The sequence below is a fragment of the Sciurus vulgaris genome (genome assembly GCF_902686455.1).
Source record: "Sciurus vulgaris genome assembly, chromosome: 17".
Lineage (NCBI taxonomy): Eukaryota > Metazoa > Chordata > Mammalia > Rodentia > Sciuridae > Sciurus > Sciurus vulgaris.
Genome location: NC_136478.1, coordinates 63,184,483 through 63,315,526, shown reverse-complemented (window position 1 = coordinate 63,315,526; position 131,044 = coordinate 63,184,483). Strand labels below are relative to the sequence as shown.

The 131,044-nt window shown below is 40.0% G+C and overlaps 2 protein-coding genes and 1 pseudogene across 3 annotated transcripts; 2 read left to right on the top strand and 1 right to left on the bottom strand.

The window, feature by feature from the left end:
• Nucleotides 1-21,878: 21,878 nt before the first annotated feature.
• LOC306648537 (vomeronasal type-1 receptor 4-like) lies at nucleotides 21,879-111,126 on the top strand (the record flags this gene model as incomplete). Its single annotated transcript, XM_079118722.1, has 2 exons — nucleotides 21,879-22,142; nucleotides 110,632-111,126. 2 exons carry the CDS (start codon nucleotides 21,879-21,881, stop codon nucleotides 111,124-111,126), a joined length of 759 nt encoding a protein of 252 aa, XP_078974848.1.
• LOC306648785 (DNA topoisomerase 1-like) lies at nucleotides 34,849-38,400 on the top strand. Its single transcript, XM_079119112.1, has one exon. It carries the CDS (start codon nucleotides 35,095-35,097, stop codon nucleotides 37,396-37,398), a length of 2,304 nt encoding a protein of 767 aa, XP_078975238.1. The 5' UTR covers nucleotides 34,849-35,094; the 3' UTR covers nucleotides 37,399-38,400.
• On the bottom strand, nucleotides 62,996-64,857 carry LOC306647712 (vomeronasal type-1 receptor 4-like; annotated as a pseudogene). The gene is made up of 2 exons: nucleotides 64,133-64,857; nucleotides 62,996-63,085 (listed from the first exon to the last, which is right to left on the bottom strand). The product of its transcript is annotated as a vomeronasal type-1 receptor 4-like (transcript).
• Nucleotides 111,127-131,044: the final 19,918 nt, after the last annotated feature.

Here is a 131,044-nt window from a genome sequence, read left to right as displayed (position 1 = left end):
CTATTGAAATTTGGAAAAAATTATTAAAATGTTTTTAACCATGTTCACTAAAACTTCCATTAAAATGTAAACTACTGCCAACACAAACTCATAACAATTAGAGTTGGTCCACCAAAATGCCAGGCTAAAGTTTTGATGGCTGCTATCCAAGAGACTAGAAAAAATGATTTAGAATAAGACCCCAATCTGAGATAGTTCTCCCAAGGAGACCATTGAAGCAGGCTCCCTTGGTCTCTCTTAGGGACTCTCTTCAAAGGTCTCCCTAGGTCTCTCTTCAAAGAGGGACAGGGCAAAAACTTAGTCTATATTTTCTTAACTCTTTTCATCTCTGATGAGTGGGAATACATCAGGATATAGGCCAGAAGGGCTTTGAAAATTCTAATTTTTTGAGTTCATAATTTTGATCTGGTGGACCTAAATTAATTTTTGATAACAACTGTTTTAATGCTCTCTTTCATTCAGAGGCCAATTTACAAGGGTTAGCTCTCAGTCTAATGGGATTTTATAAATAAGCTACAAGGCATTTTTCTGTCTGTTTTGGGTATGTACACTGGTGTATTGTCATGTATACTATGTTTGGTACCAAAATTGACATATGAGCTCATAAATTAAAATTAAAAAATGGATCCAAATGCCTTTGACTCACATGATTTAAAATGTTTTAAAATTGGGTAAACAAAAGTATGGCTTTTAAGTTATTAACACACTTTTGCTTCTAGGTGGTCAAAAAATGTTAAAAAGTTAATAACTATTAAATGTCTATTATCTAGATTTTTTCTTCAACAGGGAAGAAATGGCTGATGCAGTCCAATACATTTCTCTGATATCTTGTTTTTCTAAAAAAATAACTAAATTAGATTTGACATACATGGGATTGATTATGGATGCATTTTTTAGAGACATCTGATTGATTTAAAGAGTTAAAATGCTGTTAAATATAACATCAAGTACTCTTAAATCCTCAAATTCCATAAGGAAACATACTTCAAACATTAATGTTTTTTATAAATTAATAAATTTTAAAAGTTTACAATTACTTTGTGTCATCACTATAAACAAGGTTACTAAAAGTCTCAATAGGAATAATTCTATATAAAAGGTCCAAAAGTTTCAACTTCATTTTAATTTAAATTCTGTAAACAACAAAGAATTTCATCTTATTAAAGTGGAGTAATTTATCTAAATTCAGGAATTTAGAAGGATTTTTTCAGAATATAAACTTTAAAAAAAGGGAATCAACAGATTAAACAATTTAAAGGTTCTAGATATAAAAATATAATTAGTAAACAAGGTTTCTAGATAAAAAGTATGTGATAAAGTAAAATTGTAATACATCTAAATATATGACAAAAGGGTCCAATTAAGTGATTAAAATGTGTAAATTAAAGGTAAAGTTTAAATGATTCATGTTTATATATATGAGTATGCTCAAATATCAAATATTAATATACTGATATAAACCAAAGTTGTCTATATGCTAAAATGATTAATAATTTTTAAAACATTAATGTACTCTTAACATTATGTCTGTTAAGTTTTATTCTCTAGAACATCTATTCTTAAATTGGAGTTTGTACAAGTCTGCTTAAACAGCAACTATTAGTTTATAGTATTGTACTATGTTACAAAGTCTAAGTTTTCTTTAAAAGGTAAACTTGGGTAATATAAAAACATCAATGTAATTATTATTCTACTACTCTTCTTTATATATTAAATGTGTTCATATATTTTAGGTATACAGGTCTTTAAATTAAATGGTTTATAGAAAATTTTATCAAACTAGTGCTCTCCAACCTAAAGTTGTAATGGTAATTTTAAATTTAATTGCAAATTCTATTGGGAATTTGTCATTTAATATTCTGTAACTGGACCTGAACCTTATTTACCTTCTGCACTGGGATAAAAATGTAAACATATTTCTACAAGTTAATGAGAGACTGATTTGTTTTGAAACATAGAAATATTTTGCCACTTTAATGCACAAAAGGAAAGTTAAAAGCTCTCTCAGCTTTCTTTGATTCATGTTTTAGATGTAATATCATATTATGGTTACTAACATTCATATAGACTTAGAAAACAATATAAGTAAAGTTTGTAAAATGATATTTAAAAAGAAAACAAAGATTAATTTCTAAACTAGACCACTTTACCCAATATTTGTGAAGATCCCCACCTTACCTCAAATAAGGCTTTGCCTCCAACCTTACACCATGTTAGAGTGACTCCAATAAAGGCTGACATCAGCTAATTTAAAGTTATATTCAAAAGATTGTTTTTTTGTTGTAAAATTATTGTGATCTCAAGCAGGGATATAATGAATAGCTCAGCCAAAATTTAAGATAGCTATCACACTATATTTTATTTATACTGTTGCTAATTTTAGTTTTTATTATCCTTGTAAACTCTGTAACTGCTGCCTGATTAATGTTTTGCAGAGGTACTGCTTCAAATAATCTGAATTAATTTGAGATAATAAGCCATCACGTACAGGACAGATAATATAGATCCCAATTAAATACAAATGGGCAAATGACTGTAAAGTTATAGACACTAAAGTTAAAGTCAAGTACTCTTACTGTATGACTGGTGAGACTGGCTTGCTGGATGTTTAAGATCAATACTTAAAGATTGAGATTAAAATACAGGGGCCAAGGAAACCAGTTTTTGACTCTTGCCCTCAGAGTCAGACTAAACCCAGGGAACAAGAGAACTTCTCTAGGGAGTGTTACAACTCTGGGCAACATGACCTTCTGATCAGGGTTATTGATGATACCCTGAGGATGAGAAGTCAATCAGTGCACCTGCTGCAGAGGAGGGTCTTTGGAAAAGGGAAACATCCCTAATGCTTCCAAAGGAAGCCACCTTGTCAAGGATACCCTACCTAGTGAGTGGCACAAAAGGAGCTAAGTAGCTGCTCTCAAGTTCCCATAAATGACTCCTATGGGAACTCAACTGATGCTTAACAGCAGATAGGAACAAGGTCAATTTGACAAGCTTGGTCGTAAACACCTAGCAAAAACACTTAAAACCAAAACACAGTTCCTGAACATTTAAAAAAACAAAACAATAATTATTATAATGTAACTTGAGATGTCCACTTGTGTTAGCCCCCCAAAATAAGTAAAACTGGAGGTAACAAAAATGATTCTTAGAAAAATACCTGATAACTGTCAAGAGAAACTGCCACAGTTATAATATTTTAGTTGGTTTAAGTCCTACAGATCTTCCTAACCTCCTATACAGGTAGACTTAATCAATGCTTGATTAAGTATGATTGATTATTATGATTGATTCTCTAGTCCATACTAATCTCTTGATTAGTATGATTGATTCTCTAGTCCTAAACAACAAAAATAAAGGGACCTCTACTAAGCAAAGAAGTCATGCCAATAAAAAGATAGTTTACAAAATTAGATGACATTAGGTAACTTAACTAAATGTTGTGTTTACATTCCTGATAACTCTGACAATGTTAAAGATTTACAAATAAAGGTTCTATTCTCTCCAACCTTGTTAGACTTTAAGCCTTGTTAGGGGGAAAATTTCTCATCTCTTCTACCTCCTGGTAAGAAATTATTGATTTATATCATCTTCATGGTATTCATTGACATTTTCCAGATGCTATTTATTTTGTACTCATGTTTTTTTGTTTCTTTCATAAAACCAGTCTTTCACCCCTAGATTGGCCCAATTACTAAAAAGGGACTTCAAACTTCTTGGTCCATCTGACATTGCCCCCTCTCAGTTGAAACAGCAAGAGTGATTGTCACCCTTTTTTCTTACAGTAGTCAGAAGGCCCTAAAATTAGAGGAGTAAAAAAAAAATAAAAAAGACAGTCAATATAGATAGATCATTGGGTTAAATCACAAAAATAAAGGCCAGTTTGGATCCAAAAAGTTGAAGGCAAATGAGATTAAAATGTTATTGCTTCCAGAACCCTTCCTCCATCCTTACCATGATAACCTGCTCCTGTTGCAGCCTGTTTTTAAGTCTCTCTAACATGTTCAAATTATGAGAGAAGTACCCCCAAGAGACTACTGATTTCCAACACCCATTCCAATCAGACTACACCTACACAAAATGGGTCCAGTAAAAGGGAATAGCATCTACCTGAAATGGAGGGGAACTTACTCTCAGCATGGATTCATCTAATCTGAATCAAGACAACAGAAAAATGGACAGCCTTCAGAGACACTAACCACCCTCTAAAGGTAAGATTGAGAAATGTTATTCATGCTTTTTCTCTTCCTTGCTCTTACACCACTGTTGTAGCACTTAGAACTTCTTCAGGCTCATATGACAACCACCTTATGGCCCCTAAGGGAACATGGTTTACTTGTACATCAGGAGTAACTCCATGGATGCCCTTTCACTTTTTGAGATTACCAAATGGAATGAATTCTGTTACTGTACACATCAATCCACAAGGGTACTATTATAATGGGAAGGGAAGAAAGGAATATACGGGGTTAATATTTAAATGAGTGACCCTGTCTTAGTTCCCCTCCTAGTAGGAATAGTTTTAGCTGGCTCCACAGCTGTAGGGATTACTGCACTCATTACAGAAAACTAAAATTTTAAAACCTTAAGTTGACAAATAAATCTAAACTGTGTAAGTCACTTAAAAATTCCTTTGATTCACTTGCTGAGGCAATTTTACAAAACAAAAAGGGTTAAATTTGCTGTTTTTAAAATAAGAAGGGTTATGTATGGCCTTAGGGGTGACCTGGTAATTTTATACTAACCAGTTGGGTGTCATTCATGATAGTTTTTCTTTGATTAGAAAAATGGCTCAAAGAGAGGGAGGAAAGCTGAAAACCCGAGGGAAATTGGTATCAAAATCTGTTCTCTATGTCCCCCTGGTTAACTACTTTAATAACTGTGATGGTGGGACCTCTCATCCTAATTATGTTGGGGCTTTTAATTGGCCCATGGCATGATAAACTGTTTAACTAAATACATTACAGATAAAATCCAATCTGTCAAACTAATGGTGTTACACACCCACTACAATCACCTCTACACTAATAATGAATCAATGATTTAATTATGTGCATGAAACCAGTGGGGAATAGGATGGGTTGACAGATTTGGCTCCATGGAAATGTTATAGGCCAGGCAACATGGGCATGACTAAACAGAGTCCATGTTATGTAGAAAATACTTCTCCCACAGGAACACTCTGCCTCTCTAAAAATCAATAATCGATTAGCATCTCCTGTGGGAATACCCACCTCTGTATCCATCATCAGTTGCTTAGCATGACATGTTTGGCAATCCAAAATGCAATTCTTGCATAATCAAAAATTGTTCTCTTTTTGATTCCTATTTTTCCTAAACAATGTACCATGTTAACCATGATGTCAAAAGTGATTGTTTACATGTTAGTAACCATTCTTTAGTTCATACCTATGAAAGGTCATTTGAAACAATTCCCCCTGTGCTAATGATTTCAGATATCATGATGTTAATTTGTAATTTTAAATCGCAGCCACAGATACTTATGATTGATGAACTGACTTATCGTATAAAAATGGTTGCAACCCTATGATAGGGGCTATTCACCCAATAGTCATTCTTAGGAGCATTGTGTGAGACAGACAGAAGACCAGCTTAATAAGGACTCTCAAATTTGAACTTATCAGTGGTGATTAGTTTGTTCTTAAGTTGAGTCCTATAACAGGGAGGAGAGGGAGGCACAAGTGACAGTGTTTTCAGGAGTCACTGAAGGTGAGGAGGCTCAGAGGGTGGTACATGGAAATGGAGAAAAATTTTTTTTCGTTCTGTTCTCTGTTTTTGTTTTTTTATAAAGGTTACAGAATGTGGACCCAGGGACTATGTAATAGAAATGTTGGGTGGAATTAAAGAACAATGGAGGATTATGGATTTCTAAATGTCACAAGGATTGAGAAATGGAGGACGTAACCAAGTGTGCAAAGAAATTAACCTCAAGAGTCTCCTGCTCCAATATACTTCCAGAGACTGACTGTACTACACATGGTGTGCAATTCCATTTAGCTCAGCACTTGTTGCTCACATTGCACCCAACATATGCCCAGGGCAGAGGAGGAGGAGCTTCCAATAGTTCAGGCATTTGGACAGATACCAGAAGATGCTTTGGACTTTCAGGACACAAGAGTCATGAGTTCTGGCTGGAAATGACTATTTTAAATATGGTGCACTACATGGGTCTTAACATCCCTCCTGGACTCACTGTAGGACTGTCTGGATGACTCATGTAACCTATTCATTGTGGACCATTTACATTGGGATCACAAGACCTTGGAGCAAGTGGATATATCAAGACAGGCTGCACCAGCACTCAAAGAATTCCTGAAGTTCAGACTCCCCCAAAGGATTCTGGAACAAGGACCCCATACCCCAATCACTCTTCCTCCTATCTGTGAATAAGATCCCCTGGATTCCATAGAAAACAGCATTCCAGGGTGCTGGAGGACTTTGGAAAAACAAGATGCCACCACTTCTGGATCTGAATATTTCATTCTGAGGACACAACTTGCAGCAGGTCAAATACATCCAATGAATGCCATTTTCTCTGCTCACATTTTTGGTGATTTTACTTTTTTACTCAAAGAATCATGTAGGAGTAATAAGTGCATAACTCAGTGAAATTTCACAAATGAAACACACTTATCTGTGCAACACACAGGTCAAGAAAAACAACAATATTGTCAGTATCTCATAAGATCCTGTCTGTCTCTCCTAAGTCAATAGGCCTGAAGCAGACTTCTCCTCAGGTTTTGTATGAGTGGAATTTTTGGAACTTAGCTTTTGATATGTTCTAACATTTATGGAGTGAAGTGACTTTTACCTGTATAGTACATTGAACAAATGAATTCATACACCTGAAGTATTTTATGTATTTCTTTCCTTGCAGTCCACGTGATTTTTTTTGAATGTGGTGTTGGAATTCAGTGGCATTGCTTTATGAGATACTGTTATGTAAATATCAGTCAATCTCTTGAGTCATTCTGCTAATAATTGATACATCTGAGTGACCTTCAAGCTGAAGCTATTATGATGGTTCCAGGGAAATAAATTCTGGAATTCGTTTTATATGATATAAATAGAAATGGGACTTGGGGTACATTTATTCAAGTGAAATGGTTGTCATATAGGTTATATCAGTCTTCCTTGGAAAGCAGAAAACACATTTCCAAAATATCTGTACCAATTTCAGCATGTATTGTCATTTTATGAGATTCATAGTTTCCTGCCATAAGTCAAAACTTGATATGTCTTGACATTTTTATTTCAGTTTCTTTTGCTGTAGATGATACAAGGGGGTGGTCTTAACAGGGGCACCAAACATATTCCCCATGTGTTTATTCATTGAATAATGTCTTTTCTCTTGTAGGTGTTACTGGAATATGTTGCACACTATAATTTAAGTTGCATTCTGTAACATCACTCCCACACGAAACTTCTACAGTGTTTGTAGTATGGTAGGGAGGAGAATGAGCTTGTAATTAATGTGGTCTAATTTTTCATGTGAAACAAATATGCTTTAAGTGCTTATGCCATTCAATAAACATCTGTATACCCAAGACTATAAAAATATTTCATCATACAAGATCAATTTTTTTAAACTTTGGATCAGAAATACATTGAGAACTTATTCATCATATGATGTGGGTGGTGACTGAATTTGCCTGTTTTTCAATGTGGCTAGCAAACTTCAGTATGTTCTGGAGATTTTCACTCATTCTTTATGTCCACTTCTCTTCCTTTTCATTGCTTTTCCAGGTTATCACCACCTGATTCCTCATGCTGGGTTCTCTATGATAAATCTGGAAAATTCTGCCATCCATATGTGCAACTTGATATCTTTGCAATCCCATAGGTGCACACAAGGAAAGTTACTCCTGGTATAAAATATATATCATATTCTCTGATGGATGTCACTATATGCTCCAGGCTGGTCTCACACTCAATCGGAAGGAATTTTCTTACCTTAGTCATCTGAACAGCAGAGGCTGGAGGTGCACACCACTGTGTCTGGCTACAAAAAGATTTAATGAGTGATTTTGCTCACAAGAATGACTATGGCCATAATGGAAAGGACAATGTGCTAAATGACAGAATGGCCTCCAGGAATGTGGTAACAGGACTGATGTTCTTACTACAGACTGCTGTTGGAATTCTGGGAAATCCCTCTCAGCTTTATTACTATCTAGTCTTTTCCAGGAATGAGTGCTCATTAAGGACCACTGATCTGGTTCTCAAGCACCTATGTGCTAATGGTGTTCCCAGGACAATGACATACTTTGATTTGAAATATTTCTTCAGTGTTTTTATGCAAACTTATTTTGTACATTTGTAGAGTGTGCAGGGGTGTTTCCATTGGCATCACCTGCCTCTTGAGCATCATCCAGAACATCATGGTCAGCTCCATCAACTCCTGTTGGAAGAATATAAAAAGAAAAGTCCCAGAGCAGAGTCTCTTCTCCATTTCCCTCTGCTGGATCCTGTACATGGTGGTGCATTCCATTTCTCCTGTCTATGTGGTTGGAAAATGGAATAGTGAAAACCTAGCAAGGAAAAGATTTTTGGGATACTGCTCTTCTGCAAGTTGTGACAAAATCACAGAATCATTATATTCAGCATTTGTTGAGTTTCCTGAAGTTATACTTTCCATGTTCACAATCTGGTCCAGTGGCTCCAAGATTCTTCTCTACAGAGGGACACAAGCAGAGGGTTCAGCATATTCCCAGCATCTAACATCATATTCTCCATCACGTCCATGGGCTTCCATGGACGTGATGGAGGGAATGAAGCTGTTTGTCTTCATCTCATACAGATCATCCTCCATGTTGCTGCAGGAAAACTGAGCAGATTAGTTTTAATTCCTTCAATGTCATTAATTATGATCACTCCTGAAAATGCTTTCTAGAACCAAATACAGTGGAGGAATTAGTGGTAGGCATTGTAGGAAAACAATCCACATGTTTATCTCATAGGTTTATAGCCTAATAAGAGATTTTGTTTAGAGGTGAAGCTAGGCCGAAGAACTATCAGTAATACAGGTGGAATTTATACATATTTTTCAAAAGCACACTGTTAGTGTTTTTAGGGAATTGTGGTAATTAAAAGGGAGGCATGGAGCAGAGTGGGTAGGTAGATCTGGCCCTTTGGGTTGGGATCAGCTGCACTGGGCAGTGGAGACCATCTTGCACTAGTTCTTCCTTATGCAGGGATGCAGTACACAATCCCTGAAGAATTTCTGAATCCAAGCATGCTACGGAACCCTATTCACTGAAATCCTATACATATACACATGTGGATGATAAATTTCAGGGTATAAAATATGGCCAGGAACTTAAAATAAAGTAAAACAATTATAATGACAGGTACTAATGAAAGTAAGGTGTAAGTGCTCTGCTCTCTGAGATTCTCCATTTCATTTGAGGTTGATCACAGATACCTGAACTTGGAATGGGACACCACAAAATATTTTGTGCTTCCCTGACCTATTTTGGAGGCCCCAGATAAACACAGTATTGTTGCTTATCTAGAGCAACCCAGTTGATCCACCCCAGCAGGCATAAGAGAGACTTCTGTCATTTAAACTTATCTTGATCCATTCCCTTCTCTTCAGCTCCAAGGCTGCCTTAAAGGCAACCACTCTGCAGCTGCAGCACAGTGAAATTCACCACCATAGCAGAGGCTGGAGGGATCAAAATGAGCCTTGATAGGCCCTAAAATTATTTCATGGAGAATCTCAATTCTCTTACTGGTCTGGTGCCTCACTGATAAACTCATGTCTCATAATTTCCCTCTATTTGACTTGACACAAAACTTGATCACTGTGTGAACACTTCAACTAGAGCACTTGTTAACAACCACCAGCAGCAATAGTTTAACTGTGCTTCATGTAGAGAGTGGCTGTGTATGACTGCATGACACAGGACACAAGAGGACACCAGGAAAGAGGGACCAGTGGAACAAGCTGGTGGTGCAGAGCCTGAAGTAGGGGACATGAAGAGAGAGAAGCATGCAGAGGAGTCAAAGATAAACAAGAGAACACATGGTTCAGGGAATAAAGTCAATGCCAGGCTTAAGGTTGCAAAGAGAGATTGTGTGCAAGGAAGTTAAGAGTATCAACATACTGTTTTCAAGGAGGAAAAAGATTTCAGCATGTCACAGGAAACAAGGGGAATTTAGCAATGCAGAATCAAAGGGGAAATGTGGATAAAGTTTCTGTGAAAAATGTGATAAAATTATGCTCTGGGGAAAGAGGATACAGAGGGAGGAGGCAGACCTTGGATGACCATGGATCATGGCAGATACTCAGTATAAGAAATGGAGGTGAAGCATGGGGAAGAGATAGACATAGACAGGGAGGAAGGTATGCAGGAAGGTGAAGGAAGCAGAAAGGTGAAGGAAGCAGGAAGTTGTTGTGGGGTAAAGTGGTTATATATGAGCTAAAGCACCCAGGAGCCAAGGGCAGGGACTAGAGGGTGGTGGATAGTGTTTAGGGCAAGCTGAAGTTCATAGATTAGCTGAGGATGACTGAAAGTTGAACACTGTGTGGCTGAGGATGTTAGACAGAGAACACAGAAAATGGACTAAAATGTGGGGTCTGAAAGAAGATAAAGAGTGAGGGGAAGGAAGACACAGGTGATAGTATGTAGGAGCAGATTAAGGTGGGGAGGGTAAGACTTGGGTCCTTGGAAAAAAAGGGAAAACAAGGGGTGGGGTAAAAAGGACAAAGGAAAGTGGTGGGTTAGAGAAAGTTTATATTTCCAGTTGCTCCACAGTTCAAGACCAAAGCAGCAGGTGTCCTTCTTCTCAGTGAGGAGGGTGACTAAGGGAATTTACTGACATTCACCAGGGCCTAGTTAGATAATTATAGAAACACAGAAATTCAGTGACATTGAACAGTGAACAAGAAATGCTACCTTAGATGACTAGCCATGAGCCCATGGCAATGTTAGTGCCCCAGTTCACCACAGAGCAAGGGGCAGGAAGCAGAAAAGCAGTGTGGATAAATGTGGCACAGAAGAACCTGTGATCAGGGAGGCTGACTGACCTGGCCAAGACAGGTTACATCAGGCTGAGGATGGGATAGAGCTCCAGGTGTCTGCTGTTGAGCCACTCTGAGATGAGAGTCATTGGAAGTGCCTGCATGGCAGCTCTCTGTAACAGAAACCTGGGAATTCATAAAAGGCATTCCCAGGTAGTGCCCACCACTGGGTCCAGAGTGTGCCTGGCAGATCCCAAGTGAAAGTGGCACTGAGGAATGTGCCCAGTATGATGTGGGCTGGGAAAAGCAAAGAGGGAGCCTATTTCTTTCCTTTACTTCTGGCAGCTCAGACAACCAGCCAGAGAGATGCCAGAAACTGGTTCAGAAACACATTTGCACTTGGAACCTGATCCTGGGAAGTCCACATTCATAGCTGAGGATTATGAGACCTGTAAGGGATGAGTTGCTCCATCCTGTTTGAGGCATTTGGGGAACCGGTGCCCAGAGATGTGCATCTGCCATTAACAGGATTCATGCACCTAACCCCTCTGGAGTAAATACCACCCAACAAAGCCACAGAGGGTGGTCATGACTAAATCCCAGCTGCTTGAACTTCCCATTTCAAGCTCTGCTTCAGCTCTGCTCTGAGAGTTCAGTGACCTAGTCCATCAAGTGAAAACTCTAACTGGGGTACTCACCAGCTGTCTCTACCCTCTACTGGGACAAGGACATTGATTGCTTCTGTGGTGAGGTCCAGGTTTCAACCTCAACAGCCAGCTCCTCAGTGAGGCCCAAAGAAGTCACATTTAGTGACCTTCCATTCTAGGTCTCAGGGAGGCAAAGCCCAGTGAAAAATGGAAAGGACACAACAGCATAATCAGGGAACTTGAATTTTAAGAACCACTTTGACCAGCTGAGTGAAGCAAATCTCTCCAATCTTCATTGATTTTCCATTCTTTTCTCTTTCTCCCCCCATACTTTGTGTATTCTTGTTGCAATGTTGTACTGAGGATACACATTATATATGTAATTATGTAATATGAACATAATGTATTTTTATAAATTACATGAATTCATGTGAACATGTATTCATATAAATTTCATTCAATGTTATTTTTTGTTTGCTCATTTGTTAGCCTTGTTTTGACTTTGGAGGGGTGGGGTTTTCCATGCATTAGTTTTTGGTTTCCTTTTTGCTGTCATTGCAGTTATTAGTACCATAGATGTTGTAGTTGGTACTGCAGATTAGCACTAGTTTTACCCCCTAGATGTGCTGGGTTTACTGTTTCCATTCAGCAAAGAAGTAAAGAATTGAACACAGAGATAGCAAGTAAGAAGCAGATTTGTTGCCAAAGCAATAGAGACAGTTTGAAGAGAAGGGTCCCCTGAGCTAGAAGTCCAGTGGGGGAGTTTTGGACTGTGCTTTTTATGGTCTCTGAAATTTCCTCCTTTTCGTACCTCCTCTCCACCCTTAGTCCTCTCACTACTATAGATTAGTGTCCCTGGGTCCACATGCATGTTCTAGATTTTCTACTGGATATCCCAATTAGGAGCACAAATATGTAGTTGTTGGACTCACTGGTGTCATCACTTATATCTGAATACTTTTGTCAACTAGGAAGTTGACCTTATGAGAATTCCCTCTCCAAGCTTCTTTCTTCTGGCCCTGCCCCCAACTTCCTTACATCCCATCTTGTCCAGGGTGACCTTCTCTGTTTCCATATCTACATCTGGTCCATGACTAATTATTGTTGCTGCTAGTGTTAGGCATGGACCCCAACATTTCTCTTTATGTGGTGATTAGCATAGACACCAGAATTTTATTTTAAGGTTGTATACTGGTTGCTATTATTTTTGCTACTGCTTGTTTCTTGTTTTCTAAAATGAGCTGTGAGGTGATCAGGACACTACAAGTTTACAGGATAGGGACTCTTCTGCTAAGCTGCATGCACAACACAGCCAAGTAACAGTAAATTCTTCTTCACACACAAAGTAGCTTCCCTCAAGCTCCAAAAATAGGTTAACACCGTAGAATATGGGAGAAAACCCAAGTGAATGACCAGGTTCCAAATAGAAACAGATGGATGGGACTTCCTTTCTGACTCCTGTATATTTCCTCATACACCAAATGCATAAAGAGGTTTCAAGATAAGTCAGAGAACCCATAAAATTGCAAGCTCTGCAAGAGGAATTATGCCATGTGTTCTACAGCAGCAAACTAAGCAGAAATGGAAACTGAAGTTCACACTTGATTGCAATAAAGCTAGGTGTTGAATCTAAAAGATACAAACAACAGAACTACCACAAAAACATGACATGAAGGAGAATGGTTCATCTCAAAAGATGTGCAGCCAAACCTCTGAAAACACAAGGAAACAAGCAAACAAGACATGCTCCCAAATTTACAATCCAACAACAAATGAAGTGGAGGAATTCCAGAGAAAGACTATTAAAAGATGATTATTTAAATGTGCAGTGTTCTAAAGAAAATTCTGGGGAATATATCAATACAGCAAATACAATAGGTGAAAATCAATTTTGATAAAAAAAACTAGGCATCACAATAACTGATCTCAAATTATATTACAGAGCTGTATTGTCAAAAGAGCATGACATTGGTTTTAATAGACATGGAGACGAAGAGAACAGAAAAACAAAGAAAAATACACAGAGAAACAATCATCTGATGGTTAAAAGAGATAATAAAGACTTATGTTGGAGAACAGTAGTATTTTTTTAACAACTGGTGATGGGAAAATTGGGTAGCCATATGTAGAAGAATAAAACTAGCTGTTTCCCTCTCACCCTGCACAAAAGTCAGCACAAACTTCACTAAAGACTTAGGAATTAGTATGAAACTTTGTGACTGCTATAGAAAATATATAGAATCAAGACTTCAACATGGTGACACAGCACTGACTGGGGGGACTCCTGAAAACTGACTGAATGTACTTTGTTTTTAAGATGGTCATGAGCTATTGGGGGCCAGTGGTGGAATGGTAGGAATACTGTCATTTAGTTATGAGGTAGCCTTCAAAAGCTCATGTGTGAGACAATACCAGAAGTTTAGGAATGAAATGATTTGGTTATGAGAGCCTCAAACCAGTCCGTGAATCAATCCCCTGATAGGGATTAACTGAGTTGTAACTGAAAGCTGGTAGGGTGTAGTGGACGTGATGGGTCCATGGGAACATAGTTTTGGGGTTTATATATTCCCCTAGTGAGGAGGGCTCCCTTTGCTTTGTAATTGCCATATTACAAAGTTTGCCATATTCCTGAGTTTCCTCCACCTCACACTTCTGCCATGGTGTTCTGCCTCACCTCCTAGTCTGAGGAATGGAGTAGGCCATCTATTGGCAAAGACTTTGAATCCCTGAGCCCCCAAATAAACTTCTCCTCCTTTAAATGTTTTTGTTAGATTGTTTTGCTCACAACAGTGAAAAAGATGACAAATAAATGACCAAAAGAGTAGAGGAAGGGGATGTGGGGAGGGAAGGTGGAGAAAAGTGATGGTACTGGGATTTAAAAAGGAGAAAAGTATGTTCTATGCCTCTATGAAGATGTCACAATGAGTCTCACTGTTACTTCTAACTGCAATGCATTCATTTCTCACAGTATAAAGGCCAGGATATTGTATGGGAGGAAATACATACTTGAAAGTTTGGATGAAAGTGAGGCAAGATGGAGGCTTAGAGAATTTGTAAGCATCACAAGGGTGAATTGGAGGATGGAGCAGGATGTATGAAGAGATGCCTCTCAAGTTACCTCTGAAACTTTTTTGACCCCAGAGCATGACTCTACTTCACACACTGCTCACTATGTCTATAACCTCTGCTTTACTGCAAGAAGAGAGGGTCAAACTGCACCCTACAGATGCCCTGATGCAGAGGAGGAGGAGCTACCAGTAATGGGGTCATCTCTGCAGTATCCACATGCTTTGAGTCATTGGGACACTTGTTGCTGTGTTCCTGCGGAAAATAGTCATTTTAAAAAATGGGACACTGCATAGGTTTACTTCCCTTCTGCTGCTTGCTGTAGGACCGTCTGAATGAGGTGACACAATCTGCATGAAAAGTTTCCTGTCATCTAAGGCTGCACCACCACATTCATAGAAGAATGTGCTGGGGCAATAGGGGGATCACATGTCCTTGCAGCAAGTGGATACACCAAGCCACTCTACACCATCACTATAGGAAGCCCCACGGTCTGGGCTCCCCCAAAGTTTTGCCAAGCAATGACCTAAGGCCCCTGACCAGGCACATTTCCTGTCCTATGAAAAACTGACCTGATGTCTACAGATCATGGAATTGGACAAAGGTGTGCAGGTGAACAGTGAAGTGTGGGGTTAATTATTATAGTGAGGGAAGGGGCACAAATTGGGGCTGACCCTTCTTGGCAAGGATAAGGGAGGCAAGATAGGAATGGAGATTGGAATAGGGAGGTGGAGCCCAGGAATGTGGTAAGGCAAGAAGGAGGTCAAAGGCACACAGGACCACCAGAGAGCCAAGGAGGACAGTGGCTGAGTGAGACAAGGGTCCATGAGGAAGTATCATGACTGCTGCACCCTGAAAACCCTGCACAAGTCAGGTCTTATTCCCTCTGCAGCATTGCACACTTTGCCCATCATGGCCTCAAGCTGCCCAGTGTAGTCTAGAAACACCAGACCCTTTAGCCCTCATATATTTGCCTGCTGTCATTTCTCCCCTTCTGCATTGTTCCACCCACTATGTCCCAGGCCCTGTGCATCTCCTTAACCCTGTGACCTATGTACTCCACACCCACCCACACTTACCCTGTCACACTCAGTCACACCACACACTCTCCAACATTCTCATGACACAAAATAACAATGATCAGAAGATTGCTTAAATGCTGTGGAGCCAAGATATAGTCCTGGTGTCATGTGATGATGGTGGGGACAGTATAAAGGGCAGTCATGATAACCCATATTCTGGAATTCCACCTTGGAGAAATGAATGACTTTATAGATGGCAAAAAATACTGTGAACAACAATAAAAAATGTGACTGTGTGATCAAATGAGAGAAAGTGACTGGAGCTATGAGAATTGTGTTGGTTTCTGTATTTGAAGTGTAAATGAAGGTAGGAGGTAACTATGAGATCCTGGGAACTATGTCAGCATTTGACAGGGAGCTTGTGATTGTGCACATATATGAGGGTGTAAATGTATTTGTCTCTGTGTGTGTGTGTGTTTGTGTGAGAGAGAGTGTGTATGTGTGTATATGTGTGTGTTTGCATATGTGCTTAGGAAGAGTACAATAGTCATATGTCTCTATACCTTGACTAGTAAATAGAGTATGTACTGAAGACATGAAACTCAAAGTATTGTTGTAGGTTGAGGGTGAAATGAGTAATGAACTTAATACCAGGATATCATAATGCTTGTAATAAATACATAGAATGTTGTCTCTGTTTCTTTAAACCTCTCTCTGTCTCTCACTGGCTCTTACAATTGATGGACACACTCCCATGGTCCCACTCCTGCCTGAGTCACATCCATGCTCTACAAAATACAGATTTCCATGCAAACTTGCTCACTCTACTAAAAGAGACTTCAAAAGAGACCAGGAGAAGAATGAATGTTGAAAATTAGTCTTGGCAAACTGAGACCAGGCCTCTGCCTTAAGCTACTGGGCAGTGGCCTCCAGGTGCTTGAAATGTGATGCCTGAAGGGAGTGGTTGTGCTTGCCTGGTTCTTGGTCAACTGACACTCTATTGATGTGATCTGTGCTGGTTTGGATACTTCTGGTAAATGGCCAACCTCAGAACAACCTAAGGTGGAACTCAGACACATGGACAGTATGTGAAAGGCTCCAGAAGAAGCTCTGGGCATTAAGGTTTAGGTGAGTTGCCCTGACAGGATCCAGGAGTGTTGTCTCATATGGTGGGGAAGCAGTGCATCTGTGACCCCACAGGAAGGATGAGAGGAAGCTCAACATTGGGAGCCTCTCCTGGACTTGGCCAATCAGCTCCTTCCCTGGGCTGACTGTAACTTTATCCCTTTCCTGTAGTGAACCATAACCAGGAGTCTGAGATTTCTGTGAGTTTCATGAGCTCCTCTAAGTGGTTACTAAACTTAAGGGTGATTTTTTAATCTCCATACTTGCAAATGGGTCAGCAGTGATGGTGAACCTGTGTGGCCTGTGTCCCTCAAACCCTTCAGGTGGGAATGGATACAGAATGGAGGAAACCTGCAAGGGCAATGGACTGAAATTTGACCATTATTATTTTATTTTTTCAGTAATTGCATGGCCAAGGACTGCTCTATATTTCTCCATGGACACAAGTGTAATATTTAGATAAATATCTAGTGTTCTTGGGTTGAGAAGGCAGCATTTGCTCATGAGGTCAGGGGGCAAAAGGCAGTCAGTGTAGGTACTGAATGATCTGGTTGGATCAGGAATTTGGGGGCACATTCAAAATGAAAGAAAATAAAATGTAAAGCTTCAGGACACTTATTCCCTTCTCCAACTTCTTTCCAAGGATACCTGCCTCCAGGAAATTATTCATACCAACAAAGAGTTCTTAATGAATGCCCCCTGCACTGCTTCTTTCTGTCTGTACCCCAAGGTGGCTTCCTTCTAGGCCTTGGATTATTCCACTTCTTGGTCATTCCACTTTTTCATCAAGTAGGCAAGGGGGGAATAAAAGCAATGGAAATCTGAAATGTGCAAAGAGAGAGGTCACCCCCTACTTCCTTGGGCATCAATCTTCAACTTGGACCCATTAATCTGCCTCTGTAGAGGAGTCTCTGTCTCTGTCTTTGTCTCTAGCTCTCTCTCTCTTCTATACTTTAAATAAAACTTTTCCTCTTACTTCAGTGTGTCTTGAGTTTTCAGTCTTAAACACCAGGGAAATGAACCTGGATTCTTCTTGATTCTCAACACCTGTATCACTAATGTGATGTTTCATAAAAATGATAGAGTTCACTAGGTGATATATCTAGTATTGCTTCTATTTATTTTATCTAAATGCTCCCTGGATGGGATTTTTCCCATGTCCCTATGTTCCTGGTAGCTGCTCTCCTGTATCTCCTCTACAACTTGCAAAATATCATGACGGGCCCTGATTCCTGCACAACAGAGTCACACACAGGTTAGTTCTCACCGGCCCTCAGGACAGCAGCCTGCTTGCCATGAAGACACCTGACCATGTGGTTCTCCTAGTAGGGCCTGTTCATCTGTCTTGTCTGTAGTGTGGTCAGAACCTGGGTCCAGTATGTTCTGGGAAATGTTTGATCAACTCATTTTCAATATGGCAGGACAGACACTCTCCACCAGTGGTTGCTTGATACAAGCCTGGAGCACAGCCCAGGGGTCCAGATCATCACCACAGCAGGTCACTGTGGTTGGCTGCAGGAAGTCCACACACTAGAGGATCTCCTTATATTCTTTTATCTCCCACAGGTTTGAAGTTTGGAGTTGACCCTATGAATTGCATGCATGTATGGTGAATGTCACACTTTTGCTCCACCAGTGGCTGTTGATGCTTCATTGATATCTTCTCCAGCTGGATCATACATGTCCACTGCTGCAGTACCACAAAGTTACAGGTGTTACCTAGAGTCTGCTTTGGAATCTCATCTTTGGGCACCTCCAGGGTGTGCTGACTCCCACAAGACTCCATGCAAAATGGTGACTAACATCTTTTAGAACATGTCTGTTAAAAGGATTACATCATACTCCAGGTCTCATCACTGAAACCCAGGTCCTTCCAAGTGCTGAGGACAGGTCCCCTGTTCACAAGGCTGCACTCCCTGATTCCCCCACTGAGTGGCCCTCACCTAATATGTCATATAACTCATCCTGTTGGCTGATCTTTGACTGAGTCTTACTTTCTAGTGACAATCTCCTTTGTCAAGATAAGAATAAGTTGACACCATCAGATACCACTGTCAGGAGTGCTTGATCTGGGTGTGGTCTGCACTCTCCATAGCCAGGCCTGCCTGGAGATGATGCCACAGGGCTACAGGATAGGCCTGCTTCCTGGTCACAGTCTCTCCATAGAGGGGAAGTGATGGGGAAGGAGTAGAAGACAGACAGAATCAGGAAGAATTGGGTTCAATATCTCAGGGAAGCCTGGAGTCCAGTGAGACCCACAAACTTTCAGTAAGTCCCTCACAGGTAACATCCCAATATTCCCTGTACCTTCCCTATGAGATCAGGTCAGCCCAAAGGGATCATGCAGAAGCAACAGCCTCTCCAAAACTCAACACTTATTCTGAAGTTACTAACAAGGATCTCTTAATTGCCTTGGTATTTAGCAAGTGTGGAGAAAGTTTTTCAGCAATGTCCTGAGCTCCCCAGGCCTGCCCTGTCATTGTCAAGATAGGTGAAATGATAATTGAGTCCTGAGGGGAAGTGAGGTCACAGGAGCACAATCCTTTATCTCAGGGTACAGCTGACCCCTCCCTCCATGAGGGCTGTCAAGACCTCACACTGAGCCCAGCACCTTGCACACAAGAAGCACAGTGAGACTCTTCAATTTCTGTCATAGAGACAGACTGTGTAAGGAGGGAAGTTTGAGGAAGTTCTCACTTCTGGAAAAGGATTTGGGGTAGAGAAAGATTCAGTACCACTGTAGACAAGGGAGAGGAACAATTCTTTTGTTGTGATGCGAGATAGTGAAGGAGTCATGTCTCTGACCTGATGCAGGTCCTCCTGGCTCTCAGTGGTATTTAATAAAATAATTGTTGAGTATATTTATAGGTGAATTATACCATTTATAGTGCATTCTCATTTGGAGGGGTTTAAGAACTTAATTTAGCAACTATTCTGTTCTTCACATTACTTTAGACAGATCTCTGAAATAATTTTTGAGCTACCTCAATGACTGTGTGTGGGTAATTCTTCCATGCCTATAGGAAAAATGAGGATGGAACTGTGAGGATCACCTCATCCTGTGAGGAAACCAAGACCTGGGACTATTTACTGGTATAAATGATGTTCTTTTCCAACTCCACATTACAATCCACCTACTGCAAACAGGAATCACGCCTCCTCTGAGTCTTTGTGCTGTAGTGACTGTGGCAAGATTTCTTTCCCTGCTGGACCCACAAGAGAAGGTAGGATTATAATGAAGAGAACTGCACAGTGGTTGTAGGGACCAAATGAATCTGTGGTATTTCCTCTGGTTTAATAATATTCCAAAATTAATATGAAATTCATGGCATGTTCCTATTTATTTCATTCCATTCAGCATGGAATTCACATGCTCCAGCTTCTACTGACACATCCCTGGTATTGAATTGTCCTCCACAAATCCTGCTTCATGAAAGACAGTTTCACTCACGTAGCTGTCAGTGTAGAGAAGCTTTTAGCCTGAAATCACTCAGGACTTCACTTCTAAACTATCTTATCAGATATTGGTAATTAATATTTCATAATTTAGGAACAAAGTAATGCTTTTCAATGATTTTTATAGACCTCTGAATATTTTTATTTCCGTAATGATAACCAATGGATATTTCTGCTGTGGAACTGTGTTTAAAGGGTTTTTCTTTCATTCATTTGTTTTGAAATAAAAAAAAATCACAGCATTTTGTAACATCTAACATCTATTTTGCTTCCTTATGAAGAGGGTTTCCTCCTCATTTTTATTTAAATTTTTATTACTGCATTATAGTTACACATAATTCTGGGGCTCATTTTGACATGATAATGAAAGCATGGCATACAATTCACGGCACTTCAGTCCCTACTACTTTTTTTCCTTACCTCCTACCTGCCTCTCTGCCATTGTAGAACTAAACCTCAGGACCATCTTCCATTCATTAATCCAATGTAGAGACAGGGCAATTTCTGGAGGACTACAATATCATTCATCAGGTGGCAATTGCTGGTATAGAGGATTATATCTGATTCAATAAGTGGATGCAACCAGTGTAGCCACAAGTTTGCACCAATTTGAACACTGATTGCCAATTCACAAGACTCCTGGTCTAGAGTCATCATTGTCAAGCATGATATTAACTACTATTTTATTTGAGTTTCTCGTTGGTGTGTTCTTATACTGGGGCATGGTTTAAATAAAAACATTGAACTATTCCCCTATGTTAATTATTCTTTGAATGATACCTCTTTTATTCAGTCCCCATTAGAATGGTTTCCCTACTTTAATTCTATTGTGCATTTTAAAAATTATTAGCACTGGATACATCAAACTCATACTGCCTATGGCATTGAAAGAAAGTAAATTTGTAATTTAATGTACTTTATCATACCATATCAGCAATGCCTGATGTCTTTGTGCAGTTCAATACATATTTTCTTAAGTGTGAACACAGAAATATTCTTTGTTATTATAAAAATCCATTGCTTACATTGAAGTTTAGGTCAGAAATTCCCTGAGATCTCATGTGTTGTATGGTGTGAATGGCAAATGAAGTTCTTTACCCAATGCGACTAAAAATTATCAGTTCACTCTGAATCATTTAATACTAAATTCTTTCTATGTAATTACTCTCACATTTCATTGACCCTCCCAGGTAATCACCACCTGATCAAGACTCATTTTTGTATAAGACAAACTGTTGATTTTCCCGAGCAACATGTGCATCTTGAGGTGTTTGTAATCCCAGAGTTGCATGCAATATAATTAGACTTGTTGTCAATATATTATTTTAAGATGGGGATCCCTCTAAGTTCCTTAGGCTGACTTCAAACTTCTATACTCGAGATATTCTTCTGCCTCAGCTCCACAGGTTGCAAATGCATACAGGTGATAACCTCTGTGTTTAGGCACAGCTATTGATAATATTTCATTTTCTCTGAAGAATTACTGTTACCATAATGTAAAGGAGTATGTGCTGAATGACAGAATGGTCTGCAAGAATAAGACAACAGGATTGACCTAATTTGCTTAATGACAGAATGGCCTCCAGGAATATGGGAATAGGACTGATCTTCTTATCACAGGTTGCTGTTGGAGTTCTGGGAAATTTCTCTCAGCTTTATTATTATTTGGTCCTTTCATGCAATGAATGTACATTAACATCCAAAGATAAGATTCTCTGGCACCTGATCATAGCCAACTCCTTGGTCATCCTCTCTAAAGGTATTCCCCAGACAATAACAGCTTTTGGGTTGAAGCATTTCTTCAATGACCTTGGATGCAAACTTATTTTATACATTCAGCGAGTGGGCAGGAGTGTGTATATTGGCATCACCTGCCTCTTGTGCATCTTCTGGAATGTCAAAATCAGCCCCATGGACTCTTGTTGGAAGCATCTACAAGGAAAATTTCCAAAGCATATTGGCTTATTCATTTCCATCTGCTGGATGCTGTACATTGTAGTGAATTCCATTTTTCCTGTCTATATGCTTAACAAATGGAGTAGTAAAAACCTGACAGAGAAAAGAGATTTTGGGTACTGTACTTCTGCAGGGCGTGACAAATTAACAATCTTATTATATGCAACTTTGTTTATATTTCCTGAAGTTGTGTTTTCTGTGCTCATAATCTGGTCCAATGGCTCAATGATTCTATTTCTGCACAGACACAGGCAGCAGGTTCAGCACATTCACAGCATCAAAGATTCCCCCAGATCCTGCCCTGAGTCCCGAGCCACCCAGAGAATCCTTGTCCTGGTGTGCACCTTTGTGACTTTCCACACACTCTCTGCTGTATTAAATGTTTATGTTTATTTCTTTTCCATCCACACAGGGTGGTTGGTAAACACCGATGACATAATTTCAGTATGTTTTCCCACCATCAGCCCCTTTATTTTCATGAAGCATGATCCCACTGTAATACAAAGTTCTGCTGTGTGCTGTGGGAGATTCATAAAATCCCAGAACTCAGGAAGCTAAACAGGAGCACCGCAAGTTCAAGGCCAGGTGTAAAATGTCAGCAGGACCCTGTCTCCAAAGTGAGAAAAATAAAGGGTGGTGTTTAAACTCAGTGGTGATCAGTGCTAAAGCATCCATGGGTTCAGTCCTCAGTAACAAAATACTAGCCAAAAGTTGCCTAATTATGCCACAAGTACAAAATTGCATGTCTTTAAACAATATTCAAGGGTTTCTGTGTTCTTCATACTGAAAACAGCAATAGAGAAATGAATGAAATTGTCACTTGACATTCTAAACTTAAAGATGATGTGAGCCCTCAGCTGAATGACTGTGGGACCACATGGGCATGGTGCAGGTGAAGAGAGCTGGTGATCCTGACCCTGAGCAGAGACTTCCATAGCTAGATGTCCTAGTTCCTGATGGTGGAGGCAAATGAATGTAGAAATTCCCACTCCTTCAAAGTCAATTGAATCACAATGGTTGACCAAGGGTCACACGCTTGGAAAGTTTTCATGTTACAAATGGAGTGAAGAAATGAGTAATGTACACTGGTGTAGGATAATTTTCCTTAGCACACTTGGATCATTTATATATGCATGAAAAGTTTTGTTTCACATTTTCTTTGTTGGATACATGTTGAAACAGAGTTTGAGAAGACAGATTTATCATCAATTCCTGGAATAAAGGAGAGATTTACTTACTGTGCTGTGAAATAAAAATAATGTCTCTCTCAGGTGCAAGGAACAAGGAACTCAGGTGCAGTTCTCCTTAAAGTGCTTGTTTCCTGTGTACAGGGATCCTCTGGTGTGATGCCAACTCCTTCCCCTGGAGCAATCACCAGGTCCAATTTTTACACCCAACTTCAGTTGGTGGGATAATGGGAAGCTGGTGTGAGTAAAGTGCTCCTGCTGCCTGCTTCGCCACTAGGAGGGAAGTGCCTAGTGTGTGATATAGTAAATACTTCTCATCTCTGAGCTCTACACAGGAGTCTTAGCATAATCAAACACCTTCACATTTTGTGAAAATACCCACAGCTCTCTTCCAAACAGGTGGAGAGAAGGGCAGGTACTTACCTACACTCTTAAAAAGTAGTACTTCCTTCTCTCTAAATCAGTCCTTCCTTCCTCCATTCTTGCCCCCCAGCAACCCCCAATATGTGTCTTCATCCACTTATCAGTGAGATCATTCGTCCTTTGGTTTTTTGAGATTGGCTTATCTCACTTAGCATGATATTCTCCAATTTCATCCATATGCCTTCAAATGCCATAATTTTATCATTCTTTATGGCTAAGTAATATTCCATTGTTTATATATACACCACAGTTTCTTTATTGATTCATGAATTGAAGGCCATCTAGGTTGGATACAAAATCTGGCAATTGTGAATTGAGCAGCTATGAACATTGATGTGCCTGTATCTCAGTAGTATGCTGATATTAAATCCTTTGGGTATAGGCTGAGGAGTGGGATAGGTTGGTCAAATTGTGGTTCCATTCCAAACGTTGTGAGGAATCTCCACACTGCTTTCCAGAGTGGCTGCACTAATTTGCATCCATACCACCAATTTATGGGTGTACCTTTTTACAAACATCCTCGCCAACACCCATTGTTGTTTGTTCTTGATAATCACCATTCTAATCGGGGTGAGATGGAATCATAGGGCAGTTTTGATTTGCATTTCTCTTACTATTAGAGATGTTGAACATTTTTTCATGTATCCGTTGATTGCTTATAGATGTTCTTATGTGAAGTGTCTGTTCATTTCCTTAGCCCATTTGTTGATTGGATTATTTGTTTTGTTGGTGTAATATTTCTTGAGTTCTTTATATATTCTGGAAATTAGTGCTCTACCTGAAGTAAGAGTGGCAAAGATATTCTCCCACTCTGTAGGCTCTCTCTTCACATTACTGATAGTTTCCTTTGCTGAGAGAAAGCTATTTAGTTTGAATCTATCTCCGTTGTTGATTCTTGCTTTTATTTCTTGTGCTATGGGAGTCCTGTTAAGAAAGTCTGATCCTAGGGTGAAATGTTGAAGATTTGGACCTACTTTTTCATCTAAAAGATTCAGGGACTCTGGTCTGATTCTGAGGTCCTGGATCCATCTTGAGTTGAGTTTTGTGCAGGGTGAGAGATAGGGGTTTCATTTCATTCTGTTGCATAGTGTTTTCCAGTTTTCCCAGCACCATTTGTTGAAGAGGCTATCATTTCTCCACTGCGTATTTTTGGTCCCTTACTCTAGTATGAAAAAATTGTATTTATTTGGGTTCATGTTCATGTACTCTATTCTGTACCATTGATCTACCTGTCTATTTTGGTGCCAATACCATGCTGTTTTTGTTACTATTGCTTTGTAGTAGAGTTGAAGATCTGGTATTGCAATATCCCCTGCTTCACTCTTCCTGCTAAGGATTGCTTTAGCTATTCTGGGTTTTTGTTCTTCCCGATAATTTTCATAATTGCTTGGTCTATTTCTGTAAGGTACATCATTGGGATTTTAATTGGAATTGCATTGAATCTGTATAGCACATTAGGTAGTTGGCCATTTTGACAATACTAATTCTGCCTATCCAAGAACATGGGAGATCTTTCCATCTTCTAATGTTTTCTTTAATTTCTTTCTTTAGTGTTCTTTAGTTCTCATTGTAGAGGTCTTTCACCTCTTTTGTGATATTGATTCCCAAGTATTTTATTTTTTTCGATGCTATTGTGTATGGGGTAGATTTCCTAACTTCTCTTTCTGAAGATTCATCACTTATGTATAAAAATGCATTGGAATTATAAGCATTGATCTTGTAACCTGCTGCTTTACTGAATTCACTTATGAGTTCTAAATGTTTTCTGGTGAAATTTCCTGGTTCCTCTAAATATATGATTATGTCATCAGTGAACAGGGATAGTTTGAGTTCTTCTTTTCCTATTTGTATCCCTTTAATTTGTTTGGTTTGTCTAATTGTGCTGGTTAGAGTTTCAAGGACGATGTTGAATGAAAGTGCTGAAAGAGGGCATCCATGCCTTGTTCCAGTTTTTAGGGGGAATGCTTTCAGTTTTTCACCATTTAGAATGATATTGGTCATGGGCTTAGCATAGGTGGCCTTTACAATGTTAAGGAATGTTGCCACTATCCCTATTTTTTCTACTTTTTGAGCATGAAGGGATGCTGTATTTTATCGAATGCTTTTTCTGCATCTATTGAAATAATCATGTGATTCTTAACTTTAAGTGTGTTGATATGGTGAATGACATTTATTGATTTCTGAAAGTAGGATCAACCTTGCATCCCTGGGATAAGACCCACTTGATCGTGGTGCACTATCATTTTAATATATTTTTGTATGGGATTTGCTAAAATTTTGTTGAGAATTTTTGCGTTGATGTTCATTAAGGATATTGGTCTGAAATTTTCTTTTCGTGATGTGTCTCTGTCTGGTTTAGGCATCAGGGTGATATTGGCTTCATAGAATGAGTTTGGGAGGGTTCCCTTCTCTTCTATTTCATGGAATACTTTGAGAAGTATTGGAATGAGCTCTTCTTTAAAGGTTTTGTAGAACTCGGCTGAGAACCCATCCGGTCCCGGACTTTTCTTTGTTGGTAGGCTTTTGATGACCTCTTCTATTTCATTGCTTGAAATTGATTTATTGAAATTGTGTATGTCCTCCTCGTTCAGTTTAGGTAATTCATATGTCTCTAGAAACTTGTTGATGTCTTCGAGGTTTTCTGTTTTGTTGGAGTATAGATTTTCAAAATAGCTTCTAATTATGTTTTGTATTTCACTAGTGTCTGTTGTGATATTTCCTTGTTCTTTCCAAATTTTCGTAACTTGAGTTTTCTCCCTCTTTCTCTTTGTTAGTTTGGCTAAGGGTTTATCAATTTTCTTTATTGTTTCAAGGAACCAACTCTTTATTTTGTAAATTTTTCTGATTGTTTCTTTTATTTCAGTTTCGTTGATTTCAGCTCTGATTTTAACTGTTTCCTGTCTTCTGCTGTTTTTGGTGTTGGTCTGCTCTTCTTTTACTAGGGCCTTGAGCTGTAGTGTTAGGTCATTTATTTGTTGACTTTTTTCTTCTTTTATTGAATGTGCTCCATGAATTAAATCTTCCTCTATGTATTGCTTTCATAGTGTCCCAGCAAGTATGATATGATGTGTATTTGTTCTCATTTAGTTCTAAGAAATTTTAATTCCCTCCTGATGTCTTCTGTTATCCATTCATCATATAATAGTGTATTATGTAATCTCCAGGTTTTGGAGAAGTTTGTTTTTTATTCTGTCATTTATTTTTAATTTATTCCATTATTATCTGATAGAATACAAGGTAGTATCTCTATCTTCTTGTATTTACTAACAGTAGCTTTGTGGCACAAAATATGGTCTATTTTAGAAAAGGATTCATGTGCTGATGGGAATAAAGTGTATTTGCTCTTTATGAGATGGTATATTCTATGTATGTCTGTGAAGTCTAAATTATTGATTGTGTTATTGAGATCTATGGTTTCTTTATTCAATTTTTGTTTGGAAGATCTATCCAGTGGTGACAGAGGTGTGTTAAAATTGCCTATTATTACTGTGTTGTGGTCTATTTGATTTCTGGAATTGAGAAAGATTTGTTTGATGTACATGATTAAGCTAATGTTTGAGGCATAGATATTCATGATTGTTATGTCTTGCTGAATTATGCTTTGTGTAAGCAGTATGTAATGTTCTTCTTTATCCCTTCTGACTAGTTTTGGCTTGAAGTCCACATTATCTGAAATGAGGATGGATACTCCAGCTTTGTTGCTGTGTCTGTGTGCATACTATATTTTTTCCCATCCTTTTACCTTTTATCTGTGGGTATCTCTTTCTATGAGATGAGTCTCTTGCAGGAAGCATGTTGTTGGCTTTTTCTTTTTATTCCACTCTGCCAGTCTATGTCTTTTTTGATGAGTTCAGACCATTAACATTCAGGGTTATTTTTGTGATAACTGGGATTTGTATTCCCATTCATTTGACTCATTTTTGTTTTTTCACATGATTTGGTTCTCCTTTATTTGACTATTCCTTTAGGCTAGTTCCTCTCGTTGCTGATTTGTATCACTGTTTTTCATCTCTTCCTCATGGAATATTTTGCTGAGAATGTTCTGTAATGCCGTCTTTCTTTTTGTAAATTCTTTCAGCTTTTGTTTATCATGGGAGCATTTTATTTCATCCTCAAACTGAAAGTAAGTTTTGCTGAGTATAAGATTAAGATTCTTGGTTGGCATCCATTTTCTTTCAGGGCTTGGCAAACGTTGTTCCAGGCCCTTCTAGCTTTTAGGGTCTGGATTGAAAAATCTGCTGATATTCTTATTGGTTCCCCCTGAATGTAATTTCATTCTTTTCTCTCACAACCTTTAAAATTCTGTCTTTATTTTGTATGTTAGGTATTTTCATAATAATGTGTCTCAGTGTGGGTTTGTTGTAATTTTGTATATTTGGAGTTCTATAAGCCTCTTGTACCTGGTTTTCCATTTCATTCTTCAGATTTGGGAAATTTTCTGATATTATTTCATTGAATAAATTGTTCGTTCCTTTGGTTTTTTTCTCTAATCCTTCCTCAATCCCAATAGTTCTTAAAATTGGCCTTTTCATGATATCCCATAATTCTTGTAGATTCTGTTCATGATTTCTTACCGTCTTCTCTGTTTTTTCAATATTTTTTTCCAGATTAAATATTTTGTCTTCAATGTCTGAGGTTCCATCTTCCAGGTGTTCTATCCTATTGGTTATGCTTTCTATGGAGTTTTTAGCTTGGTTTATTGTTTCCTTCATTTCAAGGATTTCTGGTTTTTTTTTTTTTTTTTAGTATCTCTAACTCTTTATTGAAATGATATTTTGCTTCCCATTTTTGCTCTTTTAATTGTTGATTGCTGTGATCATTTAATGCCTGCATTTGCTCTTTCACCTTATCCTTCAATGCCTGCAGTTGCTCTTTCATCTCCTCGTTTGCTTCCCTGAATTTTGTAATTATGTACATTCTGAACTCCCTTTCTGACATTTCTTCAGCTGTGCTGTCACTGAGTTTTATTGATATAGTATCTAGGTTTGTTTGGGACATTTTCTTCCCTTGTTTTCTCATATTGGTCAGAACAGTGGGACTCTGACATATTGCAGATTTCTTCTATTGGCTTATAGTGTCCCTATAGATTTCCAGTATATCCCCTCCCAGCCTTCAGTAGCCTGAAATCTTGGAGGAACTTGTTAATGCAATGCTTCCAAAGAAAGCTGCCCTTAGCCCGCTACTGTTCCAGGGCTCGGGGCTGGTTCTGTGTGAAAATCCTCTCATTGGGTGGGCCTGCAAGGAGATGCTTGCTGTAGACAGGGCCTACTGCTGCTGGAGGGAGTTGTGCTGCTTGGGGAAAGCCTCTCATTGTCCTGCCTTGGTCCCAGAAGCTGTCTGCAGGCCGGGGCCTGCTGCTGGGTTCACGGTTTGGGGTTGGCTCTGTGTAGAAAAGCTCTCTCTGGGTGGGCTTGCTCCAAGAAGCTGGCTGTGGACCCTGCTTTCTGTTGGAGGGAGCGGGGATTCTTGGGGAAGTCTCTCGCTGCCCTCCCCTGCTCTGAGAACCTGTCCACTCTCCGGTCCTGCCGCCCAGGCCAAGCTTCACCCAGTGGGAGAGACTCACCCCTCCACTCTATGTTAGTCTGAGTCTCTCAACACCTCCCCTTCTTGAAAGATGAGTTCTGGAAAGACAGGAGAAGCAGTCACACTCTAGTCCACCATCGTGGATCCCTGCCAAGGCTTTGCTATTAAAGTCTATGTCTTATTTTATGGAAAAGTCTGAGTTGAGTATGAAGGATATTCTAATAGGGTAAACCCCTCAGGTATTATTGATTTCCAGGGAAACATCAACATTAAGTGACTGTGGAAGTGATGTGGTAAATGCTGGATTTTCAAGGTGTGAAACTAGATCAAGCTAGTAGATGGGTTATGTGTGGAATGAAAAGACTTCACAACAAATAATTTTTATGTGGTAAATGCTGATGAAATAAACATATTCACAGGGACAAGTAGAGAGGTGGGACCTGCCCAGTGCTTCCTGGGAAAATCCTCACTGTGGAACCTGCCTGGTGTCGTCCTGAGAGGCTCAGGACTCAGCTTCCTCCTGTGGATTGCCTCAGAACTGTACTATGTGAACAGTGGCACTCAAGAGGCATTTACTAACAAGAGACAGGGCAAATGTTTTCCAGTGGAGTGTTGAGGGGAAGTACAGTGCATGACATAGGCAGCAATAGGGAACTTAGATATCCCCACACAAGGGGAGATTCACTGGAGATGAGCAGGTCCCAGTGATTCACAACATAGGGTGGTGGAAATTCAGACACAGGGAGGCCAACTGACTCTGTAAACCAGTAACAGGGACAGTATCCTGGCAATCTACATTTGTCAGGGGTCCACTTCTGCACCACAGACTGCCTACAGAAAGCCTGTGATCTCAGGTCTCATGCTTGTACCCAGACACCAGGCTCTGTGCCACTTCAAAAACATCTCTGGTGAGAGTAAGGGCACAGCATCCCACTGTGTCAGATAAGCATCCCTGAGACTTGCACCCTGTCCTGTGCACCCAGAAAAGACCCTCAGCAGACACAGCACAGCTTCCTGCCAGCATGCAGCCTCAGGCCCCTGGGCTAATCAACAAGAACTGACAGGTAAGGAATCCACAGCAACCAGGAAGTAGCTCCTCTGCCCAGCAGCTCTAGGAGGCTCCACGGTGACAGGCATCTTCTAAAGACCCCCAACCCTGGTGAAATCCAATCCTGGAAGACTCAATAAGTGTTTTCACCACCTTGGCTTGGACCACTGTGAATAGGCCTAATGTCAAGTTCATCATTCAAATGTCACTCTTCATTTTTATTTGGTCATTGTTGCCTCAGAATTTGGCATTGTGCTATTGATACATTGATTATATTTTTTCCAATGTCTTAAAGCATTACTTGGAATTATTCTGTTTTCTGTGATCAGGTTTACACTTTCTCCTCTTAGACCCTCTTTTCCTCATATATTACCTAATCCTGCCTCAGATCCACACCAGTCATCTTTCTCTTCCTTTAACCTTTGTTTGTGTTATTCTTTTCTAGGTTCACTGTTCTTTACCCTTCTTTCTTTGGTTATATTTCCACTCCCCAATTTTCTCTCTCCATTTTTCTGTTCCTATAAAATATACTAGCAATTTTTCTATCTTTAATATCTAATTTCTCATCCTGTTCCTGAACAATTTCATACCTGGATTAGAGGAACAGTGGAAAACAGTATCATCACCTTTTGTATTTCTAAGGTTTATTAGTACCTGGTTTGCTTTTACAAGACTGTAGAAAATAAGAATTAAAGTTATTTTCTCAAAGTGATGCTGACAGAGAGAGAAGCAGAGGAGATATTAACACAGACACTTCAGAAACCCAAAGGATCACTAGAAGCAATGTTGAAAACTTACATTCCAATAATCCATGAAATCTTGAAGATGTTGACAGATTGCTAGACATGTGTGACCTACATAAATTGAACCATGAGGATATAGAAAACTTAGACCAATGCAATGAGATTGAAGCACAAATTGAAAGCTTTTCAAGAAACAGGAGCCCAGGGCCAGATTGATTCTCAGTTGAGTTATACCAGACCTTTAATGATGTAAGCCCATTTTCCTCAAATTATTCCTTGAAATAGAAAGAGAGGGAGCACTGCCAAACTCATCATATGAACCCAGTATCACTCTGATACTAAAATCAGAAAAAGATACATCAAAGAAAGAAAAACTCAGAAAAATATCCCTGATTCATATATATGTAAAAATGCTGAGTTATATGTCACCAAACCACTTGAAACATACATTAGGAATGTACGCCATGACCAAGCTGGTTTCCTCCCACAGATGGAGGATTGCTTCAACATGTGCAAATCAATAAAAGTGATCCTCAACATAAGTACAGTTAAGGATAAGAATCACATGATTATCCCAATAGATGCTGATGGCATGATCCTATGTTCAAAAGATGCAAAAAGCTGTTATCAAAAGACTTCTAGAGTTGATAAGTATACTTAAAAAGTAGCATTATATAAGTTTAATATTAATAATTGGGTTACTTTGCTACAACACCAACAGTGAATCTGCTGAGAAAAAAATCAGGAAAAACATCTAACTCACAGTGACCTGAAAAAAAAAAAAAAGAAATAAAGAACAAAAACTTGATTATAAATCTAAGCATGGAGGTGAAAGATCTCCATAATAAAAACTATAGAATACTGAAGAAAGTAATTAAAGAAGAACTTAGTTGATGGAAAATGCTCCCAGGTTCTTAAATAGATGAAGTTATTATTGACCAAATGAACATATGACTCAAGTGTTATACACATATGCTGCAATCCACATGAAAATACCAATGACAATTTTCATAGAACTGGAAAAATGTCCTATAATTAATTAAGAAGAATAAGAGACAAAAATAGAGCCATCTTAAGCAAGAACAGTGATGCAGGAGGAACACAAATTATCTTTTAAACTGATGGTATTTTAAGGTTCATTGTAACATGCTTACATTTACTGGGAAATAATTTTTCTATAAGCTAATATCAATTATTAAAATGGTTAGGGAACTATAATCCAGCAGGTACCTATTCTGTTATAAGTTATGAGCAGAGAAAATCTACTGGCTTCATGGCAGGACAGTTCCCAAAAGCCCCACTTGCTTGTGTGTTAGGAACACAAGTGAATCAGCATATTTCACTGAAACAGTTTTCCATGCCATCTCCTAAGCTTCATGACATAAAGCATCAACACTATAGGGTAGTAGTGGCATAATTGCTTAAATGTGATAAACAATACCTGAGTTCAATAAAACTCTTAACAAGGTGTCAAGGTTTTCAACTGATATTACAGTAGGTGTCACATTTGCTTATGTACAGCATGAAGTCTTGTGTTCAGATATTGAGATAGCAAATGTTTGGCTGTTGTTCTTATGTATACATTCAACAGACTTTATTATTTAAAGCAGTTTTAGGCTGATAGAAAAATTGAGTAGAAGGTGAAGTCTTTTACCATATATCCCTACACCCTCAATCCCTACTCCATAATTAAATTCCTAAAACAGGTGGTGTATTAGACACAACAAAGAGGATAATTTTTAATGGGTAAACACCACACACACACACACACACAAACAATAAGTGGTGTTGGAAATCCACAATTGTTATGTTCAACTTTCCTTATAAATTTCTTGTCACTTTGCCTCAAAAAAGCATACACATCTGATGGTCCCAGTACTGATACAATGATTGACCCCATGATCTGCACCATGCCCAGAGTTATAGGAAAGATTCTACTTAAGAATCACCATTCAGATTAGTTTCTACACAGAACTAAAGTATTCCTATAAGGTCTTCCTATTCTGTACAACAAGTTGCAGATTTTGTAGTTCTGGTTCTAAATACCCAGAGAATGTAGCATATAAGTCCTATAAGGAAGAATAAGTAGCTCATTGATTTTAAGTCCATATCCCCCTGTACCTTGAAAAGTGGTGTAGTCTCATTCAGCAGCCATGTTCTGAGAGGATCACTTTACATTCAACTAGAAGCCATCAGGGATGGCTGCAGGATCTGAAATCCCATTGCTCTTCACTGCATGAGTCCACTCCTCAGGTACATTTCTGCTTCCTGTGTGGCTCTGGCATTCAACCACCTTCAACAGACAATCCTGTTTCTGGTGTGATAACTTACCCAGATTTTTGAAATGTGTCTTCCTTCACAGATGCTGCTCTCAGACTCACACTGCATTACTCACAAAACTCTTACCCTTTGCCAGGATGGTGATCTCAGTGCAAGGCCTCTGTGACAAGGACTTGTGTTGAAGGGAGATGGCCAGCTCCTCAGATATGGGTCTGTGACTCTGTGACCTCACCTCCTGATGGACCTGCAACTATCAATCTGCCTGTATCAGCCATGGGTGTGCAGACTTGCAAAGTTGAGAACACTTCTGAAAACTTGTTCCAAGGATGATAATTATAACTTTCTTGTTGGCATCTCTTAACTGGATCCTGGAGTGTTGGGAGAGCCTGCTCCTTATCCTTGATCCCTGCAGGCACAGTCACATGCAGGGGAAGAGTAAATACTGTGGTCTGATATGTAAGTTACAGGGTTTACAAGGAAAATACAAAATGGAATCAACAATAGTAAAAACATACTTAGTTGTGTAATAGCTATCTTAAATTTTGGCTGAGCTATATATTATAACCCCTGTTTGAGATCACAGTAATTTTATAGCAAAAATCAATCTTTTGAATATAACTGTAAATGAGCTGAAGTCTGACTTATTTTGGAGTCATTGTAACATGTAGGAAGGTAGGAAGCAGAGCCTTATCTCAGGTAAGGAAGGGCTCTTCATAAATCTTACACAAAGCAGTCTAGTTCTGAGGCTGATCTTTACCTTTTTTAAATATTATTTTATAAAGTTTACATTTATTGTTTCCTGTCTATATAAATGTTAATTAACACGGTATAATATTATACCTAAAACATGAATCAAAGAAAGCTGAGAGAGCTTTTAAATTTCCTTTTGTGTAGTAAAGTGGAAAAATGTTTTCCTGTTTCATGATATAAAGCATTAAACAGATCAGACTCTCATTATCTTTTAGAAATATATTTACATTTTTATCCCAGTGCAGAAGGCAACATAAGGTTCAGGTCAGTTACAGAACACTAAATGATATAAAGAAATCCCCAATAAAATTTTTTATTCTGATAAGTTTAAAATTACCAATACAAATTTAGGTTGGAGAACACCAGCTTGATAAAATGTTCTTTTAAACCTTTGAAAGACATGTATACCTGGAAGGTAAGAACACGTTTAATATATAAAAAAGAGTAATAGAAAAAATTAATGTTTTAAGAATCATTGGTCATTTTAGCATATAGAATGAAATTTGGTTTATATCAGTACATTAATATTTGACCTTAGGAAAACACCTTGAATAGTTTTAACTGTTTTGTTACTTATATATAAACCTTTTAAAATTTATCCTTAATTTACACTTTTTAAAAATTTTTAGGAAATGCGAACTTAGGCTGTTACACAACTGCTGGGGTCTGTTCTCGTCGCCCACCCGGCAGTCTGTCAGCGTCGCCTCCGCTGTCGCCACCTCAGCGGTTCCGGGAATCTCAGGCCCGCCGCCGCCGCCACTGCTTACCCGCGCCTCCGCGAGCCTCCCGGGGTCCCGTCCGCCCGCCCGCACAGGCCGGCCCGACCGTCCACGTCTCCCCGCGCCGCCCCGCCGCCCGCCGCGCTCGCCGCTCTGGCGGACATGAGTGGGGACCACCTCCACAACGATTCCCAGATCGAAGCGGATTTCCGATTGAATGATTCTCATAAACACAAAGATAAACACAAAGATCGAGAACACCGACATAAAGAGCACAAGAAGGACAAGGAGAAGGACCGGGAAAAATCCAAGCATAGCAACAGTGAACATAAAGATTCTGAAAAGAAACACAAAGAGAAGGAGAAAACCAAACACAAAGATGGAAGCTCAGAAAAGCATAAGGATAAACACAAAGACAGAGACAAGGAAAAACGAAAGGAGGAAAAGATTAGAGCCTCTGGAGATGCAAAAATAAAGAAAGAGAAGGAAAATGGCTTCTCTAGCCCACCACGAATTAAAGACGAACCTGAGGATGATGGCTATTTTGCTTCTCCTAAAGAGGACATAAAGCCATTAAAGAGACCTCGAGATGAGGATGACGCTGATTATAAACCTAAGAAAATCAAAACAGAAGATATCAAGAAGGAGAAGAAAGGAAAACTAGAGGAAGAAGAGGATGGTAAATTGAAAAAACCTAAGAATAAAGATAAAGATAAAAAAGTTCCTGAGCCAGATAACAAGAAAAAGAAGCCAAAGAAAGAAGAGGAGCAGAAGTGGAAATGGTGGGAAGAAGAACGCTATCCTGAAGGCATCAAGTGGAAATTCTTAGAACATAAAGGCCCTGTGTTTGCTCCACCATATGAGCCTCTTCCAGAAAGTGTCAAGTTTTACTATGATGGTAAAGTCATGAAGCTGAGCCCCAAAGCAGAAGAAGTAGCTACATTCTTTGCAAAAATGCTCGACCATGAATATACTACTAAGGAAATATTTAGAAAAAATTTCTTTAAAGACTGGAGAAAGGAAATGACTAATGAAGAGAAGAATACAATCACCAATCTAAGCAAATGTGATTTTACCCATATGAGCCAGTATTTCAAAGCTCAGTCGGAAGCTCGGAAACAGATGAGCAAGGAAGAGAAATTGAAAATCAAAGAGGAAAATGAAAAATTACTGAAAGAATATGGCTTCTGTATTATGGACAACCATAGAGAGAGGATTGCCAACTTCAAGATAGAGCCTCCTGGGCTTTTCCCGGGCCGTGGCAACCACCCCAAGACAGGCATGCTGAAAAGAAGGATCATGCCTGAGGACATAATCATCAACTGTAGCAAAGATGACAAGGTTCCTTCTCCTCCTCCAGGACATAAGTGGAAAGAGGTCCGGCATGATAACAAAGTTACTTGGCTGGTCTCTTGGACAGAGAATATCCAAGATTCCATTAAATACATCATGCTAAATCCCAGTTCACGAATCAAGGGTGAGAAAGACTGGCAGAAATACGAGACTGCTCGGCGGCTGAAGAAATGTGTGGATAAGATCCGAAACCAGTATCGGGAAGACTGGAAGTCCAAAGAGATGAAAGTCCGGCAGAGAGCTGTAGCACTATACTTTATTGACAAGCTTGCTCTAAGAGCAGGCAATGAGAAGGAGGAAGGAGAAACGGCAGACACTGTGGGTTGCTGTTCACTTCGTGTGGAGCACATCAATCTGCACCCAGAATTGGATGGTCAAGAATATGTGGTAGAGTTTGACTTCCTTGGGAAGGACTCAATCAGATATTATAACAAGGTCCCAGTTGAGAAACGAGTTTTTAAGAACTTACAACTATTTATGGAGAACAAGCAGCCTGAGGATGATCTTTTCGATAGACTAAATACTGGTATTCTAAACAAACACCTTCAGGATCTCATGGAGGGCTTGACAGCCAAGGTGTTCCGTACTTACAATGCCTCCATCACACTACAGCAACAGCTCAAAGAACTCACAGCCCCGGATGAAAATATTCCAGCAAAGATTCTTTCCTATAACCGTGCCAATCGAGCTGTTGCGATTCTTTGTAACCATCAGAGGGCACCACCAAAAACATTTGAGATGTCTATGATGAACTTGCAGTCTAAGATTGATGCCAAGAAGGATCAGCTAGCAGATGCCCGGAGACACCTGAAAAGCGCTAAGGCTGATGCCAAAGTTATGAAGGATGCAAAGACCAAGAAGGTAGTAGAGTCAAAGAAGAAGGCTGTGCAGAGACTGGAGGAACAGTTGATGAAGTTGGAAGTTCAGGCCACAGACCGAGAAGAGAATAAACATATTGCATTGGGAACCTCTAAACTCAATTATCTGGACCCTAGGATCACAGTGGCTTGGTGCAAGAAGTGGGGTGTCCCAATTGAGAAAATTTACCACAAAACCCAGCGGGAGAAGTTTGCCTGGGCCATTGATATGGCCAATGAGGACTACGAGTTTTAGCTGGTCTCAAAGGGCAGGGTTCTGTGAAAAGGAACAGTATGGTTTGAGGAAGATGGATAAACTGTGAGCCTCGCTTGTCCTCGCACCTGAGGGAGAAAGGCAGCAAGTCTTAACAAACCAACATCTTTGCGAAAAGATAAACCTGGAGATATTATAAGGGAGAGCTGAGCCAGTTGTCCTATGGACAACTTATTTAAAAATATTTCAGATATCAAAATTCTAGCTGTATGATTTGTTTTGAATTTTGTTTTTATTTTCAAGAGGGAAAGTGCATGGGAATTTGTTGGAATTATGCCAAGCAAATTCACCATTTCACTGAGGCGTTTGGATTCTCTTAGCTACTGTATGCGAAGTCCGATTATATTGGTGCGTTTTTACAGTTAGGGTTTTGCAATAACTTCTATATTATAATAGAAACAAATTCCTAAACTCCCTCCCTTTTCCCCCATTTCAGGAATTTAAAATTAAGTAGAACAAAAACCCAGCGCATCTGTTAGAGTCTTCACTCTATTGTCATGGGAATCAGTCTTCATTAAACTTGAAGCAGTCCTGACATTGGCAGTGTTTTGGTTCAGACACCTGTTCACAGAAAAGCATGATGGGAAAATATTTCCTGACTTGAGTGTTCCTTTTTAAATGTGAATTTTTATTTCTTTTTAATTATTTTAAAATATTTAAACCTTTTTCTTGATCTTAAAGATTGTGTAGATTGGGGTTGGGGAGGGATGAAGTGTGAGTGAGTCTAAGGATAATGAAATAATCAGTGACTGAAACCATTTTCCCATCATCCTTTGTTCTGAGCATTCTCTGTACCCTTTAAGATATCCATCTTTCTTTTTAAACCCAGGTCTTTCACTTGAAAGATTTTATTGTATAAAATGTTCCACAGGTCAGTAAATTTAGAGGAAAATGAGTATTTGGTCCAAAAAGGAAAAATAATCAAGATTTTAGGGCTTTTATTTTTTCTTTTGTAATTGTGTAAAAAATGGAGAAAAAAACATAAAAAGCCCAATTTTAATGTGAAGACATTTTTTGCTATAATCATTAGTTTTAGAGGCATTGTTAGTTTAGTGTGTGTGCAGAGTCCATTTCCCACATCTTTCCTCAAGTATGTTCTATTTTTATCATGAATTCCCTTTTAATCAACTGTAGGTTATTTAAAATAAATTCCTACAACTTAACGGAAAAAAAAATTTTTTTAATTAGACCCTCTTGTTTACTTAGCTGTATTACAGCTTTATTTTATCACATAAAGAAATTTTTATTTAGAAACATTTTTACTAAATATATTTTTATATCTAAAGCCTTGTAATGTTTTAGTTTTTTAATCAGTTGATTCCCTTTTTCAAAATTTACATTCTGAAACAACCCTTATAAATTTCTGAATTTAGATAAATTACTCCATTTTAATCAGATGAAATACTTTGTTATTTATAGAATTATATTTAAGTATAGTTGAAACTTTTGGACCCTTTATATAGAATAATACCTGTTAAGACTTTTAGTAACCATGTTTTCAGTGATAATATAAAGTAAATTTAAAATCCTTTTTCTATTTAACAATTTATAAAAACATCAAAAATGTTTTAAGTATGTTACCCTGTGAAATTTATGGAGTTAAGAGTACTTGATGTTATATTTAACAGTTAGCATTTTAACTCTCTAAACAAATCAGATGTTTCTAACAAATCAATAATCAATCCCATATATGTTAAATCCAATTTAGTTATTTTTTTAAAAGACTAGTATATCAGAGAATTGTATTGAGCTTCATCAGTCATTCCTTTCCTGTTGAAGAAAAATTTAGAACCAATTGATATTAGACATTTTATAAAATTAACATTTTATTTATTTTTTGACCATCTGGAAACAAAACCGTGTTAGTAACTTGAAAGCCATATTTCTGTTTATCCAATTTAAAAACCTTTTAAATCATGTAAATCAAAAGCATTTGGATCCATTTTTTAAAATTTTAATTTATGTGCTCATATGTCAATTTTGGTATCAAATGTATGTAGGCATCACAATACACTGGTGTACGTATACATAAAATAAATAGATGAACAAAGGCCTTATAGTTCATTTCTTAAAACTCATTAGACTGAGAGCTAACCCCTGTAAATTGGTGTCTGAATGAAACAGAGCATTAAGAAAACCTCATAGTTGGATAAACTAGGTCTGATCAAAAATTAACCTAGTCATGCCAGATTGAAATTATGAACTCAAAAAAATAGAATTTTAAAAGTCTTTTTGGCCTCCATCCTGATGTGGTCCCTCTCATCACAGATGAAAAAGAATTAAGAGAATATAGACAAAGGTTATGCCCTATCCCTCCCTGAAAGAGTTTCCTGAAGAGACAGCAAGGGAGCTGTTTCCGTTGGTCTCCTTGGGAGAGCCACCTCAGTTTGGAGTCTTGTTCTAAATCAGTTTTCCTGGTCTCTTGGATATTAGCCTGGCATTTTGGTGGACCAAGTCCAATAGTTGGAAGCTCCTATTGGCAGCTGTTTATATTTTAATGTAAGCTTTAGTGAACATGGTTAAAAACATTTTTAATCATTTTTTCCAAATTTGACTATAAAACTTTTGATCAAGATGTTCAGGCTGCCCAACGACAATTTGGTGGTGCCCTGAGGGGGCCATCTGACCTCAAAATTTGGTCATTCTTTCTCACGGAATTTACAGAAAGAAAAGACATTGCAGCCAGTTCTGTAGTCACTGGCTCTCTTGTGGAATTCCTGGAAATTAGATACCATGCAATGGAGGGGAGTACATGACTGCCGTGAGGGAGACAGACCCATGATTACACTTAAGAGCAACAAAAAACAGAAAAGGACAAACACAGAACAGATAAAACACCAAAGACACGGACAAGTGGCCACTCAAGATTCTGGACCAGAGAAACTGAGCAACATCTTGCCAGTCCCAGACTTGGGAAGTAATGCTGACTCCAGCCTTCCTCAGAGTCCCCAGAGGCAGACCTGCCAGAAACAGACTTACTGGTCCCCCAGGGCTACAGAAACAGGTGACTCTCGAAGAATTTAGTTCAGTCCTGTGGTGGGGTTCCACAGGCCGTGCAGCCTAGGGCTGAAGAAAATATCTCAGAGGCCTTCCCCTAGGAGAAAGGTTGTGACCTCTCTTCTCTGCAGGAGTTTCCAGGTCAGTGGTGAATGGTGGTTACCCACCAGACAGTGAGAATCTTGCTGGGGCCTCCAAATGTTATGGGGCACAATTTAAGAACAGACCAATCACCATTGAGAAGTCCAAATTTGAGAGTCTTTATTAAGCCGGCTGGCTGACTGTCTCACACAATGCCCCAAAAAATAGCTATTGGGAGAACAGCCCTGACCACAGTATTGTAGGTGTTCTTATACCAATATATCACATTAATCATAAGTGTCTCTTGCTATGATTCAAAATTACACATTAACATCATGAGATCATTGACAGAGGGGGTAGTGGGTCAAAAGGAACCTTACGTAGGTACAAACTAAAGAATGGTTACTAACATTCACACAATCACTGTTCACATGGTACATAGTTTAGGAGCATTAGGGATCAAAAGAGCAATGTTTCCTTACATAGGAATTATCATTTTGTATTGTTAAACATGTCACACTAAGTAATTGATGATGGGCACAGAGATGGGATGTTCCCATGGGAGAAGCTTATTTCCTACATAACATGAAGTCCCAGAGTAAAATGGAGTCCATTTAGTCATTTCCCTTAGAGTCTGGCCTATAACATTCTCATGGAGCCAGATCTGTCAGCCCATCACAGTAGGAGTCAGGGTGAAGGGGAACTATAAAGAATGCATCTTTGAGATCCAGGACTGTGAAGTGTTTGGTAGAAGGCGGAATGTGGGAAAGAAGGGTGTAAGGGTTAGGAACCACTGGGTGGATGGAATAACTGCCTCGTTAATTAAGCAGAGATCCTAGACTAAGCAATAGGCTCCTGAGGGTTTACATACTGGCAACATGGGGGTGTTACAGGGGGAGTCAGTAGGGATAAGGAGTCCATGAGTAAGCAACAGATATGTGATGGGTTTAAGTCCTTCCCTGTGGGTATGGAAATAGGAAACTGGGAATGTGAAGGAAACTTGATTTGAGGTTCCAGATGAATAAGGACTGGCTTGTGCTGAGAGACTATGACTGGCTTGGAGCTATCCCAGACTTGGGAGTTGACCAGGTCTGGGACAATGGTAGGGTAGGTGGTGTTGAGGCCCTAGAGAATGTAAGAAACAGAGGTAGAAAAAGGTGAGCACTAGCAGTGTACCTGGGAGGAAGTTGTAGGGTGGCTCCTAGGAGTGGCAGAACATCTCTGCTGAGGAGGGGGACCGGACAGGAGGGAATAACCAGGAAAGAATGTGTAAAAGAATGTCCCTCCAGGGCACAGGTTAACCTAGCTGTTCTGCTTGGGAAGCAGGGTTTCCCATCAATTACCATAACTGAAACCTGGGAAAGAAATAAAGGCCCAGAGTGGGCAGGCAAGACAGAATAGGTAGCCCCCATGTCCACAAGGAAAGTTCTAGACTTACTTGCTACCTGGAGCATTACCCTGGGCTCGGAGTCAAACACATGCGACTGAACCAAGCTTCATTGGATTTGGCTCTCAGGCAATATTACCAGCTCTCTGAGGTAAAGGTCAGGGTGGAGAGACAGAGAAAATCACACCTGGCCCCGGCTGCCCAGGGTCTTTACAGGCAGGAATAGACTAAGGGTCCTGCTGAGTGATAGGTGGAGGTAAGGGTCAGTGGGGTTTATCTGTCTTTGGGCACTCTGGCATGCTGCCCACTGCCTTGCTTTCCACACTTGCGGTTGTAGGACCCCCAAAAAGGAAGACCCTTACTCGAGTCTCAGGATGGCGCGCTCCAGGAAACACGAGAGACCGGCTTGATGCAAAAGCATGAGGCACTTTAATAACGGAGCTCTGGGCCAACACGTATCTCACGCAGGAGATAGAGGAGTTGACCCCAAGGCTCAGAAATCAGGGGTTTATATAGGAAAAGTTAGGAAGTTTGGCGCGGGTACACATAATTGGCTGATTCAAACATAAGCGGGCACATGACTACATTGATTACATCAGCAAGTAGTACGTGCAAATTGACATTCCAGCAATATGGTAGGGCAGTTTATTTTGGTTAGCAGGCAGTCAAGTTAACCTTAAAGAAGAGGGAAGAAGGGGGAAAGTGGGTGACACCAGATGGTCCATGGCCTTGTGGAGATTGTTTATCCTCCATGGCCAGTTAGGTTTTGGTGATCTGGCAGTCTTATTTTATTTTAGGCTTGTTTAGGTATGTCCAGGCCTCAGGCCTGTCCCTCTTTGTTTCTTTTTCTAAGTTCATTTGCTAGACTACAGATTCTGTGCTTTAATTATGGACACTTAAATTTTAACTCCTACATTCCCCTCTTCTTCTTTTAACTAATTCTAATCTTAGAATTTTATAAATCAGTATCTTACGGAACTTCTGTTTCTATATACTTTTCTCCCAAGTTATTTTCTTGGCGGAGGGACTGATATTGTTGCCTGAGCATTAATACCTGTACAGCATTTACTCTTTCCCTGATGAAGGTAACTAGGCGATTTCATGGCCTTCATTTCCTCGATTTGACCGGATCCCCTATTTCTACACTAACTACCTGTTCTTAATTCTGGCTTCATTCCCCCTCTAATCTTTGGAACTCCATGCTGCTGGGGAAGGTCGATGACCACTCTGGCTTCTTCGAGCTGGAAGTGGGTGGCATGGGGCAAGCAGCTCGGAGTTCCTTTTTTTAAAAATCGGGTCAATCGAGGGGTCCAAGGTAGAAGTCTGGTTGTGGAAGAGCAGGTTGTGAAATCATCTGGGGGTGGGTGCTTCTATGAGAGAAGAACAAAAAGACATGAGTACTGAAAGGAGATTAGTACAAAGTAAATGTTGCAGCATCTGAAACGTGCCACTGAGTATCATGAAAATGACAGAAGTCAATCTTTCACCAGGAGGTGGAAGAACTGAGAAATTGTTCCCATAACTAGGCCTAGCAAAGGCTGGAGAGGACAAGGCCTTTATTTGGGGACTTTAACATTGTCCAGGTTACTTAAGGCTAGGTAATCATACTAGCAAACATAGATTAAGACTAACTGTGTAGCTTAAGAAGGTCTTAAACTGACTAAGAACTTCTGACTCTGGCAGTTTCTCTTAATAGTTATCAGGCACATTTGCTGAAGAATCTTTTTTTTTTTTTTTTTTTTTTTTTTTTTTGTAGCTTCCAGTCTTCATTCTAGTGGGCTAATACAAGTGTACATCTTAAGTTACATTTAACTATTATTTCTTTTAAATGCCCAAGAATGGCTATAATGGCTATATTTTGGGTTTTAACTGTTTTGCTGGGTGTTCAAGATGAAGCTGGTCAAATTGACCTGGTTCCTGTCTTGTTAAAGAGTCAGCTGAGTTCCCACAGGGGTCACTCGTACAGAACTTAAGAGTGGCTTCCTAGTTCCACCAGTGACTTTGATTAGGCAGGGTCTCCTGATGAGGTGGCTTCCTTTGGAAGCATCAAAGGATGTCCCCCTTTTTCCATGACACTCCTTTGCAGCAGATGCACTGGGTGATTTTTCATCCTCTAGTCTCAACAATCTCCTTGATCAGGAGGTTGTGTGACCCAGAGTTGCAACGCTCCTTAGAGAAGTTCTCTTATTCCCTGGGTTCAGGCTGACGTTGAGGGCAAGACCCAAATATGGACTTTTCTTGACCTCTGTGTTTAATTCCAATTTCTAAGTTTGATCTTAATCATCCAGCAAGCCAGTCTCACCAGTCATAAAGTAAGAGTACTGGGCTTTAACTTTAATGTCCATAACTTTACAGTTATCTACCCTTTTATCTAACTGGAGTCTGCATTAGCACTGGAAGTTACCACTATCTGTTCTATAGGTGATGGCTTATTATCACAAGTACCTAGGTTGTATGTTCTTGAAGCAGCTACTTCTGCAAAACAGTAACAAGCAACAGTTTAACAAAATGAAATTAGCAAGAGTAAAAATATATTCAGCTTGTATAATAGCTATCTTGAATTTTGACTGGGAACCACATTATATCCCCTATTTGAGATCATAGTAATTTTACAACAAAAACCAATCTTTTGACTATAACTTTAAATAAGCTGAAGTCTGACTTATTTTGGAGTCACTCTAACATGCAGTAAGGTGGAAGGCACAGCCTTATCTCAGGTAAGGCATGGCTCTTTACAGATCTTAAGTGTTCTAATTCTGATGTTGATCTTTGCTTCTTCCTTAAATATCATTAAGTAGTTTACATATACTGTTTCCTAAGTCTATATAAACTTTATAATTAACACAATTTAACATTGTATCTAAAACATGAATCAAAGAAAGGCTGAGAGAGCTTTTAACTTTCCTTTTGTGTGGCAAAATGCTTTCACCTTCTATTATATGAACCTTTAAACAAATCAGGCTGTCACTAACTCTTAGATATAAATTTACATTTAAATTTTTTTCTCAGTGAAATAAGTAACCAATTTCACATATGTCTTATTGATAATAGGTCCCATAATAGAACATTAAATGATAAAAATAAATCCCCAATAAAATGTACCCCTTAAGTTTAAAATTACCATTACAGACAAGTTTACTCTGGAGAATAGCAGCACTTGATAAATTCCCTGCTTTAAAAACTTGTATACCTGGAAAATATGAACACATTTAATGTACAACTAGTGACCATTTTACAATTACCTTGACACTTTTATCTTACCAAATTTAGTTTTTAAAGAAAAATGTAGACTCTGTAACATAGTACAATACTCTTAACAGTTGTTCAACCACAATTGTATACACTCCAATCTTTAAGACTAATTGTTCTAAAGAATAAAACTTAATAGACACAAAGTTAAGAGTAAATTAGTGTTTCAAATCCTTGTCATTTTACCATGTCAATTTACCATATAGATTAGACTTGGGTTTATATCAGAACATTAGTATTTTACCTTAGGAAAAACCTTAAATAGTTTTAACTGATTATCTCACACACTTGTAACCAACTTAGTTACACACAAACTTGCTCAAACTTTCTCTTCACTTACACAGACTTTCTTAGCACTTACTTAGACCCTCATGTATTTCATCACAGAATCACTTTCTTACCCCAAAAACGTTTCCTTTTTCCTTCTACTAAATATCCATACCCAGAACCTTTTATTTTCTCTTCACTTACACAGACTTTCTTAGCACTTACTTAGACCCTCATGTATTGCATCACACAAGCACTTTCTTACCCAGAAACATTTCCTTTTTCCTTTTACTAAATATATTTCCATACCCAGAACCTTTTATTTTCTCTTTCCTTTCTGTCGACACCTTTTTGTTCACATTCTGAAACAACTCTCATGAAATTTCTGAATTTAGATAAATTACTCCATTTTAGCAAGATAAAATACTTTGTTGTATATAGTACTCTAACTGAAACACAGTGAGAGGGGAGATGGTAACTCTAAATCCAAACCTAAGAGCTCCTTGGAGCTTTGCAGACCTGGAGGGGGAGCAGGGGGAGTGATAAGGAAGCAGATGGAACACTCACCCTCCAGGTTGGGGTTTTACCTGTTAGGACATAACTCTCAATAACCTTGTTTTTAGTAATGACACAAAGCAATTTTAAACACTTTTTAATTTACCAACCTATGAAAACACCAATAATGTTTAAGTATGATACCCCATGGAATTTAAGGACTTAAGAGTACTTAATGTTATTTAACAATTAACATTTTAACTTTGCAAATTTATCAGATGTCTTTACAAACACATTAGAGTAATCCCATACATGTTAACTCTAATTCACTTATTCTGCAAAAACCAAGATATCAGACAAGTGTCCTGAACAGTATTTGCTGTCTCTTTCCTGTTGAAGAAAAGTCCTAGAAACAACTGATATTAGACATTGTTTAACATCAATATTTCATTAGTTTGACCACTTAGAGAATTGTGAATTATTTCTAAAGACATTTCACTTTTATTAGTTTACCCAATTTAAATTGAACCCTTTTAAATCACGTGAATAAAAGTATTTGGATCCATTTTTAAATTTTAATTATAGCAGAGCTCAGTTTTGATACAGACAAAACATGACATCAGACACAAAAACAAATAACACAAAATCAAAGGCCTTGTAACTTTATAGGTGAATCTCCATTGCAATGTAACAGATGTTTAAAAATTCTAGTTGGATAAAATATAGAACTGATCAAAAAAATTATTAACCTAGGTATGTAGGATCAAAATTATGAGCTCAGAAATACAGCATTAAAGAAAAACAAAACAAGAATCCTAGAGAATGAGTTAGTTCTGTGTAGTAGCCCAGGAGTTTAAAATGCACCTCTTCCCCCCCCCTCAGGTTACTCCCCCCTCTCCCTCTGAAACTTCCAGTTCACATTCCGATACAGGCTTCAGCAAGGCCAGGCAGCCGGGAGGGAGGGATGGCCCAGGACTTTTTAACCCTTTTTTTTCCTGGTTGAGAAATCAGGTTAGGTTTGAATGCAGAAATTCACAAAACATTATTTCCCACTATTTTTGGGGAATGGAGCAGCTGAGCTCTCTGCCTAGGGGGATTGGAGTAAACAAATCTCTTAGGAACAAGGAGAAGGACTGTAAAGTACCCTGCAATGAGTATCCCTAAGCCTAAGAATAGGGGACCTGAGGGAGGACAAAGGGAGCCCATCCTCCGACAAAAAAGAACACCAAACACCAAAACAATATAAAGACAACAGACACTAACACGTCCAAGCACACTCATTCGTGCCTAGACTTGAATAGGCAGCCGAACGCGACCTCTGATGGGATAGGACCCTGCGTCCACTCCCGCCTGGATAGAAGGAGCACTCCGTCTCCTTCATTCCGAAAAACCACAGTCAGGTCCTCCTGACTGCCCTCCACCGGTGGAACATCTTCCAGGGCTGCAGCTTGCAGGCTCGGGGTGTCCCCATTCCGCGGCCAGAGGGTCCTTACGGACCACAGAGGCGGCTGCATGGAGAGGGATACCTCGTCCTCTCCCATTGTTTCAAACCAAAACCAAAACTCACATACACACTGCAGCGCCCGCACACAAACATTTAAGACTCACACCAACGTACCTCCAAGGGGTCTTCGAGCTCCTGGGGTCGCGCACTCATCCCGGGCGAGCCCCCAAAGGTAGGACCCCCCAAAAGGAAGACCCTTACTTGAGTCTCAGCGCTCCAGGAAACACGAGAGACCGGCTTGATGCAAAAGCATGAGGCACTTTAATAACGGAGCTCTGGGCCAACACGTATCTCACGCAGGAGATAGAGGAGTTGACCACAAGGCTCAGAAATCAGGGGTTTATATAGGAAAAGTTAGGAAGTTTGGCGCGGGTACACATAATTGGCTGATTCAAACATAAGCGGGCACATGACTACATTGATTACATCAGCAAGTAGTACGTGCAAATTGACATTCCAGCAATATGGTAGGACAGTTTATTTTGGTTAGCAGGCAGTCAAGTTAACCTTAAAGGAGAGGGAAGAAGGAGGAAAGTGGGTGACACCAGATGGTCCACGGCCTTGTGGAGATTGTTTATCCTCCATGGCCAGTTAGGTTTTGATGATCTGGCAGTCTTATTTTAGGCTTGTTTAGGTATGTTCAGGCCTCAGGCCTGTCCCTCTTTGTTTCTTTTTCTAAGTTCATTTGCTAGACTACAGATTCTGTGCTTTAATTATGGGCACTTAAATTTTAACTACTTCACAGTGGGTCACCAGTTGTCCTGCTCCCTCCCACACAGGTGCTAAATCCAACTAACAGGATCTATACAAGAGTTACAGCATAATCAAACACTTTCACATTTCATGAAAATATCCACAAGTGTCTTTCAAACAGGTGGATAAATGGGTGTGTCCTTTCCTACATCCTTAAAAAGTAGCACTTACCACTCTCTAAATCAGAATAACTTTCTGTTTTGAGGCTAGGTTTTATTCTCAGGAGAACCAAATCATCTATAAAATTGAGGTTACTGGTGCAGATAGGGGTGTTAGAAAGATCAGAGCAGCTCCAATGGTAGGAGAACTGCAAAGCAGGGAGATACAGGAGACTTCCCGGGGGGAGGGGAAGCTACAGGAGACTTCCTAGGGTACAGGAGACTTCCTAGGGGGAGGGGAAGATACAGGAGACGTCCTGGGCAAAAGCATCATGGAGGGGCTGTTCGGAAAGAGATTATTATAAGAGGATATTCATTTCTTTGCCTTACATGTTTCTAGTATCTCTGTCACTGTATGTCACCCATATGCTATCTTCTGAGAAGGCCATGTAAGACACTGAGCATTCCCTGTGAATATTGTCTCTTTGGGGAATGTTTAAAGGTGATTGAGCTTTAATTCCATTTCTTCATAAATCTGAAGGGCAGTAATTCTACAGAGAATTTACCAACTTGGTAAAATTCTTTCCTAAACTTTTACACATTAAAAGACTGTTTGAAGGCTTGTGGAAAATAATATTCCTATAAGAGATCTCCCCATGAAAGATGGAGGGATGGTGTGACTTGGGAAGAGGGAGAGAAAATTGGTCAAACATTAAACCTCTCCAGGGAATTCTTTCCTGGTAACAATGGACCCTGGGGGAAGGGGCTGATAGAGAATGGTGGGCCCTAAAACTTGACCTTCCATCATGTCAAATTAGTCCTAAATTACAAGAGGAAAGATTTGAGAACTAATTCCTCAGGGTCTGGTTTTAACCTATACTACTACCCCCAGACATTCAAAACTGCATGGTAAAAACTGTGTGTGCATTGTTTCCAATGATTACATTGTCCACATTGTATCCTATAAAACCAAAATCCCTTCTGTAACTGAGGTCCATTTGTCCCTATGGAAAATGGGCCCCAACAATGCCCAAGACCTCCAAGGAATAAAGACTTCTCTGAATCTATTGAAGTCTGTTTTCCATCTTTCTGTGCTTACACTGTATATTAGAAGAACATGAATACTGCTAATGTACAAAGAATCCAGTTAGTGTCACAATTACACAGATGTTCTTGTACTAAGTAGGCTTAACTTTCAAAGTAAAATTCAGGATGCACTCACCCCAATTAGAATGTCCATTATTAAGAATGCAAGCAAGAGCAGGTGTTGGAGAGGATGTGTGGAAAAAGGCACACTCATATGTTGTTGGTGGGGTTGTGAATTAGTGCAGCCACTCTGGAAAGATGTGTGGAGATTCCTTAGAAACTTTGGAATGGAACCACCATTTGACCCAGTTATCCCACTCCTTTGCCTATACACAAAGGACTTAAAATCAGCATACCACAGTGATGCAGCCACATCAATATTTATAGCAGCTCAATTCATAATAGCTAGATTGTGGAACCAACTAGATGCCCTTCAGTAGATGAGTGGTTAGAGAAAATGGTAAACATACACAATGGGATATTATTCAGCAGTAAAGAAGAATAAAATTATGGCATTTGTAAGTAAATGGATGAAGTTGTGGAGTATCATGGTATCATGCTAAGTGAGATAAGCAAATCCCAAAAAAACAAAGGCGAAATGATTCCCCCACATAACAGTCGGGGAGGGAAGAAAGAATGGAGGAAGGATGGATAAAAATATAGATCAAATATAGAAAAAATATAGATCAAAATGAGGGTTGGCAAGGTGGTGGGGGGAAGGAAAAATAACAGAATGAGATAAACATCATTACCCTATTTACAAGTGTGGTTACACAAATGGTGTGACTCTACTTCGTGTACCACCAGAGAAACAATATTTGTACCCCATTTGTGTAGAATGAATCAAAATGAAAAAAAATTTAAAGATTCAGGAAGCATAGTGAATGATAATAATAATTACAGATCTGAATAATTTATAAGTATTAGCAAAAAATAAGAGATAGTCTTAAATTTCTTGTATGTGTTTTAAACATTGTTGATCAGAGATAGACTTAATTAACAAACACTTTTAGTTTGGGATGTATACTTAGCTCTTGTCACATATAATTAGGTTATTCATAAAAACCTAGCCTAGTCAACATTTTTCATCATTTTCTCTGCCAAAGAAAAATCCTAAAGCAAGGGGCATTACACCTTTAACATTTTATACCTCTCAAATGTTGCACAAATTGGCAGCCATCAGTGTAAGAGTTTTTTTAACAGAAAATAAGCATTTTGTAGCATATTTGGCAATTCAATTCATGTTTTAAAGATTTGTCCAAAATAGAAAGGATCCCTATTGATGCCTCTCTCTTGAGGAAAGTAATTATTTTTCCTGAGACATGTTATTTCCTCCTGAAAGAAAATCTTGGTTTAGATAACATTGGTCACCTTTCTCAGGTTCCCTTTGGTCCAAAGGACTGTACTCACTTTAGTAGACTGCCAGTAGAGCAGGCTTTGTTTCATTTTCCTGAGAGGGGATTGCAAAGTAATTTGTGTTTTGAGAGAGAATGGTATCTGCACACATAATTTCCATGATGCATCATATCCCAGGATGGTATTGGAAAATATAGCAAACTAGCACCTACAAATCTGTGCCTTTAATTGTTTCTATCCTGTTTTATTTAAGGGGTTGGAGGACAGGATATAGTTGAGCCTAATCTGTCTCTCTTATCATTATCACAATGCCATGATTTTACACAAGTTCCCCACTGTCACGTGTGCTCAGAGCATCATTTTGCTGCCTTTTTCTTACAGGAGGAATATTGATGTTCAAAGGAAGAGGTCCTTTCTATCCTTATTATTAGGCTTCCTTAAATATCCCTTTGCAGAGACTGCCTTCTAAATATAGGTTGAATGTGCTTCTGTTGCACCTAGGCATAAACATACAGAATTTATCAACTAGTTGTGAGGGGTTTCTTGATATTTCTTTGCGTAATGTCCAGAGTACTCTGTGCAATGAAGGCCACAAGGACCATTCAGAGACTGCTCAGAATTCCTCTCTGCAGAACTCAACAGAGCCCAGACTCTGACACCTGCATACATGAGGACTCCAGAAGGCACTTGTATTTCATCTCTTGCGTGACAAGCAGGGTTGCATGGAGAAGTGTCCTCTGCCAAATGGGTCACACTGATAGATCTTAAAAAGGGAGGCCATTTTTGTCCTCGTATTTTATTCCAAAGGTGCTGGAAACCCATTGTCATGACCTTTGTGACTGGCAGTTTTCACTCCATAAAATCATAGGATATTTAATCACCAGGAAAACAGGGCAATTGGGCCCCAATTAAGGTTTTTCAAATATCAAGGTCATCCTGTGAGATGTAACACTCCAGTCAACTATTTCTCCCTGTTTGGTGTGAAAATGGAATTGATGAACCAAAATGGAAGTTACAGAAAAATCCAGACCCAAAGTTTAAATGGGAATAGTCAATTAGAAAGCCACAGGCCAACCAATACCCTTGGTACCCTCCCAACACCTGTACCTCATAGATTCTAACAATTGGACCAAACACTTTTTAATACCTGTTCAACATGTACTCTGATAAATGCCTTTATCTAGAAGCCACAAATCCCCAGATTAGTACACTCAAGTTGAAAAATTCTCTGCTGGGTTACCCTTATATCAAAGGAGTTCCATTTTTTCCTTCTATCATTCAAAAAATCTTACTCTTTTACTTAAGAACTCTGCACAAACTGTTACCATTTGTGGATTTTATTCTTTGAACCCATGAGACAAGAATCCAGAAAGAAATCGGCAAGGCCTATACCTCCTACAGAACCCACGCATCAGCAGAAGTCGTGTATGAACCCCATTCTCAAACTTTGGTTTCATTCCTATGGGCAAAAAGGGACTGAAAGACAAGGCAGAGGCCAGGTGCTCTTTGAACATTACCCTATAGCCCAGGCAATGTTCCTGTATTTTTCCCCCCAGCTCAGGACTTGTGCCCCTGACTCATAGCAGGATGAACTGGGACTTCTTGGGGTCAGGTTGTAAAAGAGTGCTAATGTTACCATTAGTGTATCCATCTGAGTCCAGATCCTTGATGTTCAAAACAAAGGAGTGAGAAAGACACACAGGAGTATCAAGAAGGTACAGATTTATTGAAGGTGAAGATAGCACCTTTAAATAGAGCATAGTGGACTGAGCAAGAGAGAGATATGCTCAAGACCTCAATGGGACCTTCAGTTCCCTATACAAACCTCATGACCCCATTTACTCTCATTGGTTACCTTATGATACCTCATAAGATTATTTTCCAATCCCCCTCCCCATTGGTTACTTTAGGAAAACTATTTAGAATACTTCCCACTTTACCTCCATTGATCATTTTAAATCTTGAACCTGTGGCAGGAGTTGTCATGATGATAAGTCTTCAGTTGTGGGATTCATCACAGTAATGGGATGTATTGTAAAGAGGGACAGGACTCATATCCCTTGTTTTGACCTCCAGTTGCTTCCTTCTCTCCACACCATTGTGTTGTCCCTGAAATACTAACATTGGAACTGCCAGTATTGGGTTGAAAGATTTTAATATTTTTAGAAATTTTTCTTCTGATATGGTGTTATCTCTGTACAGTAGAAGCAGTGCCTTTTTAAACACTCAGTGTAGTTTTTGAGGGTTCCATCTCCTTATTATACAACTGCATATATTCAGAATCTCTTTCCCTTTGTCTCTGACTGGCCAACTCCAATGGCAAGATTATGGACAAATTCAGAAAGCCATTCAAAGGTTAGCTTGTCACAGTCAAACATTTTCTTTTTCTTAGACAAGATTATACCTACTGGTGGCACTTTCAGCCAGGATCTTCCCCAGGAGACTAGTGATTGGATCAATACAGAATTGCCAATGTTTTAAAAGGGGCTGTAACAGATACAAATAAAAAACAGAAAAAGACAACCAGAGAAGATCCCAAACCATGGCCAACAGCTGAAAATATTTAAGACAAACCAGATGTGGAAAATCCCCCCTGTTAGAAACTACCACTTAACCATTACTTCTATACCAGTGGTATCAAAGATGTCCCCAGAAACAGGGAGTCAATGTTCCCACAAAGGGGAACCAGATGTGTAGAATTGAGGGTTCTTGTCTGCACATTAGGGGATCTTACTATGTGGACAAAGTGTCATGTCTTTACTGAGTTCACTTTTCCTTTTCTCTAAGTAGACTAATATGGAGTAATCCACACAGGAGAGGACGAGAAGGCAGGAGTCTCCCAAAACAAAAAGGGATTTGGTAGCTTCTGGGGATGGTCCCTCAGTTTTTCTCTTTACTCAGAGGAAGAGCTCCACTGATTCTACCAAAGGCAAATTCACCCATTCCGTAACTCTACAGCAGTTGGCTCTCAACACATTCACCTTATATCCTAAGCATGGAAGTATGATTTCTTGAAATGTCAGGCCTGCCCTAGAAATCTGGAGTCAAAACTGCTTTTGGGTCCAATCTTGGTCATCAACGTGGCACTGAAAACTCAGTCCTTATCCTTGATGCCAATCCAATAAGGAGAACATTGTTTTGAGAAAAAGGAAATGCAGGTTTATTGCTTCGCTAGCATAGGGTAAGCACAGGAGACTCCTAAACCAGAGGCTGTGATTTTGTCCATGATGTATAACAGAGGACTTTTATATAAGTGGTTCATTCCATGTGATCTCTGGGGGTGGGTGTGCCATGAAATTGTGATTCTCTTGTTAATTTGGGAGATAGTCATTCCCTAGATCTTTTGCCCCAACCCTGAAATCTGGTTCCTATGGTGGGTGTGTGCTCAAACAGATAACTCAGCCCAGGATGGGAAAAAGTTAATATTGTTCCTGCCCCCATGTTAGGAGAGGGAGAAGGTGAAAAGGAAAAGAAAACTTGTTCATTTTACAATAAGATTACCAGAATGATATGAGTCTACATCATGCACAACAACAAAAATGAAAAGATGTACCCCATTTGTGTACAATGATTTAACATGCTGTCTGTAAAAATGAAAAAAAAATAAATTTTAAATGTGAATGTACATTTAAAAGAAAATAACATAAGCGTCAACCAAAAAGTAGTTATGAACGAAAAAAATAAAAATAAAAATAAATTAAAGTAAAATAAGCTTCAGTGGCAGAGCAGCAGGGCTATATTCAAAGCATGTGGTGGACCACTGTTCTGCTATTGTATTTGAGGGTATTGGACCCAGAAGACACAGGGAATGGATGCACACTGGGAATAGTACTAGACAGGGTAGGGAAGGAAGACACTAATGCTGGAATTTTCAGAAGAGATTAAAGGTGAGGAAGGTCAGACTGTGATTCTTGGAACAAGAAAAAAATGTTTTTAGTTTTTGTTTTTGTTTTTTCCCAAAAGGTCACAGAATGGGTCAATTTATGGATGAATGATGGAGATTTTGTGGATTTGTGAAGGTCACAGGGATGGAGCTGTGGAGTATGTAGCAGATTATATTAGGGACATGAACCTCCAGTGTTTCCTAAGACCATTTCCACCCAAATCCTGACTCTAACGCACACATGCTCACTGTGCAGACAAACTCTGCTTTAGCTGAGGATCAGTTACCCTGACTACACCTGCAGGGGACCAGGCACAGAGAAGGAGGAGCTGCCAGTCACTCAGGGGTCTGGCAGAATATTCAGATACCAGAATATTCTTTGGGTTTTCAGGATGCTCCAGGTCAGTACCTGGCTGGAAATGGCCATGTTTAAAAAGATGTCCTCTCTGGGTTTCATCTCTCCTCCTGGGCTCAGTGTAGGGTTGTCTGAATGAGCAGACATAGTAAAGAACCTTCTGTGGACCATTGACCCTGCTCAGGTTAGACTACAACATCTATAGAGGCACAGGCTCAGGCTGATAGGGGATCACAAATCCTTGGAAGATGTGGATACACCAAGCCATTCTGCACCAATACTCAAGGAAGTTCCAGAATCCTGACTCCCATAAAGTATTCCTAAGCAAGTACCCCAGTCCCAATCTCTTTCCTCTCTGTGGAAAAGCTCCCCTGGAGCCCACAGACAACAGAACCTCAGGGCACTGGAGGACCTTGGCCTGCACATGAATCTGCCCACTGCCACTTCCCACAGGGTCCTCTGGCCCTGAACTTCTGCCCTTCACCTAAGGGCACATGTCCAGTCCTGCCCTGGGGTGTCTGTTAGTTGTCCAGAGCCTGCTGACTCTGCAGTGTGTGGACACAGTGACCAGGGTCCACCTTCCAGGGCTCAGCACACCTTCCCAGTGTTGGACTTTCCAGAGGACCAGAGTGAAGATGACGCCATTTGCTCACCACAGTTCATTCAGTGGCTGGGATAAAGAAGAGGTGGACAGTGGAAAACACCTTTCCTGGGTCACCTTCAGGTCTTTCATTGGAGGACAAAACCATGGGAGTAGATTCACTATCCACCTGTCTCATCATCTAAGTCAGGCTCCCTGGTGGACAGTGGCCACTGCTCTGCTCACAGGTGAAGTGCTGCTGGGAGGGTACATCCACCTGGACAGTCATCACCTATTGCCTCTGAGACCAAAGCTCCACAGGACAGGGGATTCCTGGAGCAGGTTTAGGGCTGCGGTCTCTTTCTGGGCAAAGCTATGGAGAAGGGTCATCACCAGTACTGTCAGAAAAGTACCCATGTGTAGCATTGCCTGAGGGCCTTTATCACAAATGGAGTGGAGTGCTGTCCAATATTCTCAGTCTTCTACCCATGCCCTCATGGTGTGTTTCTCCCCTGGTTGGTTTGCACTCCGAAGAATATTGCTTATCAAATAGAGAATGCTCCTTTCATTCCATTGGTTTTGATGTATTATATATCTTCAAATTGATACTCATTTTTAAAAAGCATCTTGTATTTAAAGAATAATTGAACATAAAATACATAGATCTAATACACACTGCTCCCAGCAGTCTTCATTGTTGGAAGCCATGTATAAATTGTGGATTTGTGTGAGCAATTATACAGCAGGGAGCTACTTTTCTGGGAATAACTGGGTGAAATTCACCTGTTTGAGAAAGTCCAGATTATGCTGGTACCTAGCCTTAGCTCACAGCCACAGGTCCAAACACAGCCACCCCAAGATAGGCATAACTTGCCAAGCCCCAAAATACTCTTTTCCCATTTTTATACTTTTTTTCCTCAAGAAGTTTGCCACACTGAAACCTTTTAATGTATTTTCCTTTAAAGAAAGGATTTGAGCATTTTTCCTTAGTTCAGTTCCAGTTACTATCAGGCCTGTAAGACCCACTAGGTGCCCCACTTTTAAAACTCTTTTCTGCCTATTATCTTTTATTCCTTATTGATTATTTTTAGACTTCTTATTTTTCCAGTCAGTTCACATCTCCAAGCAGGAATTTGTTTTGCCCAGGGGGCCAGTAACCCTAACATTCAATAATGTAACATCTTGAATATGTGTGATCTATGTTACAGCTAACAAACTCTATGTAGATTATTATTAGCTGAACTGCACTGTTTACTTTGTTCACTCCTTGTTGTACCTGAATATGGAATTGGAAAGATACATAATGTTATGGACCTATCATTTCTATATCCTACTGAAGTTTCAGCACCCTAAATATACCCTGTGCTCTCCCTATCCATCCTTTCCCGTTGTCAGTCCTTTATAACCACAGATCTTTTTGTGACCTGCCTATAATTGAGTTTCATCAGTTCTTGTAGAGAATTTTTGAGCACACAGTGGATTTGAAGAGAATGATAGGTCAGAAGTGATTGCCATCTTTTGCTTCCTGTGTTCCTCAAACATCTCTATTGGCCTAAAACCCTCAAGGAAAATAGGTATAGTGGACTTGGTCAACTTTGAAGAGTCAAAGGACTGTTTTTTGTCCCTTATATTTTACATTTATTCCTTCATTACAGTCAATGCTTGCTCCTCTAGTTTTCTGTGCAAACAGAAGTCCAGTAATTTTGGACCATAGATTTGGATTGACAATTTAACATTTGCTTATGTGATACTTGATAAAAAATGATAGTAATTGTAATTGTTTCATCAAATTAATGCTGGTGCATTTATTTGTGAGAGATTATCATAAACATCAATCTTCTATTGATAATATTCTCTTTAGACTTTTTATCAATGCTGGGTCATTATTCATAAAGTAGTTTTCAGTTAATATAGCCACATCATTCATCATTTGCAAATTAATTCAAATTCAACTATTCACATGTGTCCAGGAGTTTCTAAGGTGAAATGTGATATTATGTTTCCATTTTACTCTCACTTCATTAGGCATTTTGCTCAAATGCTTTCCCTCATTCTGTTTTTTTCTGAATACCTTTGAATATGGGGCTTAAGTATCTAAATATTAACAATAGGATTTGAGAGAGAAGAACTCAGGGAAACCTAGAGTCAATGAGACACACAAACGTCTGCAAGGTTCTCATGGAAGAGGATGGGATTAGTAGTAATGGGTTTGAGTTTGAATTGGAAATTGAGGTGGACTGAGAGTTGGACCTTGGATGTTTGGCTTGGTAGAGTAAAGAGTTGATGGGGGTGGACTGAGATATTGGAATTGGGAGTGGATAAAGGAAAAGACAAAGAAGGGAAGGGATGATTGGTCTTTCATGAGTAATGGAAGGTCAGATGTGTACTAAGGACCTTGGAATAGGCATCACAGAAGAATGACTGTTAGGACATAGGACTCACATATGCATGTAGAGAGAGATGACCATGTTAGGTAATAGGTTATCCAGATGCCATGGAATGGAGAAGGCCCCAAACAGATTTGTTGGTAGTAGGACTGTCTCCAGAATTCTGTCCTTTTCTCTCATGATAGTCAGACATCTATAATGCATACAGGTGGCTGGTCATCTGCAGAATCTCACAGTTGTCACTGGTCATTGGTCTTTGCTGAAGATGGGGGAGAGAACTTCAAGATACAAAATGCCCATCAATAAAGTTTTTCTGGGCTGTGTGTCTGCTTCATGCTTATGTTCCTCCTCAGCATGAGGTTTAGACCATTCCCCAGGCCTATATTTAGTGGGGGCTTTCCTGACCCTCTACATGTACACTGCTCACAAAGCATTCCTAGTTTGAGAATGGTCATAGCCTGGGATCTCAGGGGCTCACACTTGACTTCAGTTTTTGCAGGTGTCACACTGCCTTTGTTCTTTCTGAGTTGAGCTCACTGAAAGAAACCACCACCCTCCTTTGTAGAAACTTCTCCATTTTGTGACAGTAAATGGAACATCTCTTTCACCTGGTCTCCTGTAAATCATCTAACTATAGTGGAATCTCCTCCCTTGGGTCAGTGGACCCCAATCCTGCATCTCTCCTCAATGCTTTCCTGATTTCATGCTCCTCAGGTCTTTCCTCCCTTCCTATGGGTATTAATTTTTATCCTGTATCTTTGGTCTGGTAGTCATCCATTCAGAGACTACAATAACATATCATAGACTCATTTTGAATAGTTGAACTTAAATTATGAACCAAAGAATGTTATTTATCATAGACTTGGGGCTGGAAAATCTCAGATCGAGATACTTGTACATGCAGTGTCAGTGAATGCCTTCTTTCTCATTCATAGATGTTGCATTACAGCTCTGTGCTCACCTGGAAGACAGAACACAGAAGCTCCCTTGAACCTGTTTTTTAAAGGGCACTAATCCCCTTCATATGGCATTGTCTGCAAGATCACCTCAGGGGTTTATTATGACATTCTGTGAGTTGTTCAGGCCAAGTGTCATCTCAAAGAAAGTTTTTAATGCTTTCTGGTAGAATTAACATATTCTGCATCCAAAATAATCTATTTCTTCTGCCAGTACTCTCAGATCACACCAAAGAGCACAAAACCCAAAGATGAAATCCTTCTTTCAAAATTCCCATGGATGGACAGATAATAGAGGAAGAAAAGAATGTTCTCAGGGTTTCCCTATGAACCTCCCCTAAAGACTTTTCATTGAAAGGAAAGAATTCCAGTATCTATTATGCTTGTATTATTTGACATCTTCAGGAATGTTTAGGGGGAAATTTGGAGGCTCCAGCATCAAACCAAACAGTCTGTAACTTTCAGTTTTCTACCTATTCCATCTTTTTGTCTCTGCACTGATGCTGAAAAATAGGAAAGGCAACAAGAAATCCAGTCTCACACCAGTTTCTTAAAAAAATAAACAAGGCAAAAATGCATTATACATGATATTTTGACTTTCATTCTCAAGTCACCTTAGGTGTTTTCATTTGGTTTTATTACATATATTATTATTATATATATCCTTTTCTCACTCAATAGAGGTAAATATTTCTGATTTTACTTGTTTATTCATTCAACAGTCTACTAGGGAATGGGCCACAATATTACCTCCTGGAGCACGAAGTTCTAGGACTTCCTAAGGTCAGTGCTTCCTTTTTCCCACATGAGCCAAGTTCTTCCTAGTCTCAGTGTTGTTTTCCAGATCTGCACCATCAAGAAGGTTTGATCCAAAAGTCTTGGTGTAGAAGGCATACAGTAAATTAATATTGCAGTTGACTCTATTCTGTGAGGATTCTGCCCTCTCCTAATGCTTTCCTTCAACCAATATAGATGCTCATTTGTTACCCCAGAGATACCTGCAAGAAAAAATGGATTGTACACTCTGGAGATGCCTCAGCCCTCCCTCATTCCTGTCATGCTCAAACTGCTCTCCTCAAAAGACCATGATATGGCACATTCTCAGAAGCTCCATCTCAGTGTGTGTTTTACTCCAACAGAATTCCATAAAAAAGCCAGAGGAACAAGTAAGGTCATACTTGAGGTTGGTTCTAGGGTTTCCTTACCTGACTTGTTCCTTTGATGTCTTCTTTTGTTTAAATATAGATAGAAATAAATGCATCTCTTTGGGGCAGAGAAACAGAAGAAACCAAAATTGGTAGGTAGAAAAAGAAATCCCTGGTACATGTCATGTAGATTGAGTTCATCTCTGAGCCTCTAAGACTCTTCAGAGAAAAGGGGTAGTTCTCCTTATATGCTTCAGCTGGGCCTCAGGAAGCCTTCTATGAGAGGGAAAGTTCACTCAAAATTTCATGCAGAGATATCTATCTGCCCCAAAATATTCCATAGGAATTGTTTGCCAGAGTTTTTATTGTCTTCTTTTGGTCCCAACACTTCTTTATATTCCTTAATTTATTCCCTTTAGAATTGAAAATTTTGTGCTAGTATATATTGAATGTATGTGACTACCTTTTGGTTTTTAGAATGACTCATATCCAAGAGTTAGTATTGAGTCTCAAACGAGCCTTTGGACTTGGATTCTTTGGCAGTGATGAAACTGTTGCCCATGGGAACTTGTTGGAGGTGAACTAAATGTGTTTTGCACTGTGAGATGGATTTGAGCTTATGATGTCCAGAGGTGGAATGTTATGGGTTGGATATGAGACATCCCCCAAAATCTCCTGTGTTCATGCAGGGGGATTTTGGGGAGAATTGATTAGATTGTAAAAGATCTAAAATAATCAGTGCATCCTAATTTGAAAGAATTGACTGGTAACTATTGGTAGTGTGGGCATGCCTGAGAAAGGAGGTCACTGGGGGCACACCTTTGGGTTTATATTTTTGTCCCTAGCACATTGATCTATCTTTACTTCTTGGCTTCCATTAGGCAAGCAGCTTTATTCCATCATGTTCTTATGTCATGAACTTCTATGTCTCCTTTGACCCAAAGAAAAGGAAAATTGGCCCACAAAAGACTGAATTTCTGACACACTGCACCCAAAATCAATATTTCCTCCTGTAAGTATTGATTGATTACACATACAAAAAGCTGACTAACTTACAGGATAAGCATCATAATGGTGTATGTCTCAGAATAAACACACACTCATTTACACTGCCAGAAATGAGAATGTGTGTGTGTGCAGGGACTCACAATCCAGGTATATCCTCATATGCCTATGTATATGTGATCTCTCACATACACAAAGTCATGAGCACATTCAAACATTCATGCACAAACCTGGCATATACAACCTCACCACTCATATTCATAATACACCCTAATGATACACACAGTCACACCCTTATAACTTACATAGTCACCATGTGTGTGTCTTGATGACATGTCCACATGCAGAAGAGTTCCATAACTACAGGTCTGGGTGCCAGAAAAGAGAACCCCTCACATCATTTTAATCTTTCTACCCATGCCACCACCTGCCAGTACAAGATAACATGCCACTCGGTCAACTTTCCATCTCTGTGATGAAATCACTGCAATAATCAACCCAGGACATGAAAAGATTCATTTTGGGTCATAAATCCGGAAGTTCCATTCCAAGTTCATTTAGTGCCATTACTCTGGGACTGTGGCAAGGGGCACATGATGGTGAGAGCTTATAGCAGAGCAAAATCATTCCCCTCAGCAGGCAGGAAGTAGACAGGAAAAGGAAGTGCCAGAATCCCATCATCATCATCAGGGGCAGCTGCCAGAAGCCTGAGGACCTCCCAATGGGCCCCACCTCTGAAAGAGTCCACCCTGGGAACCAGGCCCTTAACACACTAATCTGTGGGGACATTGAACATCCAAACTTCAACTACAGCTTTAAAATCTGGTATGAGTGTTAGCACCTAACATCAAGATACCTGGTGAGAAGGCTGCATTGTTTGCAGGAGGATATTGGGATAAGGAATGGGAAAGGGTGCTGATGGTAAGAGAGGGAGGCAGACAGTCTTTGGCATGGCAGCACAGAGAGCAGGAGAGGAGAGAGTGTGAAAGGACAAAGAGATTGTGTTAAATGGGGGTCAACATGCACTGCAGGGATTGATCCTAAGGGGGCAAAGTGCAGGTAAGGGATTTAAGGGCATGGAGAACCTGAGATGCTAAGGAAGAGGAAGGCAGGCTTTTGTGAGAGTGGGGGAGGGGGGTATTGTGCCCAAGGGCTAAAATTCAGTGGTTTGTAGAAGTCACAGCAGATGTTCCATGAACAGTGAAGATACAAGGTGTTGTCAGGAAATAGTGATGTGTGGGGCAGGCAGATCTTGGAAGTTGGCAGTAGTCCCAAGAGGTCAAAAGTGCATGAGGAGGAGGTTGAGCCAGTGGCAGGTAAGAGGCCTGGGAATTGGGGCAACAGGTCATGGGACAAAGAAGTCTATGGAAGGACAGTGGGCAGGAGTCACCAAAGAAGCCAGGAACATCCCTGGGATCACTGAGGTGGTAAATAAGAGGTGTTCTGCTACTGAGCTATATCCCTGCCCTGGAAAATTAAAGGTTAGATAAAACCATAACCAAAACATAAGAATCAAGGTGAATATTTCAAGTGATTTTTCTTGTGACATTAAGAGAATTTTCTTGTGAAATGTGTATACAGATTTTAGAAAACTGATTAGAAATATTTTCTGAAATGAAGGAGAAATAAACCTGTGTATACCTGCAGGCTGTAGATCCAACATTTCCTACACTCACACTCAACAGAAAGCCCTGCTGTGTCTCCAAATTATGAGGTATTGTTATGCCAAGTCTATGGATGATGGCTCAAGCTGAAAAAATTCAGGGAGGGGCAATTCACTGCTGATCACCCACACGAGGGAATTGTATCACCAACAGTGTGAAAATACAGATAAGTTCACAAGCATATGGAACTTTAAGTGTCAAACACTATAGAAGTTGTGCTGTGTGGTTCCATTTATACAGAATACAAATCAGATGAATGTGACATGTATAGATAGCTATCACATAGTCATTACCCAGGGACAGTGACTGGTGAAGAATGAGGACGCTCCAGTTAGGAGGACCTTGCTGTCTTTTTGACATTGGAGCTGTGTGCAAAGCTGTGTTCATTTAGTGAAATCTCACTGAGCAGACCACTCATGACCTGGGCATAAAATTATTCAAAAATGCAAAAGCAATTAAAAATACATCAAAAGAAGGTAAACAGATTATTATACTACAGTCTAATATTGTCAAGGAAGAGGGTAAACATTCTAAATACCTTTACTCTATGATTACACATTCGTGCTATCTTTTCTAGTTTGATCTGGTTGATCCAATATACACAAAATATACATCATGAAAGAAAATGTGTATTGTATGGAATTATGAGAATAAATTTCACAGAAGGAACCAATGCAGAAATTTAAAACACAAAAACAAGAGCACAAGGTTTGTTGGAAAATTCTTCCCAAGTATGTTCATGATTGTAATAACATGAAGACTAACTGCAATTTTAAAGTCAAACTCTAGTGGACAAATTCATCTGGACATTTTGTCCAAGAGAAAAGACTGAGATAAGAAAGCCCTCTAGCACAGCAGTAGCATGTCTGACTAAAGAAATAGCTAAGACCTAAGAATTGTAGTAGGTAAATAAAGATGTTTCATGAGATTTTTAACAGTTAATCAACTAGAATGTCGAGACAAACATCCAATATGGTAATTAGTATATTAAAGCAAATGGTCATTATTTTATGAGCATTATTTTAAAATCTAAAATTGGCACAATTTACATAATACTTTCTAATATTGCTTCATACATAATAAATGTCATCTTAATGATGGGCAGACACACACAGGCAGATGCACAGACACCAGAACACACTACACAATGTGCATGCATAAGCTTCACTCTTACAGTGTGACTGCTTTATCACCAAGGGTCTGTGGAGATGAGGGATCAACAGCAGAAGTTTGTAAAAGAGCTACATGATTTATATATCCCTCATATGATTGGCATCCTTCCTATTCTGCATCCAGGCAGAATGCATCCTGGATGAGTCTCTGCTCATGAGCAGAAAGAGGCTGATGGCTGGGAAACACCCAGTGGACATGGCAGCTGTGTTCACCGCAAACCAGGCAGGAGTATAAATAACAGCTAAACTAACTTGGAAGATGCAGGAAAGGGTGTAAAAGAGACAAAGGTGCTCACCAGGAGGAGGATGGTTATGGTGGCTCTGGACTCAGGGCATGACCTTGAGGAACTGGTCTTCTGAATGTGCTGCATTCTCTGCTTGTGCCTGTGTAGGATGTGCACCATGGAGCTGCTGGCCCAGAGCATGAGCCCAACACACAGGGCATCGGGGAATGAGAGCAATGCTGCCTGCAGTGAATTTAAGGTTCTGTCATGTCGAATGGCAGAACAGTATCCAAAATCTTTCAGGCTTGTGATGTTTTTGCTGCTCCTTTTTCCCATTATGTACATAAGAAAAACAACATTTACAAGGGAGTACAGGATCCAGCACAGGTATATGGAGGAACCAACATACTTGGGGATATTTGCTTTAAATTCTGAACAGCTAGAATCTCCAGGGCTGATCTTAATGGCCTGGAAGGCACTCAGGAGGCAGTTGCTGCCACTATTGGCAGCCTTTGCCCACCTTTGCCCACCATGTGAAGGTAGAAAAGCAGCTTGCATCCAATATCACTGAGGAAAGCATTCACTTCAAAAGCTGCCACTGCCTGTGGAACTCCTTTACACAGGAGGGTTAACAAGTTGGCCACAATCAAGTGCTTAAGAATCAAGTCTGTGTGTCTTACCCTGCATCCAGTGAAGTCAAGAAACAGGTAATGGAGGAGAAGAGAGGAATTTCTCACAGCTCCAACCACAGTCTGTGACAGGAAGATGAATCCTGCAATCACATCACTGGCTGCCATCCTGCCATTTCCCTGTTGTCTCAGTTAGAGGGTCCTGCAGAGGAACAGGAGGGCTGGGATGCATATGTCCCATCAACCATAACCCAGCATTGCCCACTCTCCAGGGTTCCCACTGTGAAAACTTTCTCAAGGTTTTATTTTCACTAGCAGGTTTCAGTGAGGCTTGTAGGAATAGTTATACCATGAAGTGTGTCTAAATCTCGAATATGAAGATAGCACATGGTGATTCTTGAATCTTCGGAACATGAGGCAGGTGCTGAGGTGACTTTGCATGGTGATTAGGAGATCTTGAGAACACAGGTTAAGTCTCTGCCCAAATTCATAGCTGATCAGCTACCAAGATGGGTCTCAAACTGGATGAATGTTGAAAGAGAGGGCATGTGAACCACAAAGCATTCCTGAAGTTAGTGAGTGGAGTTTTTCTATCCAGCTCATATTTACTTCTACTTTTCTATATTCCTATTTTCTTCTAAATTAGTGATATTTCACAATTTCTTATATGGAGAATGTTTTAATTTGCTTGCAAATTTTTATTCTACATGCAATACTAACTATGAATAAACATTTAGATATTTTAGTAACTGCAGATGCACAGAGGGCACTAGAGAACTGTAGGCTCCTGTCCTGGGGTGACTTATGTGCAATGAGGCTGGATGGTTTCCACATCAGGACAGCTACCCCATGACTCACAAGGTTGTGTGTTAGGAACATAAGTACAATAACCCATATCACAGGAATTTTGCCACATTCCCAGGTCATGTACTAAGTCTTTGAACATAAAGAATCAATATGTGATAAAATAACATACAGTAGAAACAAAATGTTCACTGGTTTCAGAAGATATAAATATACATTAGTTAATTAATTCCAAAGATAACTAATAGTGTTTCAAGGAAATGACATTGGTGAATGATATCACAGTAGGAGTCACTGATGCTAACTGGCATAGGGGTCCTGAAAACATATCCATTTAATATTTTAAATGCCAGAATTTCTCAGGTCCTTTGTTGGCATTTACTTACAGAGTTTAATATTTTAAGAAATGTTAGGTTCACAGAAACTTGAATAGATAGTGAAGAGATTTCCTATGCCTCCTGTGCACTCATGCCCTGCTTCACTATCAGATTTAAACCAGATGGTACGTTTGTGACTCTGTGACCTCACCTCCCCTGGGACCTGCAATTATCACTGTGCCTACAGCAGCAATGGGTTGCCAGCTGGGAGAGCTGAGGACACTTCTGATGGTACATTTGATATGAGAAAAGATACTCATCTGACAGGTGGTGTTGGAAACCTGATAAAATCCTGTCTAATTTCCCATACATGTTTCTTTCCACATTAGACAGAAATGGCTTCTTTATCCTTGAACACTGAAGCTCTCAGGATTCATACAATTACTCCTTCCATTGGCCACACCATGCTCATATTGAGAGAAAACTTTTTCTGCAAGTAATCACCACCAGTTCATTATCAACACAGAACAAGATAATTCCTGTGTACTCCTCCTGCTCCATATAACAGACAGCAAAAGATTATAGGACTGGCTCTAGAAATCCTGAAGATTTAATGTAGAATTCCTCTATGGAAACTAAGCAGCTGAGTGAATTTCACATATACTCCTCATACACCTTGAAAGTCATATTTCATTGAATGCCCATAATTCATCACAAGGATTAAACCACAGTAATCACTGTTAGCAAGAATCATATTTAGTTAATTTAGGTTCAATACAGTTTGGTCCATTATAGCACTGAGGGTGGGACCTCATTTATCTTTACTACTTAGTGTCCATTCTTCAACTCCTCTGCTTTTTGTTTGACCCTGGTTTCTCCTGGGTTCAACTCAGCATCCCCTGTTCTGATGTGATCACTTACCCAGACTCTTGAAATAGGTCTTCCCTCACAGATGCTGCTCTCCTACTGATATTGGATAACTCACCAGACCGTTTTTCTTTTCCATTGTGCTCTCAGTTCAGAGGCCTCTTTGTCCAAGATGTGTGCTGCAGGGAGGCAGTCAGCTCCTGAGATATGGGACTATGACTCTGTGACCTCACCTCCCCTGGGACCTGCAATTATCACTGTGCCTATAGCAGCAATGGGTTGCCAGCTGGGAGAGCTGAGGACACTTCTGAGAACTTTCTCCCCAGTGACATTTACAATCATGTTTCTTCATCACATGTCTTAAGAGGTTATTGAAGTGTTTGGAGAGGATCTTGCATCTCCATGGTCCCTGGAGGCAGACAGGGTGTCACTTTGAGGGGGCAGAAAATACTGAGTTCTGTCATGTGAAGGACAGACAATGAGTCATGCATGCACCCTTGTAGTCCTTGCTTCCCTGAGAAGTTTTCTACCCCAAATCGAGTTGCTTTTTCTTCTTCATTTCACTGAACAGCACCATCATAGAAGCTATTGTCAGAGAAATGTAAAGAAACAAAATGACTGGGTAGGATTTTAAAGAGAAAAAAATAAAAGGGTGTTTTATAAAGGAGGCTGGGCTATAACTCAGTTTTGGAAAACGTGTTTTGCATGCACAAGGCCTAATGCTTGACCTCCAGCACAGAAAAAAAAAAAAAAAAAAAGGAAAGAAATAAATGAAAAACCAAAAACCAAAGTGACATTAAGATTCTGTGCACCACAATGAGGCCAACCAACCTACTCACCTCTGCTATTCTCTGGCATATCCTATATGCAACCATCTGGAATACCCTTGCTCCTCACTAGATAGCTGTCTGAAATAGAGTGAAATGAGTAATTAAATAACTGACAGTTGTGCAAAAACGTGCAATAAACACATTTGTGATAATTTTTATGAGAGTTGTGTTCCAGAGCCTAGAAAGAAAGGAATCCAGGTAATGTAAGGAAAGGGTCTGACAAGAAAACAAAAACAAAAAAAGATATTAGCACAGACATATTCCCCAACCACAAGCTGACATTACACAAGGCAGGAAATGAAATCTGAAGGAGATCATTGCAGAGCTCAGGAAGCCCAAGTTGGTTCTGTGGCACACCCAGCACCACCCTCCACCTTCCCTAGAGCAGGGGATTCCCAGTGACTTCCAGACATTTTATTTTCCTACCCAAAGAAGAAGTTAAAGACACATTAGGAGAGGTTACTAGCAGGATGTTAATCTCTTCATGAAACAAGCTACAGAAGATGACCACTAGGATGGGGCTGTTACAGTCTCTGCAGTATCTGCATAAGGGGTAGGTGACTTAAAACATACAATGCAGATGATGTGGCAGATAAGATGTGCCCAGATGTCACTGGACAAACAGGTTGTAATTCTTAAAGAACCTCAGGGCCTTGTGTGGTGGGTGCTCTTCACAGCAGGAAGTGAAGATGGAGGCCCAGCAGTTGGGAAGTGGAGAGAGGCTAACATGAAGGTGGAGGGCTGCTCTTCATGGAAGATCTGAGATGCACAAACTATAGAAGAAGCCATTCCTGATTTGTTGATGATGACTTTATACCACAGTTGTACACAAAGTGCAGAGAAAGAGTTATCCAGAGGCTTGCCAACAGCCTTGGATGTGCCAACAAGGACATCTCACTCCTGACAAATGTTCCATTAGAGTCAGTGTGGAAGGAAAGCAGATGTGCATGTAGCCATGGTGGGAGACCTGGTGATGCAGGGTTCACAGATGATGACCCTCCTACTGCCTCGTGGCCTCTATGCACATTCTATCTGCCTTCCTCAACACAGAGGAGAATGTCTAGGAAGACATGTTGCACCTCACACCTGTCCCCTCAGTACTCAGTTTTGTTCTAGGGGTCAAATAAGTAACCTATATACATGTATGTATGCAATGCGTCTGCATACTCAAATTAGTTTTCATGGACACATAGCAAAAAATGTCTTCAGTTTAGTGAAAACAAAATGTTCTTAAAGATAACTTATATGTAGAAATTCTTTGAGACCATAATTCTAACCCTTATTGAGAGCTAAGTTTATAGAAAAAATGCTAAATACTTATCAAATACATTTTATTTATCTAGTTGTATGCCAAAATGGAAAGCTACTTTTGAGAAATTATAAAGAAGTCAATTGTTTTAAATGATGGATCAACTTCAGAGATGTTCCTAATAATAATCTATTGCCCACAATTAAGTGTGAGTTAGAAGTTTCACAATGACTGCATTTCACATTTGCCTCCCTGGGGAAAGAAGATCAGTGTATTTGTTTCTTTTTGGAAGGAGCTGAGAATGGGGAAGAAAACTCTCTTCAGTCTTGATCAATGAGTATGTGTTACATCAGGAGAAAAGTCTTGGCCATGTGCCACCCACAGCCAGCACTGGCCTCATCAATTGTTGAGGACCATCTTGGACAAGATGGCACCTGGAAGTGAGCCAAAGGGCACTGACTACCAAAACAAGGAAGTACCCCAAAAAAGGCAGATTGCTTACTAGTTTCTTGGAGACTTATGATGTGCTAATGCCAGGCTCTAGGATTGGCTATCTAATATCATGCCTCGCGTGGACAAATCGTGATTCATATAGTGCTATGCTGACATTCCTCTACATGCTCTCCTGCATGAGTGAAAGCTTTGCTATAATTGGCTGATAAGCTAGGAGCCTGGGGGAGGAGAGAGGGAAAGGGTAAGAGAAGGGAGATAGTGGGAGAACAAAGGAGGCAGGAAAACAGGGAGGACTTTGTCAACTAAAGATTGGTGGTGTCTCCTTTCTCCGTGCCAGTTCCGCTGGACGGAACAAGTGGTGGCCTGTACGGGGAGCTTCTTTCTCCTTCTGTGTCCTCCCAGGTAAGTAACTTAAAGTAGGCTATAGGAAAACTAAGTAACTTAAAGTAAGCTATAGGAAAACTGTAGGATAACCTCCCAGAAATCTCTGGCCAGAGTGTATATGGGGGAGGTCACATAGTCCTGGTGAAGGGACCCCACAGTCCTGATGAAGGGAGTCTGCATAACCCCGGTAAAGGGAGGCCACATAACCCCAGTAAAGGGAGGCTACATAACCCCGGTAAAGGGAGGTCTCATAATTCCTGAATGGGTCACAAGTGTCAAGAAATTAATGATAGAAATCATACAAGATGTACTTAAGGCTAACAGAACTGCCATAAAATGATCTACTGTAACAGCATATGTAACCACTCTGGCCAAGGTTAGTCCTTGGTTTTTGGAAGAGGGAGTCCTAAATATTCCACAAAGGGAACATTATAAAGAGGATCTTATCAAAGCAGAAAAGCAATCCCCGTTACCTAGAGGTACTTTTCCCATGTGGCAGCTCATTAAGGAATGTCTAACATCTAAAAAAGGTAAAATAATAACTTTAGTAAAAAAAGGAAATATGTGTCTGAAAGAGATAAAGAAACAACTAAGTGTACTTCTCATAAAGAGGAGGAAGAGGAGGAGGGGCTTACTGGGGAGGAATTAGAAAGAGCATCAAGGACACGGTCGCCCCCATCAGTTATATCAGGAAGGAATACCAATCCCTTCCCGGAGGCAGACGCTCCCCCCCAAGTAGCCTGCCCCCTATATCCCCCAAGGTACCCTTGGGAGGAGTTAGCTCATGCTATAAATCAGATGAGTTTTTCACTATGGGGAGAAGAAACCCCCTTAAGGAAACCTCAGCAGTCCCACAATTCTTCCCTGTGCTAGAGGACCAAAATAGACAAAGATTCCACCAACCTCTGGATTTCAAAACAGTAAAAAATTTTAAGGAGGCATTGGGTACATATGGTCCACAGGCCCCATTTACAATTAGTATGTTGGAATCAGTATCGGGGCCAAATCTAGTGCCGGAAGATTGGAAAAGGCTGTGTAAAACTGAGCTATCAGGGGGGCAGTACCTAGTGTGGAAACTGCATGGCAGGAAGCCTCATTAGAAACGGCATGCTGTAACACTGCACTGGCTTTCCCCAAAGAAATATAGAAATGCTAACAGGAGAAGGAAACTATGAAGGTATTCAACAGTAGATTATTTATGATCCTGGGGTGTACACACAAATTGCTGCTGCTGCCACTAAAGCCTGGAATTTAATTCAAGGGACAGGAGATTTACAGGGGCAGTTGTCCAAGGTGATTCAGGGAAATAACAAACCATTTGCAGATTTTGTTGATAGATTAATCCAAACTGTTGCTAGAGTATTTGGGGATTTGGAACAAGCAATGCCCTTAATAAAACAATTAGCTTATGAGCAAGCAAATAGATGGTGTAAAAAAGCTATACAACCATGGAAAAATAAAGATTTAAGTACCTATATAATGGTCTGCAGGGATATCAATGATGCAGTCATTACAGGACAAGTAATAGCTGCTGCTCTTCATGGGCCAAATCAGGGACAATCAAGAGCTAAAGGAACAATATGCTTTAAGTGTGGGCAAGGAGGGCACTTCAGAAAAGACTGTCCTGAAGGACCCATAGGATTAAAACCTAGGGGAACACCTAAGACTGGAGAACAACACGGGACAAATCAACCTGCCTGAGGTCTATGTCCTCGGTGCCGAAAAGGAAGGCACTGTGTGAAATATTGTACATCAAGATTTGATATAGAGAGATATCCTATGCCAGCCCAGTCAAAAAATGGCCAGGGAGGCCCAATCTGGGGCCCTCAAACATACGGGGCCTTTCATAATCCCATAGTACAGATTCGCACTCACAATACTTTCCCACTATCTCCTCGTTGTCCCGAGGAACATCAGGGAGTGGGAGATTGGACCTCTTTGCCTCCACCTGACTTGTCTTAACTCCAGAAATGGGAGTACAAGCGGTCCCCACAGGCGTACATGGACCACTCCATGAGGGCACAGCAGGATTATTGTTAGGGCAGAGTTCCACAACTCTGTCAGGATTACAAGTATTGCCAGAAGTCACTGATTCTGATTATACTGGAGAAATAAAGATTATGTTATTTTCCCCTCGAGGGGTATCTGTTGTTTCTCCAAGAGATAAAATAGCACAAATATTGATATTGCCTAGCCATCATGGGACTTTTCCCAGTTCACAAAGGACTGGAGGAAACAATGGTTTTGGATCCACAGGATCAGGTTTCCTTTGGGCACAATCAACAAAAAATAGACCCATGCTTAAATTAAAAGTTATTGGTACTCCCATAGAGGGTCTAATAGACACGGGTGCTGACATCTCTATTATAAGACAGAAGGACTGGAACAAATCATGGCCGGTTACAGCATCCAGTACTACCTTACGGGGACTTGGATTTGCCCAAACCCCATTACAAAGTTCAGCTGTATTATCTTGGGAGGACCGTGATGGGAAAAGGGGAACATTCCAACCTTATGTATTAGCTCACCTGCCTGTCACTCTTTGAGGAAGAGACATTTTAACACAGATGAATGTTGTCATTTCTTCCTCAGTTGAACAAAATATTTCCTGTCTAAACTCAACCATTTTACCAGTCATGGTGGGACAAGGTTATATCACTGGAAAAGGACGATGCAAGAATCTACAAGGTATGACCTGCCCCATTCAAGCCAAAGGACAAACAGGGACTGAGGGGCTGGGTTTTCTGGAGGGGCCACTGAAAGATTAAAGATAACATGGAAATCCAATAATCCTATCTGGGTCCCCCAGTGGCCCCTTTCTAAAGAAAAAATAGAGGCAGCCCAGGAAATAGTTAATCAACAATTGAAGGAAAATCATATCATTCCTTCCACTTCCCCTTGGAATACTCCCATTTTGTCATAAAAAAGAAGTCTGAGAAATGGCAACTTTTGCAAGATCCGAGAGCCATAAATTCCAGTATGCAGATTATGGGCCCAGTGTAACTGGGTCTCTCCTCATTAGCTGCTGTTCCAAAACATTATCATATCATCTCTATAGATATAAAAGATTGGTTCATTTCCATTCCTGTGCATCCTGAGGATAGCCCTCTATTTTCCTTTTCCATTCCTTCTTTAAATAATGAAGGGCCTAATACTAGATACCAATGGATGGTCCTTCCCCAAGAAATGATAAATAGTTCCACTATGTCTCAAATATATGTTGGCCAGGCTATATCACAGATTAGACAAAAGTGGGAAGGACTTTATTGTCTCTATTATATGGATGATATTCTTTTGGCTCATAGGGAACAGGAGACCATATTAGGGGTATTTGATAATATTATTAAAACCCTAGAAAAATGGGGATTGCATGTGGCCCCAGAAAAGGTGCAAACCCACAGTCCTATTACCTTTCTAGGACATCAAATATTAGATACATGTGTTAGGCCACAAAAAATTCAAATAGCCACAGGAAAAGCTTAAGACTCTAAATGATTTCCAAAAATTATTACATGATATAAATTAGATAAGGCCAAATTTGGAAATCACCACTGGTCAACGTAAGCCTCTGTTTGATATTCTCCAAGGAGATTCAGACCCTACATCCCCAAGAAATTTAACTCCTGAAGGTAGAAAATCCTTGAGGTTAGTAAAACAAGCTTTAGAAAATGCTCATAGTGATAGAGTTGATCTATCCTTGCCTTTTAGCCTCATATTGTTAGATTTTTAAATATACTCCTGCAGGTCTATTGTGGCAAACTGGACTTCTGATATGGATCCATTTGCCAGTGTCCCCCAAAAATGTTGCTTCCCTGTATCCTGTGATGGTGGCAAATCTAGTTACATTAGGACTTAAGACAGCCCTTCAAGTTTTTGGAGTTCATTCTCAGTTATTGTCGAGTACACGGCAAAAGAGATTGAAATACTAGTTAACAATAATGAAGATTGGGCAATTGTCTACTGTTCCACCAGGGCCACATTTGATAAGCACTTGCCAAGTTCACCTATTGTCAGCTTCTTCAAAAGACATCCTGTTATTTTCCCTCAGGTTGTTAAGACTCAACCTATCCCAGCAACAAATCAATCTTTACAGATGGCTCCTCCTTCAGTGCAGCTACAGTAGTTTCTGATAAAGTACAGACTATTATTACTTCTCATAAGCCTGCTGAAAAAAACTGAACCTGAAGCAATAATAACTGCCTTACAAACATTTCCTGAGGAACCTTTAAATATTTATATTGACAGTCTCTATATTGCCCAGCTTGTGCCACGGCTTGAGACAGCTGGACCCATTAGTCCTCAATCTGCCTTACAACAATGCTTTCATCAAGTACAAACTCTTCTGTGGGCTCACATAGTACCTTTATATATAGGCCATATCAGAGCACATTCATGCTTACCTGGGCCTTTAGCTCAAGGAAATTCTACTGCAGACTCAGCTACTCAAGATCCTCATGTGTTTAATATTGTACAAGAAGCAATTAATTTCCATAAAGATTTTCATGTCAATGCTACTATTCTCAAAATAAAATATAACATTACAAAAGAACAAGCCAGAAATATAGTAAAACAGTGTCCTGCCTGTGTGCCTCATTTATCTGTTCCTCATTTTGCAGTCAATCCTAGAGGACTCCTTCCAAATCATCTATGGCAGATGGATGTCACCTATATCCCTGAATTTGGTACTTTAAGATCTGTACATGTAACTGTAGATACCTACTCAGGATATATATTTGCTGCCACCCATACAGGGCAAAGGACAAAAGATGTAATAAGTCATTGCCTTCAAGCTTTTGTTACTATGTAAAGGCCAAAATCATTTAAAACAGATAATTGGCCTGCATATACTTCTTCTTCATTTCAACAGTTTTGCTCAAAGTTTAATATCTATCATTCTACAGGATTGCCCTACAATCCACAAGGACAAGCTATCGTAGAAAGGGCTAAGCAAACATTGAAAGTCTGCTTAACTAAACAAAAAGGGGGAATAGGGGCATTAGCCCCTCCCAAGAACAGACTTAACCTTGCTTTATTCACCCTCAATTTTTTAACTTTGGATGCTATGGGCTGTACTGCAGCTGATAGACATTTTAGTGGAAAGTCTGGTGGCCATCTACAAGCAATGTGGAAAGACATCTAGACTGGGTACTGGAAAGGACCTGAGCCAGTATTAATTTGGGGTAGAGGACCTATTTGTGTTTTTCCTCAGGACCAACAACAACCTATCTGGGTCCTGGAGTGCTTGGTAAGAACTATCCATAAGAAAGAAAATGGCACTGAAACACAAAATGATGGTGATGGTGGTAAGCCTGCTATTGTTAGCTCTTCCTAAAACTTTTGGGGATATATCACTCATGGCACACAAGTTTTCCCTCAATTATTTCCTAGTACAGAACTTCTAGGTATTCCTTACCTACCAGCTGGTTCCACTGTAAATCCACTTATTACTAGTCAAAACTTCAAGTTAAGAGGTAGTCTTTGCTTCCTCTGGTTAGCCACCTCATGATACAGGGAGACAATCTCTCTCTCATTCAATAATGGTGCAGTCAAAAGCAAGCCTATATAAAGGGAAGTATACACCTGTTTATAGTAATACAGGGTGCGAGGCCAATTACTATTCCTTTTATCAGTCGTTCCCCCCTACTCCTGTATGTGTCACGTCTCCATTTGTGTTCATTCTGTCAAACCGTTATAAGTTTAATATTAACATTATTACTAACAATGATAATGATACTGAGGTCCTTAACTGTGTTATGTGTTAAGAGTGTTATGTGTTATGTGTTAAGAGTGTTATGTGTCTAGTTGTTGGGATGCTTCATTATTTCCTCTGGCTGTGATTGCCAGGATTCCAAAATTCATTCCAGTCCCAGTGACCTTAATTAATAGTGAGTGGAATTTCCTATTGTGAAAGCAAAAAGAGATTTTGGTATCTCAGCCATTATAGCCATCGCTGTTGCTGTGGCGGCTGCTGAGGTTGCTGCCTCTGCTGCTGGACTTGCCCTAGGAACTGCTATTCCTACTGCTCACGTGCTCAACAATCTGTCACAAGGCCACTGCCAAAGCATTGACAGCCCAGGAAAACATCAATGTGCATCTCGCCATGGAAATCCTGATTCTAAACCAAAGAGTGGACTTACTACAAAAGTAATCGGACATGTTGACTGTTACCGCACAGACGGGCTGTCTAGTGCATGCCCAAGGACTATGCATTACCCTGATACCCTATTCTAACATTACTGCTGCTGCCAATCTGTCCAAATGGCTTGGTAGCATGCTTAATGGGACATGGACTAAAGAGTTTACTAATTTGACTATCCCATTAAGAAATTCTATATTTGTGGTAATAGTACTCAGGTCAAAGTCCCGGGTATACCAGAAGCCATTAGTTTCTTACACTCAGCATTACAATTTGGTAAACAATGGATGGGAAGTTTTGCTATGATGGGGTTGTTGTTCTTGCTGTTATTGTTGCTGCTCAGATATCTGCTGTCTCTAAGGAGTCATCAAAGACAGCAAGCCTTAGTGGTAGGGCAAGCCTTTATGGTCATGGGCCAAGGCTCTGATCCTCAGATTTGGCTCTACCAGGGCTGGTAGTCAATGATGGGTAAGCACAGGGTGGACTTTATACCAACATAATACAGGGATCAAAGCATGCCAACAGCTCTTTGGCTCCCAATGATGGGTAAGGATAAAGTCTGACTCTGGCACTTAAGACAGACACAGTCACTGTCCTTTTCTTTTTAAAACAAAAAGAGGGAGCCTGTTGAGGGCCATCTTGGACAAGATGGTGCCTGGCAGTGAGCCAAAGGTCACTGACTACCAATATAAGGAAGTACCCAAAAAAGGCTGCTTGCTTACTAGTTCCTTGGAGACTTATGACGTGTTAACACCAGGCTCTAGGATTGGCTATCTAATATCATGCCACACGTGGACAGCTCATGACTCATATATTGCTATGCTGACATTCCTCTACATGCTCTCCTGCATGAGAGAAAGCTTTGGTATAATTGGCTGATAAGCTAGGAGCCTGGGGGAGGAAAGAGGGAGAGGGTAGGAGAAGGGAGATAGTGGGAGAACAAAGGAGGCAGGAAAACAGGGAGGATGGAATAAATCTCTTCAACTAAAGATTGGTGGGGTCCCCTTTCTCTGTGCCATTTCCGCTGGATGGAACAATCAATGAAAGTAATCCAGGGTGCATGGCAGTAGCAGCTCCATTAGAAATGCTGTTCTCAATGTTTGCAAATCAGACCTAATACTGCTGCCTCCTACAAGGCAGTTTCACACCATAGCACAATTTAAGAATGTATGCTAATTGCTATTTACTATTTTTAAGTTCCAGAAAACATATAATTGTGTAGAAATGTACAAGAAGAACATTCTTACATAATGTGGTCCTTTCAATTGAATGTGAGAAATGTAAGTTTCATAACAGCACTATTTAACCTGGTTTAATTCAGATAGAATTTGGAATTATCTTGTTAAGATTAATAAAAACATTTTCTTTTCCAACATATAAAATAAAAGTAAGATGATCTACTGGGTTGAAATTCATAGAAACATTTGGTAACCTGTCAATATACGCTAAAGGCAAGTAGATGTAAACTTATCATCAGAAAAGTTTGTGTGTGTGTGATTTATGTATATTTATACATAAATATTCATTCATGTGTGTGTGTGAAGAAACACATGGAAGTATCCTGAAAACATGTTGCAGAACCATATGTCAGTGCTTATCATGATGCTCCAAACAGAAAGACACTCACATATTGCATTGACCTGTTTCTGCTACATACCAAATGCCTACACAGAAATTTTATAATGAAAAGAAATTTATTTCACTACAGTTCTGGAGATTTGAGGGCACAGTGTCAGCATCTGCTCAATTCTGGAGGACCTCACAGCGGATGGAATCACAATGGTGGGGGCAGGTACAGAAGAGACCACAGGGCAGGACAGCAAGCAAGAGAAGCAGAGATACCTGCACTCACTGTAAACAACCCATTTTTTCATGGGAACTAATATATTTCAGGAGATCATCATTAATCCCTGCCAGGGTGACCTCCCCATGTCCAACCACCTTGTACTGCATCCATTTCTCAAAGGTTTCACCACCCAATGCTTCTCATTGTGGTGAAGCTAAAATGTGGAACCTGTGGGTGGAAACACAAATCACACCCGAGCTAGAGCACATGTGCATCAAGAGAGAAATGCTAGAATTGTCTGAAATTCCTTCAGTTGAATTCTGTTATCAATAACATGGGAAAATACAAATTTGAAGTATTTGGAATTTTCAAAGTCAAATATAAAACAGATCGTGTTCAATATTTCATTTTGGTAAAGTGCAAAAGAGGGGAATGTGATCTATGCTGTTACAAGTCACATACTGGTTACTCTTGGGGACACATACAGGAAAGAGGAGTCATACAGACTAGGATATTGTTTTATCACATAACAGCTGAATGCAAAGGTGTGCTTAGTTCATGAAATTCCATTAGAAATGCATACAAACTTATACATAGAAACATTTAAAAGTAATTCAATAATTCAATAATATCATCAGTAATAATTTGTAACAAAATATATCAGTACTTAGTATTGTATATGATCACGGTGGACAGTAAATAAAGTTTACATTGTAATGAACTTATGAAAAGAGGAAATATTACATTATAAAAATAATACCACAAAAACAATAAATTCTATTTCAGCTGTTTAACAAAGAGGACACCAATAGACATATGCTACCCATTAGGTCCAAGATTACATGAAATATGATTAGTTTCATTGCAAAAGACCAATATTTGACAGTCTTTGCTTTGATATTTCCTATGAGAGACAGCTGAGACACAACCATGAAAGTAGATAAATGAAAAATACATCCCACATGTTTTGACAAGTTAATCAACAAGAATAGCAGGAAAACAAAAAAAGCAGATCTTGAGTTGTTAAATTTTGCTGTTGTTTTAATTGGTATATAAAATCTGAAACTGATATTTCTTACATTTCATTTTCCAGCAGTATTGTTGGATGGAGAATAAACTGAATCTAAATGATATCCATGTGCACATATGCAGGTAGACATACACCCACAAGCACACAAAATAAACAAGCATATGTGTGTGTAGTTTGTCATCCTCCTGATAGATGACTGTGTCACTGCTCTTTCAATTTGTAGGTAAGAATGAAGAAACAAAAATTGTGCAAAAGCTTATGATTTTCATGTTCTTCATGATTTCAGGGATTTTCCTATTCCTTGCCCAAGTGTGACAGAGCCTGGATGTATTGGAAACCCTGCTCATCAGCAGAAAGGGGCTGACAGCTGGGAAACCCAGAGACTACTGCAGCTGTGTTCATCAGGAAACAGTTGGGATTCTAAATAGCAGTAACACAACCCTGAAAATTGTCAGAAAAATGTGTAAAAAGACACAAAGATGCTCATCAGGAGAATGGTGATTTTGGTGACTCTGGACTCCGGGGACAAAGAGAAGGAGCTGGTATTATGAATGAGCTGCATTCTCTGTGCCTGCACAGGATGAGCACCATGGAGCTGCTGGCCCAGAGCATGAGCCTCACACAGGTGACATCATGGAATGTTGACAATGCTGCAGACAGTGAATGGAAGTATTTTTCAGAATGAACAGCAGACAAGAATTCAAAATCCTTCAGGCCTGTGATGTTCTTTTTGCTCCTTATTCCAGTCACATATGTAATAATATTTATAAGCAGGTACAGAATCCAGCTCAGGTATATGGAGGAGCCAATGTACCTGAGAGCTTTTCATTTAAGCTCTGAACAGCTCCAGTCCTCAGGGATAATCTTGGTGTCCTGGAAGACACTCAGGAGGGAGGTGCTGCCAATGGACAAAACCCTGACCACCCCATAAAGACAGAAAAGCAACTTGCATCCAATTCACTGAGGGAACATTTCACTCCAAAATCGGCCACTCTATGGGGGAACATCTCTACCCAGGACAGTTAAAAAATTGGCCACAATCAAGTGCTGAAGAATCAAGTGTGTGGGCCTTACCCTGCACCCCATGAAAGCAAGGCCCAGCTAAAAGAGGAGAAGAGAGTAATTTCCCAAAGCTCCAACCACAGTTTGTGACAAAAAGATAACTCCTACAACCACATCACTGGTTGCCATCCTGCCAGTTCCCTTCTGTCTCAGGTAGAGGGTCCTGCAGAGAAACAAGAGACCTCGGCTGCACATGTCCTGTTACCACAACCCAGCATTGCCCACTCTCCACTGTTCCCACTGTGAAAACTTACTTAAGGTTTTATTTTCCCTAGCATGTTTTACTGAGGTTCATATGAATAATTAAAGAATGAAGTGTGGATAAATCCGATCTGTGAAGGCAGCACATGGTGATTCATCTTCAGAACATGAGGCAGGTGCTGAGATGACTTTGCATGATAATAAGGAGAACTTGTGTACACAGAGGTTAAGTCTTTGTCCAAGTCATAGTGTGATCAGGTGGCAATAGGGATCTTGAAACTGGCTGCTGTTTACAGAGAGTGTAGCATGAACCACCACGCTTCTCTAGATATAGTGAGTGGGATATTCTGTCAATACAGCCCACACTTACTTCCACTTTCCTATATGCTTATACTCTTAAATAGTGGCATTTTAAGCTTTTTATTTTAAAATATTTCCATTTTCTTTTAAATATTTATTCTGCATGAAAGATCAATTATGAAGGAGATTTACATATTTCAATAACTGTAGATGTACTGAGGCAATGTAGCACTGCAGGCCACTCTCCCATGGGTAGTCATGTGCAATGAGACAGGACTGGTGCCCCATTAGTAGAGAAACCCTATGACTCACGTGGTTGTATGTTAGGAACACAAGTACAGTAACACCTATCATGCGAATGATGCCACATTCCCAGGACATTGCCTAAGTCTTGGAATGTTGTTATTATTTGACTGTGAGGTGCCTCCCAAAAGCTCACCTGTGAGACAGTGCACGAAGGTTCACAGGAGAAATGATTGAATTCTGAGGGTCTTGACACAATCAGTCAAATAATCCCTGGTCGATTAACTGAGTGGTAACTGGAGGCATGTAGGTTGTGGCTGGAGAGAGTGGTTCATTGGGAGAGTGTCTGTGGAAATAAGTTTTGTATCTGGAGATTGGAGTCTCTTTATCTTTCTCTGCTTTCTGATGATGCAAGATGCTTTCCTCAGCCACACTCTTCCACCATGATGTTCTGCTTTACCTGGAGCCTGCATTCTGTGGACTAAGACCTCCTGAAACTGTAAGCCCTCAAATAAACTCTTCCTGCTCTATTCTTCTGCTGGTTGATCATTTTGTAACAGCAGTGAAAAACCTACTAAGACAGATGTAAAGCAGCAATATGTGATTAAAGGGTGTAGTGTAGAAATGAGATATTCACTTTTTCAGAACATAAAAATAGAAGTAAATTAATACTTAAATAAAACTGTCAAGGAATCAAGAATAGTGAATAATATTACAGTAGGAGCCATCCATGCAAACCAGCATATGAGTTGTATTTAAAAGTTGAAATACAAGAATTTATGCAGTCATTTGAATGCATATATTTAGAAAATTTATTGTTTGGAAAAATTTAGGTCCACAGTAAAGGTATTTTCTATGCCTCCCGTACACTCCTGCTTCACAATCAGATTCCTAGAGCACAGGGTGAATTCACTAGAATCAGAATATATCAGACATGGAAAAAAAGATACACTTCAGACAAGTGGTGTTGGAAACTTGTTATCATTATGTCCACATATCCACACACATTGCTTTTCACACAGAGAGAAATGGCCTCACTATCCTTCTACTCTGAGTCTTTCAGGATTAGTACAATTACTGTCTCCATTGGATGCACCATGCTCATCTCAGAGAAAACTTTCTGCTCAAGCAATCACCATCAGCTCATTTTCTGTGCAAAATAGAAAGTTCCTGTGAGTTCCTCCTATTCCACACAACAGGCAGGGAGAGAATATAGGTTTATATCTAGAAATAATGAGGATTTAGTGTAGAATTCCTGAAATGGAAACAGGCAACTGAGTGATTTTAAAACAACATCCTCATACACCTTGAAAATCACATTTTTATTTTCATTTGTATTAAACCACAGTGATCGCTGTCAGTAAGGATCACATTAAGTTAAATTGGGATCCATCATGGTTTGTCATTCAGGCTAGGAGCCCATTTATCTTTACTACCTAGAGACCATTCTTCATCAGCTATCCTAGTTCTTCTGTGGCTGTGAATCTTGAGGGTTCAGTCCAGCACTGTCTTTCCTGAGACTTCTTACCTAGACTCATAACACAGGTCTTCCTTCACAGATGCTGCTGTCAGATAGACACTGAACTACTCACCAGGCTTTCTCTTTGTCAAGGTGGTGCTTTCAGAGCAGAAGCCACTGTGTCCAGAACATTTGCTGAGGGCAGCAGCCAAGTATTGAGATATGAGTTCCGTGACCTCAACTGCCCTGGACTTACAGTTATCACTGTGCCTGTGCCATCAATGGGTGTGCAGGATTGGGAAGCTGAAGATACTTCTGAAAACTTTCTCCCAGGTGATGCTTACAAAAAATTATGTGTCTTTATAATATGTCTTAAGAGGATATTGGGGTGTATGGAGGGTCTCTTGCTTATCCATGATCCCTAGAGACAGACAGGGTCTCACATGGAAGGAACAGGAAATACTAAGGTCTGAAGGACTGGCAGTGACCTATTAATGTCCCACTGCATTTCTTGATTAAGTGGCAAGTTTCCTAATGCATACCTAGTTGCTTTCTGTACTTCATTTCAAGGACAGTGGCACCACCATTGAAGGTATTAGCATAGAAATGTAAAGACATAAATCATATAGGAAGAATATTATAACAGGGACAAGAAAAAGGAAGAATAGAATGCTAGCAATTCACCTAGGAAATCACTGGTTTTATCTACACATATGTGAGCACATTAATTGAACTCATTTGCATGGTTGAATGTCAATTCACATCATAATTTTCAGAACAAATGTGATCTACCAATATTGACCTCTATAAATGACAGGAGAGAGAAACAGAACAATATCCATCACACAAAGAAAATGTAATATAAGACTCACTCACAAATGACAGAACCAGGATTAGACTGTTTGACCTGCCTGAGTCAACATTTCTGTAATTATCAGATATTCCAGGGCTACTATCATTAATTCAGCAGCCACATGGGTTGATCACAGCACAGAAGCCTTTTCTATTATTATAATCCCTTCAACCCTACATGAAAAATATGTATAATAACTCAATTTAACAAATGCTGTAAGATTTATCATTCAGGTGAAATCCTGTGGTATAAACACAGGTGTGTTACAGACAGACACTGAATTGGGTATTGGATTGAAGTAAAAAATAAGGACATGGGGAAAAAGGGTATTGGGAAAGATGATAGTTCAGATGCTGTGATGTGGAGGAGAGAGAGAGCAAAAGAGAGAGGCAGATGCAAAAAAGGCAAAAATCTCATTAAATACCCATAAATACTTCATGTGTATAGCTTGGTATAGTGTGCAAGGGAAAAAGAGCCAAGAGACATAAGGACATAGGATCTACCAAGGAAGGGAGACATGGGATGCATGGTTACACAGGAATGGAGGAGCTCATGAGGATGGGGAGTGAAAACAAAACACGTTGAAAGTCACTGGATGGTAAAGATCACAGAAGATTCAATGCCTCTGAGGCATTCATACCTGCACATGATGGAAAGTTGTAAACACACTTTGTAGCAGGTACTGGATTAAGCAGTTGTCCAAAAAAGGCCCAGGGTGTGACAAAAGGGTGAGTCTAGAGAGAAACAATGGGCCTTGGAGGAGACAAATTAAACAGAGGGCAACAGGCAGCTGGGTGAGAAAGTGGGTAGAGAGATGAGGAGGCCACGATGACCACAAGTGGAAGAGGAAAATGAGTAAATGCAAATTAAAAGATGTACATGTCTAGGTTTCAAGACTAATGTGGGGTTCTACGACCACGTGGTGTCACTTGGGACAGAAAGAGAATCCAGGGAAAGTGTCTTGGCTGAGGACCAGGCACACATGGAAGGAATAATATAAAGAGGCATGCGTCCCAGAGAAAGATGGAGGGAGAGGGCACTGGTGCCATCAGTTTGGAATTTGAATTGGGTGTTGAGAATGCCTGAGGGTTTATGTGGTCATCTGCTTGTGTGGAGCACAGGGTCCCTGGGGATGGACTGAGGTAATGGAGTGAAGGTGAAGAGGATAAAAGAGAAGGAAGAGCTCTGGTAATGGACCTTCTCTGGGTAAAGAAAGTTAAGAAGGGCTGTCCTGAGGCCACTAGAAACAGGCATCACAGAAGAATGGAAAATTAATATGCCAGGACACAGCTGTGTGTGTGGTTTGGGGTGGAATGGACCCATGGCTCTGAGGTATGGGGGAAGGTTCAGTGTATGGCTACAGCTCAGAGTGAAGAACCAAGATTGCCTGAACAAGAGGGGAACATGCTTACAGACAGCACTGCTTTATGAGGGTGTGAGTGACAATTGAATTTGTGCACATGTGTGGTGTACAACATGACAACAATGACATAGGTAGATATTGTGAAATGATTACCACAAAGTATCACTAAAAACATTTAACTTTGTGTATGGTGAGGACATTTAAGATCTCTTTGCAAATTTCAAGAACACAAAACTGTACTGATTACTACAAACTTCTTGCTGAACAGATAATCCCCAGAGATAATTCATGTTGTAATGGCATTTTGTGCACTTGGACCAACTCTCTATATGCCTCGCCATTCACTCCTTACAACCCTCATTCCATTCTGTTTCTATGAAGTCAACATTTTCAGAATCCACATATGGGTAAGACAAAAACTTATTTATGTCATTTAACATAGCCCTCCAGGTTCATTTATATCAGCACAGTAGCAGGATTTCCCTATTTAAAGGTTCAGTACCCTTACCGTGAATGATGGACACACCAGCTCTACTACACATATGAATCCATTGGTGTACACTATGTCTCACCTGTGTATGTATGGTAATTCATGAGAGCAAGTTCTCGGTTTAACAAGATCTCATTTGTGATTTCAATCATAGTTTTAAAGTGTTTCTACTGTTTTATATGAAATTTGATACCTATTAATACAGAAATATTATTTCGTTGTTTCAAAAGTTTCATTTTCTTTCAAATTTACACCAGAAATAAATTTGGAATAATTAAATTGCTCTATGGTGTGGATGATGACTGAAGTTGTCTCTTCTTCAATATGACTAGGATATATCAATTTATTATGAAAATGTTGAATTGTGCTTTCTGTGCTCTGCTCTCACTTTTCATTGATTGTCCCATGTAATCACCATCTGATCTTTAATGATGACTTCTCTATGAAAATACCCTGGTAATTCTCCCCATTACTGTGGGCATCTGGAAGTCAATGCCAATCCCACAGACACAAAGATAAAGTTACCTCTGGTGTAATTTGGAGATGACTGTTCCTTTGTTGCACAAGATGACTTCAAACTCCTAGCTCTAGTGTTCTTCCTGACTCATCCTACTGAGTAGTGGGTGGCTACTAGTACACACCACAGTGTCTGGCTACAAAAAATTTAATGAACTATTTTGCTCAGAGGAATGGCTGTTGACAATCCAAAAAAAAATGTGCTAAATGATGGACTGGCCTCCAGAAATACGTCATTAGAACTGATGTTCTTATCAGACCACAGTTGGAATTTTGGGAAATTTCTTTCTTTTTTACTACTAATTAGTCCTTTACTACAGCAGGTGCCCATTACATTCCATTAATTTGATACCCAAATACCCAAGTATAGCCAAATCCTTTGTCATTCTCTCTAATGGAGTTTCCCAAACAATGACAACTTTTGGGTGAAACATTTCTTGAATGACCTTGAATGAAAGCTTATTTCTTGTGTCCAGTGAATAGTCAGGAACACTTCCATTGACATCATCTGCATCTTGTGTGTCTTCCAAAACTTCACAGTCAGTCCCAGGAACTCCTGTTGGAGGATCCTTAAAGTAAAACTACAAAGTACTTTGATTTCTCCATTTTCCTCTGCTGAATCCTTTATGTGATGGTAAATTCCATTTTTCCCCTCTATGTGCTTTGCAAATGGAGAAGTGAAAATACAGCATAGAAAACAGATAAAGGGTACTATTCTAATATAGGTCATGACAAAATTATGGAATCATTATATGCAACATTATTTGTATTTCTGGAAGTGGTAATTTCCATGCTCATAATCTGGACCTGTGCTCCATGATTCCCATTCTTTACAGGAATAAGCAGCAGGTTTAGCACATTCATGAGTTCAACGTTTCCTTCAGATCCTGCCCTGAGTCCAGAGCTGCCCAAAGAATTTTTGTTCTAGTGTGAAACTTCCTGAGTTTTCACATCATCTCATCCCTATTAAATGCTTATATTGCTCATTCTTTTACTCTTAATTGATGGTGGTTTAGGATCAATGCCATAATTTCCATATATTTTCCCACAGCAAGTCCCTTTTGTCTCATGATGCATTACTTCATGGTATCCAAGGGATGTTTCAACTGGATAAGAAAGAAGAGTACCCTCATCTAAAGTACATAAATTTAAACTTTTGCACAAACCCTAATTTTACTCATCACCCTCACATCAGAGAATCATGGAAACAACATTGTCTCTCTATTGTAAACACTAATGGACCTTGGAATCTTCAGCTGGCTAACTATGGGACATGGGAATCTTCAGCTGGCTAACTATGGGAAATGGGCATTATGGAGGAGATTAGACCAGGATTTCCTCATCCTGTTGCATAGCATCCCATTCATAGTAACATCAATTCATGTTGAGACACATTAAGTGAATTAATTTCCACTCCTTCCAAGTTAGTAAAATAACAATGGTTGAAAAAGTGGTGGACTCTACCCAATTTGGCCAGAAGCAAATGCAGAGGGAAAATGAGTGGTAAATATTGTTGGAAGACAATGCTTCTTGTATTTATCACATATATTTTCATCTTATGGAATAATTTTTTCATTAGTTTGATGTTTGTTCCTGCAAGAGCCTTTGAGGATTAGGCAATACAGTATAAATTTCTGTAACAGAATGATTTGCTGCAACTGGAAATAGAGGGAACATTCTCGTATAGGGAAAATGGTGAGGCAGGATTTTTAGCAGTTCTCCTTAAAAAATGTGTTTCCCTATGTGCAAAAATCCTCAGGTGTGATGCAAACTGCTTTCCTATGCTTTCCTATGCAGCATCCACTTGGCCACTGCACACCACTCAGACTGCTGTTGGCAGGGAAGCTGGTGGGAGTCTAATGCTCCTGCTACCTGCTGTGCCAAAGGAAGAAAGTGCCTGGTCTCTTATCTAAGAGTCACAACTCTCTACTGGAATCCATAAAAGAGTTAAAGCACACTTTCTCACTTTCACACTTTGGAAAACTAACCACAATTATGATACAAAACAAGTAGACAGATCTTTAGGTATTCTCTTAAAATCTTGTATTTGTTACTCTATGAATACTAGTAATCTTTTGTAGTTAGACTAGGCTGTACACAGGAAAACCAATGATTTATGTCTCAGGACACTCTAGACTATGTTCAGTAGAATATAAATTGTCAGTTTCAGTAGTAATGTGGGAAAGGTCAAAGCAGGAAATATAGGTGGGGCACTGCCAAGTTTAAGCAGGTGATGTGAGAGTCCTAACGGGCACAGATTTGTAGAGCATCTTGGGAGGTAAATTTCATTATTACTTGAGGATATAAATTATTTTTCCATGATTCCCCTGGTTATACTATTTGCATCATCCATATTACATCTTCTATGAATGCCCCATGAGACAATGTTTTCTTAAGAATGTGAATTCTATGGGAAATATTTGAGAGATCTACAATTTCTTATCTTATGTAAGAAAATCTAATTTCACAGAAAGGCTGATTTGAGCACAGACAAGATCCTAATAGAGTGAACGTATAAGGATAAATTCCAGACAAAAATGTCAGCAAGAATAGAATAGTGATATGGTAAGATCAATATATTGAAGGGGAGAAACTAGATGCAGAACGTAGCCATGACATATGAGGAATAACTATAATTTTACCCCAAATTATACCTTCTGTGTGATTTGAGAATTGAGATAAAGTGTAGTTTGGAGAAGAGTTGTAGGTGGGGTTGGCCCTGCAGGTTGAGATCTGCTGCACTGTTCGGCAGAGTCTGTCATGCACTACTCCTTTCTTATGAAGGGGATGTAGTGCAAGATCCCTGATGGATTCCTGATGGGTGCTCACTACTGACCATACACTTTGTTCCTATATATGTACACATGCATATGATAAATATCAGGTTATTTTTAGGGGTAGAAGATTATTAAAAACTGTATCTTGCAATACAGTAGAACACTCACAAAATAAATTTTAATAAGAGTGAGGTAAGAGTTCTCTGGTCCCTCTCATTCTCCATTTAACCTGGAGTAGACCACAGGTAACCCACACTGTGATAAGGCACTGTATACTTTATGCTGCCTTAATCTGTTGAGTTAGAAGCAATGTTGTTTGCCTTCTAGAGCAGCTCATTAAGTTCCCACCAGCAGGCACAAGAGAGACTTCTGTCATTTTGACTTAATCCATCTCCATCTCTTCAGCTGCAAGCCTGCCCTGAAGGCAACCAGAGTGCAGCTACAGCACAGTGAAAATCAGCATCCTAGCAGAGGCTGGAGGGATCAGAAGTGACCATGCTACACCCTAAAAACCACGCCCACAGAGAATTTTCAGACATTAGCCTGACAGGTTGCTGATACTTGGTTTTCATAATTTGGCCTAATTCAGAACTTAATCATTGTGTGAATACTCTAATTCTTATGGTCTGGATGTGAGAGTCCCCCAAATCTCATGTGTGAGACAGTGCAAGAAGGTTCAGAGGAGAAATAATTATGTTGTATGAGTCTTTTTTTTTTATTATAAACAAATGGGATACATGTTGTTTCTCTGTTTGTACATGGCGTAAAGGCATACCATTTGTGTAATCATAAATTTACATAGAGTAATGTTGTTTGATTCATTCTGTTATTTTTTCCCTTCCCCCACCTCTCCCACCCCTCTTTACCCTCTATACAGTACTTCCTTCCTCCATACTTGTCCCCCTCCCTAACCCTAACTCTAACCCTAACACTAACACTTCTCTCCCCCCCATTATGTGTCATCCTCCACTTATTAGCGATATCATTGGTCCTTTGGCTTTTTGAGATTGGCTTATCTCACTTAGCATGATATTCTCCAATTTCATCCATTTGCCTGCAAATGCCATAATTTTATCATTATTTATGGCTGAGTAATATTCCATTGTATATATATACCACAGTTTCTTTATCCACTCATCAATTGAAGGGCATCTAGGTTGGTTCCACAGTCTGGCTATTGTGAATTGAGCAGCTATGAACATTGATGTGGCTGTATCTCTGTAGTATGCTGATTTTAAGTCCTTTGGGTATAGGCCAAGGTGTGGGATATCTGGGTCAAATGGAGGGTCCATTCCAAGTTTTCTAAGGAATCTCCACACTGCTTTCCAGAGTGGCTGCACTAATTTGCAACCCCACCAGCAATGTATGAGTGTACCTTTCTCCCCACATCCTCGCCAACACCTGTTGTTACTTGTGTTCTTGATAAATATCATTCTAATTGGGGTGAGATGAAATCTTAGGGTAGTTTTGATTTGCATTTCTCTTATTACTACAGATGTTGAACATTTTTCCATATGTTTGTTGATTGCTTGTAGATCTTCTTCTGTGAAGTGTCTATTCATTTCCTTAGCCCATTTGTCAACTGGATTATTTGAATTCTTGGAGTAGAGTTTTTTGAGTTCTTTATAGATTCTGGAGATTAGTGCTCTATCTGAAGTATGAGAGGCAAAGATATTCTCCCACTCTGTAGGCTCTCCCTTCGCATTGCTGATAGTTTCCTTTGCTGAGAGAAAGCTTTTTAGATTGAATCTATCTCAGTGGTTGATTCTAGCTTTTATTTCTTGTGCTATGAGTGTCCTGTTAAGGAAGTCTGATCCTAGACCAACAAAGTGAAGATTTGGACCTACTTTTTCTTCTATAATCTGCAGGGTCTCTGGTCTGATTCCGAGGTCCTTAATCCATTTTGAGTTTAGTTTCGTGCATGGTGAGAGATATGGATTTAGTTTCATTCTGTTGCATATGGATTTCCAATTCTCCCAGCACCATTTGTTGAAGAGGCTATCTTTTCTCCAATGCATATTTGTGGCACATTTTTCTAGTTTGAGAAAATTGTATTTAATTGAGTTTGTGTCTGTGTCCTCTATTCTGTACCATTGATCTACCTTTCTATTTTGGTACCAATACCATGCCGTTTTTGTTACTATTGCTTTGTAGTAGAGTTGAAGATCTTGTATTGCAATACCCCCTGTTTCACTCTTCCTGCTAAGGATTGCTTTAGCTATTCTGGGTTCCTTATTCTTCCAGATGAATTTCATAATTGCTTGCTCTATTTCTGTAAGGAACATCATTGGGATTTTAATTGGAATTGCATTGAATTTGTATAGCACTTTAGGTAGTATGGCCATTTTGACAATATTAATTCTTCCTATCCAAGAACATGGAAGATCTGTCCATCTTCTAAGGTGTTCTTCAATTTCTTTCTTTAGTGCTCTGTAGCACTCATTGTAGAGGACTTTCACCTTTTTTGTGAGATTGATTCCCAAGTATTTTATTTTTTTCGAGGCTATTGTGAATGGGGTAGTTTTCCTAATTTCTCTTTCTGAAGATTCATCACTTATGTATAAAAATGTGTTGGATTTATGAGCATTGATCTTGTAACCTGCTACTTTACTGAATTCACTTATGAGTTCTAAGAGTTTTCTGGTGGAATTTCCAGGTTCCTCTAAATATATAATCATGTCATCAGCGAACAGGGATAGTTTGAGTTCTTCTTTTCCAATTCGGATCCCTTTAATTTCTTTGGTTTGTCTAATTGCTCTGGCCAGAGTCTCAAGAACGATGTTGAATAGAAGTGGGGAAAGAGGACAGCCCTGCCATGTTCCAGTTTTTAGGGGGAATGCTTTCAGTTTTTCACCATTTAGAATGATATTAGCCATGGGCTTAGCATAAATGGCCTTTACAATGTTAAGGAATGTTCCCACTATCCCTATTTTTTCTAGTGTTTTGAGCATGAAGGGGTGCTGTATTTTATCAAATGCTTTTTCTGCATCTATTGAAATAATCATGTGATTCTTGACTTTAAGTCTATTAATATGGTGAATTACGTTTATTGATTTCCTGATGTTGAACCAACCTTGCATCCCTGGGATGAAACCAACTTGATCATGGTGCACTATCTTTTTAATATGTTTTTGTATGCGATTTGCTAAAATTTTGTTGAGAATTTTTGCGTCGATGTTCATTAAGGATATTGGTCTGAAATTTTCTTTCCTTGATGAGTCTCTGTCTGGTTTAGGTATCAGTGTGATATTGGCTTCATAGAATGAGTTTGGGAGGGTTCCCTCCTCTTCTATTTTATGGAATACTTTGAGAATTATTGGAATGAGCTCGTCTTTAATGGTTTTGTAGAACTCGGCTGAGAACCCATCTGGTCCCGGACTTTTCTTTGTTGGTAGGCTTTTGATGACTTCTTCTATTTCAGTACTTGAAATTGGTTTATTTAAATTGTTTATGTCCTGCTCGTTCAGTTTAGGCAATTCATATGTCTCTAGAAACCTGTTGATGTCTTCGAAATTTTCTATTTTGTTGGAGTATAGATTTTCAAAATAGCTTCTAATTATGTTTTGTATTTCAATCATGTCTGTTGTGATATTTCCTTGTTCATTCCGAATTTTAGTGATTTGGGTTTTCTCTCATCTTCTCTTTTTTAGTGTGTCTAATGGTTTATCAATTTTGTTTATTTATTCGAAGAACCAACTATTTATTTTGTCAATTTTTTGTATTGTTTCTTTTGTTTCAATTTCATTGATTTCAGCTCTGAGTTTAACTATTTCCTGTCTTCTACTACTTTTGGTGCTGTTCTGTTCTTCTTTTTCTAGGGCTTTGAGCTGTAGTGTTAGGTCGTTTATTTGTTGAGTTTTACTTCTTTTATTAAATGCGCTCCATGAAATAAATTTCCCTCTAAGTACTGCTTTCATAGTGTCCCAGAGATTTTGATATGATGTTTCTTTGTTCTCATTTACCTCTAAGAATTTTTTCATTTCCTTCCTAATACCTTCTGTTATCCATTCATCATATAATAGCATATTGTTTAATCTCCAGATGTTGGAATAGTTTCTGTGTTTTACTCTTTCATTTATTTCTAACTTCAATCCATTGTGATCTGAGAGAATACATGGTAGTGTCTCTATCTTCTTGTATTTGCTAACATTAGCTTTGTGGCATAATATGCGGTGTATTTTAGAGAAGGATCCATGTGCTGCTGAGAAGAAAGTATATTCGCTCTTGGTTGGATGGTATATTCTATAAATGTACGTTAAGTCTAAATTATTGATTGTGTTATTGAGATCCATGGTTTCTTTGTTCAATTTTTGTCTGGAAGATCTGTCCAGTGGTGAGAGAGGCGTGTTAAAATCACCTAGTATTATTGTGTTATGGTCTATTTGGTTTCTGAAATTGAGAAGGATTTGTTTAACATACATGGATGAGCCACTGTTTGGGGCATAGATGTTTATGATTGTTATATCTTGCTGATTTATGCTTCCCTTAAGCAGTATGAAATGACCTTCTTTATCCCTTCTGACTAACTTTGGCTTGAAGTCCACATTATCGGAAATGAGGATGGATACTCCAGCTTTTTTGCTGAGTCCATGTGCATGGTATGTTTTTCCCCATCCTTTCACCTTTAGTCTATGGGTATCTTTTTCTATGAGGTGAGTCTCTTGCAGGCAACATATTGTTGGAACTTTCTTTTTAATCCAGTCTGCCAGTCTATGTCTTCTGATTGACGAATTCAGGCCATTAACATTCAGGGTTATTATAGAGATATGATTTGGTTTCCCGGTCATTTGGTTCATTTTTTAAATTTTATTTATTTATTTGTTTGACACTATTTGTTTCCTCCTTTATTTGACAATTCCTTTAGGATAATTCCTCCCTTTGCTGATTTGCTTCTTTGTTTTTCATCTCTTCCTCATGGAATATTTTGCTGAGAGTGTTCTGTAATGCTGGCTTTCTTTTTGTAAATTCTTTTAGCTTTTGTTTATCATGGAAGGATTTTATTTCATCGTCAAATTTGAAGGTAAGTTTTGCTGGGTATAAGATTCTTGGTTGGCATCCATTTTCTTTCAGGGCTTGAAAAATGTTGTTCCAGGCCCTTCTAGCTTTTAGGGTCTGGAATGAAAAATCTGCTGATATCCGTATTGGTTTCCCCCTGAATGTAATTTGGTTCTTTTCTCTCACAGCCTTTAAAATTCTGTCTTTATTTTGTATGTTAGGTATTTTCATTATAATGTGCCTTGGTGTGGGTCAGTTGTAATTTTGTGTATTTGGAGTCCTATAAGTGAACTTGATTTTCCATTTCATTCTTCAGATTTGGGAAATTTTCTGATATTATTTCATTGAATAAATTGTTCATTCCTTTGGCTTGTTTCTCTAGGCCTTTCTCAATCCCAATAATTCTTAAATTTGGCCTCTTCATGATATCCCATAGTTCTTGTAGATTCTGTTCATGATTTCTTACCATCTTCTCTGTTTGTTCAACTTTGTTTTCAAGGTTAAATATTTTGTCTTCAATGTCTGAGGTTCTGTCTTCCAGGTGTTCTATCCTATTGGATATGCTTTCTATGGAGTTCTTAATTTGGTTTATTGTTTCCTTCATGTCAAGGATTTCTGTTTGGTTTTTTTTTCAATATCCCTAACTCTTTATTGAAATGATCTTTTGCTTCCTGTATTTGCTCTTTTAATTGTCGATTGGTGCGATCATTCAATGCTTGCATTTGCTCTTTCATCTCATCATTCAGTGCATGCATTTGCTCTTCATCTCATCGTTTGCTTCTCTGATCATTTTAATTATGTACATTCTGAACTCCTTTTCTGTCATTTCTCCTGCCACGCTGTCATTGGATTTTATTGATGTAACATCTAGATTTGCTTGCAGCATTTTCTTTCCTTGTTTTCTCATATTGTTCAGGTATCAGTGGACCACTGAGATATTGCAGATTTCCTCTATTGACTTACAATGTCCCTGAAGATTTCTATATATATCCCCCCTTAGCCTTCAGTAAGCTGAAGTCTTGGAGGAAGTTGATAATGCGGTGCTCCACAAGGAAGCTGCCTCTCTAGGAGTGGTGGCCTTCAGGTGTTGTATAATCCCTGCTAGTGGGCAGAGGTGCCTCCACTTGTTGACCAATGGTCATCCAAAGGGGACCTAGGCTGCGGGCTGAGGCAAGGCCTGTTTGGGCCTGAGTCTCTGGTTTTACCGTCCTTGTGGGGAAACCTCACCCGGCAGGGAAGACTCACCCGGTGGGGAGGTCTCGCTGGTCAGTTCCCTCCTAGAGGTTCCCCTCAATTTTCAGCTACCGCCTGGGGTGGGCTGCCTTCCTCTGCAAAGTTCCCAGGGGCCCAGCCCTACCTCCTGGGCCTGGGAGCCTCACCCTTCGCAGATGAATTTCCTTAGGCTGCCCCTCCTCAGAGAATCTGCCTGCAGGCCTGGAACCTTCGCTCCGCCCTAAGCCTGTCTCTGTGCGGCTCTTCCACCCAGAAGCCTCCTAGATCCTGGGACCCTGCTCTGCACCTAATTGCCTGGCTATGCGGCCCCTCCTCTGAGCAGCCACCTGGGGCCCCATACAATCGCTCTGTGTCCCAGAGACCCACCACACGCCTCTTCCTCCAGACAGTCGCCCAGTATTCCAGTGCGGTCACTAGGAGTCCAAGAAACTCACTGCGTGCCTCCATCTCCGACCAACCACCCATAGCCCTGGCAATCAATCACTCCGAGTCGAAGTGACCCTCCCCGTTCCTCCTCCTTCTCCAGATAACCTCCCGAGTGTTCAGGAGTGGTCGCTCTGAATGGCTCTGAATCCACGTGACCCACTGCGCGGGTCCTCTGGGCAACTGCCCGGAGCTCTGGTGTGGCCACTTGAGATCAAGCGACCCACCATGCTTCTCCTCCAGGCAGCCCCCCTGTGTTCATGAGCGGTCGCTTTATGTCCAAACAACTCACCACTCGCCTTCTTCTCGGAGCAGCCGCCTGGAGCTCTAATGCAGTCACTGCGAGTCCAAACGACCCGCCGCACTCCTCCTCCTCCTCCTCCTACTCCTCCGGGCAGGCCCCGGTGTTCAGAAGTGGTCTGAGTACAAACAGCTCGCCACGCAGCCCCTCCTCTGGCAATCGCCTGTAGCTCTGGTGTCATCACTCTGAATCCAAGCGGCCGTGCTCCTCTTCCTCCTCCTCTTCCTCAGGGCAGGCCCCGGTGTTCAGAAGCAGTCGTTCTGAGTCCAAACAGCTCACCGCGCGGCTTCTCCTCTGGCAACCGCCTGTAGCTCTGGTGCAGTCACTCCGAATCCACGCGGCCACGCTCCTCCTCTTCTTCCTCAGGGCAGGCCCCAGTGTTCTGAGTCCACACAGCTCTCCTTGCTGCTCCTCCCCTGGGCAGCCGCCGGAGCCCCAGTGGTTGCTCCGAGTCCCAGCGCTGTGCCGAGCAGTCTCCTTTTCGGCGCGCCCAGTTGTCCGAGTTCACTGCTCCAGCGGGGGGAGGGGCGTCTCGCCGGCAGCTCTACTTCACAAAGTTTCCTGCGTTCCGGGACCACCATCTCATCTGGGACACCTTCCCAACGGGTGAGAGTCACCCGGCTGCTTTGAGTTGGTCCCAAGTGTCTCAATATCTTCTCTTTTGAATCCTGAGTCCTGGAGCAACATGAAATGCAGCCACCCTCTAGGCCACCATCTTGAAAACTGTTGTATGAGTCTTACGCCCATCAGATATTAATCTCCTGATAGGGAATAACTGAGTGTTAATTGATGTGGTAGGGTGTGGCTGGAGGCTGTGGGAATTGGGGTGTGACATAGGGTTTGTTTTGTATCAGAAAAGTGGAGCCACTCTCTGCGTTCTGATCATTATCTGAGCTGTTTCCCTCTGTGACACTCTTCTGCCATAATATCCTGCCTCACCTTGAGCCATGAGGTATGAATCCTGCTGTCTATGGATTGAGTACTCTGAAACCATGAGCCTTATAATAATCTTTTTCTCCTCTATAGCTTTTAGTTACAGCTGTGAAAAAGCTGACTAAAGCAGGAATTGGTACTGAGAAGTGGGGTCATTACTGTGAATAACCTCACCATGTGGTTTCAAACTTTTTGGAGTTTTTTTGGAATTGATGGGAGGAATATTGAGACATGTGGCAGAACAAACTGGAAATGCTTTAGGTTGTTGTAAGCACACAGCTTAATGAACAACTCTGGCAGGAGCTCAGAAGACCAGAAGGAAAAAAAGACCATGGATAGTGAAGAAAGGGCTCAAGAGGGTTCAGGAATGGAGGATGCTATTGGAATTTGGAGTAGAAGCCATTCATGTTTTATTCTGGTTATACTTTGCCCATATCCTGAGATTTTCTGTGAGACTGATTTTAAAAGAAATGGACTTATTAATCTGGAAGAAAAAAGTTTCTAGTCAGCATGGCATTCAGATGTGGTCATTGGTATTGCTGGTGGTTTTTATTCAAAGTTATTGTTAGGGGGTTTTCAAGATGGCGGCCTAGAGGGTGACTGCATTTCATGTTGCTCCAGGACTCAGGATTCAAAAGAGGAGATATTGAGAGACTTGGGACCGCTCAAAGCAGCCGGGTGGGTCTCTCCCATTGGGAAGGCGTCCCGGATGGGATGGTGGTCCCAGAGCACAGGGAACTTTGTGGAGTGGAGCTGCCAGTGAGACGCCCCTCCCCCCGCTGGAGTAGTGAACTCAGACAACTGGGAGCATCGTAGAGGAGGCCACTCAGCACAGTGCTGGGACTCGGAGCAACCACTGGAGCTCCGGCGGCTGCACGGGGGAGGAGCAGAGAGGAGAGCTGTGTGGACTCAGGACGCCGGGGCCTGCCCTGAGGAGGAAGAGGAGGAGGAGCGCGGCCGCTTGGATTCAGAGTAACTGCACCAGAGCTACAGGCGGTTGCCAGAGGAGGAGCTGTGTGGCGAGCTGTTTGGACTCAGACCACTTCTGAACACCGGGACCTGCCGGAGGAGTAGGAGGAGGAGGAGGAGGAGTGCGGCAGGTCGTTTGGACTCGCAGTGACTGCATTAGAGCTCCAGGCGGCTGCTCAGAGGAGGAGGCAACTGGTGAGTTGTTTGGTCTTAAAGCGACCGCTCCTGAACACAGGGGGCTGCCTGGAGGAGAAGTGCAGTGGGTCACTTGGTCTCGAGTGGCTGCACCAGAGCTCCAGGTGGCTGCCCAGAGGAGGCGTGCAGCGGGTCACGTGGATTCAGAGTCACTCAGAGCGACCGCTCCTGAACACCCGGGGGGTTACTTGGAGGAGGAGGAGGAATGGGGAGGGTCACTTCGACTTAGACTTAGCCCAGGGCTACAGGTGGTTGGTGGGAGGAGGAAGCACGCAGTGAGTTGCTTGGACTCCTAGTGACCGCAGCGGAATACTGGACAGCTGTCTGGAGGAAGAGGCATGTGGCGAGTCTCTGGGACTCAGAGCCATTATACAGGGCCCCAGGTGGCTGCTCAGAGCAGGGGCCGCATAGCCAGGTGATAAGGTGCAGAGCAGGGTCCCAGGATCTAGGAGGCTTCTTAGTGGAAGAGCCTCACAGAGACAAGCTTAGGGGTGGAGCGAAGGTTCCAGGACTGCGGGCAGATTCTCTGAGGAAGGGCAGCCTAAGGAGATTCATCTACGAAGGGTGAGGCTCCTAGGACCAGGGGGTAGGGCCAGGCCCCTGGGAACTTTGCAGAGGAAGGCAGCTCAGCCCAGGTGGTAGCTGTAAATTGAGGGAAACTTCTAGGAGGGGAACTGACCAGCGAGACCTCCTCACCAGGTGAGTCTTCCCTTCCAGGTGAGGTTTCCCCAAAAGGACGGTAAAACCAGAGACTCAGGCCCAAACAGGCCTTGCCTCAGCCCGCAGCCTAGTTCCCCTTTGGATGACCATTGGTCAACCAGTGGAGGAATATACCCCACCTGAAGGCCACCACTCCTAGAGAGGCAGCTTCCTTGTGCAGCACAGCATTATCAACTTCCTCCAAGACTTCAGCCTACTGAAGGCTAAGAGGGGATATATATAGAAATCTTCAAGGACATTGTAAGTCAATAGAGGAAATCTGCAATATCTCAGCGGTCCACAGATACCTGAACAATATGAGAAAACAAAGAAAATGCCGCAAACAAATCTAGATGTTACATCAATAAAACCCAATGACAGCATGGCAGAAGAAATGACAGAAAAGGAGTTCAGAATGTACATAATTAAAATTATCAGGAAAGCAAATGATGAGATGAAAGAGCAAATGCACACACTGAATGATGAGATGAAAGAACAAACGCAGACATTGAATAATCGCACCAATCGGCAGTTAAAAGAGCAAACACAGGAAGCAAAAGATCATTTCAATAAAGAGTTAGAGATATTGAAAAAAACCAAACAGAAATCCTTGACATGAAGGAAACAATAAACCAAATTAAGAACTCCATAGAAAGCATATCCAGTAGGATAGAACACCTGGAAGAAAGAACCTCAGACATTGAAGACAAAATATTTAGCCTTGAAAACAAAGTTGACCAAACAGAGAAGATGGTAAGAAATCATGAACAGAATCTACAAGAACTATGGGATATCATGAAAAGGACAAACTTAAGAATTATTGAGATTGAGGAAGGCCTAGAGAAACAAACCAAAGGAATGAACAATCTATTCAAGGAAATAATACCACAAAATTTCCCAAATCTAAAGAATGAAATGGAAAATCAAGGTCGAGAGGCTTTTAGGACTCCAAATATACAAAATTACAACAGACCCACACCAAGGCACATTATTATGAAAATACCTAACATACAAAATAAAGACAGAATTTGAAAGGCTGTGAGAGAAAAGAATCAAATTACATTCAGGGGGAAACCAATACGGATATCAGTACATTTTTCAATCCAGACCCTAAAAGCTAGAAGGGCCTGGAACAACATTTTTCAAGCCCTGAAAGAAAATGGATGCCAACCAAGAATCTTATACCCAGCAAAACTTACCTTCAAATTTGACGATGAAATAAAATCCTTCCATGATAAACAAAAGCTAAAAGAATTTACAAAAAGAAAGCCAGCATTACAGAACATTCTCAGCAAAGTATTCCATGAGGAAGAGATGAAAAACAAAGAAGCAAATCAGCAAAGGGAGGAATTATCCTAAAGGAATTGTCAAATAAAGGAGGAACCAAGTCGTGTCAAATAAATGAATAAATAAAATTTAAAAAATGTACTATATGACCGGGAGAGCAAATCATATCTCAATTATAACCCTGAATGTTAATGGCCTGATTTCATCAATCAAAAGACATAGACTGGCAGATTGGATTAAAAAGAAGGATCCAACAATATGTTGCCTACAAGAGACTCACCTCATAGAAAAAGATACCCAAAGACTAAAGGTGAAAGGATGGGGAAAAACATACCATGCACATGGACTCAGCAAAAAAGCTGGAGTATCCATCCTCATTTCCGATAATGTGGACTTCAAGCCAAAGTTAGTCAGAAGGGATAAAGAAGGACATTTCATACTGCTTAAGGGAAGCATAAATCAGCAAGATATAACAATCGTAAACATCTATGCCCCAAACAGTGGCTCAGCCATGTATGTCAAACAAATTCTTCTCAAGTTCAGAAACCAAATAGACCATAACACAATACTACTAGGTGATTTTAACATGCCTCTCTCACCACTGGACAGATCTTCCAGACAAAAATTGAACAAAGAAACCATAGATCTCAATAACACAATCAATAATTCAGACTTAGCGGACATTTATAGAATATACCATCCAACCAAGAGTGAATACACTTTCTTCTCAGCAGCACATGGATCCTTCTCTAAAATAGACCATATATTATGCCACAAAGCTAATGTTAGCAAATACAAGTAGAGACACTACCATGTATTGTATCAGATCACAATGGATTGAAGTTAGAAATAAATGAAAGAGTAAAACAAAGAAACTATCCCAACATCTGGAGATTAAACAATCTGCTATTATATGATGAATGGATAACAGAAGATATCAGGAAGGAAATTAAAAAATTCTTAGAGGTAAATGAGAACAAAGAAACATCATATCAAAATCTCTGGGACACTATGAAAGCAGTACTTAGAGGGAAATTTATTTCATGGAGCGCATTTAATAAAAGAAGTAAAACTCAACAAATAAACGACCTAACACTACAGCTCAAAGCCCTAGAAAAAGAAGAACAGAACAGCACCAAAAGTAGTAGAAGACAGGAAATAGTTAAACTCAGAGCTGAAATCAATGAAATTGAAACAAAAGAAACAATACAAAAAATTGACAAAATAAATAGTTGGTTCTTCGAAAAAATAAACAAAATTGATAAACCTTTAGACACACTAACAAAGAGAAGACGAGAGAAAACCCAAATCACTAAAATTCGGAATGAACAAGGAAATATCACAACAGACAGGATTGAAATACAAAACATAATTAGAATCTATTTTGAAAATCTACACTCCAACAAAATAGAAAATTTCGAAGACATCAACAGGTTTCTAGAGACATATGAATTGCTTAAACTGAACGAGGAGGACATACACAATTTAAATAGACCAATTTCAAGTACTGAAATAGAAGAAGTCATCAAAAGCCTACCAACAAAGAAAAGTCCGGGACCAGATGGGTTCTCAGCCAAGTTCTACAAAACCTTTAAAGAAGAGCTCATTCCAATACTTCTCAAAGTATTCCATAAAATAGAAGAGGAGGGAACCCTCCCAAACTCATTCTATGAAGCCAATATTACACTGATACCTAAATAAGTCAGAGACTCATCAAGGAAAGAAAATTTCCGACCAATATCCTTAATGAACATCGACGCAAAAATTTTCAATAAAATTTTAGCAAATCGCATACAAAAACATATTAAAAAGGTAGTGCACCTCGATCAAGTGGGTTTCATCCCAGGGATGCAAGGTTGGTTCAACATCAGGAGATCAATAAATGTAATTCACCATATCAGTAGACTTAAAGTCAAGAATCACATGATTATTTCAATAGATGCAGAAAAAGCATTTGATAAAATACAGCACCCCTTCATGCTCAATCACGAGAAAAAATCGGGATAGTGGGAACATTCCTTAACATTGTAAAGGCCATTTATGCTAAGCCCATGGCTAATATCATTCTAAATGGTGAAAAACTGAAAGCATTTCCCCTGAAAACTGGAACAAGGCAGGCATGCCCTCTTTCACCACTTCTATTCAACATCATTCTTGAGACTCTAGCCAGAGCAATTAGAGAAACCAAAGAAATTAAAGGGATACGAATTGGAAAAGAAGAATTCAAACTATCCCTGTTCCCTGATGACATGATTATATATTTACAGGAACCTGGAAATTCCACCAGAAAACTCTTAGAACTCATAAGTGAATTCAGTAAAGTGGCAGGTTACAAGATCAATGCTCATAAATCCAATGCATTTTTATACATAAGGGATGAATCTTCAGAAAGAGAAATTAGGAAAACTACCCCATTCACAATAGCCTTGAAAAAAATAAAATACTTGGAAATCAATCTCACAAAAGAGGTGAAAGACCTCTACGATGAGAACTACAGAACACTAAAGAAAGAAATTAAAGAACAACTTAGAAGATGGAAAGATCTTCCATGTTCTTGGATAGGCAGAATTAATATTGTCAAAATGGCCATACTACCTAAAGTGCTATACAAATTCAATGCAATTCCAATTAAAATCCCAATGACATACCTTACAGAAATAGAGCAAGCCATTATGAAATTCATCTGGAAGAATAAGAAACCCAGAATAGCTAAAGCAATCCTTAGCAGGTAGAGTGAAACAGGGGGTATTGCAATACCAAATCTTCAACTCTACTACAAAGCAATAGTAACAAAAAGGGCATGGTATTGGTACCAAAATAGAAAGGTAGATCAATGGAACTGAATAGAGGACACGGACACAAACCCAAATAAATACAATTTTCTCATACTAGACAAAGGTGCCAAAAATATGCAATGGGAAAACATAGCCTCTTCAACAAATGGTGCTGGGAGAATTGGAAATCCATATGCAACAGAATGAAACTAAATCCATATCTCTCACCATGCATGAAACTGAACTCAAAATGGATTAAGAACCTCGGAATCAGACCAGAGACCCTGCATATAGAAGAAAAAGTAGGTCCACATCTTCAACATGTCGGCTTAGGACCAGACTTCCTTAACAGGACTCCCATAACACAAGAAATAAAAGTGAGAATCAATAACTGGGATATATTCAAACTAAAAAGCTTTCTCTCAGCAAAGGAAACTATCAGCAATGTGAAGAAAGAGCCTGCAGAGTGGGAGAATATCTTTGCCAATCATACTTCAGATAGAGCACTAATCTCCACAATCTATAAAGTACTCAAAAAACTCTACTCCAAGAATACAAATATTCCAGTTGACAAATGGGCTAAGGAAATGAATAGACACTTCACAGAAGATCTACAAGCAATAAACAAACATATGGAAAAATGTCCAACATCTCTAGTAATAAGAGAAATGCAAATCAAAACCACCCTAAGATTCCATCTCACCCCAATTAGAATGGCGATTATCAAGAATACAAGCAACAACAGGTATTGGCGAGGATGTGGGGAGAAAGGTACACTCATACATTGCTGGTGGGGCTGCAAATTAGTGCAGCCACTCAGGAAAGCAGCGTGAAGATTCCTTAGAAAACTTGGAATGGAACCACCATTTGACCCAGCTATCCCACTCCTTGGCCTATACCCAAAGGACTTCAAATCAGCATACTACAGAGATACAGCCACATCAATGTTCATAGCTGCTCAATTCACAATAGCCAAATTGTGGAACCAACTTAGATGTCCTTCAATTGATGAACGGATAAAATAACTGTGGTATATACAATGGAATATTACTCAACCATAAAGAATGATAAAATTATGGTATTTGCAGGCAAATGGATGAAATTGTAGAATATCATGCTAAGTGAGATAAGCCAATCTCAAAAACCCAAAGGATGAATGATATCGCTAATAAGTGGATGATGACACATAATGGGGGGAGGTAAGTGTTAGTGTTAGGGTTAGAGTTAGGGTTAGGGAGGGGGGCAAGTATGGAGGAAGGAAGTACTGTATAAAGGGTAAAGAGGGGTGGGAGTGGTGGGGGGAAGGGAAAAAATAACAGAATGAATCAAACAACATTACTCTATGTAAATTTATGATTACACAAATGGTATGCCTTTACGCCATGTACATACAGAGAAACAACATGTATCAAATTTGTTTACAATAAAAAAAAGAATACAATATAAAAAAGAGAAAAAGAACTCAGCCTGGCAAGAAAAGTCTAACTCCTTTGAAAAAGACCCACAGATCCACTGCCATCAGGACTTCACAGAACTTCCAGCCTCACTTCTTCTCCTCTCAGTCCACTTTACAATGTTCTCATCTACTATTTTTCTTTCATTTTCTGGCTCTGGACAGAGAACCCAGGGATGCTCTACCACTGAGTCCTTTGTATTTTTTTATTTTAAGAAACAGTTTTACTAGGTTGTTCAGGCTGGCCTCCAAAAGGGATCCTCCTTTCTCAGTCTCTGAGTAGCTGAAATTACAGACTCATGTTGCCTGGCTTCGCCTTACTTCTAACTAAACAGGATCTTCTTTACATTATATCTTTCCTTCTTTCTTGATAAGATTTCACAATAAAAATTCCTTCATCTCTGTGTCTGGCCTCTCCCTGAACAACTTGGGTACAATCAAAAGCAGCAGGGAACTGAAGTCTGTGCTAGCAAACAGCAGGGGACATCAGGTTAGAGTCTGTTCTGGGAAGAAAAGATGCTTCACTTATTACAGTGAAGGAGATTTTTAAAGAGTGAGAAGAGAGAGGAAAATAGAAAGCAGATTGTCTCACAAATGTTAAACTGAGCAGAAGCTCAAACAAACTCGCTCCATCATTCACATAACATCAGTAACAAAAAATAGAATTCTGTTTAAATGCTGTGCAGATGAAACATTGCTCTGGTGTCTTATGGTGGGATTGGAGGAAAGATAACTGGAAGCCATGACAGCCCATAATCTGGCATTCACAGTCTTGGAGACAAGCACAACTTAATAGATGGCAAAAAGTACTGTGAAATGCACACACAACAGGTGACTATTTGAGTGAATGAATGAAACTGAGTGGAGCCATAAGTGTTTTGCTTGTGTGTGCATTTCAAGTGTAAGTGAAGATATGAGGTAACTGTGACATGGGAAGGCCTGGCTGCTTAAGCATTGATTGTATAGGAGAGTGTACACCTTAATTTTGGGTGTTTGTGTCTGTGTGTGCGTAAAAGGATCTGATGAGCCATATGACTCTACAAATTGACTTGCAAATAGAGTATGCCCTGTATGAACTTAACAGTCCCATAGTATTATTTGTAGGTTGTGGGGGAAATGTGTAATCAATTTAGTACGATGATGTGCTAATGAGTTTAATACAGTCATAGGATAAAGTCACCATTTCTTTAAATCTTGCTCTGCCTCTATCTGGAACTTCCATGTTCTAGACATACTCACATGATTCCACTGCTGCCTGGGTCCTGTCAGTGCCAAACAAAATGCAGATTGTCAGGAAAACATGCTCACTTTGCTGTAAGAGATGTTTTAGCAGAGACACAGAGGAGGACTGAAGTGAAAAATCAGTTTTTGCCTCATGAGTTCAGATCTTTGCCTGTACCCACTGGGCAGTGGCCTTCAGGCCCTTGAAATATGATGCCTGAAGGGAGTGATTGTGTTTGCCTGGGCCTTGGCCACCAGACACACTAATCCTGTGAGCTGCTGGCTTTGGGGTTCTGTAGTAAACACCCAGGATCAGTAAAATCTGAGGTTAATCCACTCCCTGGACAGTGTGTGACAGGCTCTAAGAGCAGAAATGGGCACCAAGGCCTAGCTGACCTGCCCTGGTTGACAGGGTCCAGGAGTTTTGTTTCATATGGTGGGGAAGCTGTGCATCTGTGTCCCCACAGGTAGGATGGTGGGGAAGGTCCACATTGAGAGTCTCTCCTTTACTCTGCCTATCAGCTTCTACCCTGAGCTGAGTGTTACCTACATCCCTTCCCTGCAGTGAACCAGAACAAGGAACCTAACTGATTTCTATGAGTTTCAAGAAGTTACTAAACTTTAGGGTTATTTATTGAAACCCCAGATGTACTAGTGGATCAGTAGTGATTCTGTGTGGCCTGTGTCCCTCAAACCTTTCAATGGATACAAGATGGAAGACAGCACTGCAGAAACAAAGGACTGAGTTTTGAACATTACATTTTGTATTCCTTCAGTAATTACTTGACCAATGAATGTGCTTTATTTCTCAGCAGACACAGTGTAGGTGATTCTGATAGCCACCCTGTTGAGTTGAGGCTACATAAAAATGATAGATTTTGCTAGTTGATCCACCTAATGCTGCTTCTTTTATTCATCAGGGACTGTTAGTAATACCTGTCTGCTGGAGACAGTGTTCTGTTAAGATTTCTACCACTGCTAAGCAATATATGTAAAGTCATTTTCCTAGAATGTTCCCATATCCTCATTTACAATATAATTTACATTCTGTTATAGAAATGAATACAATGACATCTAATGTAAACTTTAACTCTTTTATTCCCACCTCATTAGACATCCTTAACAGATGTTTTGAGTGATTCTATATTTTGTTTTTGTTTTTGCTGAATATTTTAAAAGAATACCACTTTGGGATATGAAAATTAAAAATGAACATATTTGTTGATAATTCTTCTTTTTCCTTTCTTAAAATAATTAATTGACATGCCAACAATGTGATAAAGCTAGTAAGTCAGGTAAGCATAACCAGGGCATTCTAAAAATATAATGGAGTATAGATGCCTTTTGTGAAATATGCACAGAAGCAGTCCAATACACTCATATATCATTGGTGGGACCGCCTATTGGTGCAATCATTCCAGAAACATTTTTATGAGATTCCTGAAGAAAACTAGGAAAGGAACCACATTTTACCCATTTAGTCCACTTCTTGGCATGTATCCAAGTGGTTTAAAATCATCATACTACAGTACTGCAACACAAAGTTTAAAACAGCTCAGTTAACAATAGATAAGTTTTGGAAGCAACCTAGGGTCCTCAACAGAGGAGAGAATAAAGAAAACAAGGCTTATATACACACAATGGAGTGTGTCTCAGACACAAAGAATGACTTTATGACATTTGCTAGTAAACGGATGAATGGATCTGGAGACTATCATGCTAAGCAAATTATGACAATCCCCCAAACCAAAGGTCAAAGGTTTTATCTGCTAAGTGGAAGATAATCCACAATAAGGGTGGGGGGCAAAGAAAGGATCGAAGTTCAATGGAGAAGATGAAGGGAATGAAGAGTAGGGAGGGTGATTGGAAAAGGAGGAACAGTTAAATGAATCTGACATGAATTTCCTGTGTACATATAGGAATATACCACAGGGAAGCTCACCATCCTGTACATTCAAAGGAAATTGATTTAAAAAAATCTGTGAAAACAGTAAAAAAAAAATCAGTACAGGAAAGGTAGCAGTGGGTGGGAGAGGAAAAGGGAATGAGAGGTACTTGGGACTGAATAGAACAAAATATATTCCATGGTTTTATAATTATGTCAAACTGGATTCTACTTTCATGAATAACTGAAGAGAACCAATTGAAAAAAATCTGCCTAGGGAAATTTTGAAAATAGGTAATTACAAAAGAGAACACAGGATTGGAGAGAGTTCTCTGGCACTATTATAGACATGCCACAAAAGAGTGTGTTTACCTGATTTCAGCAAAACCCAGAGAGCAGCTTCTTGCTGAGCACTTGAAGCCCACAGTCAAAACCACCAGCAAGCATGTCAGCCCTCATTATGAGAAAGTGGGAAACAGCTCCTCTGGAAATCATAAGCCTTCCACCCTGTGCAACTGCAGACCCAGCATGAACCTGCACATTTAGGGTGGGCTGAACAGGAATGTGCTTGGCACAGAGGCCCAGTCTTCCCCTAAGGGCTATGAGTCATGGCCAGTGACTGGAACCATATTTACTTCTCATGTTTTGGGTCCACACTTACTGCCGCTTCTCACCCCAGAGCTGCCTGTTACTGCTGCTTAGAATCAACAGGCAGCCTGCTCTGCTGCCCTGGATTAGGAGGAGAGGGATGATTAGAGATTCCTCTGTCCATCCTTTTCCCCTCAGTGAAATAAATCTCTTTGAGCTTTCTGAAAACCCCTGGATCCAGGGACCCTAGCCAGAAAATAAAAAGGTGGGTACATTCCCCTCCAGACTGAGAATTTACAGACATTTAATAGGATGAAAAACTGGAAAGGGCAGGAATCTGGGTGTCTGCCATGAAAGGCTGTGCACAGGGCTTCAGAGCAATTCAGTGCCAGAAGAGTGGGAGATGAGTGAGACAAACTCAGCTGAGGCATTAAGGAGAGTGGGGACTCAAGGCCCATCTTTCCAGAGGATGGGCTCTTATAATGTCCCTCTCTTCCTGATAGCTGGTCAGCTCTCTTGTGTCTCCTCCACAACATGAAAATGTCATGACAGGTGTTGATCTAATGCTGCAGGTCATCACCCAAAGGTTGGTTCTCAGGCAATCAGGAGAGCAGCCTGCTTGCGAAGGAGTTGTGTGGTCATGTAGTTACCACAGTAGTGCTGGTCTATATGTCTTGTTTCTAGTGTCAGTGACCGTGGTCCGGCAAGTTCCTGAGAATTTTCAGTCCATTGACAATATAGGCGGGAGTGTCACTCTAGAACAAGGGGCACTGGAACATAGGATGAAATGCCCCCCAGGGGTCCAGATCATCCTCCCCACATGGTCCCTGTGACTGACTGTAGGGAGCCCACTTACTCCAGGTACTCCTTGTATTACATCTTCTCCTGCAGGTTTGAAGGTTGGAGTTGACCCTGTGGATTGCATACATGCATGCTGGATGTCTTGCTGTCGCTCTGCCAGCTGCTGTTTATGATCCACTAATGTCTTCTCTAACTCTGTCACTTGAATCAGCTGCTGATAAACCACAGAGCACAGGAGCTTCATAGAGTCATGTTTAAATGTCTCATCTTTGAGCATCTACAAGCTGTGGTAGCTCCTGCAAGACTCCATGAAAAACAATGGATAAGGTCTTTCTGCATATCTGCCTGGGAGCTGTTTTCAACATGCCCCGCTCCTCAACACTGAAACCCAGGTCCTTTCAAACATTGGGAACGGTTCCCTGTGCATAAGTCTTCACCTGCTGATGCCTCCACTCAGTGCCTCTCAGTAGATGCTCTAAGTAACCAATGCTGTGGACTCTCTGACTGAGTCTTTCCTTCCTAGTGAATATCTCCATCACAAAGGGATGATGTGATGACAACATAAGATGTCACAATCAGGAGCACTTCTCCTGGGTGTGGTCTTCACTCATTTTACCCTTGCCTGCCTGGAGATGTGGCCACAGGGCCACTGCATAGACCTACATCCAGGTCTCAGCCTTTTCCAAAAGAGAATGGGAATGGAGGAGGAGGGAAAATAAAGCATAACTGGTAAGATTTGGGGTCCAGAAGTCAGGAAAACCTGGAGTCAAGTGAGATGCAGAGAACCTTTGAAACTTCCTCATAGGTCACACCTCACTATTTCCTGATCCTTCCATAGGAGACCCTGTCAGCCTCCAGGGATCATGGAAAAGCAACAGCCTCTTCAAAATGTCTCAACACTTATTTTGAAGTTACTAACAAGGAACTCATAATTGCCATAGTCATTAGCAAGTGTGGAGAATGTTCTTCAGCAATGTCCTGGGCTCCCCAGGCCTGCAGTGTCATTGCCTCTACAGGTGAAGTGACAATTGCAGTCCTGAGGGGAAGTGAGGTCACAGGAGCACCATCTTTATCTCAGGTGCAGCTGCCTTCCTTTCTCCATGCTGGCTGTCCAGACCTCAGGTAAGCCCATCTCCTTGCACAGAAGAAGCATAGTGAATATTTTCAATTTTATTCTTTTATTTCAGCAGTCAATAAGGAAAGGTAGTCTAAGTATATAATCATGTCTGCAGAGGTATTCTGGGGTAGGAACAGATTCAGTGGAAATGTAGAGAAGTTGAAAAATAATTCCTTCACTGTGAGCTCAGTACTAAAAGGAGAAGTGTCCATGACCTGATGCCAGTTCCTCATAAGTCCTAAAATTATTTATGAAAATCATCACTGAGGATGTTTATAGGTGAAAAAATCATCAATATTAAATTCTGATTTGGAAGGGGATTAAGGACTGCAGTTAGCAACAAACCTGCTCTTAAATGGCTGTAATTCCTTCATGCCTATAGTTAAGATGTGGATGGAACTGAGGCTCACCTCATCCTCCACAGAAACCAGGACTGGGACAGTTTGTGGAATAAAAGATATTCTTTGTCAACTCTGCACTACAGTTTACATAGGGGAGACAGGAATCCTGTCTCCTCTGAATCCCTGTGCTGTGCTGGCTATGGCAAGACTGTCCTCCCTGCTGGACAAAGAAGAGAAGGTAAGAATATAATGATGATAACTGGACCATGGTTCCCAGCACCAAAATAATCTTAAAATTTAACTAATTTAGTAAGATTCCAACATTACTCACAAATTCAGGAATTTTTCCTTTTTATTTCAAATAATTCAATGCAGCAGAATTCGCATCCTCCAGTTTCTATTGATATATCATTTGTATTGAAATGCTCTCCATAAATCCTGCTAAATTACTGGAGGTTTCACCAATGTATCTATCAATGCATGGAATATTGTAGCCTATAATAAGCTAATTTGTCATTTATTACTGTTCCATGTTGCATTGTTTAGGAACAAAGTAATATTTTTGAATAATTCACTTATAGATTCCTTGAATATTTAATTCCTGGAATGACAGTGTGAGAAATAGAAAATTCAATGGTCCAGTTTCAGAATACAGTATTAAACCTTAAAAGTAAAGGGAATTGGAATTTAAGAAAGGCATCTGGCAGGAAAGCAGAGTGAAAAGCAGAAAAAAAGAGTCCAGAAATTTATGTAAAACTTGATGTTTCTGTGCTGTTTAATACACATATTCTTTCCTAAAACTACAGAAATATTTTTTTCTTACTGTAAAAATGTCATTGCTTATCTTTAAATTTAGGTCAGAAATCCACTGAGAGTTAATTTGTTGTATGGTGTTGTTGGTGATTGAGATATTTTTTCAATGTTACTAGTAAATATCAATTCACTCTGAAACATTAAATGCTATATTCTTTCTATGCAGTTGCTCTCACTTGTCATTGCTCCTCCCAGGTTAACATCATCTGATAAAATGGGCTTATTTTTTTAATAAGACCTACTGTTAATTCTACCCAGCAACATGTGAATCCTAAGGTTTGCAATTCCACAGGCACATGCAAGGGAAGTCACTCTTGGTGTCAAAATTATTTGAAGATGTGGATCTCAGTATGTTTGCCAGGCTTTATTCAAACTCCTAGGCTCCAGAGATTCTCTTTCCTCAGCCACACAGGTAGCAGGTAGGTAGAGGCACGCACCATAGTGCTTGGGTACTGCTATTGTTAATGAGTCAATTTGCTCACAGGAAAGACTGCTGCCATAATGTAAAGGACAATGTGCTGAATGACAGAATGGCCTCCAGGAATGTGGCAATAGGACTGATGCTCTTATCAGAGGTTGCTGTTGGAACACTGGGAAATTTCTGTCTGCTCTATCATCATTTAGTCCTTTCCTGCAGTGAGAGCACATTGAGATCCACAGATGTAATCCTCAGGCACCTGATGATAGCCAACCTGCTGGTCATTCTCACTAGGGGAATTCCCCAGACAATGACAGCATTTGGGTGAAAATAGTTCCTTAGTGATTTTGGGTGCAAACTCATTTTGTATATTCAGAGAGTGGGCAAAAGTATTTCCATTGTCATCACCTGCCTCTTGAGCATCTTCCAGAACATCACCATCAGCCCCAAGAACTCCTGTTGGAAGGATCTCAAAAGAAAAGCTCCAAGGTACATCAGCTTCTCAATTTCTCTTTGCTGGATCCTGTACATGGTGGTAAATTCCATTTTTCCTCTCTATGTGCTCGGCAAATGGAGTACTAAAAACATATCAAACATAAGAGATCATGGATACTGTTCACACATGGACCATGACAAAATCACAGACTCATTATATACAGCACTAATTGTATTCCCTGAAGTTGTATTTTCCATGCTCATGATCTGGTCCAGTGGCTCCATGATCCTCATTCTGCATAGGCACAAGCAATGGGTTCAGCACATTCACAGCATTAAAGTTTCCTCCAGAACATCTCCTGAATCCAGAGCCACCCAGAGAATCATTGTCCTGGTGTGCACCTTTGTGACTTTCCACACACTCTCCTCCCTATGACATCTATATATTGCTCTACATTCCAACCCCATTCAGTGGGTGGTGAACATCAATGACCTAATTTCACTGTGTTTTCACACTGTCAGCCCCTTTGTTCTCCAGAGCCATGAATCCACCATATCCTCTCTCTCCAGGCTCTGCTTTGTCTGCATACAAAATACAAAATCCTGCTGTGTGCTGTGGAAAACACCTAAAATCCTGGGAGATCAAGAGAGGAGGATGTTAAGTAGAAGGACAGTCTCAACAACTTAGACTCTGTCTCAAAAATAAAGAACAATAGAAACTGGAGATGAAGCTGTGGTGCAAAGTATTCCTAGGCTAAATCACCAGGTTCAAAATATTATTTAAAAGTAGCCTAATTATATCATAAATATATGTTTTCTGTTTTTGCACAAATGTTTAAGTGTTACATTGTTCTTCACACTCACATCATCAATAGAGAAAGGATGACAAAAATTACTTCACTTTCTAACCCTAAAAGGTACTGTAGTCGACCTCAGCTGGATGACTGGATCCCACATGGTCATGGTAGAGGGGAACAGAACTGGTGGTCCTCACCCTATGCGGAGCATCCTGTAGAGTGCTGTGCCAGCTCATGTTGTTGGAGGCAGATGGAATGATTAGTTCCAAGTCCTTAAAGTCATTTGCATCACCAAGGTGGACCAAGAGCTGCACTCCTAGAATGTTCGCCTGAAGTAAATGCAGTGAAGAAATGGTTGGTGGACATTGTTGGAGGATAATTACCCTTAGATTATCAGTAAGTTTATAACATCCAGTAAGGTTTTGTTCAGTACTACAATTTGTTAGATAGTGGTGAAAACAGAGCTTGGGGAGTCAGACTTGGCATCCACTCCTGGAATAAGGAAGAGAATTGTTTTCAGAAAAACAAAGTAATGATGATATCTCTCTCAGGGGCTAGAAACAACGTAGGTTTACTCAGCATTTTCCTTGAAAGGTTTGTTTCGGTGTGTGCAGGAATTCTCTGGAGTGATACGAACTCCTTTCCTGTGCAGAGTCCACCAGGTCCACTCCACAACACACAGACTGCAGTTGGTGGGAGAAAGGGAAGAGGGTGGGAGCACAATCTTCCTGCTGCCTTCTGTGCCACAAGCAAGGAAGTGCTGGATTTCTCATCTAGGAATCACACATCTTTAGCTAAAATCTCTGCAACAGTAGCAATATAGTCTTACACTCTCATATTTTGTTAAAATATCAACATATGTCTTTCAATACACAGATGTATGGTCACTCATTACACACTCTTTATTCCCCCTGTTCTGGTTATTGAACCCAGAGGCACTGAACCACACACCCACATCACTAATTCATATATATATATTTATATATATATTAATATTTTATATATAAAATACATATATTTTAATTTTGACAAACTGTCTTGCTGAGCTGGTTAAGGACTTGCTAACTTGCTCAGGTTGGTTATGAACATGTGATCCTTCTGAGTCAGCTTTCCTAGCTTCTGGGATTATGTGAGTAAACACCACTCCTGGCCTCATCTACAAACTTAAAAAGTAGCTCTTACTACTATATAAATCAAAATCATACATGAGGCTCAGTTTTATTCTTATGAGAGCCAATAAATCTATAAACATAATGTTGGTGTTGCAGGTAGGAACATGGGAAAGATCAGAGCAGTTCCCATAGGTGAAGTACTGGGCTCTGAGTAGGACTGTTGGGATGAAAGTCCAATGGGGTTCATTTACTTTCACCTCAGGGTAACCTTCCACATCCTCCCAGGGCATGCAGCCACTGCTGTCCTGGAGCAGGTTTAGGGCTCCAGGACTGTTTCCTTCTGGGTGGTGCTTAACTGTCTTATTAAGAAAGTGGCCATTTATAGCATCAACTGGGCGTTTTTATCACAAATGTGGGTGGAGTGCTGTTCAATCCTCTTATTCATCTATTCATGCCCTAATGAGGTTGTTCTTCTTTAGTTGCTTAGTTTTCTAAATGATACTGCTTATAAAATAGTGACTGCACCGTGCAATTCCAAGGTAATATACACTTGGTTTTTATGCATTATATAACTTTACATTAATAATTTATTTTTCTAAAAGCATTCTGTATTTAACAAATGTTTGATCTCATAGTACAGAGTCCTAATACACCCTGCTCCTAGCACACAGTCCCTATAACTGTAACATATTGATAACATATTGATAAGATTTACAGCTATCACAATGTGTGACACAAAATGTATTTTTAATTGAAGTTCCTTGTTTACTTTGGAGTTCATGATTTTTTGTACCAGCATAGAGAATGGAAAGTCAATAAGGTTATGGGTTCAAATTTACTATATCCTACTGAATTTTCAGCACCTTAGAGATCCCCTGGGCAGTACCTACCATCCCTTCTCCTCTTCATGTCATCTAACAGACTCTGACTTTCATGGTCTGTCTATAATAGACTAAAGATAAAAGCTCTTCAATGTGCAGCCTTTCAGACTATCTTTTTTCATTTAGGATTATACTTTTTTAGGTTCCTCAAATGTGTTTTCCTGACTTGATAGCTCATTGATCCTCACTGCTAAATGATATCCCATCCTCTTGACAGCCACAGCTCTTCACTCCACGCTCCTGTTGAGGACCACCTGACAGCTTCCCTTGTTAGGACATTATGATAGAGCTCCTATAAACACTGATGCACATTTCTCTCTCTGGGTGTAACTGTCAACTTCATATCAATAGAGTGAGTGGCATTTCTGAAAGAGGGTGAAACCTGTGATGGAGGATTCAAAATTTGCCAGAGAAAGAAACAATACGTCTTCTTCAACTTCTCTAGGCAGATTTCTTGTTGTTTTGCAAAACTAGGGCTACATTTTGAAAATATGACTTTTGAATGATATCTATACCTACACATTGTTTCTGTACACCCCACAATTCATATAATGAAATCTTATGTGTCACTGCTCAGTGTACAGCAGGATGTGACCTGATCTGTATTTAGGTGAGTACAAAGGTGATCAGAAACCTGAGGATGGCATGAGACTGGTGGTGAGAATCCTCTTCCTTGTGGGCTAGTGACCTACATCTAGACATCTGTGTCTCTGTGATGGAGACACAAAGGTAAAGTACTGGAGGAATGCAAACACAGAGGTAAACCATGAGTCTAATATTTTTTTACTACTCTAACTTGTTTTCTTACTGTGTTTGTTACAGAACAAAAATGGATTAACACACTGTCCTCACTTTCCTCCATTTATGTGAATTTCTTCAACACTGATAAATATCTGTGCACATACAGATGACTTCAACCCAGGTCCAATTACCTCCATGGCAATCTTTCAAGATTTCAGCCACAAACCTTTTATGGCATCAAACACCAAGACCCCATCTCCTCCTCTACACCTGCACTTTTCCTCTGGGACCTCCACCCTAAGCAGCCCCCTGTCTTCCAACTTGACTACATTGCCAAGAGGTCCCATTATGTCTCCCTGTCCTATTATCCTCTGCACACAGGTCATGGGTTCCATCCCCAACCTCTGCTATTATCTTATAACACTACCAATGCCCCAGACATCATATCATCAATAGATATTAGACATTAATACACACACACAGACACTAACACACACAATTTAAATTTCTGTCTTGACTTTTGAGTTCCTGGCTAGAATATGGTCATTTCCTTTTCTTGACCAATTGATTATTTCCACATTAAAGCAGCATCTCTAACTGGGCTCTCATGCACATGGTTACTAAGCACCTGACCAAATTTCCCAAGGACTAGGTCCAGACAACTAGGGAGAGTCTGTCAAAACCAGAACCCAAGAAATTGTTCAGACCAGTCACTGCACAGAGTGCCTGGTGGCCCTGACAAACCTCACCTTGTTACCCTACTCAGGTCATCCCCACTGGCTCTTACCTGGTCTATAAGAGCTACTATTTGGTGACTCACCTGCACCCTCTTATCCTTTGTAGCTAAGAGTAGTGAAAATTCCTGCTGTTATCTGTCCACATGTCAGTGTGTTTGGCTTTCCATCAAAATAAGCTTTAATTCAAGGAACACCTGTGCACTTCCTCCACTGTGTCCTGTAACACCTGTGGACATTAGCTGCACTGGAACTTTTCCAACCCCTGCCATTCAGGCACTTGAACTCATGGTCTCCAACCCAACCATGCCCTTTGTCCCCAGGACAGCTGCACCTTTATGAACTAGAAACCCAACTGTGTCACCCCCTTAATTTTTATGTACACTTTGCCATTCACACCCTTAAACTCCCCAGTGCACCTTAGACACACCACCCTCTCCCCCTCCACCATTTCCCTGTTACTGTACTCTCTGCAGCATCCACCCACAGGCCCCCAGCCCCTCATCTGACACACAGACCTCCATGTGTGCTCAGTGTCCCTCGTTCTTGATCACAAACACCCTCAGAGTACCTGCACACTCATCAACTCTCTTATCACACCCCACAACATCAAACAACAGAACCTGTCTAAATGCTGCAGTGTGCTGCTCTCCTGGTTGGTGTGACTGGCTGGGAAGAATGGAAAGGGCACAGTGACCACCCTCTTGTGACATTCACTGGCCTGGAGAAAATATCACAGTGGTCCACCCCATTCTTTATACATAGCCCTTGCTGCTCTGCCACTGAGGCTTATTTTAAAATGGACTTTTTTATTTTCTTCTTGTCCTTTCCCCTCACCCTAACCTCAGGAAACAGGATGAACTTTTCCCACACTAAAAGTTATCTGTTCTTGAGGACAAACCCACAATGGAAAACAAATACTTCAGACTTCACAGGTAGGCCAGAAGATCTACGGAATGCCTATCTCCCACATTAATGAGTAAGTCTCACCTGCATACACACAGGGAGCCCTTGGATTAATCACTTCCTTAAGAACTTCCTGTTCCCCATTAAGGGCAGAATCCCACTCTCTGGGAGAGGAGTGCCCTGGAGTGCCCTGTGCTTGTTTTTGGCTAGTAAAATAATAAGACTACTCTTTTCTATTTCTCAAATAATTTCCTCATTATTGCATTGGCATCAGTGACTTAGATTAAAATTTTGGCAACAATAAGAACATACACACACACACACACACACACACACACACGAGTCGGATGCACATAGAGAAGATGAATTTGTCAGTGATTCACAGAGTGGAACAGGACAGTTGTGTTAGTGACTGCATTGCCAGTGTGAAGGTGAGAGTATGGGAATGAGTGTGCAGGCACATATGTAAGTGTGGTTGAGTATGAGTGTGTACACTGTGTGATGAAATACAGATAAGAGGTGTGAATGCAGGGGTTGTGTGTTTGTGGGTTGCTGTCATTCATCTGGCTCTATTCCTTCACTTGCAGATAGAATACACAGCAAGGAATCAGCAAACAGCGAAGGGATGTTCGCAAATCAAAGGGGGAAATTTGTCATCAAGAAAATACAGAACAGTGCAAATGAATCTGGTGAATGCACCAAATTCACAGTTTATGGAAACTATCTCTGCCCCATAGTGACTCCACCAAGTGCTAGGTATACCCACATGATCCCACTGTTGCCTCTCAAAAGGCATAAAACTTGAAAGGTGAATAGATAGTGGACATAGGTGAATTTTGCAAGAGGCAAAGGATTGATTATTGACTATCACATTTTACATTACTGACTTATTACATAATCCTACATACACATTTAAATTTTTAAGGAGTTTATATAGTTGCCTTGTAGAATCCTCAAAACAGCAACTTAAGTATGCATTTCTTAGTGGGAATTTGGATTTCAGCTAATATGGATAAGTGTGCTGGTATAGAATGTCCCTATGCACAATCCCCCTCTGAATACAAAGTACAGCTGCCAGAAAGAGTCAGAGTGACATCCATGGAAATAGGAGTAGGAATGGTCCACAGAGCTCAGGCTATAATTAGAATCTTGGGCATGCTCCATCTTCTTTACCATTATCTCTTCCATGACTGCACTGAACACATGCTGAGGCCCTGCTAAGGTTGAATATGTGATGTCCCCCAAAGGCTCATGGGTGAGACAATGCAAGCTGTTGAGAGGTGAAATGACAGATCATGAATTATAACCTGCCAGTGGATTAATACACTTTAACAAATTAACTCGGCAGTAAGTATACACAGGTAGGGTGTTGCTGGAAGACATAAGTCAATGGAGGTGTGCCTTTTGGGTGAGCAGAGTGCTCTCCCCTCTCTCTCTATCACCTTCCTGGCTGTGATGTCCTGAGCTGCCTTCCTCTGTCACACACTCCTGCCATGTTGTTCTGCCTCACATAGGGCCCAGAATGGTAGAGGTGGCTGATGAAGGACCTACCCTCTGAAATTGGGAACCAAAATAAACTTTTCCTTCTCTAAGTTGTTCTCCTTGGTCTTTTCATTACAGTGATGCAAAGATGACTAAACCAGGCCCATAGGACTGATCATGAAATATGTAAGTGTAGCCACGTCATGCTTGTTCTCTTCAAAGGTGGCTTCAAAACATTTAAATTTTAGGTTAAAGCATGTCTCAGAGATTTGGGAATCAATTTTAATTGTATCCTCACGGGTTGGCAGACTATGTTCACTGACTACTACTTCTTCAGTGTCTAGACATTTCCATAATGCCCAAGAACTCTATGTGGGCTGAACGCAAAAGAAGATCCCAGATACACTGGGTTTCCAATGGTCTTCTCTCCATCCATGTATATGCTGGCAAATCACCTTTTCCCTATATATATATAGTTGTCCAGAGCAGCAGGAAAATTCTCACAATTTTTTAAAACAAGAAAACAATCTTGATATTTTTGAAGAGTATGATGAAATCACACTTCATGACATGTATTATTACTGTTTTTCTTCTGTGACTTGTGTTTGGGTTCTCATCTAGACACTGGCTGTGCTTATTTCCCCCCTGTGCAGACAGTCTTCCCAGAAGAACATTTCCCCAGCTAACTTTTTGAGATTCATAATTTTAAAATGACACAAACATGCCAAAGTATTAAATACAGAGCTAAGTGGAATTTCACAAATGAAATGAACTTGATTGTGCAAAAATTGATCAAAAACAGAATATTTTCAGCTATTCAAATGAGTCCTTGTGTCTTCCCTAAGTCAACAGCCCCCAAATGAGATTCCTCCTGGGTTATTTGTAAGAGTGATATTTTGGGGACTTATCTTCTTACTGCTCTTCTAAGAGAAATGCTTATAGCACAGTTTCTACATGAAACAAACAGAAAGATACTGATTATACAATCTAATGTTCAACCTCAAGGCCCTAGAAAAAGAACAAACAAATATCAAAATCAGTAGAAGCAGAAAGTTATAAAAGCCAAAAGCAAAATTAATGAAATTGACAATAATAAATGAATCAATGAATAAATGCAACAAAGAGTGTTTCTTTCTGAAGATAAACTAAACAATAAACCCTTAGCAAAATAAATCAAAAGAAAGAGAAAAAAGGACCCATGTTAACAAATTTAGAGCTGAAAAAGGAGGTGTCACTACAGCCAAGACCAACTGCTGGGAATCATTAGAAATTATTTGAAAATTTACACTGTAATAAGTTAGAAATTCTTGAAGACACTCAAATTTCTAAAGACATATTACCTATCCAAATTTTACCAAGATGATATAGAAAACAAAAACACACCAATATCAGGCAATGAAACTGAGGCAGCAATTAAAAGCCTTGAAAAAAAAAAAAGCCAAGACCTTTTGGATTCTAGTTGATTTCAACAATATTTAAAGAAAAATTAATGCCATCCATTCTCAAATAATTCTATTAAATAGTAAGTGAGAAAAAGATGCTAAATTCATTCTAGGAAGCCAGTATCATGCTGATACAGAACCAGAAAAAATATATATATAAAAAAAACCTGCCTCGGATCAATATTCCTGAAGAATGCATATGAAAACCTTTTAAGTAAAATATTGATAAACAACACTCACAAACAGGTTAAGAAGGTAGTGCACCATGGTCAAGTGGGTTTCATCCTAGCAATGCAATATGGGTTCAACATAAAGAATTGATAAATGTAATTCACCTCATAAATAGACATAAGAATAAGAAAGACAAGGTCATCTCAATAGATGTGGATAAGGCATTTGACCATGTCCAGAACCCATGCAGGTGTCAAACAATAGAGTGACTAGGGACTGAGAGAAGGAACTTACAGCAACATTGTAAATGCCACATATGGTGAACCCAGGGCATCATATACTGAGAGGAGAAAAACTAAAAGCATTTCTTCTAAAAAGAAGATCAAGTTGGGGCTGGAGTTTTGGATCAGTGTTAGAGCACTTGCCTAGCATGCATGAAGCACTGGGTTTGATTCTCAGTACCACATATAAATAAATTAATAAAATAAATGTCTTTTAACAACTAACAAAATATTGGGGCAAAAAAGAGGATCAAGTCCCGGATGTTCACTCTCAGCAAAACTATTCGATATTATAGCCCTGGAGAAGTAAAGTGAAGGGACAAAAATATGCCTAAAATAATCAAATTACCTGTCTCATATTAATATCATATTGAACTTAGAACAAACATACACACACAGAAACTACCTCTAGAGCTGACAATATTTAGTAATGTATCAGGATATCAAATCAACATTTATAAATCAATAATTTTCCTATATGTCATCTATGAATCTGCTGAGAAAGAAATTAGAAAATCTGTCCCATTCACAATTAATACCAAAAATAGAATAAATGGGAATAAATGTAACACAGGAGGTTAAGGATTTGACAATAAAAAATATAGAACAAACAAGAAAAATAATGAAGCAGAACAAAGAGGATGGAAACACCTCCCATGTTCCTGCATTGACAGAATTAATATTATAAAACAGGGTAACCAACAATCCTACAGATTCAATTCAATACCTATCAAGATATCAATAGTATTCCCTACACAATGAGAAATGGACAGAAAACTTTCCCTGTAGAAATGAGATAGAAATCAACCTTCAGGAAAACATATACTACCACAAATAGAAAAGATCAGAAGAGAAACTCTCTAAGATATTTCATAATCAATACATAAAATAGAGAATATGAAAAGCTGCAAGAAAAAACATCAGGACCTATTTAGAATTATAAAAGATTCATTTCTTTCTTCTCAACTCATGGCCTGATATGAAGAAGAGTCTGGAATGAGATGTTACAGGAACTGAAAGAAAAAAAAATTGCCGGGAAATTGTGCTATATCCATCAATGCTATTTCAAAATCAGCGGGGGAAAATACATTTGATGACAAGGATAATCTTAAAGAGAACAGGACCCCAAGCCAAACTACAAAGAATACTCAAAGAAAAGTTGCGCACAGAGTAACCCTAAAATGAACCCATAGTTCTCAAGTCATTGAAGCTCCCTAGAAGACTAATGGACTAAGTGAAAACCAAAACAGAACTAAATATGTGAAATAAATCAAAATGACAGGAAATGACAATCACATTAGTACACCAACTTGAAAGTAAATGTTCTCAACTCCCTAATTAAAAGACATAGAATAGCAGAATGAATAAAAAGAAAGATCAGACTATGTGGTTCTGTCAAGAGGCACATCTTACAGGCAAAGTCACCCATGTGCTGAGGGTAAATGGATGAAAAAACACATTTCACACAAATTGATTGTGAAAACATGTAGATATAGCTACTTCCAAAAGTGACAAAGCAGATTTCAAGTAAAAATTAATCAGAAGACACACATAAGGACACTACATTCTAAAGGAACAATTCAACAGGAAGAAATAACAATATGCAAGTGTGTATGACTCAAATGTCAGGGCACATTTAAAAAATAGTTCTTGACACCAAATTCCTGAGAGACCTCAATAGAATTACACCAAGTGATTTCAACACACCCTTATCTCCAATGGACAGGTCATCCAAACATAAAATCAATGAAGATGTTACCAACATAAATCATACAATAAATCAAATGGACCTAAAAGACATTTAGAATATTTCACTTGAAAATAGGTGTGTTTTCCTCCCTTCTGGGAGCTCAAGTATCCTTTTGTAAAACAAAACACATTCTAGGTACAGTGTGTGTCATGGCAAATACAAAACAACTAATATAATCTCATGTATCCCATCAGATCATAATAGAATGAAACTAGAAATCACCAGCAAGAAAAGCAATAAAAACCATACATATATACAGAAGAGAGAGAGACAGAGAGAGATAGGTAGGTAGATATTGAGCAATACTCTTAAATGAATAATGAATTATAGAAGAAATGAAAGAAGAAATTCTTAGAAACAAATGAAAACAGAGATACAACATACCAAAATCTATGAGAGTATATGAAATAAGATCTCAGAGGGACGTTTATAGCATTGAGTGTCTACATTAAAAATAGAGGGCTGGAGAGATAGCTCAGTTGGTAGAGTGCTTGCCTCACAAGCACAAGGACCTAGGTTCAATCTGCAGCACTACAACAACAACAAATAATAATAATAGGGAAATCCCATGTAAATAAATTTGTGGGCCACCTCAAGCTGTTAAAAAAGGAAGAACAATCTAATTCTAAAATCAGTAGAAGATGGGATATATTTAAGTCAAAATTAATGAAATTGAGGATAAAAAACAATACCAGGAGAAAGGCACAAAGACATTGTTTCACAAAATGATAAATAACATGGATAATCCCTAAGACAAGGAGCCAAATGAAAGACCAAAATAAACAAAATTAAAGATATCACCCAGATACTTCTTATATTCAGAGAATCATTAATAATTATTTTGAAAATTTGTTTTTCAATAAAAGGAAAAATTTAGGAGACATTAAAAAATTTCTAGATAACAAATTTCTAAATACCTGCCCGAATTAAAACAGGAAGATAGAAAATGTAAACAAATGAATATCCAGTAAAGATATTCTGAAAACAATTAAAATCCTCCCAACAAAAATTCCTAGGACTACATGGATTGAGTGATATCAGGCCTTTAAAGAGGAGCTAATTCCAGTTTTTCTCAAATTATCCCATAAATCTGAAAGGGAGGAAATGCTTCCAGATATCCTGTAAAGTCAGTAGAAGGCTGATACCAAAACTAGACAAGGGCACATCAAGGAACAAAAATTACAGACCAAAATCCATAATGAACATACATGCAAAGATCCATCATAAAATATTAACAAACCACATTCAAAACTGTGTCAAAATCATAATTCAACCTAATCAAATGTGTTTCATTCCAGAGATGCAAGCCAGTTTCAACCTGTGTAAATAAGTAAAGATAATTCACCACTTAGAATTAAGAATTATATGATCATCTCAATAAATGCAGAAAAGGACTTTGTAAAATACTGCACCCATTCATCTTTGTTGCATAGTACAAATTAGGTATTGAAGGAACCTAACATTATAAAGATATATATGATTAATCCAAAGCTATGTCATAGAGAATGGAGAAAAACTAAAAGTATTTCCTATAAAACTAGTAACAAGAATGTCCACTTCCACCACTACTATCTCAAAGCTCGAGTCAGATCAGTCTGGCAAGAAAAGTAAGTTAAATGGATACGAATAGCAAAATACAAATTTTTAAAAAAATCTCTGTTTACTGACAACATATTTCTGTATTTAGAAGACTTCTGTTATGTTTTGGATGTGAGCTGGCCCCAAAAGCTCACATGTGAGCCAATGCAAGAAGGTTCATAGGCCTCATGATTGGATTAACTCCATGATGTAATCCCATTAGGGATTAACTGAGTGGTAACAGAAGTGGTACAGGCATGACTGAGGAGGTGGGAACTGCGACATAGCTGTGGGTAGATCTTTGTATTTGGCAAGTTGACTCTCTCCACTTCCTTCTGATCATGATATGAGATTCATCCCTCTGCCACACACTGTGTCCCTGACTGTATTCTGCAAAAAATCAGATCATAAATGTTCAAAGACTTATGAATTAGACCAGACTCCTTTCACCTGGTAGAAGGAAACACACTCAACATTCTGTCATGTTGCAGCTGGCACCTATATTCTTAACAAGACTCCTCATGCTCAAGAAATAGAACCAAGATTCAATGCAAGGAAATGGCAAGATATTTAAATCTTCTGCACAGCAAAGGAAATGATTAAGTGTGTGAATACAGTGAAGAGAATGGAATAAATTTTTTGCCAAGCACTTCTTTGACAGGGGATTAATAACCAGACTTTACAAAGAACTCAAAAAACTGAACAAAAAAAAAAAAAAAATCCAGTCAATATAAGAGCAAAAGAACCAAAGAGACATTTGTCAATACAAGAAACACAAATGACCAATAAATATATATAAAATGTTCCACATTCTTAGCAATCAGGGAAAGGCAAATCAGAACTATGCTCATGCTTCATCTCACTCCAGCCAGAATGGCAATTATCAAGAACAAGAATCATGATAAATGCTGTTGGGGATGTGAGGTAACAGGCACACGTGAACATTGCCTGGGCCATGGCAGACCAGGGGAAATACTCTGAAAAGCAGTATTCAGATTCCTCAAAAGACTAGAAATGAAGCTGCCATGTGAAACAGCTATACCACTCCTTGTTAGTTATCCAAAAGAACCACAATTGGCACATGATAGCAATACAATCACTTCAATGTCACGGAAAAAATATTTGCAATAGTTAATGATGGAAATATACCAGAAACCCACATACAGATGGGTAGATCGAGAAATTGTGAAATATATATACATATATATATGTATATATATATATATGCATACATATATATATGTATGCATACACGAACATACACACACACACACATAATAAAGTTTTATCAAGCCTTCAGGAATAATGAAATTCTGGCATTTGCTCATAAATGCCTGAGAATGGAGAACATCATGCTAAGTAAATTTAGTCTCTTTCAAATCAAGGGTAAAATGTTGTCTCTCACATGTGGAGGTTAGGGAAACATAAATGGAAGAAGAAAGGGAGGATCACATGTCATAAAGACATAGGGAAGATTGGTAGAGTAGGAGGAGATCCAGAGGGAGAGAGGAGGGGTGGGAAAGGGGAGGAAATGCAGAAGAAATGCTAAAAATTATGCAATGTGCACACATAAATACACCACAGGGAATTTCTCCTTTTTGTAGAAGCAGATCCTACCAATCAGAAATAAATAGAAGAGTGAAAGGAAGTTCCATAGAATAGAGGAAGGAGCTTGGATGAGGGAGGAGAGTGGGGAAAGGGGAGGACATGAGCAGAAATAGAATTCAATGCATGTATGATTGTGTCAGGATGAACACAACTACTCTAAGTGTAACGCTCTGCTGAAAAGCAGAGTTGCTAACAAAAGTCCATTAGATATTTTACAGCAGGGTGGTGTTAGGGAGAGTCACCAAGGAAGCCAAGAGAAAGTGCCAGAGATCACAGGGTGGTGCATTCCCCTTTCTGAATTTGTTTTCTTTCTTCATTGTTGAGGTTTGAGCACAGGGACTCACAGAGAATAAGCAGGTCTCTACCACTAAGCTACATCTCAGACCTGGGAAAATAAAGCTTAAACATAACAAAGTAAAACATTAAATATGAGAACATGTGAAATGCCCAAGTCGATGAGTCTCCCAAAGACCACCAGGGAGCCAGAGTCGGATGCAAGTACAAAAGGACAAGTTTATTCAAGCAGCTGCTTGGGCACTCAACACAGACCAACTTAGCAATCAATTCTGAGTACCCTGAGCACAAATTTACAAGCTGTTTTATACACTTCAGACAAAGGGCCTCAGTTTCTCTTTTACAATTGGAGGGTTTGTGTCCTTGTTTGCATATCAGGATACAGTAAAGGTTATACTTGGTGTAACAGTATACATATTTTATTCCTAGACAGGTGTTGCAATGTTTCCTAGGCTAAGTTTTAATAGCTAAACTCAAACTGTACTTCTTCCTCAGCGCCCTGAGAAGCTGGTGACCACAGGTGTGTGCCACCATGCTTCACTAGAAAGTTTTTAATGAGTCATTTTGCTCATAGAAAGAATGGTTGTTATCATTCAAAGGAATATGTGTTAAATGACAGAATGCACTACAGAGATGTGGCAATGGGATTCATGTTATTATCACAGTCTTCAGTTGGAATTTGGGGAATTTCCCTGCTTTATGATCATTTAGTCCTTTACTGCAATGAGCGCACATTGAGGTCCACAGATTTTTTTTCTCAGGCACCTGATCATAGCCAACTCTTTGGTCATTCTGGTGGAGGAATGCCCCAGACAATGACAGCTTTTGGTTTGAAAGGCTTATTCAGTGATTTTGGAGACACACTTACTTTGTACATTCAGTGAGTGGGCAAGAGTGCTTCCATTGGTATTGCCTGCCTCGTGAGTGATTCCCAGAACATCAAGATCAGCTGCATGAACTCCTGCCAGAAAGATCTCAAAGGAAAAGCTCCAAGTACATTGGCTTCTCTATTTCCCTCTGCTGGATCCTGTACATGGTAGTAAATTCCATTTTTCCTCTCTATATATTTACCAAATGGAGTAGTGAAAATCTGTCAGAGAAAAGAGATTATGGATACTGCACTTCTGCACTTTATAACAGAATCACAGACTCATTATGTGCAGCATTGTTTGTACTTCCTCACGTTGTCCTTTCTGTGCTCATGATCTGGTCCAGTGGCTCCATGATTCTCCTTCTGTACAGGCACAAGCAACAGTTTCACACATTCCCAGCATCACAGTTGCCCCCAGATTCTGCCTTGAGTCCAAAGCCACCCAGAGAACCCTTGTCATGGTGTGAACCTTTGTATGTCTCCACACCCTCTCCTCTCTAGTGAGTGTTTCTATTACCCTTTATTTTAATTCAATGCACTGATTTCCATGTATTTTCCCACATTTCTTCTCATGAACAATGACTCCATTCAATCCAGCCTCTGCTTTTGGGAATATAAATTCTTAAATAATTATATAAATTGCATGTTTTTGTACTATGTGCTATTGTTTCGTCATTCTTCATGCTCAAAACACCAATAGAAAAACTTACAGGAGAGTTGAATTCCTTTCATGGTAATGACCAAAGGACATTGAGAATCTGAGCTGCCTGAAGGTGAGATCTATATATACATAGTGGAAGGGAATAAAAGTGATTGTGCTTTGCTGATGCACAGCATCCTGTAAACAGTTGTAGGGATTAGTACAGTTGGAGGCAAATCAAATGAATGAGTCCCAAGTCCTTGAAAGGCAGTTTAATAACAGTGACTGTACAAGAAGTGTGCTCCTCAAAATATTTGTCAGTGGAAAATACAGTGGAAGAATGAGTACTGGATACTGTAGGAAAACAATTCTCTATATGACTATGTCATATATTCTTGTTTTCTGGATAGTGTTGGTTGAAATGGAAAACAGATCCAGAAGGTACATGTGATATATATGGAATTAATATATTTTCCCAAAATTGTACCATCAGTGTGACTAAAGAATGAAGATGAAATATAAAGGGGCCCAGATAAGAGTAGATGGAAGGTGGTGGCCCTGCAGGTTGGCACCTGGTGCACTGGATATCACAGCACCGTCATGCAGCCATCCTGTCTTATACAGGGTAATGCAGTCCAAGGTCCTGAATTCACTTCTGAAACCATATATACCACTGAGCCCTATGGTAGTTTGGAGATTCCAGTTAAAAATGATGTGTTTCAATATCTAGACCAGCCAATCAATTCCACCTCAGCAAGAAAAAGAGACTCCTGTCATTTTACTTACCTTAATCCTACTTCCATCTTTTCTGTGCCAAGGCTGTCCTGCAAGCAACCACTGTGCTACTACAGCACACTGAAATCAATTCCCTAACAGAGATTGGAGGATCAAATGTGGTTCTGAAAAACACCAAAAAATACATTCAGAGAGAAACTTTATTCTTTAACTTGTCAGATAAACTCATTTTTCATAATACTCCTCTATTTGACCTGCCTGAGAATTTGATCACTGTTCAAAGGCTTCAACTCATGGGACATATGTCCACAATAACCAGCAGCAATTGTGTAATAGTGAAGCATTTAGAAGAGTGACAGTGTCTGGCTCTGTGATAGATGGGAGTGAGTAGAGGGCACAGAGATATGGGAAGACAGACTTAACACTGTGGAACAGGGAGCCTGGAGGGTGGGCATAGAAAGTGCTGGGTGAGAGCAGAAGGTGGAGATTTGGAAGACAAAAGATATTTCATTTTACTTAAAAGCTGAAGTCAATGCTGGATTTAAGATTGGGAGGAGGATTTGTGTACAAAGAAGTTAAGGATATTGTGTTCAGGACAGATAAGGATTGCAAGGTGTCACATTGACAAAGGGTGAATGACAATTCATGGTTCAAGAGACAAAGAGTGCTAACCTTCATGGAAATGTGAAGAAGCATGCTATGGGGAAAGGAGCATAGAGGAGGCAGACCTGCATGGACAACAGACTAAGGCATATTGCAGGATTAAAATAAAGGAAGGGGTCCCTAGGGGAGATGATAGACATGGGGAGTGAAGGAAGACATGCACAGAAAAGTGTAGGGAGCCTGAAGGATGATGGGACCTTGGGCATGAGTAGACATAAGCACTCAGGATCAAAGGGCAGAGCTATTGATTTATGGGTAGTGGGTCAAGGTCACACATGCAATTCATAAACGAGCTGAGGGTACCTGAAATTTGATTATTGTGGCTTTACACATCACACCCCATGCATTAATAGCAAACTCAAAAGACTTTAAATGCTGCAAGCATAGATTGCTGTCCTTGTAGGGTGTGGTAGGCTGAAAGGAATGTAAAGAGCAGACATGACCACCACCTTTATGACATTCATAGGCCTGTAGATCACCGGAAATTTATACATATGTACAAGTTGCTGAGACACACAGTGAAGATAAATGTGTGAGTGTGTATGTGACTGAGTGGAACATGACAGTTATGTTGGTGTCTGCATTGTGAGAGTGTGTAAGGTGGAAGTGAGAGCATGGGAATCAACATATTATGTACACATATGATTCAGGATGACTGAGTACAGGTGGCTATAAAGTGTTGAAATATACACGTGACCTGAAATGTATGCCTGGCTTTGATACTGGGAATAGTGGAGGATACAAGGCAGAGTCAATACCTGGATATTCACCCTGTCTGGAGCAATTAAGAGAATGGAGTTCACTTAAAAATACCATGCAGGGGATACAAGATGGTGGACTAGAGGGTGGCTGAGTTTTGTGTTGCTCCAGGACTCAAGACTCAAGAAGAGGAGATATAGAGAGACTTGGGACCAACTCAAAGCAGCCGGGTGAGTCTCTCCTGTTGGGGAGGCGTCCCGGATGGGGCAGTAGTCCCCAAACGCAGGGAACTTTGTGAAGTAGAGCTGCCCAACGAAGACACCCCTCCCCCACTGGAGCAGTGAACGCAGACAACTGGGAGCATCGGAGAGGTGGCTGCTCACCACAGCGTGTGGACTCGGCTTAACCCACCCGGGCTCTGGGAGGCTGCCCAAAGGAGAGGGTGCACGGTGAGCTGTTTGCACTGAAAGCGACCACCCCTGAACACAGGGGGCTGCCCAGAGGAGAAGGAGAAATACGGGCTCGGCACATCGCTTGGACTTCGAGCAGCTGCACCAGGGCTCCGGGCGCCTATACGGAGGAGCAGCCTGGTGAGTGGTTTGAACTCAGAGCAAGCGCTCCTAAACACAGGGAGGTTGTCTGAAGAAGGAGGAGGAACGCAGCAGGGTGCCTGGGCTCGAAGTGACTGCACCAGTGCTACGGGTGGCAGTTGGGATGAGAAGGTGCACAGTGAGTTCCTGGGACTCATGACGAACACACCAGATCTCTGGGTGACTGCCTGGTGGAGAAGGAGGACTGCATGGTGGGTCACTTGGACTTAGAGCGACCTCACGGAACACCAGGTGGCTGCCGGAGGAAAAGGCGTGTGGTGGGTCACTGGGACTCAGAGCGACTGTAAGGGGCTCCAGGTGGCTGCTCAGAGGAGGGGCCACATAGCCAGGAGATTAGGTGCAGAGCAGGGTCCCAGGGCCTAGGTGGCTTCTTGGTGGAAGAGCCGCACAGACAAACTGAGGGGCGGAGCAAAGACTCCAGGAATGCAGGCAGCTTCTCTGAGGAGAGGCAGCCTAAGGAGATTCATCTGCAAAGGGCGAGGCTTCCAGGGCCAGGAGGTAGGTCCGGGTCCCTGGGAACATTGCAGAAGAAGGTTGCCCAGCCCAGGCGGTATTTGTGAATTGAAAAGAACCTTTAGGAGGGGAACTGACCAGCGAGACCTCCCCACCGGGCGAGTCCTTCCTGCCGGGTGAGGTTCTCCCACAAGGACTGTAAAACCAGAGATACAGGCCCAAACTGGCCTTGCATCAGCCCACATCCTACTTCCCCTTTGGATGACCATTTGTCAGCAAGTGAAGGTACCTCTTCCCACTAGCAGGGAATATACCCCACCGGAAGGACCCCTAGGGAGTCAGCTTCCTTGTGGAGCACCGCATTATCAACTTCCTCCAAGACTTCAGCCTACTGAAGGCTAAGAGGGGATATACTAGAAATCTTCAGGGACATTATAAGTCAATAGAGGAAATCTGCAATATCACAGCGGTCAACTGATACCTGAACAATATGAGAAAACAAGGAAAGAAAATGCTGCAAACAAATCTAGATATTACATCAATGAAACCCAACGACAGCATGGCAGCAGAAATGACAGAAAGGGAGTTCAGAATGTACATAATTAAAATGATCAGGGAAACAAATGACGAGATGCAAGAGCAAATGCAGGCACTGAATGATCGCACCAATCGACATTTAAAAGAGCAAATACAGGAAGCAAAAGATCATTTCACTAAAGAGTTAGAGATATTGAAAAAAAACCAAACAGATCCTTGAAATGAAGGAAACAATAAACCAAATTAAGAACTCCATAGAAAGCATAGCCAATATGATAAAACACCTGGAAGACAGAACCTCAGACATTCAAGACAAAATATTTAACCTTGAAAACAAAGTGGACCAAACAGAGAAGATGGTAAGAAATCATGAACAGAACCTCCAAGAACTATGGGATATCATGAAAAGGCCAAATTTAAGAATTATTGGGATTGAGGAAGGCTTAGAGAAACAGACCAAAGGAATGAACAATTTATTCAATGAAATACTATCAGATAATTTCCCAAATCTGAAGAATAAAACGGAAGATCAAGTACAAGAGGCTTATAGGACTCCAAATATACAAAATTACAACAGACCCACACCAAGGCACATTATAATGAAAATACCTAACATACAAAATAAAGACAGAATTTTAAAGGCCTCAAGAGAGAGGAATCAAATTACATTCAGGGGGAAACCAATACGGATACCAGCAGATTTTTCAATCCAGACCCTAAAAGCTAGAAGGACCTAGAACAACATTTTTCAAGCCCTGAAAGAAAATGGATGCCAACCAAGAATCTTATACCTAGCAAAACTTACCTTCAAATTTGATGATGAAATAAAATCCTTCCATGATAAACAAAAGCTAAAAGAATTTACAAAAAAAAAAAAAGCCAGCATTACTGAACATTCTCAGCAAAATATTCCATGAGGAAGAGATAAAAACAAAGAAGCAAATCAGCAATGGGAGGAACTATCCTAAAGGAATTGTCAAATAAAGGAAGAACCAAGTCGTGTCAAAATAAATAAATAAATAAATAAAATGAACCAAATGACCGGGAATACTAATCATATCTCAATAATAACCGTGAATATTAATGGCCTGAACTCATCAATCAAAAGACATAGACTGGCAGATTGGATCAAAAAGAAAGATCCAACAATATGTTGCCTGCAAGAGACTCACCTCATGGAAAGAGATACCCATAGACTAAAGGTCAAAGGATGGGAAAAAACATACCATGCACATGGACTCAGCAAAAAAGCTGGAGTATCCATCCTCACTTCAGATAATGTGAACTTCAAGTCAAAGTTAGTCAGAAGGGACAAAGAAGGACATTACATATTGCTTAAGGGAAGCATAAATCAGCAAGACATAACAA

Bases quoted from the DNA above. Each gene is read 5' to 3' on its own strand.
- LOC306648785 (XM_079119112.1), top strand. From the start codon at position 35,095: ATGAGTGGGGACCACCTCCACAACGATTCCCAGATCGAAGCGGATTTC.